Genomic DNA, 111,918 nt, shown 5'->3' with positions numbered 1-111,918 from the left:
ATAGTAGGACCTTTTTCGGGCTTCTGAGGTATCAACACTAATTAGTAACACATTCTTCATTTTCATCATGACAGTCTGTCTAAATGATTGCCCTGATAATAATGTATTTAGGTACAATAGCTCACTTTACTCCTCAACAGTTTATTTTTGGGGGATAATTTGAGTACTTGTCTCTCATTCAGCCTAGGACTTGTTGTGCTTTCCTTCGTTAAATCGTGTTGGCGCCCCTAGGCATATAAGGACACACTTCCTCATATGGTCGAGTTTCAGTCCGAACATTTATTTAATATGTTGTTTTATTGTTGTTCTTCTAGTCTTTTCGTGCATGTCAGTGATGAGTGAAAAGCTTTGGCTCTATCCATAAGCTCAGAAACCTTCCGAGTAATTTTCTAAATTATACATATCGCACCTTTTCAACAAAGGGATAGTAACCAAAATCTTCTTATTTTTCTTTCAAATGCAATGGTGATTTTCCCATTTATTTCTCAGTAGAGACAAAAAACTGTTAATACATTACTAGTAACTCTGAAGACATGAAGTCTGACATAAGGGTATTTTTATCGAAAGAGTAGACAAATTAATGGGAGATTTTTACAGTAGGTGGAGTTGAGCATAATGTATCGTCTATTAATAATAAGTGAAAATTTAAAAAAATTGAGTAACTACCCTATTGTTGAACATGTGCGATATGTTTCCAAATTAAATTTCTCTCTTCAGACTTAAAAATTGCAGATAAATCTATTAAATCTGCCATATAAGGGCAAAACAGCAGTTCTCCGGACAGAGTCACTCTATAAAAAAGTAATAAGCGTTTAGTTCGGCTGGGCTGAACTTTTTATACCCTTCACCATGAAATATTTTGTGCTATGGAATAAATAGTTTTCTTTCTGCTACGAAAGTATCAAAGAGAAACATTTTAGGTGGAGATGTTTTTTAATCACTAGGAATACCAAATACCTAATATTATCTAATTCGCTTAGTTAAAAACTAAAAATATCTTAAATTGGGTGTCACCGTTACATAGGGGCTATACCATAACGAGCGCCGAAAATTTTTAATGGAGAAGTTTTTAAGCACTGAGAACCATAAATGCCAAGTGATATCCAATCTTGCTCCAAAATGTATATAAAAACTAAAAAACTGATGACTGACCAATTTCCGCAATTTTTGGTGGAAAAGTTGTTAACCACTTTGAACCATTAATGCCAAACGACATCCGCACCCAGCAAATATTAGGATCCGTTAGTAATTATGTAATCCGCACAAGGATAGAAGGAAGGCCTGCTAGAGGTAGAAAGGAGACAACATGGATCGATAACATCACAGAATGGACTGGCATCCGAGACATTACAACCCTATTGTTTAAGGCTAGAGATAGAGAGGCGTTTGCAGATATACTAAGCAATCTATAAACAAAAATATTACAAATATTGTATCCATATGTATATGTATTTATAAAAAAATATTTGTAACATTCGGAAAACGAATTAGCAAATAAATAAGAAGAAGAGTAATTATGTAACCCATTACGAAGTAATATAAGAAGGTAAAACTACTTACTTTACTACTTAATTAGTAATAAGTACGGTGGCACAGAGCGTGTGTGTCCGACTACAAATCCTAGGGTTGTGTGTTCATCGCTCACCATTGGCACGCGATTTTTTTTAACAATATAAATAAGAAATAACTAAAAAAATTAACTTACAGTGTCTTATTTATAAACTAGAAAATAATTTTTCGCTTAGCCTAAATAAGTATGTTCTTCTTCATGATAGAATCTCTCAAATAAAACACTTACCGTTCAATTTTGTCACCATTTTTAATTTAAATGAATATACTTATATAAAACAAAACAAAATACTTAAATAAAATAAACCCACTGGGTTTCAAATGTCGATTCCTTTGATTATATTTCAAATAAATCCTCATAAAGAAGGTTAACCCTGCAAAAGGCTATAATATAAACATGGCCTAACTAAATTTTTTAATTATTTTTAGCCTTTTTTTAACACATTTATTTGACTACTGAGAACCACATATCCAAATTACCAATTTAGGCCAAAAATGCAGATAAAAGCTTTAAAATACCTGCAATCGGGTTGTACCGTTATATGGGGGCTATACCAAAACCTGGACCCATGTCCACAATTTTTGGTGGGGAAGTCTCTGCACAATTGGAACTCCAAATGCCAAGTTACAGCCAATTCGGGTTAAACATGAAGAGAAAATCCCCAAAATACCTGAAATCTGGTGGTTCCGCTATATGGGGCTATACCATAGGCTGGACCTATGTCCAAAATTTTCGGTGTAGAAGTTTCTGTATCATTGGGAACTCCAAATGCCAAGTAACAGCCTATTTGGGCTAAAAATAAAGACAAAATCTTCAAAATACCTGAAATCGGTACCGCTATACAAGGGCTATAGGAAAAAATGGACCCATATTGGTTATGATTTCGTATGCATGTATTGTCATCCGGATCTGAAAAGCGTGCAAAGTTTTAGTTCGGTTGGTCAACTGCAACTGTGTTCAAAATTAGTTACTAAATTTGAACACGGTGCTCTTGAAACAATTTTAAATGGAAGGTGCTTACACCTCGGAAGTTTTTGCGGATTCTGAAACTACAATGTTTATAGATGAGAAAGATCAAAAAACAAAAAAAAAATCGCCGGAGCGCTTTTTAAATAAATCGCGATTAAAATTGACATTTTTAGGGGTTGTTTAGATTTTCACGATTTGGCTTAGAAACCGCAAGTCCCATCAAAATGGCACTAAAGAAAATTTTGTAGCTATGAAAATTCTCTACAAGATTGACCTTTATGGTATTCTCGTCGGTTTTACTGTTTTTGAGATATAGAAGTTCAAATTGGGACAATGCACTGACTGTATCGCCCCCTTATAAAACAATATCATGAAGGGTGCGCCTTAACTAACTTTTGATGAAAACCGATTACCGCTTAACAAAACCCAATTGTTGGAATCACAATACTACATTTGGAATTTAACAATATTTTTACAATACATATTTTGCTCTTCAAATATTGTTGGATCAATCATATTTTTTCTCTGTGTTACAGTTATACAACATAAATTTAGATACAAATTTACTAGGCAACAAGGCCACTTGAGTGCGTTATTTTGTTCTGCAATTGACTTATTTTTCAAAGATTTTATTTTCATCTGAAAAACAAACTTTTCGAATTTCCTCTTGGAAAATATTTACTTTTGGTACCACATTTGTACACATGCCGTTTCTCTCATATATTATCCAAGTTAAAAAGATTTTCACCGTTATCTTACCGTTTTCCAATAACTCTGTTGACTTATCTATTTCATTGTCTTTCATAGGAATATTTTTTCTTTTTTTAATAAAGATACATATTCAATGCTTTGAAATATTACGAATTTTAATGTAAATTGTTTTGTTGTGAAAATAGGTTGATATTTTGGTATGAAACAAAAATTCGCGCGAATTTTCCCTATGCTTTTAGTTATATATATTCCTTCTTCATTCTAATGATTAAGCTCCATATTTTTTTTTTTTTTTTTTTTTGTTAAACAAACTTTCCACATCTTCCGCATTCACTCTTGATTTGCAACCTTTTATGCTGCAAATGCAGTTGTTGTGTGTAAATCATTTTTGGAATATAAAATACCTTCGAACTTTTTTCTCAGCGGCAATAATTTCGACTTCCATACTGATCAGTAGACGCTCTTTAAAAAACTACTTGATAAGCAATAACTACATGACAGAGCACAACGACTGCGTGGTAAGTCCAGGGGGATATAATTTGCAATTTTAGAAAAATGAAATAAGTCCCCAAATTAATTTTTGGGGATTTATTTTATTTCTAAATTTGGGGAGTTATTTCATAATGAAATAAGTCCCCAAATTTTTGTATGAAACAAATCCCCAGAAAAGTGAAATAAATCCCAAAAAATTTAAATTATAGTTGTTGTTGTTTTGTGTATAAAATTTTGGGGACTTATTTCATTTTCAGTTTGGGGAGTTATTTCATTGGGGACTTACTTCGTAACGCCGAGAACGGCTACAATGGAGGAGTGGTACATTCCCCACGCCTTTCTTTTAAACGTTACATGTATGTTTATGTCAAACTTATGATTACACTATGCAGCACTGAAAATGCAAACAACTTCTAGTATGCATTTTTTGAAAGTACATATTGAGACTACAAAAACCCTAGTAGGGTTTTGTCCTGTCAGATCCAGTAAGGATTTTAATAGCCTCATCTAAACTACAGTTTTTTGCATTTATCGAGTCTTTATCTCAGAAACGAATAGGAAGAAATGCCTTGGTAATTATATTAAGAACCCCGAAGGACAGATCCGCCGTGAGTCGAACTTCCGCGTTATGAAATTTTTGCAAGAGACCCTGTAAGCCGTCAGGAATTAGCGTTATATCTTTGTTCACTGTTGCTTTAGCTTATTTTTGAGATGACATGTCTTTAGTCGAATCGAATGAGGATTATTTTTCTAGAGCACTTCGACCTTGTTACTCGCTTCCTTCAATGTCCTTTTGTCTTTTATTTTAAGAGCCGCTATAAAAGTACCACAAAATGATGTTTTCAGCTTCGAAATGTTCTGCAAAAATGTCGCTCAGAAAATTTTAGTTACGGCTCTCATTGACAACTAATCGATTTTGTCTACAGTTTAGTGTGCAAAAAAACTGCATAATGCCTATAATTTGCGAAAGTACATACACGTTTTATGCGCACCCGATTTGCACTACCAACCGTGAAAAAATATATCGATCTAAACCTATTTCAAAAAAAATCCATTAAGAACCATGGATGTACTTTCACAATCAATTTTTGGGATAAATCGGATACAGCTTCCATACCGCTAAACTTTTTAAACCTATGTTTCAGCAAAAACTCGGGTGGTGTGTTCTTAACTGAAAAAGATCTAGAGAAAACGCGAATTAAACCTAGATATTTTCAAAAACATTTTCCGCAAATGTTTATATTCTTGCAGTAGCCGTTTCCACCGTTCTAGTGGATGTATTTCCTCGATCTGTGATTTATATGATCCGAACCATCGAAAAACTAAAATATCGCGGGGTACCAGCGCATTCAAGACGATATTCTACACAAAAATTTTTTTTAGGAAAAAATATTGCACTCAATTTTGTTCTTTGGCAGTAGATTACTGAGATGCTGTGTGGGCTACATAGTCAATATAATAATAATTGTTCCACAAACATCCCAGGCGGGACAAGGGAGACTTCTCTCATATCAATGAGTGTACCCCGATTCATATTAGCTCAATGATGTGGGACCTACTGTTTATTGCCGATACCGAACAGCGTGTCTTAAGACACCACTTGTACAGCACTTTTACATGGCTGAAATACTCAGGAAATGTCGCCTACATTATTGAGGGGTATTTTGCCACCGTTGAAAATTTTGATGTTGCCTGGCCTGGGAATTGATCCCATGACCTTCTGCGAGGATTTCATGTCGGTGGGGACCATCTGACCAACATTTTGAAAGTTCATGTTAGCGAAAATGTAAAACTTATTTTATAGTTATATTACTGATGAAATAATTTTCATTACTATTTTTTTTTTTAATTAAAATGACGTAAGACTTCTTGGACAATTTCCCATTGTTTTCAGAACTTTTTTGACAATATATCAGATTTAATATATGTTCAAAACTATGGATATATTAATAATCACATATACTTTTGGGTGTATCATTTATGAAATAACTCTCAACTACAGTGAATGTTATATAACTCAGTGATATCACTTCGGTAAGACCAAAAGAAAGAGTACACAATCGGAAAATCTTAGAAATACATTAACATTCAATTTTGTTGTTTACATTGAATGTTGAGGACCTTTCTTTTGCTTACTACTTCGCAAAAGTTCCAAATCACGACTTCAATTTTCCACTCCAATTTTATTGAGTAATTTATGGAAGGAAAATGGGATTAGTAGAGACATGATTTATGCAGATTTATGTCGCCCAATCGTGCATCTGTCAATATAATATTTTGACGTCCAATCTTCGGACTTCTCTTATAGAAATTCTGGATTCCTATCGTGGATTTTCTCATAAATTTGTCTTGTCAGTCTTGAATACTTTTAAAATGAAATTCTGGCGCCCAAAATTTTAGCAAAAATCCATAAACACAATTTTTCCCAATCTACATTTCTATACCCTCCACCATAGGATGGGGGTATATTAAGTTTGTCACTACGTTTGTAACTACTCGAAATAATCATTGTAGACCCAACAAGGTATATATATTCTTGATCAGCGTGCAATTCTACATTGATATAGCCATGTCCGTCCGTCTGTGGAAATCACTCTAGCGTCCGAACGGATTGACGTAGGTTGATGAAATTTTGGGAAAATGTGTTATATTTACGTAGGACTTTTGGTATTGAAAGCGGTCTATGTAGGTCCCCGCTTTCGTATAGCCCCCATACAAAATGACGCGTGACGCGTCGTCGTTTTAAGGAATTTTTAAGATATTTGGCCCATTTTACCACCGAATTGGTTGTAATTTGGTACTTTGTGTCTCCAGAGGCCAGAAAACATTCCTACCAAAGTTGGGTTATATAGGTCCACGTTTTGGTATAGCCCCAAATAAGGCCCCTTATAAAGTACGCGTCATTTTAATATATTTTGAATGTATTAGACCCATTTGACCAAAGAATCGGTTGTAACTTTGTATTTTGTGTTTCCAGAGGCTAAGAAACATTTCTACCATAAAATATTTATATAGGTCCACGTGTTGATACAGCCCCCATAATACAATATCTCCCGATTTTCGATATTTTGAACGTTTTAGCCTCATTATCACACCGATATGGCTGAAATTTGGTATTTAGTCTTCTTTAGGCGTATTAAACTTTCCACCAGAAATTTGTAGGTATAGGTCCACGCCATCATATATCCCCCATAGAACGGTACCTTCCGAATTTCGGTATTTTGAAGGTAATGGCCACATTAATCCACCGAAATGGCTCAAATTTGTGGTGGAGGGTATAAAAAGTTCGGCCCGACCGAACTTAACGCTTTTCTTACTGGTTTATACTCTCATCGAAATAATGGTTTTAGTGACAAAGCGTGTTTGGGAGAAATCTGTTTCAAAAAATTGGGAGTCGACTTAGCTATGTTCGTCCGCCTGTATAGATGCCTGGAGAACACGATAATTCTCGAAAAGATCAACCGATTCGGTCCAAAATTTGGCCTCCGTGATATTTTGTCCAAATATCGATCCACTCTTTCAATAACCTTCCACAGAGTATTTCAAAAAATTTCAGAGAAGTGCAGTGTATAATTAGCAAATATACCTGTGGAAGCTTTAGACCTCAGTAGTCATGGCTTCACTTCCTTTATGCTAATAATTTAGTTATAAGTAAAAATATGAAATAAATTAATAAATAAAAAGACCTCCCTGGAAACGCTTTGCTTTTTTGCAATAATTGTTTTTGGGGTCCCTATTAATACAATACAAGTTTTTGTCAGGAACAAGTCCTTACTTCCAGAGAAAATGGCCCGAAAGCTGTAAGGAACAACTACGGTCATTATGTGTAGTATTTGGTGCGCGCGACCACTTTCGAACGGGATATGGCTTTGGTCCAAACATTGTTTATAGCAATATTTCTGCGAGCCTTATATAAAGTTCGTATATGGTGATTTTCGGTATACTCGTTCTGGCACCACGGTGGCACCCACATTGTCAATATACATATAAAATTATGCGTAATCGCGAGTACTTTAATCATATTATTGGCTTTTTGAAATACCCGAATGCGCGTCGCAATTAAATCAAAAATAAAAAAACAATAGTCTTTATGCGAAAGGGAATTAAAAATATCAATTTTTAAAGATATAGATAGATGTCAATGAATGAATAAAAGGCAGCCTAATTTTAATGTGAGTAGGCTGTTCTTTACTCTTTTATCAGCAATGACTTACATAAGCAAGAAAGCCATGTACATTTATGTATGGAGGCCTAAAATGTTCTTAATGTTCGTACCTTATTAGTAATTTGCAATTATGTTTCTCTCATAATTTTTTTAATTACACTAATAAGCATTTATTAACAAAAAATGTATATATTTTAATATATTAACAGATTATATAATTACAGTCACTAAGTATTTAACATGTTAACACGAATATAACAATATTAAAAAATATTAAAAATTATTACAACGCATTGTCATTGTCACTTTAAAATAATTCTTTCTTTTTCTCGAACATACTTTCCCACTGCTTAATTTTCTCCATTTCTGGTAAATCAATTACCTTCAATTCATCACCAATATTCAAACATTTATAGACTTCATCAGATTTTTTCAAGGGGTCCAAAGTAAGATTTTCCATACCAGGAATTTCATTGCTATATGGTTTACCATTCGTGGCGAATTCAGTCCATATGCCAACCATACGTTCGATTGTTTTGTATTCGCGGCTGTCTTTGGGCATACGTTTGGCCAAGATATTCCAGAAAAGATAGGTCAATTCATCGGCATGGCTGACACCCTTGACACCACGTCCGAAACGCATAATACGATAGGGGTTAATCAAATCTTCAGAATCAAAATCGAAACGATACATATAGATGGGAGAACCAGTGGTGTGATTGAAACGCAATTGCAGGAAACGGTGCATGGGGAAGAGGAAATAAACAAAAGAACAAAGCTGCAAGAAAACACATAATTATTTTTCGTTCCAATATGTACTAGATGAAGATAACTTCATACCTCCATAAAATTGTCCAAAGTGGGTGTTTCGCCATTCACATGAGTCTTTTTCAGTATGGCAGCCTTTTCCAGGGTCTCCGGGGCACAACGTTCACTATCAGCCAATTCACAAGGTACATAATTTGCACATGATTCCAATTCTTTTACCTGTTCGGGATATTGTTTGCCCGCTAGAATGTGCAAAAGAAAATCAAAATCAATATTTCCTTTAATATATTACTTTTTTCACTTACTTGACCTGAAGAGTAAACCCTCATAAGAAGTGTTGCCAATCATTGTTGGTATGGAATTTCCCCAAGCTGTCTTAACCATTTCTCTGGGTGGTTTGGGTACAACACAATCAGCCGTTTTATATGGCTCCACCGTGGGTCCAAAAGCAAACATTACCTTATTTTTCAATTCCTCGGGGTTCAAGACATGGTGTTCTTCTCTAGCCAAATCATAGGGATCGGCGGCCATAAGGAAGTCCAAAATGTCCTTTTCATTGTCTTCTCCTTTATAGCCGATACGTTTGGCAATGGTTAAAGCACGACTTTGACATTCAGTTGTGGCCCAGGGACACATTGCGTTACCGGACATCATAATACCGCGATGGAATAAACCACGGGTCTGTTCAGTTATCATCATGTAATGGGTGGAGGCACCACCTGCACTCTCGCCAAAGACCGTTATATTATCGGGATCGCCACCAAAATTGGAAATGTTACTTTTAACCCATCTCAAACCCATCACTTGATCCTTGAGGCCGGCATTGCCGGGAACATTGAGATTTTCCGATTTCAAACTGAGGAAACCTGTAATGAAATGTTTGTATTTAAGACATTTTTTTAAAATAATTTAATAACAATCTATGTTCATAATTATATTTAAAAATATATATATTTAATGCCTTTGTACATATTATATATCGACTCCTCAAAATAATAGTATGCTAAGTCGACTTAGCATGTTTTCAAGTTCTTTACATTTTTATATTTAACGTCATTTTACTTAAATTCTGTCAAATTTTGGTAATGATCGGACAATCCGAACAGAAGTTATAAACAAATATTGACTTAGCATAGTACTGAAGGTCAAAAAAATTTCCAAACTTTTAGAGCTTGCCCTGCAAAACTCGCTTTTCAGAATTAGCAAACTATTATTTGGAGGTGTCGAACGTCCTTTAACTTAAATTCTGTCTAATTTTGGTAATGATCGGTCAATCCGAACAGAAGTTATAAACAAATATTGACTTAGCATAGTACTGAAGTTCAAAAAAATTTCCAAACTTTGAGAGCTTCTCCTGCAAAACTCACTTTTTAGACTTAGCATACTATTATTTGGAGGTGTCGATATGAAACGTATACATTCGCATTAAACATATATTTGTAAATATCTCAAATATAAATAATTAGGTTATTATACAAAATAAAAAATGCGTTAAGATACCATCTTTTCCAGATCACACTCACCCAAAACTCCTAAACGATATTGCAACGTCACAAGGACAACCGGTTTCTTCATGAAATAATCTGGACCATACCAATTACGATTAGCTTCACCAATAATAAAACCACCGCCATGGATGAACACCATAACAGGATGCTTCTTTTCAGGTCTTAACTAAATAAAACAAGAAATCATTACCCCATAATACATTTCGAAAACCAACGTTTTTAAGAACACTCACGCTATTGGAAAAAACATTTAAATATAAACAATCCTCCGAACCGGTTGATTTTCCACTAATAAAATCAGTTTGCACAGATCTATTGGGAGCACCACAGCAATCACGAACACCTTGCCACGGTACAGGCCGTTGGGGTGCTTTAAATCTCAACTCACCGATTGGTGGTTTGGCATATGGAATACTCTCAAAACTGTAGTACGAGTCATCGTAGACAGTCATACGTTTAACACCCTTAATTTTACCATATTCAGTATCGACAATTTGAGTTTCATTTGTGGCCAAACGAAAATTTGTATACTTGTTGACAATGCATCTGAAAAATAGAAAAGCAAATAATTTTAAATGTGATATACAAAGTTCTTATTATGAAGTATACTTTTAGGCACATTTGAAATAAAAACATTGGTCTGTTCCTTTACTTTTAAAAATGGTAACAGTGGCAGAAAATGGTAATAGTGGTAAACTGCTATCATATAAATTGTATGCTATTAAAAGTAAGGGGACACTTTACAGGTTAAAAATAGTAAGAAATGGTAATCTCAGGCACGTAAAGGAACAGAGCAATATCTTGTACAGTGTTACAAAAGAGTGAGTAATCTTAAAAACATGTTTATAGAAATAATTCTGAAAAAGATATATGAAGTGAATTTATATAAATATAACGAGAAAAAAGGTGTTAAGTTCGGCCGGATCAAACTTTTAATACCCTTGATTTTATAAGGAATAATTAATTTTTCTTTTTGTAACGGAAGTACCAATGCCCACACTTTTAGGTGGAGAAGTCTTGTTGACCGATGGGAACACAAAATATCTAATTTTACAGGCTCAATTGAGAGCAATCCTAAGGCTGCCTTAAAAGTAATCCTGAATATCCAATTTCCAACATCCTAATCCAGTTTCAGTACGCAATTTAGGCTCCGAGAGTCAGGGTCGTGGCGATCTTTACACTTTGGAAATGGGAAAGTCTTAAAATTAATTGATAATCAATCTTACTGGACGGGTGACTAGATATGTGATACCCAAGCAGCCTCTCAAGTCCCGGACCATAAATTTTCGCGCTGTCGTTGACATAATATCCTTAAACTTTGTAGGGTTCTGGATTATAGCAATACGTGGTGAACTAGAAAAGTTTCTGGCTTAACAATGAAAACGCGAATATTTACCATCAATAATATTTTTTTTGTTTATTTAAGTAGTCTCCAGCATGATTTATAAATTTTGTCATGCGATCAAACCAATTGTTGAAGAACTATTTCCACTCGCAATGAGACAAAAACAAAACAAAAAACATGGTTTTGAACGCTTCAACAGATCGTTGTCGACGCCTTGTTTTCTTGATGTTCGGGAATCAAGTCAGTGGCTGTACGCGGATGACCAATCAACTTCACGTTTTTCCGGTCAAAAAGGCGCTGCTTTGATGTTTGAGAGTTCGCATTGTCATAGTGCACAATGATTCGTCTAATCATGTTCGTTTTTCGAATTTCACAGGAGACTTCAGGCAACTAAATTGTAGTGTACCATTCAGAATTAACCGTCCTACGTTCCCTAAGCCGTTTATTAGCCACATGGTCAGTTAAGCCAAAGAAACGGACGACCATTTGCTTCGATATGCTTCTGCCATGAACAATTTCGTTGAATACGGCTCGCCTTCGAAGACCCACACGGTCGATTGCTGTTTTGTTTTTCGGGCTCATACGCATAGATCCAAGATTCGCCGTGTGTGACGATCATATAAACGTTGCACAGTGTGTCCAAAATGGGGTTTTTGTGTCAAAAATCTATATTTTCTAAACGGATAAAGATAGAGCTATGAAATTTGGAGGAGATGTTTATCAGACAGAGATCTTTTATTCCATGTTGCTACAAGCTATTCGGTCAACGTCTTCTATAGAATTTTATTGAATAAAAAAACGTTTTTCGAAATTTTAATGTTTGTGTAATATAGATACATTTAAATAAGAATTGATAATTTCTTAGAGTTATTTGGAGATATAGATGCTTCTATTATAGCTTTTCCATGAAATAACAACTTATGAACAGTGGCGGGCATATTATACCAACTATAGTTGTCTAAATAAATCTTAGACGTTTTATGTGCGTATTTATCAAATTTGTCTGAATGTATTAATTTACCAGACAGCAGACATCCCAAAATAACTCGAAATCTCGTTGTTTTGACCGCTAGGAACCCTAAATGCAAAATTGTAGCAACTTCGTTCCGAAAATGTATTTAAAAACTCTAAAATACCTGAGATCGGCAGTACCGTTATATGGGGGCTACATCAAAACGTGGACCTATATATACACCATTTTTGTAAGGAGATAGTTTACTCGTAGAAAACGTTATATTTCAATTTTTAGCTAGATCGGTTGATTATTGTGGGTAAAATCCTAAAAATGCATAATATCGGGTGGTACCGTTATAGGGGGCCTATTTCCCGGCGTCGCACTTGGTCGCAATTAATCTATTGAGAAATTTATAGTTCGAGAGCTCCTCTATATTTGAGTACCATTACAACAGTGGAACCCCACGAAACTTTTTAGTTATATTCTATTAAAAAAAACTAATTAAAAATATACACTTAAAAAATTTTCAACACAAAACAGGGTATTCTACAGAACAGGAACGCAAATACATTTACTTCTAAGAACTGTTTAATACGTCAGGTTTCGTATCATCGGGTAGCAAAAAGAACCATTAAAAAATTCCAATAACTAGTGATAATATGGTCCACACAAAATCAACGAATTTCCTTGCGATTTTTAGTATTTGTTTTAACGAAAATAAGGTCATGTTATAGGTACCGTTACTTCAATTATAACGGTACAACCAACTATATTTTTGTTTTTCTCTCTTAGCTAGCACCTTCATGTAAATTTTTTGGGAATTTTCGACAATTTGTTTTTTGCATTTTTGGAACAAAATATTGAATTTGGACACACTGTGCGTCGTTTAAAGCACCGCGATCGTATTTATTAGCAATTTCTTTGTATCATTCGACAAGAGCCTTTATTGAGCGATTGCCAAATTGTTCTGAATCTCATTTTGTGCGACCAGGTGTTCATGCAATATTAAATGTCAGTTGGTGGAATGTCCAAGAATGCTTCTATCTCACGGTATATAACATGGTAATCTTGTATTATCCGTTCACGCACGGCTTAATTTTTTTCTGGCACAAGGCAGTTTTTGGCGACCATCACGACCTTCGTTTTGGGATTGTCGGCGACGATTGAATTCATTAAACCAGTTTTACACAATGCCAAATGATGGTCCTTTATCAAAGTAAAAGATTTAATTTGATCGATGCACTCTTACCGTGATTATCCACGTCGAAATTTTTAAAAGCAAATTGGCCTATGGTCTATCTTCCTAGAACGACCTCTCTTCTATCACTCGACAAGTTAGTGATGAAAATCACTGTGGGATTTATAACGGGTCACTTCAAGAATACACCGAATACTAGATAGTTACTCTCACCTTCCTATATAACACAGATCCCATTATGCTTTTTTAACTTTAACAACCACTTATCATGGCTTGGCAAAGGTACATAACTATTAAGTTCGACTTTTATCTATTTCCAGCAAAACAATCGATGAACAATACGGCAATACTATGGACATCTCTAATTCTTCATATTTATCCTATCTCATCTCCTCACTATCTCATCTCCTTTTTATACCCTCAGCCTTTAGGCTAACAGGGTATATAAACTTTGAGACTACCAAAATGTGACTCACCGAAATAATGGTATGTTTAAACGAAATTCGTTTCAAAAAATTTGGAGTCCATTTAGCCATGTCCGTCCGTCTGTCTGTCGGTATGTCCGTTTGTCTGTCTGGCTGGCTGATCCAAATTTTGCACTTCGTATTATTTTGCCCAAACTTAGTTTAAGTTCGAAGACGGGCCATATCGGTCCACTCCTTCCGGTTCCTCCCCTACAAAAGTTCAAAATTTGTTTGTAAAATGGTGTAACGATAACTCTCGATAGGAGCAATCGATTTGGACCAAGCTTTGCGCATCGTATTATCCCTTTCACATATAAATCGGGTTCGAATATGGGCTACGTCGGTCCACTACTTCGGGTACCTCCCACACAAAGTTCGGAATAAATTAAGTTTAGGAGCTCCTATCGGATCCTTTTAAATTTTTTTTCAGGATGTTGTCCCCTTTACGAGGGTAAAATTTTTTTTCGAGGACAAGTTCCTGAGATAATGGCCTAAAAGCTCCAAGAGACCCTGACGACTCCAACTAAAAAAATAAATCCGCAAGATAATACTCGCAGGGAGTTTCTGATTGGTCCATGCTTTGCACATCGTAATAGTTCATCCAAGCATGTATCAGGTTTTAGTATGGACTGTATCGGTCCCGTCCTTGGAGCACCTCCCACACAAAATTTGGGAAAAAATGCAGTTTGAGGTCTCGTCTTGGATCTATTTGAATTGTTTGCAGTAGATTGTTTTCACAGTCCCCATTTCAAGGGTATAATTTTATCCCGGAGTAAGCTTATACTTCCTGAGGAAATGGCCCACAGTCTCCAAAAAACCCTGCCGACGCGTGCTAAAGTGGCTACAGTGCAAACTTTTTCAAAAATTTCTTTCAAAACTTTGTTTAAAATAATTTAATATTTCTCTATGAATAAGATTACACTGTGTGTAATTTTTTGAGTCATGTTTTATTAACCATATTCTGTTTCCACAGTGTGATAGAACACCAAAAATGAGAAGACACGTGTCTCGCCATTTTTCCCTATCTCATCAACTTTCGCGGTTATAGGCCTCCAAAGGTTTGAGGCTTTGATGTAAAAAGAGTCATTTAGTCAGGAATATATCTTCCAAACCGTTAGGAAATTTGAATTCATCTCAGAGGCAAAGTTTTAGCTCTTGTCTTTAAGAACAAAAATTGTGAACACATATAATCCATTAAACTTCATCTGCAAGGTCAAAATCGCCATGGTCAAATTTCTTTTAAAATGTTTCTCAAGTTTTTTTATACAGCTATCAAACCGATCAAATTTGAAGCAAACAACCAGCTACAAAAATGTACCTCAGATCTCAATTAACATCTTTCCAGAATATACGAACTCTGTATAGACGGTTCTTATAGTTCAAAATAGCAAAGCAAATGTGATTTGTATCCTGTTTTCTCTGGTTCTGGTCCACAGATACTAAACCGTTCAATATTCAAGATAACAACCAACTACAATATTATAGCAATGGCATCAATAAGCAACTTTCTGAAACATCCGAAACACCTAAAAACTCTCGTAGCCGCATATGTAAACCAAATTAACTACTCCCACTGTAAGTAAGCGTAATTTGTATACGTTTTTTATTAGTGCTACAATAAAGATATTTCTAAAAATAAATCATCCTCTCTGATAGCACGTAAAAGTTTAAAATTAATATATAATATTATCTTCTATCTTCCTAAATTGCACAAAAAATCATAATTGTGGTTCAGTGACATCGTTACGATGACGAGATTGTCAATTTATTAATTAATTATTATTACACATAAATAAATAAAATGCTTTATGGTATAAGCAAAATAATCCTCTGGCTTTTTGGGTTATTGTTTTGCTATTCAACACCTGACGGTATTTAAAAATTTCAATATCTTCAAATGGAAGCTGTTCTGGCCAGTTTTGAAATACATAAATGTATGTTCTTCTCAATCTTGTCTACTGGCAATTGCAGGTGGAATTTTAAAAATCAAATCACATACTCGTACCTGTTTCTAATTTATATTCAATTGAAATTTCTCTTTACCTAATTAACACATTCCATATATTGGATATCAATTAGGTTTAGAGGTAACGTTTTGTATTTAATTTTATTATTTTTATACGTTACAATGCTATGTTGCGCATAGAATTAAAAACAAAATTAGATAGGATAATAAGAAAATATTTTTAATTGTAGCAATTTATAAGAACAGAAAATAAGCTTTGCTCATAATTTTAGAGAAGTTTATTGGGATGAAATATTCAGGAAATGCAGTAACATTACAGTGAGGGGCTTATCCGCATTTTAAAACGAATTTTCTTATCTTTGCTTTTATACATGTTTTTTTTTTTAATTAAAACGATGTTTATATACATTAAAAAACAAATGGTTACTGTTGTTTTATCAAAAATCTCGAAGAAGAAACAATAATGTTATTAATAAAATTATAATTTCATAGTAAGTAGCGTTATGTAGCACTTGTTGCATGCATTGTTTAATTCACATTTTAAATATACAAAAATAATAACAAAACAAATCATATCTGTATATTTATTAATTTATCAAATGGGTGTGGTTCAGTTTGCTAAGTGAATTCTCTCTATAAAATTGACACAGCACAGAATGGGGGTGATGTGTACCACCACCCTCCCGAGATAGAGAGCGACGATGATGATGCAGCAATATCTGTCCGCACGCCACTTATATTTGAAATAAGCAATGCCAACGATAATGACAATAATAATAAAAATCTTTGTATTTGCCAGTAACCAAATGCGTTCGTCAGTAACTGCAGTAAAGTGCATTATAAATAAAATTGTTTAAAAAGAGAGATATACTAGTCACATTGTTTGAAATGCATGAACGATTTTTGTTCAGATTCAGTAATGAACCAAAATTATTTCAACAATATTCTTATTGTTGTTTGACATACATATGTTCATACATATGTATATTTCCCCTTTGCATATTTTTACTTAATAAAAAAATACTAAATATGTCACGGTTATGCATTTTTTTGTTCTAACCAAAAAAGCTCATCAATAAAATACTTTGTGTCTATTAGTACCCTAATTAATGGAAGGGATCGGAAGGGATCTTTTTATGCAGAATTACCTGTAAAATGTATTTTAGGTTTTTAGTGCGGGAAAAACATTTACATTTTGGCGTGGTCCAACACTAAAGTGTCCCAAAAAAAAAAAAAAAAAAAAAAAACAAAATTATTTATTAAAGTTAATACCCTCAAAACTTTTGCCATCACGAGTTTTCGGTGCGGTTCCATGTTACCATGATAAAAAATCGCTAATAGGATTTATAGTATAATTATAATCGCAGAGCACATGTTATTGATAATCCGGACACTGGTTTATCCGGACAACGCGGTAATCCGGACCGAACACCGAACAATTTTTCCCTCGATAATCCGGACACTCATATATTTTTCCCCTTAAAATTTCGACTTTGCTCAATTTGACCATTCTAATTACGAATTCCGCGCGACAAGGTCATAGACAAACCCCTTTTTTGGAAAAGAACAGTTAAAAAATTGTATTTAAATATGAGGAAAATTGTATTGAAATATGAGTGATATGACAATAATCTTCACCCTACATAGTCTCTGCCACAGACGAAACGATGTTGTTGTAAGAGAGCAACTAGTAAGCAGCAAAGCAAGGAAAATATTAAATTGAGCTATTAGTGATCGAAAACTCCAAGATATCTTAAAATGTGATTTTTTCAATTGAAATGCTTTATGAAATGCTTGACAAAGTCCTTATATACTATTTAAAGAAGACAAACATTTCATACCAGAAAATACCTATTCTAAAAATCTAAAAATCATCACTTTAAATTACAAGTCCTTAGAGGAATATATGTACATACTCAAAAAGTTGCATAATTCAAAAATGCGTTTTGGAATTAGGAATTTCTATTTTCTAGAAATTATTACCATGTTGATATCTCTCGTAACCAACACATTAGGTATTGATTTAAAGCTCAGATGGTATAATTTCACTATCAGATTCTCCCCTTCAATCCACCATGGACAGAAAATGCCACAAATTGGAAATTGGGATACCTTAGCGTCTTTTCCTATACCGTTAATATTTTACCACTTTTCGTAACGCAAGTGGGAACAATTTAAAGCTCAGAATGTATTTTTATATTGGTTGAAATGCACTCAACCAAAACTGTGATATTCGTCATTACAATTAATATATAGAAAATTGAAAATTGGGATGGATTAGCGACTATTGCGATATCTCCGTTGTTTGACCACCTACGCCAACCTACTTTGCATCGTTGTAAAGGTGAGATTTTCTACTTTCATGATCAGGCTCTGTTTTTGGAAGACCCTCAACAAGAGCTGTGATATACGTCATTAGAATTCAAATCCCGACTTTTGTTGAAATGCACTCAACCAAAACTGTGATATTCGTTATTACAATTAATATCCAGAAAATTCAAAATTGGGTTAAATTAGCGACTATTGCGATGTCTCCGTTGTTTGACTACCTACGCCAAACTACTTTGCATCATTGTAAAGCTGATCATCTTCCATTGAGAGGGTCTGTTTTTTGGAATACCCCTACTAGAAGCGGAGATATCTGCATAAAATAAAATCTTGACTTTTTCTCCAAATAAGTTTTTTACCCATTACGACCGTCGAGACATTCATTTTGGCATATATATGTATGTGTCTACGACTATTATTTCGAACAAACATTTTGGCCAAAACCAAGTTATAATACCCTCCCCATATAGTGGAGTAGGGTTTTAAAATTGCAAAAAATGCAAAATGTTGCATGTCGTAAATTTTCTTCCCAGAGTACTTTAGTTCCATGAAGGACTACACGCAGAGAAAAAAATATGATTGATCCAACAATATTCGAAGAGCAAAATATGTATTGTAAAGATATTGTTAAATTCCAAATGTAGTATAGTGATTCCAACAATTGGGTTTTGTTAAATCCAAAAATTGTTTTTGTCAACTGGACAATAGTTCTCTCTTTTCTTCGGCAATTTTTTCTCTTCTCTCGCTATTCGATGCCGTGTTGAAAAAAAACAATTATGGTGAGTTTTGTTTGTATGACATGATGCCTTTATCTTTGTTTTTGTGTGTATGTATACCAACAAGGAGACTCTTGTTTTTGTTTCTGTTTTGTTTCATTCTTCTATCTTCATTGTGCTTTGAGGTTTGGTGTTATACCGGAGTTTGTTATGGTGTTTAATTATTCCTTATGTTGTGGTGGGTGCTTGTGGCTTTTTGTTTGTCTTTGTTGTCAGCCAATGCAGCAAACCATGTATTGTGTTCATCAATGATTGCAATATTATACGCGACATTTATATCCAAGTTATGCGAAAAGTGTATATGAGAAGTATATACACTCAAGTCAAAAATTTCTGGGCTGGTTTTCTGGGTTTACAATACTTTTTGTAAACAAAATTAGATTATGATAGTTCCTACAATCGGTATTGTTAACGATTTTTACAATATTGCGGAAATTCGAAAGTTGTTTTTGTTTTCTATGTTTGGAACAAAAGATGGTATTTTTCGATTTGGATTACAATGTTTGAACAAAACAAATACATTTTTGGAACCAAAACAGATATTTTTGTTCCAACAAAAGCGAAAAATATTTTTTCTCTGCGTGTATAACGGACAAGTATTTGCGCTACCTCCCTCACAAAAGTTTAAAATTTTCGCTTAAACACAGCTAGATGACTGCTTGAGCATCATTTTACCGAATGTACTTCTCGCGGTTCTGTTTAAATCAGTATAATGATGTACAATAGTTAAAGAGAACTCAACGGTGACCAGCTAAAATGGCTGATGGGCACGATAACTATCGAAATAAGTGACTTGACATTGATCCAATCGTATTATGTATCTCAAATTTAGATGCATTACAAAGATGGACTGTGTATATAGGACAATAACTTCCTGTAGTGCGATACTCTGACTCATTTTTTGAGTTACCGACAAAAATCGGTAAAATTAAAATGTTTATAAATTCGGTAAATAACGATATTTTTCAGACAGTTAGCGACGAACAAAAAGTTGTCGTAAAGTTCTACCGATAGTAACAGTGTTGTCAACTTTTAATAACCTTGTCATTCATAATTTAGCGTTTTAATGTTATCGATTTTTGTCGGCAACTCAAAAAATTAAATAGAGAATCGGACTACTTGTTTCGAAATTTGTTCCTTTTGAAAAGTTCATCGAAGGAATTATGATTTTTGTTCAGACTGTGTTGATTGGGTCTGTCAGTGGAAAAATTGGTCCCACAGTTTAAGACACCTACCCAAGTAGGCCTATTCTGTAACTTTTTAACAATTCGACAATCGACAACTTGTCGACATTAAAAATTGTTTGCAGTAACAATTGTGCTATTCTGTAAAAATGTAGACAAATTGTCGATAAACTTTCAAAAGCTTTCAATTTTGAATGAGTTCCTAGAGATGGGAAATGGCTAAATACCCAAATGGTAAATACCCGGATATTTACCCAAATTGTGGGTATAAACTACAGAAACTAAAATCATGAAATTAGATGCGAAAACGCAGTGTTTTACCAAATTGTAAATGACTATGAATAAAATTACCGTTTTTGGAAACGGGGCAATTTAAAATATGATCAATTTTGGTCCATATTTTGGTAAATCACTCATATATTGTGACATCATATTTTCGGTATTTGACAACTTTTAGAGCAGTTTGTTGTATATCTTCTTGCAGAAAATCATAAATGCTGGATCGAAATCCAAACTTTTTGATATATCAGATGGATTAACCCACGATTTCAGCGGATAATCTTGAGATTTGCGTCCTCCTCGAAAAAGCTATAATTTTTGCATTCTTCGATAACTGTTTCGCACAAGCAACTCCAACGACCGATTTGACGTATAAAAAGTTTATTCCGCGTGGTTTTACCGCTTTTCTGGTATTTTGATTTTCTGTCTGACAGAAAAAACAAAATTTTGATTTCAAAATAAAATTTTATTTACCCAAATAAACACCCAAAAAAGATATTTATTTGGCATTTACCTATATTTACCCAAGTTTTGGGTAAATACCGGGTAGAATCCCATCTATATGAATTCCTAAACAAAACATACACACAAACCAAAAGCAAATCCAATATTGACCATTTTTGTCGATTTTAACAAAAGTTGTTAAAATTTGTTTACAGAATACCCGTGGTAGAACAATATAATGTAACAGCCATGGCACAATTACCCAGGTAGTGGCATCGTAAAATTTTGAATATGTTATATCAAAATTTTCGTTATGTTGTTGGGGAAATTACAACAACAATAATTTGTTATAAAGGGATTTGACTTTTCATATTCGAACAGCTGGCGTGATACCACTACCTCGGTAATTTTACCATGGTAACAGCAATACCCAGCTGACTGAACTGGGCTGTAATGTTAGTGTCAAATTCCATACGACATTTAATATTTATATTTATTTCTATTTTCGATGTACATTAGGAATATATATTTTTTGAGGAAAAATATATCATAAAAATATATCATTACGAAAAAAACTATTTCCCATAAAGACCTCTTCATATCAATGACACGTGAACTCCTCCAAGTCCGAACGACGTGAAACACTAAAACACCTCTTTTAGAGGCGGTGAAACATTTGTGTGTGATATTTTGTTCAATTTTAAAAAATAAAGCCCTAATAAACGTGTGCTTGTTTGACTTCAAAAACAAAATATTGAAACAGCTTCTCATTTTTCAATGAATTTCCAGCGATCCCAAAGATTTCTTGAAGAATTCTACTACCTGTGAGAAATTGTGCATTTAGTAGAATGATATGGAAACATTCAAATTGAAAATGTAACGAATTTTCATTCATGTTTTCCGACATATTCAGTCAGATGTGAAAAATTATTAGTTTTTTTTTTAAATTCCAATAATTTATAGACATATTATTGTTTTGCTTACAAATGCCGGTGACACTAACGTTACAAACAAAAACAAAATTCAATGTTCTTGTTGTTGAGTTGTATTTGTTGTAGTATTTACTTTGCCTTATTTGTTTTACCATGCAGAATACCAGGGTTCTTAATTATGTTGTTAAAATGAGTTTCTCCAAAAAATTACAGTATCGACTGTCATTAAAAAGTTACAGAATAGGTCCGCAGACCTAAAAAATTACGCTGCAAACTTCCACAGCTTTTATTACAAACTAAAATATTGAAATTATTAATCTTTTCATACAATATTTAGTTCCATCACTCCTGTACAGTCGCTTGTTGAGAGGATTTAGCTGCCGACAAAGCCATGATACTATTTTAATTGTTTTTTGATTCATATATTTATTGTAATTTAAAAAAACCCTGGTAATAATAACTACCAAATTTTAGTTAAAAGTGGGCATTCATAAATTTGTTCCTATCATTTTTGATAATAATATTTTTTCGCAGTACAACTTTGAAATTTTGCAAATTATATTTCTAGATTTATACGCTGAACAGTTCAATATATATGCATTTTGAGTGCAAAGTTCTAAAAATAGTTTTAATACATCTTTTGTTAAAATTTAATGGATTTTTAATTCGATCCATACAGTGATTTCATGGTGCTAAATTAAGCAAGACTTTTTGGCATTTTCATGCTTTTTGTTTTGTATTTTTGGTGCTGATTGCGTTTTTTTTTGCATTTACTTTATTGATATACTTATGTACGAATATGTCAACTATTTGAAACAAATAACATAATAAAAAATTTTAATTTAAAAGATGATATAAAGATTATCAGGATGACCTCAGATTGCGTAATTGACTATGTGAATTATTCTTGTACGTTTTTTGTATGTACGTATTAATATACATACATGAGTATAATAAAAACATCTGTGAAATTTAAGAAATAATTTAATGAAGAAATGGTGCAAATGTAAATATATGTACAAATGTATATTCTCCTTAATTGGTTTGAAAATATATTGAGTTCGCAATAATATTTGCACCGAAACGGTTTGACCCGTATTATATTATCTGCGTGTAGATAGTAAAGTTTCGGAACTTATTTGGTAGTCACGCCCATGTCTCATTAAAGCAAAGGGCCTGTTTTTGGTGAAGATAAGAAAACGAGGTAATTGTTAGTTTTGCTGTGTTATTTCATTTCTCTTTCAAAAGAAACAACCAAATCAGAAACCAAGAACGTTTAGTTCTCATTATCGATTCGACATAAAAAATGATTAATATTCATATTACTCCAAAGGCCATGAAGACCCAGATATTTTTAATTGGCGAAAGAATTTAATTCCGTAAATTACATTAATTTTTTACATACATTTTAATGAAACATGTTTACACATGCTATTCTTTCGTGTAATAGTGTATCTCGAGGCATTGAATAGTTTTAGTATTTAGATGGTAGGTAGCGAAAGATTACTCTAAAATTTTGGTGCAGTTTGCACAAACTGAAATGTTGTAAACATATGTAGACATTCTGAGAATAATTAAACATAAACAAATGCAATTTTTGAAAAATAACAACATTAAAGGCGGTGAAAATGTTACAGAACTAATAGGTATTTTCTATTAAAAGTTTTTATTTTTCTAAAATTAATTCGAAAGATATACATTAGATCGACCCAAAAAAAAAACAAATTTTTTTGTGATTGCACCTCCTTCTACCCTATAATTTTTTTTTCCATTTGACCCAAAAACCTTATATATGAAATTTTATGACGTTCGGTTACGATTAACCGTGATATCCGGACCATCTTTGTTTTCTAAGTAGTTTGTATGGGGCCAAAGGTGAATTTTCAGGAAACATTTATAAACAAAATTTATAAAAATAAAAAACGAATTCTACAAAAAATTGTAAAAATGTCGAATTCTGTTAAACTATTGCTCCGTTCCAGAACCTGCAAGAAGCTACTAACGATAACAGTTTTTCCTTTATGTTATCGGAAAAAATAGTAAAAATTAGTAGATTCTTGCAGTACTGGAACAGACGATATGAGTAAAGAAATATTCATAATTTCTTTAATATTGGTACATATGAAAAAAAAAACTTTTTTTTTATTTTTTTTTGTTGTTTTATCAGCTATATAATAAAGATACCAAAAAAATTGCACAGTGGTCTTGGATGCAGTTTTCACGATATAAAAGTTAAAATAATTTTTCCCAAAGATTTTATTCTTAGATTTTCTTGATATTTGTATACCCTCCACAATAGTATGGAGGGTATATTAAGATTGTTTTTCCTTTTGTAACGCATTGAAATAATCATCCGACCCTATGAAGTATGTATTCTTGATCAGGGTGAAATTCTGAGTCGATCTATGCATGTCCCTCCATAAAAATGGAGAAGGACGCTGAAATTTTGGGGAAGATGCGTCTTTTGTTCGCAGGCAGGTCAAGTTCGATGATGGGCTATATCGGCCCGATTTCATGTATTTTGACGTTTTTAGTCACATTTTCAAACCGAATTAACTATAATGAGCAAAAAACTTATATTCCAAAAATTATGGGCATAGGTCCATGTTCTGATATAGTCCCTATATAACGGTACCTCCCGATTTTAGGTATTTTGAGGATTTTAGCTACAATTTTTAACCGAACTAGCTGTAATGTGACACTTAAGGTCCTCAGTTGTCCCGAAACTTCTCCACAAAAAATCTACAATGATGATTTTTAGCTAAAAATTTTAACCGAACTAGCTGTAATTTGACATATGAGGTTCCCAGCGGTCACCAAACTTCTCCACCAAAAATCGTCAACATAGGTCCATGTTTTGGTATAGGCCCCATATAACGGTACCTGCCGATTTTAGGTATTTTGAAGATTTTAGCTAGAATTTTTCACCGAATTAGCTGTAATTAGACACTTGAGGTTCTCAGTGGTCAAAAAACTTCTCCACCAGAAATCGACAACATGGGTTCATGTTTTGGTATAGCCCTCGATTGGCTATATCGGACCACGTTTTGGTATAGCTCCCATATAAAAGTACGCCCAATTTCATGTATTTTGACGTTTTTAGTCACATTTTCAAACCGAATTAACTATAATGAGCAAAAAACTTATATTCCAAAAAGTATGGGCATAGGTGTATGTTCTGATATAGTCCCTCCCGATTTTCGGTATTTTGAGGATTTTAGCTACAATTTTTCACCGAACTAGCTGTAATCTGACATTTGAGGGTCTCAGCGGTCACGAAAGTTCTCCATCAAAAGTCGTCAACATAGGTCCACGTTTTGATATAGGCCCCATATAACGGTACATCGCGATTTTCGGTATTTCGAGGATTTCAACTAAAGTTTTTACCGCACTAGCTGTAATTTGACATTTGACGTTCTCAGTTGTCACAAAACTAAAAATCGCCGAAAAAGGTCCATGTTCTCCTCCTCCCGATTTTTGGTATTTTGAGATTTTTTGCTGCATTCTGTAACGAAACTACCCGTAATTTGACATTTGAGGTTTCCTGAAGTTACACAACTTGTCCACCAAAATTTTTTAGTATAGGTCCACGCTTTGATATAGACCCCATATTAAGGTACCAGGTGAATACATTTTATAGATTAGATTAGATAATTTAGGCATTTGGGATATTCGCACCTAAAATTGTGGACAGAAAAGGAAACTCATTTTTCCATTTTAGTCAGGAATATTTTATGGTGGGGGGTATGAAAAGTTTAGCCCGGCCGAACTTAACGACTTTTACTTGTTTTATTTTAAACTACGATTAATTACAAAAATTGTAAGTCATATTTGGTGGTGGGATTCGAATAATATTTTTTTTTAATTTTTCTTTTAAATATGTCAAGAAATTTATTCCCATAAACCTCAAAATGTGCAAAATGTGCTATCTTACCAAAAAATAAAAAAAAAATTTTTATCGGCATTTGTTTTAGGAATTTATCTTAAACATCTTAAAAACTTCTCCATTTTGCAATTTTAAGAATGGTTTAGCGTCTAGTGTACCAGCATTAGTGAGTATTACTGAATAATTTTTTCATTAGATAGCTGATGAAACAACAACAAGTAAAAAAGTGTCAGTCGGCTTTGCCTCAGCCAATGTGAAGCGAAACGTTCACCTCCTGACAGATCGAATGTATTTAAGGTCTCTTCAGAATGTTGTGGCTCTGTTTGGACATTTGAACTTGCCGACAAAAATGTGGATTAGGAATTAACTGCACTAAGACACAAATGTTGAACTTTTGTAGGGCAGGTACCCTTAGTGAGGACCGATATGGGCCATTTAAGAAGTTAAACTAAATTTTAATAAAATATAAGGAGATCCAAAGTTTGGACCAAATTGGTTGTCCCATTCAAGTGATATCGTACTAGCATTTTAGTGAAATTTTTTAAATATTAAGATGTACCGAAAGTTGTGGACCGGTATTGCCCAAGTTTGGATATAATATGACGAAGACCAAATGTTGGACCAAATCGGTTGAACAGTTCGAGAGTTATCGTGCTCTCCGACCGCATATGGTGACATAGGGGTTTTGTACACCTTTGGGGCTGTTTTCCAAAGAAATATGGACTTGCCCCTGAAAAAAATTTTACCGTCGTCATGGAGGTAGCGAATGCAAATCGCTTCAAAAAAAATCAAAGTGATTCGAGAGCAGGCCTTAAAGTGAACTTATCCGAAATTTTGTGTGGGAGGTACCCGAAGGAGTGGACCGATTGAGTCCATATTGGAACCTCATCTAAGTCTGGTAGAAATTTCACGATGTGCAAAGTATGGACCAAATCGGTTACTCCCTTCAAGAGTTATCATGCCCACAAAATTTCCGAACATTTTGGCACATTTGTGGGGGAGGTACCGGAAGGAGTGGACCGATATAGCCCATCTTCGAACTTAAATTAAGTTTGAACAAAATATTACGAAAGCCAAAATTTGAACCGAATCGCTTCATCCGTTCGAGAGTTATCGTGCGCACCAGCCAGCCAGACAGACGGACGGACATTGCTCAGTCGACTCCAAATTGTCTGAAACACATTTCGTCCAAACATACTTCGATGAACCATTATTTCGATGAGGTACATTTTGCCCGTATGAAAGTGTATATACCCTTTCTAGCCTAAAGGCTGATGGTATAAAAACTGATATTTTTCTACTTGGACACATATTAAAGAAGTTGTGAGTATTTCTTCGGCCGATATATACTGAAATATTTTGCTGATGAGCAGTATCAGCACACCAAAAAAATAATGGAAGTCACAAACCACCTTTTGAAAAAGTGTCCGATTTCACTCGGAAATCCCCATATATTTCTATGATTACGTATTTTAAGCAGCATTTACATCACCTTTTTTATACGCGTCATGTAAGTTGTCAATTCCATTGAATATCTGTCAAGTTGGTATAAATTTTACGTTTTTATTTGGTTCTAGATCATTTGGATAAAACAAATAATTATTTTTGTTTTATATCAATATTTATTTACCGATATTTCGATCGACTCCGACGATGATCATCAGGGATTTATAGGTCTTTAAGTAAAACAAACAAATAATGTATTTACCCAAAATGCCCAGTGTAAATTAGTTTTTAGGTTATCACAAGGTCGGATTAACGAAAATTCGCATTTTCTTTTTTCGTTTGATATATTACTAAATTGCGTTTCTGTTATTTATTTTGTTTTTGCATTTCTCGTTTGCGTTTGTTTCCAAAAACAAACACTCAATGAAACTCAATTGTAAAGTAGTTGCATCCAGCTGTCTGTTGCATGACTCACATTCCACAATCAACTGCTGGATCATGTCATTGCAGCACTTTGAAGTCTTGAGACAAATTAGATGTCCGTTTTGTTAACTTGAGGACCATTCAAACATAGCAGGAATCTACTTACTTGATTCTCCAACTGAGTCTTTCCAATTGACTAACTTTGAAATTCATTTTGAATGCCTTAAGATTTTTTCCAAGTCGCAGGCACCAAAGACTAGCAATTTATGGGGGGAACAACGACTTTGACGATAAGAGTTGTTCCTCTTAAGAATAAATCGATTGAATAGAGGAGAACTTCCGGAGCAAATGATTATGAGGATACTATTTTTACTGTTGTCGTTTTTATCACAGATCACCAGGAATGCCTTGGCTTCGCGAGAATCGCTTTAGGAAGCCACAGAAGTAACAACTGCAACGCACGAATTGAAGATCGAAACTGAAAATATAAATTTCGAATAGTAACAAAGCAACGTCAGTCTGATTTTTTTTGCATGTTTTCAATGAAAAGAGGACCCACAGAAAAACAACAACGGAAAGCAGCAGAGGTAGAACGCAGACGCAGCGTCTACGACGCTCAAAACATCAACAAAACTATTTCCAAACATCCACTGGAGCCACCGGCCGGCTGGTGGTGGTCGTTCATTTAGTACGAGCGTACGAGCTATTACGGCTTCTTGTCGTGGTGCTTGTATTGTGCCTCTATGTGGGCTCATGAATCGTTGTGTACAACAACGACGACGATCAGCAGCACACAGCAACAAAAAACAATAGAAGAGTGACAGAACCACATCAAAACAAAGATGAAAACAATTAATCCGCATCCATACGATACAATGTACCCTACCCAAGCGCCATTATCAACCGAGTTTTGAGTTCAAGAATGTTGCACTAGTTAGAAGTGTGAAGTAATGTGTGTTTGTGGAGTGAAATGGGGGAGAGGGGAAACTACGCATTTGGTTTATTCATTTCAAAATACTACAACTCAATTATGAAAGTCAAGTGGAAGTCGGAATTGTACTTGCAGTTGTACGCATGACGTAGTGCATCTTAGAAATAGGGTTATAAAATAAGACCTTTTAAAGTGAATAACACCTAAAAAGTCATTACGAGGCCTCGGATTTTATACGCAAGACAGTTCAATTGTTTTTTATTATGTTTTATTTGAAGTTTGATTTATGTTCCAAAACAAATATAACACCAATATTACCTTCTGTTTGATCGTAATATTTCAATTAAATTAACGTAAAAAGTAGCGCCCATCAAATACTTGAAGGCCCAGACCATATTTCCTACCATTTTGCCAATTAATAAGGGAATTTCGATTTCAAATTTCATTTATTGACTTTTTGAAATGGCATTTGTGGAATTGTTTTGGCACAAAACGTAAACAACATTTGTAGCGTTTTTTGCATATCATTATAGTGTTTATATTTTTTCGTTTTTGTTTTGCTTTGTTTAGCGGTTAATTTATTGTTTTCTTGCTTTCGTCTGTAGTTCAATATCAAGTGCCGGTTTTCTTATTTTGTTTTTATTTGGCATGAATGAATGAGGCGGGGAGTGAATAAACCTCAAGATTGTGGATTTGTCTGAGAGAATTATCATCTGTGTGGTTTTGTTTACACTAGCCGACGATAATCTATTATTGTGCGTATTTTTCACTTTGAAAATAATATTGAATAAATAAGCGAAATTTCTCATTCCGTTTTTATACCTTTCAAAATAGTATGGAAGTTGTATTAAGTTAGCTTTTCCGTTTGTAATGCATTGAAAAAAGTAGTTTTCGATTTCTTTGTTTTTTGCTGTGTTGATGCTGCTTCTCTTACAGCATATTTTCAGAATTTTTTCACTAACGGTTGCAGAGATATCGCTCGTTGAAAAAGTCGAATTCTGCGAATTTAAATACGAAGGAGGATTTGAATTTGAGATATTAAATTGGCACAAAAAATGCTGGTACAATAATTGCTAAACCATTTTCAAAATCGAAAAATGAAAAAGTTTTTCAGATGTTTAATACGAATTGCTAAATAAAACAACGAAACAAATGTAAATAAATAATACAACGTATTATTTTTTTTTTTTGGTAATATAAAATATTTTGCATAGTGGTGTATGGGAAAACATTTCCTGACAAATTTTAGAAAAATTTAGAAAAAATAGTTATTATTTATTTAATCGTAGTAGAATACAAAAAAGAATTCAAGAAAATCTGAGAGTACAATCATTGATAAAAATTGATTTTAAATTTTAAATTGTGAAAATTGCATCCAAGATCGCTGTGCAATTTGTTTTCTATTTTGTATTTTTTATAAGATAGCTGATAAAACAACAACAAAAAACATTTTTTTCTTTTTCCCAGCTAAAATCCTCATTACAAACCTCCTTTCCCACCCATTATATTAACAAGGGCATGTCGCGCGAAATATCTGGTTATTTTGTAACCACTGAAATAAGTAGTCAGAATCTACTCAGTATCTACTTATTTTAGTGGTTACCATCTACCTATTTCAGTGGTTACAAAATAACCAGATAATTCGCGAGACATGCCCTTGTTAAAATAATGGGTGGCAAAGGAGGTTTGTAATGAGGATTTTTGCTGGGTTGGACCAATATTAAAACAAGTGTTGAGTATTTCTTTGTATATAGTTTTTACAAAATTTAACTTTTTACTTTTAAAAAAAGCGGCATTTCTGGAAGCATTAGTAAAAACAAGTAAAAAAGCGTTAAGTTCGGCCGGGCCGAACTTTTCATACCCTCCACCATAAAATATTCTGAACTAAAATGGAATAATTCGTTTTCATTCCTGTCCCCAACTTTAAGTGGGTACGTTAAAATGTCAGATAATGTACATAAAATGTTTCATTCGGTAGGCCCTTTTTTATGGTGCCTATATCTAACTATGTATGTTGACAATTTTTGGTGGGCTAGAAATTGGGAGGTACCGTTATATAGGGGTTATAATAAAACATGGACCTATATTGATAGTTTTTGATGGGAACCTTTAATGTCAAATAACTCCTAATTCGGTTAAAAATTGTAGCTAAAATCCTCAAAATACCGAAAATCGGCACATAACGGGGGAACATCAAATGTCATTAACAGCTAGTTCGGAGGTATGTGGGCTATACGAAAATATGAACTTAAATGAACAATTTTTGTTGGCTTTTAAATTTCAAATTACAGAAAGTTCGTCCAAAAAATAAAGCTAAGGTACGGAAAATCGGGAGGTTTGTTTTGGGGCTATACCAAAACATGGACCTACGTTCGGTTAAACATTTTAAGTAAAATCCTCAATGTACCGAAAATCGGGAAGTATCGTTACATTGGGGCTATGTTGAAACCTTCAAATGTAAACTTACAGTTAGTTCGGTTTAAAATTTTAGCTAAAATTGCCAATTACTGAAAATTGGGAGGCACCTTTATATGGGAGCTATATCCGAACATGGACCTATGTTGACAATTTTTTATGGAGAGGTGTTGTGACCACTAAGAACTTCAAATGTCAAATTACTGCTAGTTCGGTTTAATATTGTAGTTAAAATCATCAAATTACTGAAAATCGGGAGGTACATTTATATGGGAGCTTTATCAATACATTGACCTTTCTTGACAATTTTTGGTGGAGAGGTGTGGTGTCCACTAAGAATTTCAAATGTCAAATGTTCAAATTACAGATAATTCGGTTAAAACTTGTAGGTAAAATTCTCAAAATACCGAAAATCCGTTATATGGGGATACCGAAATCCGTTATACCGAGGTACCGTTATATGGGGCTATACCAAAACATGGACCTACGTTCATAATTATTTCGAATATAAGTTTTTTGGTCACTAAGAACCCTAAATATCAAATTATAGCTAATTCGGTCTAGAAATGTGAATTTAAACGTCAAAATACCTGAAATCGGGCGGTAACGTTATATGGGGCCTATTCCAAAACATGGACTTATGTCCACTAGTTATATAAATTTATTGACATTTAAGAACCCTAAATGTCAATTTATAGCTAAATCGTTCTGTAACTAAATGTAACTAAAACATCAAAATGCCATAAATCGGGGGTACCGTTATATGAGGGCTATACCAAACCGTGGACCTATGTCCACACCTTTTGTAATATAAGTTTATTTATACTTAAGAACCCTAAATGTCAAATTATAGCTTAATCGACCTGGAAATGTACCTAAAAACGTCAAAATACCGTAAATCGGGGGGGTACCGTTATATGGGGGCTATACCAAAACGTGGACCTATGTCCACAACAATTGTTATATAAGTTTATTGACACTTAAGAACCCTAACTGTCAAATTATAGCTAAATCGGTCTGAAAATGTAGCTAAAAACGGCAAAATACCGTAAATCGGGGGGTACCGTTATATGGGGGCTATACCAAAACGTGGACCCATGTCCTTAAGTTTTGTTATATAAGTTAAGTGACACTTAAGAACCCTAAATGTCAAATTATAGTTCCATCGGTTTGAAAATGTAGCTAAAAACGCCAAAATACCGTAAATCGGGGGGTACCGTTATATGGGGGCTATACCAGTTAGTTTGGCTAGGTCGAGGAATTTATCTACCAAAAATTGTGGATATAGGTTCATGTTTTGGAATAGTCCCGATATGAGACTCCACCTGATTTTAGATATTTTGACGTATATGTATTTAAATGTAAATGTATTTTTAGATACATTTTCAGACCGAATTAGCTGTAATGTGGCACAGAGGGTCCCAGTGGTCAAAACCAGACTTGCCAAAAATTGTAGACTCAACTCTAACTCATTTTTTGAGTTACCGACAAAAATCGGTATCTTTAAAATGCAAAATTATGAATGAAACGTTCAAATAAAAGCTGACAACACTGTTGCTACCGGTAGAACTTTACGACTACTTTTTATTGGTCGTTAACTTACCGAATAATATCGTTAATTACCGAAATTAAAAGCATTTTAATTTTAACGATTTTTGTCGGTTAACTTTAAAAATGTGTTAGAGAATCGCACTACTGATTCGCCGTAAAGACCCACTAAACCTTACAGAATAAAAAGAGAAATCTCCCTTTCCTTGGGGTTAAAGATATTTACTGGTGTAAAATTACTTTATAATCTACTTATGTTTAAATGCGAAATGATGAGTTTTTACCTAAGATTAGACAAAATCTTAATTATAAGATTATTCGATAAAAGAAAAGCTCACCCACAAAGTCATTTCAAAACTGTCCATACGAGATTTTGAAGTCACTTTAGGCAGATATATAACTGATCATAAGCTTTGAAGCAACACGATATAAGCCGTAGCCTTTTGTTTCCCACTAATTTTATCTTCAATGTTTAAATGGAATAAAAGTTATTTTAGTCAATGATTTGAGAAAATTGTTTTTCATTTCCTAGTATTTTTTCAATTTTTTCAAAGTGGTTTGTGCGTTATTTTAATCATGAGCAGGCAAAAGTTCATTCATTCCCGCTACAGAAAATCATACTTTGATGAAAAAAAGGTCAAAAGGTAATAACACTAGTGTGGATGCTTTCGCTGTTCAGTAATAGAAAATTTGAAGATGATCGGGAATTCGATGATTCGTTATTCGAGTGAATGGAAACTCTACCTTCAGACAAAACTTGAAAAAATCGGAGAGTTTTCGTTTGGGTCGTTCCCGTTGGGCTTTCGATTATACATGTGGGTTAAATGGGATATTTTTGCATAAAATGACTCTAACATTGAATAACTCTACTAAACACGCTGCGATTTTGTTGGAATTTTTTTAAAAGATAGGTATAATTTCGCTCTTCAAGAAAATATATATCTTTGGGGGGACAGACCCGTTTACTTCGCTTATTTTAGCCGGTTCGTCTGAATATGTTCATATTTCCCTTATAAGTGCATAAAAATCATGTGTTTTTTAGAAAAGCTATATCTCAAGAATGGTTACTTCTAGGAAAAAAATTATAAAGACCAAACTTGTAGATTATTTTTCTGTCTACAATATTTACTTTAGTCACTATTTGATTAGATCAACCGTGTTCAAAAAATAAATCCGAAAACCTAAAAACCCTTAAAATTTGACCTTTGACCCCGAATAACTGTTTTTGCACACATGGGATCGATGGGGACTTTTAGGACATTGCTGCTAATGGCAAACCTTAGCTCTCCACCAAAATTCAGCTCTGTGGGAATTTTTGCAAACATAAATACATGTATGTACATATTTTTTTTTTAAGAACGCATGCGCACTAATTTAGCTTTTGTCTTGTAATTTGAATTATTCCACATGAAATTCGAAACAAAAAAACACAATTTTTTATATTTTGTTTTTCGAATTACAATTAAAATGTTTCGAATTAAAATTCCAAAATTCGAATTACAAATGGAAAAAATCGAATTACAAATGAATTAATACAATTTACAAATGCTAAAACTCATATTATAAATAAAATAATTCAAATTTCAATTGGAATTCTCAAATTAGAAATTAAATAATTCGAAATCTCAAATTACAAATGAAATTTTTTAAATTTTAAAGGAAATTCTTTCAATTACATGTTAAAATGGTGTAGTTGAAAAGTACACGAAGGTGCAGTGGAACAACACCCGAAGGTGTAGTGGAAAAACACCCGAAGGTGGAGTATAAATTTATTAGTGTGAGTTTCTCGAAAAAATAACATTAACGGCGGTCGTTAAAAAGTTACAGCATAGGCCCACAGGTATTTTTAAGTTGTTAGCCACATTTTCGTTAAGGGTTCAAAATGACCGATTACAGGTGTTTTCAAGGTTTTAGCTACATTTTCGGGCAAGATTGGATGTCATTTGCCATTTATGGTTACCAGTTGTTTAAAACTTCTCCACCTAAAATTATTGGCATTCGTACTTTCGTTAAAGACAGAAAACTATACCATATAAGTTAAAAATATTTAATGGTAGTGGTTATACATTTTTCGGCCCGGACAAACATAACGCTTTTTTAGTTGTTTCTTATTTTGTTTTTTTTTTTATTCAATTTTTATTTTACAGCGATTCCGAGCCATACAAACTATTCCATACATCCAATTTATGTTGAAACTCTTTAGGCATTTCTTCAAATCGAATATCATTCGAAATTTTCAGCCACTGATTGGTATTACTTTGAGAAATAGTTTGCCATTCCGAATCCTTGGTATGCTGGCAATTAGGATTAGAAGATTTAGCAAAATTCACCCATAATTCAATCATGCGACGTATTGTTAAATATTCTTTTGAATCTTTTTCCAATTTCCAAGAATAAAATGAGTTGAAGAGATAGGCCAAGTCGTCGGCATGAGCAACACCCTCTTGAATATCTGAACCACAAAACATTTTGCGATGATGATTAAATGTGGGAGAATCAAAATCGAAGAGATATTGATAGGTGGGAGCTGTGGCAAGTTCTTTTCTAGATTTAACCACGCGGTGCAAGTCATGCCAAAAGGAATAGAAAGAGGCATGCTGTAAAAATAACAAAATTAATCATTTGAATGTAATGTTTAAACAGGTAATGCATGCCACTTACTTCCAAATAGTGCATTAGAAATTGTTGCTGATTATCCTCCAGACCTTTAAAGTAAAGGTCATATAAAACTTTTCCCAACAATTTGGTTTCTTCATTACTTTTGCTCACTAATAATTCCGGTGGAAGCAACAGCTCTGGCCTTGTTTTACACAATTCCAAAAGTTCTGGTTTATGTTTTACTGCGGGATATCTAACCAATCCCTCAAATGAGTTGCCACCAATTATCAAAGGTATAGAATTTGACCATGAGGTTTTCATAGATTCCAACAAAGGTTTCCGAATAACAGCCTCCGAATTATCATAAGGTTCAATTGAGGGTACAAAGGCAAAATAGCTTCCTTTTAATATAGCTTCTTGATTTAACTTATCCATTTGAAACAATTCGTTTGCTGGACACTTTTGTAAAAATTCCAAAACCTCAGCATCATTGTTTTCTCCTTGATAACCCATTTCGCAAGCCAGTCGATAGGCTAGATCTGTTGTATCTTTTGTAAGTGCCCAGTTATTTAAAATACAACCTGACTGGCAAATGGCTTTGTGGAACAGTCCCTTGGTCTGTTCTGTGCACATCATGAAGTGTACAGCAGCAGCTCCAGCACTCTCTCCAAATAGAGTTATATTTTCATTATCACCACCAAATTGGTCAATGTTTTGTTGCACCCACTTAAGGGCTAACACTTGATCTTTTAGACCCGCATTACCGGGAACATTGAGAGATGGATCCGTTAAGCTGAGGAAGCCAAATACCGAAAGACGATAATTAAAGGTGACCAATATAACGTCCTCTTGCATAAAATAGTCAGGTCCATATTTTGATTTAATACAGCTACCCGTGTTAAAGGCACCACCATAAATCCAAACTAATACAGGAAGCTTTTTCTCGGCATTGAGCTGCAATTGGTAAATGTTTTAGTCATTACCTGATTTTCTTTAACAACGTTTTACTTTGTCACTCACCGTTTTTGCGTAAACATTCAAATACAAGCAATCCTCTGACCCTTCAATTTCACCTTGGTAATTCTTCTGCAGAGGTTTGCCACTAAATTCGAGGCAGTCTTTGACGCCATCCCATGGCTGGACTGGTAATGGTGCTTTAAATCGCAAATCTCCCAAGGGTGGTTGGCCATATGGAATTCCCTCAAAGCTGTAGTAGTCATCATCGTATATTGTCGTACTCTTAGTGCCCCGCACTAAACCTTGTGTAATTTTTACAATTGGATTTTGTTCTCTGTCCGTAAATTAGGGGTTAATTTGATTTAATTTCAGCAAAGAAAATACAATACACAACAACTTACCCGCTGTCCATTGTAGCTAGTCCTGATCGAATTGCACCACAAAACCTTACTGAATATTGTTCGGCCAGTGAAATGTTAAAATATCTTTTCAATGGAATTTCTCTTATTTTAAGAGAACTCAACACATAATTTTTTAAAACATTCGGGAGAGACATTTACATTTGACAATTTCCAATTATAGGGTTTCGTATATTTTTATTAACTTAACCGGAAAGTATTAAATATGTATATTCAGGTATCACACTTCAACGCAATCTGTACCTTCAATCTTATAAAATTTCTAAAGTTTTGTGCTGTTGTTGTATAAGTTATTGACTTGTTTATAGTATGTCTGCGAAAGTATATATTTTAATTAATGCATTGCTGCGGTTAACACACGAACTTTTGCTATGAGAAAATATATAGGCGAGTTATAATATAAAGAGGTTACATTGTGTTCGTTGTGTGGAGGGGTTTTAGTTGTGCTTAGGAGAACAATAGTTACGTGTCAGCTAGAGCTGGCAAAATATCGATAGCACTATCGATACTATCGATATTTTATTTTTGGGCTAATATCGATTGTTATTTTTTCTATCGATATTATCGACAGAATTCCGTCATTCGTAATATTGAAAGAATAAGCATAATAATAACGCCAAAGTCAACACAAATGAAAATTGTTTGGATCAATTAGAACTGAAAAGTCTTTTTTAATTTTTATATTTTTCTTGCCACACAATGACACTACGAAGCATTTTTTCTTTTGTAAAATAATGATGCGTTTATGATCTCGAGGAACAAATTTGAACCCTTTTCACTTTAATGCTGGCTTTACATTTACGAAATCCACTCTATTTCAACTGTCAATTCATTTGCTTAAACGTCAAGTGAAATCGAATGGATTTCACATGAGTTTTCATTTGACATATACCCAAAGAATTGACAGTTGAAATCCGCTCGATTTCGTAAAATCAAACGAACTATAAATTTGAAAAGTTTTAAATGTTTTTGTTTATTGGAACATAAAGGGGAAGGGAAAGCTTATACAAGTTGGCGCAAAAGTAATCCCCCTATCAGAAAATGCTATAATTTTTGCGATTGTTCTGTTTTGACATTTGTGAAGTAAACACATGCGAAATACACGTTGATAAACAACGTTACGCTACACTGCTCCAGAACGCGGAATATTGGTGACTATTTATTTGACCAATAATCGGTCGGTGACTTTGGCACAACGTGAATTTCGTTGTAGACGTTTAGCCGCTCGCTTCGAAAAGACTGGCACAACACGAGATGCTGCCAGGCATTCTGCAGAGAATATTGCTGCTGTAGCCGAGGATGTCACGGAAGCGCCTTCGACATAGACCAGACGACGTGCCACGCAAATGGGTATCAGTTGACGGTCTTTACAGCGAATTTTGGTACGATATTTGAAGATGTTTCCGTACAAAGTCCAGACGGTGCATCAGCTGTTAAACGCTGACCGCCAATCGCGTCTAACATACGATCAATCCATCCTTAATCACCACCAAGAGCAAGATGATTTTTCATCAAAAACAATCATGAGTGATGAGGCGCTCCAGACTTGTTATTGTGGGGCTTTTTGAAGTCGCGGGTTTATGTCAACAAGCATCAGACTCTTTCAGCTCTTAAAGACAATATCCGCCAAGAATGTTAGGACCTATCTCCGGAAGTTTTGGCCAAAGTGATGTAAAATGCCATAAAAAGGGCTCAAATTACAATAAACTGTGGCGGCGGCCATTTATCTGATATCATATTCTCGACTTGATGTAAAAAAAATTAAAAGACCAAATAAAAATAATCCACAAGAAAAATCAAAGTTTTTCATTTTTTTTTAAATTACAGCCAAAAAACTTCGGAAGATTACTTTTGCTCCACCTTGTATATAAACAGGCTGTAATTTTCATAAAGAAAACTAACCCGACAAAAAGGTCTAATGTGTATGGCGTTTTAAATGTAGGAAATCCACTGGATTTCAGTTCTCACCTTGCATTTTCGTCAAATAAATCTTTGCAAATAAATCCAGTGGATTTTATTTGACTTATACTCTATGTAGTTGAAATTTAAAATCCACCGTTTTGATTTAAAATACAGGCGATGAAAAACTAACGATAGTATCGAGACTATCGATATTTTATAAGAAGTATCGAAACTATCGAATGGTGCGACTATCGATAGTTTGCCAGCTCTAGTGTCAGCCCATACTTATTTGCTGTTGAGTTGGGATTTGGCGAACTGTTTGCAGGTACCCAGCAAAAGTTTGGGAGCTACATGAATCGATAAATCCAATACAACATTATGTAAATAAGCTAATACCCCGTTTATATATAACCGGATTTAACAAAATAAATGTCAATTCCATTGCTTATATTTCAAACAAATCCTCATAAAGAAGGTTAACCCCGCAAAAAGCTCTAATATAAACGGCATATAACTTCGGTATTACCAGTAAGCTAAAAATATTGGATTATTTCTTTAAAATACTGCAAGGCAAACTATTTATTTTAATAAGTAATGAGTAGACATCGGATTTTTGCATATTTTTGAAATTTCATCTAATTGTAACTACACTATTATGTATATCGAATTATATCGTTCCAGTGATAGAAATTCGATATTATATTGCATATAATCAATAATATGTATAAAGCATTATAATTTTTAAACATATGCAAAAATCCGATGTCTAGTAATGAGTATTGTGGCGCAGACCGTGTGTGTCCGACTACTAGACCGAGAATTGTGTGTTTAAAGCAGGGTTTCGGAGTCGAGGTATTTTTGGCTCGACTCCGACTCCGACTCCAGACGAATTTTTTTCACGACTCCGGCTCCGACTCCGACTCCGGGTCGACTCCGCGAATGAATTCCTATACCACTAAAAATGAATAAAATGTGCAAATTTTTTTAACTTTTTCCTATATTTTGGCCTATACAGGCTAATGTGTTAGGTTTTCCTTACATATTCATTAGAAAGGACATTCGATCGAATACATTCGATCATATCAATATCGTTTCGGCCGAATCTTACGAAAGTTTCTGTCGGTTTTCCTTTTTTTGGACGAGTATATTCTGGACGGAATTCTTCCGCGTGAGAAAATCTTAAAGCTTTCAAAATATGTGAAAATGAAGGGGCAATACAAATCATAAGGACTGTCTGTGTAAATGCAACAAAAATTATAAGCAATTCATGACCAAGTTACAAACTGGATGTAAACCTACATTTTAGTGTGCTTAGTCTTAAAAGGAGAACCCCAGTTGTAAAGCTCAATAAAAGCAATTTTTTATGATTTTTTTCCGAGAACACTACGTAACTTTTTGTCAGATTTTTTTCTCCATCTGAAAGAGGAAAATATTACGAAGTTTTGAGGCAGTCAACGAAACCCAGCTTTTATTAAAGCATTTTGCGGGCCAACTCTAGCTCGAAAACTAATAAACCAATTGTCATATATTTTTGTGGCCGATTTCGAGAAAAAACACAGTTTATATGCTGCATACAAAATTAAATAAATTGTTCCCATCCAACGCTCATACTAAGGCAATGTTGTTCCAATCCGCTTAAAAATTTGACCACATATTCTATGCTACTTATACTTTCTACTTTTTTCTGAAATTTATAAGTAGGGATCACCCCTTAGACTAAAGTACAGCGCTCACATTGTGAAGTTTGGTGTGGAGTGGATAATTTTATTGAAATATTTGAGATATATTGTGGACACCACCCAGCACGTAGGCAAATATATGTCTTCTGGAACTGAAAAATTAGCACACTGAGATTTCGTGCATAAGAATATTCTACAAAAATGTTGCTAGGAAAATTTAAGGTATGGTCGGTCCACTAGGACAAGTAATCGATATTGTCATATTTTCATTGTCCTTTATCACTTTTACCCGATCCTTTTTTTCATGAAAAACTATATGATTATGTATTTTATTGAATTTCGTATAAGCTATTGATTGTGTAGAAAACTCGAATACACATGAACTATATCTGTTCCTGCCGGACGGATCCGGTTATTTTAATGTCTACATCTAAAGCCCTCATTGATTACACTACAATATAATGAATCCTAGAAGAAAGATTCGCCGTTTGTCAGACATCTGAAACATACGATACGATTTTTTGAGAAAGTAATGGGTAAAACTGATAAAGGACAATGAAAACGTGACAATATGGATTCCTTGGATATGGGAAACCTACATATAATTTTCGATGGAACATTTTTGTCAAAAATTTCATTTTGTTTTACTTTTTGAGTTCAAGAACAAAAAGGACATCGAAGGAACTGAGGTAGAAGGACAGCATATTCGACAGAAAGGTTCCTCATTCTATTTAACTGAAAACATGACATCTAACAATGGTGAAACAATATCTCGAAACAGAGATAAAAAGCTATTTTCTCAATGATTGATTGGGGTCAATCACAAAAATTCATTATGTCATAACTCAGAAATTTCAACTATGGGATCCTTTTTGGTTTTCATCCCGAAAAGGAATTTTTCCACTCCCAGATCTTGACTTCCATTTTGTGTAACAGGGTATTCAGTAAGATTTACCATAGAGACCACAATGTCTTTAATAGAAGACAAGGATAACTTCTCATAAAAACAAGATGAGAATACCAATAGAACTTTGTGAGAATACCAGTAAGACTTCTGACGAAAGAAGTTAAAGGTCCAATCTTAATTCGATTGTCATAGAACTTTACTTTTGTTTGCAAAAATGTAAAAAATCAATTGGACCAACAAAATAGGGATGAATAGAGTACACTTCAGAGGATAGTAAATATCCTGTGAATTTTCCTTTAAATTAGTGTAATATATCGTTTGCATATATGTTTTCTTATAACTTCCTTTTAAAAAATAATAATTTAAAAAAAAATTCTTGTTCCAAATTTAATGCTATATTTCTATTAAGTTGGAAAAATTTTGCCCGGAGTCGGAGTCGAGTTATTTTTTTCGACTCAGACTCCGACTCCGACTCCAGCAAAATTGCTCGACTCCGACTCGTAGACTCCGACTCCGACTCCGAAACCCTGGTTTAAAGCTCACCGTCGGCAAAAATACGAAGTGCAGTTGATGTAAATTCTTGCGTTTAAACAACCCTTAATGTTCGTGTGCGTGGCACTGTGTGCAGTGTGTTTAGCTACAAACCAGAAGTTCGCAAGTTCAATTCCGACAGGGAGCTAACTAAAAATGTGGAGTTTTGTAGAACGGAACATAAATGCATATCAACACTTCTTAAACAAGTAAGCAACGGCTATAGTCGGGAGGGGACCAACTATTTGATACCCTATACAACTACCACTTTGCATAAGCATTTTATTCTTTTAGGGAGTTATTAAAGTTATTCGGTTTATAAAACTGTATGACTAAAGGCCAAGTTAATCAAAATAATTGCAGTCTCATTATTGCAATCATGTGTTTTTTTTTTACTTTAAAGCAGAGATGGCCAGCAACAACAAATTTCCTATGACCGCGGGCATAGGCAAAGCAATCGTACTCACACGTATAGAGCAAACATCTTCGTGTGGCTTCGTTACGTTGACGAAACTCTTCTATAGAAAACTCGTAGAACTTATGTACTAACTTAAGGATGAATGACTAAATGTATATTCGACAGTCGTCAACCTTCTTGGAACTGATTTAAAGTCCACCTGGTCTTTTTGATTAGCAGATAACACATCTTTAATATAGCATAGATAGAAGCAGAAATATTTGGGTCAAGGGTGGTGATGTAAAAATGATGTCTTGTTGGTGTCCATGGAAAACTAAAATACCTTTGGTTTCTTTGGGTCATTTCGTTTTTTATAAGGGTAAATGTAGAGAAAATAAGAGTTTCTTGGACTTTCATTGCATAACCGCCTTGCACTCAGAGGTCTGCGGGTCGATTCTTAGGCAAAATTTCAGCGGAGCAAAATACACCTCATTAATGTTGGCGACATTTCCTGAGAATCTTACTTACTTACTTAGCTGGCCCATTACAGAACATTTGTTCTATAGGCCGAACTAAGAAGAGATCTCCATTCCTCTCTATTTGTTGCTTTGCACTCTGGAATACCGCGCCTTTTCATCTCATCATCCACTTGTTTGCGCCATCTATTCCTTGGCCTGCCAATTCTGCGTGCACCGCCATGTGGCATGTATTCATACACCTTTTTAGCGGGTTCATCATCGCTCATTCTTATGATATGGCCTAGCCAACGCAATCGCTGCATCTCGATACGTTTAACAATATTGATGTCGTTGTATAGCAGATACAGCTCGTGGTTCATGCGACGTCGATATTCACCGTAAACGCAGATTGGTCCGTAGATCTTTCGAAGAATTTTTCTCTCAAACACAACAAGCGCTGCCATGTCTGCTTGCGCAAGTACCCAGGCTTCGGAGCCATACATCAGCACGGGTAGTATCAGTGTTTTGTAGAGCGTTATTTTTGTTTGACGAGATGTGGCTTTGTTTTTAAACTGCTTACTTAAACCAAAGTAGCATCTGTTGGCCAATACAATTCTTCTTTTTATTTCACAACTGATGTCGTTTGTTGTGTTTACGGAGGTGCCGAGGTAGACGAAGTCTTTAACTAACTCAATATTATAGGAACCAACTTCTACAGTCGGTCCGAGCACAATGGACGCATTGCGCGTCGACACCATCAACTTGGTCTTCTCACCATTTACCGCCAGACCCACTTTAGCAGATTCTCCTTCGACCTTTATAAAGGTATCAGTTACTTCTTTTACTGATCGGCCCATGATGTCTATATCATCAGCATAAGCAAGTAACATGTGACTATTGGTGTAGACTGTGCCACTTCTTTTGACGTTTGCCTCTCGTATAACCTTTTCTAGCAGGATGTTGAAGAGGTCACACGAAAGGCTGTCTCCTTGTCTGAAACCTCTTTTGGTACCAAACTCTTCGGAGAGGTTCTTTCCTATTTTAACTGAGGACCTCGTGTCAGTTAAAGTCATTTTACAAAGCCGGATGAGCTTTGCAGGAATACCAAATTCAGACATGGCTTGCTGTCTTTGTCAGCCGATTTATTGCTGTCTTTACCTCATCTTGGCTGGGCTGTATACATTCAATACCATCTTTTGGGATTGGGACTGTGGTATCTTCGTCGTCTTCGCTGCTATTGGATACCAACAGATTTGAAAAATGTTCTTTCCATATCCTGAGTACACTATCTGTATCAGTTAACAAATTACCTTGCTGGTCTCTACAGGAGGATGTGCCTGTACCAAAGCCATCAGTTTGATGCTTGACTCTTTGGTAGAATTTTCGGACTTCATTCTGGCTCCTGTACATCTCGATTGTTTCACACTCCCGCTTTTCCATCTCTCTCTTTTTCCTGCGGAAAAGACGTTTCTCCTCTCTCCTTTTCTCCCTGTATCTCTCTCGTGCGCTACGCGTTGCTACGGATTGTAAAGTAGCCTTATATGCCGCATTTTTCTCTTCGGTGGCAGCACGACACTCCTCATCATACCATGGATTCCTTGGTGGAGGTCTTTGGTATCCAAGTATGGATTTTGCGGCTGTTTGCATGGAGTGGGCAATGCTTTGCCATTGCGTTGATATGTTATCGGGATGAGGAGTGCTTTGATTAAGCAATTGGGCTAGTTGAGTGGAATATGCTGTGGCTATCTGTTGTGATTGCAGCTTACCGATGTCTAACTTCCGTGTTGTGTCTGTTCGTACTTTGTTTGCTACGTTTAAGCGGGTGCGTACCTTTGCTGCAACAAGGTAGTGGTCCGAATCAATGTTTGCGCCTCGGAACGATCGTACATTCAACACGCTCGATGAATGTCTTCCATCTATCACAACATGATCAATTTGGTTTCTTGTTTTCTGATCTGGAGACAGCCAGGTGCCCTTATGAATATCGAGATGATTAAATCTGGTACTGCTAACTACCATGTTTTTTGCAGCTGCAAAGTCTATCAGCCTCATACCATTGTCAGATGTTTCACTGTGGAGACTGAATTTCCCGACTGTTGGGCCAAAGATATTCTCCTTTCCAATTTTGGCATTAAAATCGCCTAGAATGATTTTAATGTCATGGGCAGGGCAACGGTCATATGTTTCTTCTAAGCGCTCGTAAAATATATCTTTGGTCTGTTCGTCCTTTTCTTCAGTGGGAGCATGAGCGCAAATAAAGCTGATGTTGAAGAATTTAGCTTTTATTCGAATTACAGCAAGTCTTTCATTCACTGGGGTGAAGCTGGATACCAGATGTTTTAGTCTCCGACTAACTACGAATCCACAACCAAACTCATGCTTTACGTCATGGCAGCTATAATACAGTGCGTCACCTTTAGGTGTTGTTGTGACGTCTTTCCCAATCCATCGTATTTCCTGTATGGCAGTAATATCGGTCTTGTACTTTTCAAGTACGTCTGCCAATGCGAAGACTGCACCTTCTCTATAAAGAGTGCGAACATTCCAGGTGCAGATTCGCAGATCATGGTCCTTAAAACGTTTGCGGGGTTCGTCAACTTTAGAGGGGTTTGTTTTTCTTTTCTTTCGTTTTTTCATAGTAGGCTGTTTTTTCTAGGGGAGGGTTACTAACCCGACGCCCAAACCCAAGTTTTTAACGTTCTTATGGGTGAACGCGCGGCACATGTTAGCTCACTACCTTTAACGGGTGTTAAAGGCAGTTCCCCAGGTGACACCACGGGGAGGTCAGTGTCCACTTGAGATGAAAGAGGGACCAAGATAAATCCTGGGCTTTGCCATGTTAAAACCGGTCAGGACCGTTGCTTGGTATCTTCCATCCCCTACGTCACCCATCAGCCATGTAAAATTTCTCTACATTATCTATTATTCTATTTTTATACCCTCAGCATTTATGCTATCGAGGATATTCACACTTTCATACGGGCAAAATGTGCCTTATCGACATAATGATTTTAGACCCCAAGTATGTTTGGACGAAATGTGTTTCAGACAATTTGGAGTCGATAGAGCAATGTCCGTCCGTCTGTCTATCTGTCTGGCTGGCTGGAGCGCACGATAACTCTCGAACGGATGAACCGATTCGGTTCAAATTTTGGCTTTCATAATATTTTGTCCAAACTTAGTTTGAGTTCGAAGATGGGCTATATCGGTCCACTCCTTCCGGTACCTCCCACACAAAAGTTCGAAAACGTTCGGAAAATTTGTGCGCACGATAACTCTTGAAGGGAGCAACCGATTTGGTCCATACTTTGCACATCCTGAAATGTGTACCAAACTTAGATAAGGTTTCAATATGAACTCAATCGGTCCACTCCTTCAGGTACCTCCCACACAAAATTTCGGAAAAGTTCAGTTTAGGGCCATCTGTCGAATCGCTTTGATTTTTGTTTTAGCAACTTGTATTTACTGCCCCCCATACGAGAAAATAACATGAAAGTTCCTGAGAAAATAGCATGAAAGTTGCAAAAAAACCCCTATGACACCGCGTGAGGTGGTTGGAGCGCAAGATAACTCTAGAACGGATCTGCCGATTCGGTCCAACATTTGGCCTTCGTAATATTTTGTCCAAACATAGTTTAAGTTGGAAGATAAGCCATATGGGTCCACTCCTTCAGGTACATCCCCCACAAAGGTTCAAAAATGTTAGGAAAATTTGTTCGCACGGTAACTATTGAAGGAGTGGCCGAATTGGTCCATACTATACACATCCTAATATATCTACCAGATATGAACTATACTTGTCCTCTCCATCCGGTACCTCCCACACAAAATTTCGGATAAGTTCACTTTAAGGCCTGATATCACATCACTTTAATTTTTGTTGAAGCAACTTGTATTCGCAGCCTCAGTTACGATGGTAAAAGATTTTTTCAGGGGCAAGTCCATACTTCTTGAACAAACAGCCCGAAGGGTGTAAAAACCCCATAGGCACCATATGTAGTGGCTGGAGATCCACTTCCATAATGGTCAATGTCGATCCATTCCTTTTAGTATCTCCTCCGGAAAACTTTTGATCTTTAATCATAATCAACATTTGTGTCGGTTCAAACGCCCACAATTTTTAAAACCCCCTAAATACATTTTTTTGGGAAAAAATTGTTTCTAAAGGCTGAGGGTATATCTCTGTCGGCAAAGCCGACTGATACTTTTTTACTTGTTCTTTTAAAGGAGCAATTAATATCTTTGGAAAAAGCCATTGAAGTGTTAAAAAACACATTAAGAGAACAGGAAAATGCTCTAGGCTGCTTACGAGATACCAAACTGTATTATTATTTTTTTATCAAAAAGAAAATTAAGCTAACTTTCGAAAATGGAAAAACCAACAAAATCCGTTGAAAAATAGGGGAGTTATAATTTTTTGTGTTTTAACTTTTTGGTTATTTATTTTGGAAAAATGAATTATATCGTTCCACGTTTTGTTCTAGCTTCCATAAACGTGGACATATGTCCATATTTTTTGATGGAGATGTTTTTGAATACTAGAAACCCTGAGTGCCAAATTATACGTCAAAATACATAATTTGTTATTTAGGGTACCTAGTGGCCACATTGTGGGCATGGGTCTATAATTGTGGACTTAGGTCTATACCGGCAGATTTCAGGTATTATAACATTTTAGCTACCTTTTCAGACCGAATTACCTATCATTTTACATTAAGGGTTCCTAGTGTTCAAAAACTTACCTATAGTTTTAGTTACATTTTCATACCGAATTAGCTATAATTTTTTATCTGGAGTACCTAGAGTTCAAAACGCTTATCTACCAAAAATTATGGACATAGGTCTATCTCTTGGTATAGTTTCCATAAAATGGTACCGTCCGATTTAAAGTATTTAGATGCAATTTGGCATTTAGAGTTCAAAATTGCTGACATAGATCCACGTTTTTCGCATAGCCCAATATTACTTCCGAATTCAAGTTTTTAAGTTTGGATCCCAGTGGTTAAAAACTTTCCGAACAACATATTTTGGTATAGCCCCATATAACAGTACCGCCCGCTTACATGTATATTTTCTACCTGAAATTGTGTCATTGGTACATTCGTAACGGTAGGACACCAGTTGATAGGTTCCTCTTGGGATTATGTGACGTATGTGTATATCATGTATAATGTGATTTATGTGTAATAAAAAAACACTTAAAAAAATATTTAAATTTGAACATTGACCACAGTAACTTTTTTGCTTAGGATCGATGAGGTTTTTTGTATATTAGTTGTAAAGTCAAAATTCAGCTTTGGGTTAATTTATACCAACACATTGTTATGTGAAGGGAAATGTGTATTGAAACATCTTTCCAGTATAAGTCTCCTCGATAGAGAAGGAGAATGCGTTATTCAAAACAAAACGAAAAACATATGTTTTCCAAATAAGAGAATATGCTACGAATTCTTTTGTAAGAGTGCGTGTTTCTCTTAAACACAACATTTCTAATCTTTAACAAATAAATCTATTTGTGTTTTAGTACAATGACAATTAACTTTTGTTATCGCAAATATAAATAATTTTCAAATAACTCTTGCCTGCATTTTTTAAAGATAACAATAATTTGAATATTATTTGAAATTAAGTGATTCTTCACACCTATGGTGTCAATAGCTTAGAGTAGTAAGGTTATATTTTAACATAATGAATGAAATAATATATTCGTAACATTTGACTAAATTTATCCAAATACTTAACCAATAATTATGTATTTTTATATATGTAATTTTTCTAACCAATTTGAATTATCTACCACAATTTGAAATCTTTTTTTTTTTTTTTTTGGTATTTTGTTTTAACTCAGAAAACATTTTTACTCAATTCAATACAATTTATCTCTAATATGGGAATACATTGAATCCCATACTTGAAGATCTTTATTTTCTGGTATTTCAATAATATCTAACTTTTTCCCAATATTTAAAGCCAGATATGGATCAATGCTTTTGAAAGGCCACCAAATAAAAGGAAACAAATCGTCTTCGAAAACTAACTGATAATTATAATCACGACTAGCTGCAAAATTTGTAAATATATCCACCATCCTTTTAATTGTCTGGTATTCTGGGGAACACCGATCCAATTGCCATGAATGGTCACCATACCATAAATAAGATAAATCATCGGAATGTGCGACTCCAGTTAATATTTCTCCATTGGTTTGTTTTCGTCGATAATGATTGAATGTCGGAGAATCGAAAGCAAATCGATAGAGATAGGTTTGGGCCTCGGCATAGGCAAGGCGTGATAGTAGTGAACGGTGCAGACCATGCCAGAAATCCCGCATGGTATAATACTGAAAAAAAAAAAATAAAAAATAATAATGAAATTTATAAATTTTGCACTGCATCATCATAGTTTGGCTGTCTGAGTTGCACTTACCTGAATGACATTGCTGAGGCTAACATTTTGATCCGCAAAGTAATAATTAAAAAGCTTTTCCGCTAATACCAAACTGGTGTTTTCATCACTGTATTGTTTGACCAAGTAAGGCAATATTGTTGGTGGATCTTCGCGGAAAGATTCAACAATTTCCGTAAAGTTCTTCAGCTGAGAATACAAAAGCAGTCCCTCATCCACAACACCGCTGAACAGTATTGGGATATTATTGCCCCAAGCTGATTTCAATTGTAGGCTCTGTTCCATTGGTACCACTGTATCCTCACCCACATATGGCTCCACAACAGGTGCAAATGTTAATCTTATACCATTTCGCTGATCTTCTGGAGTTAGCAAATTGTGTTCTACCAATTTTTCGACATCTAAAGATTGTAAATATTTTACAACTTCTGCATCATTATCATCTCCCGTATAACCATGTTGTTGGGCCAAACGTAAGGCATAATCTTGGGGTGGCGTACTGGCGCGGGAGTTCAACATTGTACCGGACATACAAATGGCTTTATGAAATAAACCTCGTGTTTGATTTGTAGCCGTAAGATAGTGTACTGAAGCTCCACCAGCACTATTGCCGAACAGGGTAATATTTTCGGGATCTCCATTGAAGTAGCGTATGTATTTCTTGATCCATTTCAGTGCTAATATTTGATCCTTGAGTCCAGCATTACCAGGAACTTTTACATTCGGATCTTTAACGCTAAGGAAGCCTAAACAAAGAGGAAACATTTATGGCCGATTTCACTAAGACGATTCGTTCGAACTACTACCAAATGTCTGTTCCAGAGCCTGCAGCTACTCATTTTTATCACTATAACAATTTGAACTTTGTGATATCTAAAACGGAATATAGTAAAAATTTGTCGATTCTTGCAGTTCTGAAACAGACCACAAAATTCTGTTTTTGGAAAAATATTTGATTCGTTTTGCCTGGAAGTGGATTGCTATTCGTACAATTGTTTAATTCAAATTGCAGAGGGTAGACGCATTTTAAATATTCCATAAAAAACTCACCACGATTCAAACAAACTGAAATACAAATTTTATAATTTACCCAAAGAGTCAAGACGATAGTTAAGTGTGACAACAACAACATCTTTTCTCATAAAATAATCCGGACTATACAGGGATCTGGTAGCTGCACCACTGTTAAATCCGCCACCGAATATGTAAATCATTACAGGTAGGAGGATCAACGAATATAGCTGAAATAACCGTTTTGGAAATAATATAAATAATGATAACATAAATAATAATGAACGAGAAGTCTTCTTATATTTCTATCTTTTTGAAGATTATATCATTATCTATCGGATATTACAAAGCCGACTACACCAAATATTGTTTTTGTCATTACTCACCTTCTTTGTGTAGACATTCAGGTAAAGACAATCCTCGGAACCTTCAACATTACCGGTTTGTTTATTCTTTTGTATTGGTTTAATATTAAAATCTGTACAATCTCTGACACCTGTCCATGGCTGTGCGGGTAGAGGGGCTCTAAAACGCAAATTTCCCAAGGGTGGTTGCCCATATGGTATGCCCTCGAAACTGTAATAAGTATCATTGTAAATTGATGTCCTGGCGACTCCACGTATACGTCCAACAGGCAATGTAAGCTCATGATATAGTTGACTTCCAATCATATTATTAGCCAAGATTTTAAGCGACTTATTTTATTAAGAGACTCACAAGTCTGTCATTTGTTTTGGCAACTTCTTAACACTCTGAAAATCTTTGTTTGAATACGACGAAATTTATATAAAAAAAAACAACAGATAATATTTTGTTGACATGCACGTTGTTTTTTACTTTAAGGGGTCTCAATTTATTTTGGACAATTAAAAGCTCAATTGTACTGTGTTTGCGACGTTATTAAATGTGTTTAGCAAAGGTAATTCATAGACATCACCAGTACTTTTCGTAAAGAAAAGTGTCAATAACACCTGTTGAAGGTATTAAGCTAACATGTGCAGATCGTTCACCCAAAATACCGATAAAAACTTGGGGCATCTGGTGAGTAATCATTCATATAAAATCATACTATAAAAAAAGAAGAAAAACACACCCTCCCTGATCACTACCTTATTGCAGCAAAAGTAGATTTCCGAATAAAAGTTGAAAAAAGTATGAAAAGGCAAAACATCAGAAATTCAAAATCACAAGTGATAGCCACAACATCCTCCACTCAACTTGCCCTAGTTCCGATAATTCGGTGCAAAAAACGCCAAATCCATATATGGATATCAAAGGCCTCCACCAAGAAACCCATAACCATGAGTATCGTGCTGCTACAGAAGAGAAAAATACGGCTAATGAGGCTAACTACTGTCAAAGAGGGATGAAAAACACAGGAAAAAGAACGAAATCGAAAAGCGGAAGTGTGAAAAAATTGAGATGTACAGCAGCCAGAGTGAAATCCGAACACTCTACCAAAGTGTGAAACATCAAAATGATGGTTTTGGTACATCCTCCTACAAAGACCAACAAATCAACGGGTACAGGTACCGCTAGAGCGCCCAGGTTATAAAAAAATATTTGTTTTCCAAACTGATGGTAACCGCGTTATTGGATATATGTATTGCCGATGAAAATACCATAGATCCACTCCCTGAAGATGGTTTTAAGTGTATACCGCCCAGCCAAGATGAAATAAGCACAGCAATAAATCGGATGACAAATAATAAGGCCGCAGGAGCCGATGGCTTACCAGATGACGTCAACAGAAACAAGTCTCTCTTTCATCAACCCTCGTGATTTCATATGTAGTTTCACGTTTCGGTATAGCCGCCATTTAACGATACCCCCCGATTTTCGGTATTTTAAGGATTTTAGCTACATTTTTTCTACCGAACTACCTGTAATTTGACGTTTGAAGCTCCCAGAGATCACAAAATAACTCCACAAAAATTGTCAACATGTCTCGTTAATGTCCACTCCCTGTAGCCTTCATTTAACGGCACCTCTCGATTTTCGGTATTTTGAGGGGTTTAGCAACATTTTTTGACCGAACTACCTGCAATTTGACGCTTGACGTTTCCAAAGGTCACAAAATGTTTCCACCAAAAATTGTCAACATAGATCCATGTTTCAGTAAAGACCCCATGTAACGGTACCTCCCTACTTTCGGTGTGTTGAGGGTTTTATCAAAATTGTTTGTTTGAGGTGCCCAGAAGTAACAAAACATCTTCACTAAAAATGTTCAACATGGGTCCATGTTTTGGTATAGCCCCCATATAATTGTACCTCCCGATTTTCGGTATTTGAGGGTCTTAGCAACATTTTTGACCGAATTACCTTTATTTTGACGTTTAAGGTTCACAAAATATCACAACCAAAAATGGTTAACATAGGTCCACGTTTCGGTAAAGCGTGTTTTTGCGACGTTTTTTTTTTAACCGAACAGCCTGTAGTTTGACAATTGAGTTTTCCACAGTTTACAAAATATCTTTACGGATTAATTAAATGTTTGGTTCCGTTACAAATTTTTACAAGTATTTTTTTGTGTCCAGTTGTTTTTCGACAAGTTGTTGATAGTTGGATGGGATGGTTGGAGCATGGGGGTGAAAACAAAAGCAACAAATGAATATTATTAACAATTGTAGTCTTATCGGTTTTAATTAGCTGCACTTTTGACTTAAATTTGTTGTTTTGGGACATGTTAGGGTCAATTTGGGAATAAATTGAATTCGTTATCCTAATAGAGTTGCCATCTCCTACCAATTTTCCAGGGTCTGGGGGAAATATTGTAGTATCCTCATATCAAATATTTACCCTTATATGCAAAATTTAAATTGTTAAATATTCATTCGGAAAGTGGTTTAGTATCAACAGTTCTTATGTTTAATTGTTCCACAAACATCCCAGGCGGGACAAGGGTGACTCCTCTCATATCAATGAGTGCACCCCGTTTCATATTAGCTTAATGATATATGGACCAAGGCGGATTTGCATACCATTGCACCACGGTGGCGCCGTTCTTATGTTTGCCGAATAATAAAAAAGTTAAATAACCGAATATTGGTAAACACAATACATACTTGTTTAAAACCTTGAGGACATCGGCACATTGTGGCTAAAAACGTTGGCGAAACTTTAAAAATAATGCGAATAGGAACTTCCAAGGGCTAGTTGGGGCTCTTATTTCCAATATATGCTCTAGATTCGTTCGCAGAAAATGTTATACACTGGCCAAGAAACCATTGTCATACCCAAAGGAAAACAATTAATGAAACACTGACAGATAATTTAATGTTTAATACGGTTTAAACGACCCAATATGCATTTTTTGTTTTATTCTTAGTAATTTATATTACAAATAAGATTTGATAACAATAAAAAAAACCTGAATTATTTAGCTTTATGACTTCATTTTACCCACTGTTGGTTGAAACAATGGCTACTTGACCGGTGTTTTGTTTTTAAATTATTTTCAAAACTTCTTCCGCAAACTAATCTAGGGCGAACTAATCAAGGGTTTACACCGGGATGTGTTGTGTTTACCAATATTCGGTTGTTTAACTATTTTATTATTCCGCAAACAATTTTCCGAATGAATATTTTACAATTTAAGATTTTATATAGAGGAAAATTTTTGATTTGAGGGTATTATATTTTCCCCAGACCATGGCAAAAGTGGTAGGAGATGGCAAGCCTCTTAGGATAACAAATGCAAATTTGTGCAAAAATGACACTAACGTGCCCCAAAACAACTAATTTAAGTCAAAAGTACAGCTAATTAAAACCGATAAGACTACAATTGTTAATAATATTCCGTTGTTGCTTTTATTTTGCACTCCCCATTCTCAAGGAACAGTCAATACTGTTGTTGTTATCCCATCCAACTACAAAGTACAGAAACAACTTGTCGAAAGCTCTCTGTACATAACAAAGAACAACAGGACACAAAATATTACATTTTAAAAAATTGTAATGGATTCAAAACCTGAATTAATGCGTAATGGTCGATTTGTTTCTTTTGATATGCGCAACACTGATATTTTCACATTTTACGTTCAAAGTCGATATAGCCCCCATATAAAGGTGGCCCCTATTGCAGAAAATTTTTGATACGTTTTCTGACCTTATATAAGCATGTGGGTTTTGGTGGTCACAAAATATCTCGATTTAAAGTTGTGGACAGGAGGAAAATTAAATTATATGTGTTTCATGGTGGAGGGTGTAGAAAGTTCGGACCGGAAAAACATAACGCTTTTATACTTGTTTAATTTCAAAATTATTTCTTGTCTAATATATGACATTATGGCGTATCAGTTCGGAGAAGTTTTACCATACTTTGGTATTCGACGAAGACATTTCGTATACATATTATTATTTTTTTATACCTCAGCATTAATGCTAACGAGGGTATATACACTTCCATCCGGACAAAATGGCTTTAGACCCCAATTATGTTTTGACGTAATCCATTTCAGACAATTTGGAGTCGATTTAGCAATGTCCGTCCGTCTGTCTGGCTGGAGCGCACGATAACTCTCGAACTGATCAACCGATTCGTAATATTTGGTCCAAACTTTGTGTATGTTTGAAGATGGTTTATATCGGTCCTCTCCTTCCGGTACCTCCCCAACAAAAGTATGAAAATCTTCGGAAAATTTGTGCGCACGATAACTATTGAAGGGAGTAACCGATTTGTTCCATAATTTGCACATTGTGAAATTTCTACTAGACTTAGATGAGGTTCCAATATGCACTCAAGCGGTCAACTCTTCGGGTACCTCCCACACAATATTTTGGAAAAGTTCACTTTAGGTCCTGCTCTCGAATCGCGTCGTTTTTTGTTGTAGCAACTTGTATTCACTGCCCCCCATATGACGATACAAGTTTCATCAGGGGAAAGTCCATACTTCCTGAGAAAATAGCCTGAAAGTTACAAAAAACCCTTATGACACCGTGTGTAGTGGTTGGAACGCAAGATAACTCTCGAACGGATCTGCCGATTCGGTTCAAAATTTGGCCTTCGTAATATTGTGTCCAAATTTATTTTAAGTTCGAAGATAAGCCATATCGTTCCACTCCTTCAGGTACCTCTCCCACAAAAGTTTAAAAACGTTCGGAAAAATTGTACGCACGATAACTCTTGAAGGGAGTGGCCGATTTGGTCCATACTTTACATATCCTCATATATCTACCAAACATAGATCAAGTTCGAATATGGACTTTATTTGTCCACACCATCCGGTACCTCCCACACAAAATTTCGGATAAATTCACTTAAAGATCTACTATCGAATCGCTTTGATTTTTTTGAGGCAACTTACATTTGCTGCCTCAAATATGATGGTAAAAGTTTTTTTCAGGGACAAGTCTATACTTCTTGAGAAAACAGCCCAAAGGGGGTAAAACCCCCTATAGCAAACCCATGGTCTGTGTCGGTCGATTCATTTAAGTATCTCCTTCGCAAAACTTTTGAACTTTAACCCCAATCAAAAATTTTGTGGGTTTATACGCCCAAAATTTTGAAACACCATAAATACATAAGTTTTTTGGGAAAAAGGTGTTTCAATTTACACAGGTTGAGCGTATATCGCTGTCGGCAAAGCCAACAGATTCTTTTTTACTTGTTTGTTTTTCAGAAAGTATTTGCATATTTTTACAAAAACTTTTTATTTTCTTAAATAATGAAAATATTTTTGAAAAAATTGCGCGTTTTTTTTTCAAAAATATTTTCGCATGCGGCTTTTTTCTTCTATAGGGATGGCATTTAAATACAATTTTTTTTACATTTTCCTAAGAATTGCGGTGCCAACGCTTGCTCAAAAACGAATAGGACGATCTTCATATATATTTGTGCGCGTTTTAAAAACCTAATCTTGTCTTTGAGCGAGACAGAATTTTCAAAAATATATTTTAACAAAAATAGGACCTATAAAAGTCAAAATTTCGATTTTAACGAAAATATGGACCAATTTTTGCCCAAAAATTCTGCAAAAAAAAAGAATTAAAAAAATCTGTCTCGCTTAAAGACATAATATTTAATAAGCTCACCAAAATATACGAAGATCTATCCGTTTGCGAGCTATCGTTGACACCGGCTTCATAAACGGCATTTCGAGAAAAACGCGTTTTACTTTTTTTCGGTTTACATGAATAAAAATCGTATTCTTGGTAAAATTCCCGGTCCATATAGGACATCTTTCGCCGACGATGCAGCTTGTAAAATGGAAATTTGGTGTTGACTTCGCAACATTCTTCCGCAGGTCTCGCTGCCAGTGCAATTCGTGCTTGGTAAATTTTTAACCATATTCGTGTGCGTTTTGTCCACAGCTCACTCCGATCGAGCACAAATAAAATAACAATGATTTTGTACTTTCGTTAAAAAGACCAATCGTAATGTAAGCTGCTAAATTTACAACGAGTGCTCCACTTGAAATGGTTTTGGGCAAAGTTTCCAAATAAGTTGATTGAAGCTTTCGTTGCTATTTTGATTGAAGTCGCCGACGCCTCTTTCGAGTAAAGACTCTTTACGTAGATCGTTCTATGTAGGTCTAATAGCATCCAAAACGTTTGATGGAAGTGGTCTGTAATCGTGTATGAATGCCTCTTTTCTTGCCCGAGCCCGTTGATATTAACACCACGAGTCTTCACCGGTTGGAGATCTCTCGTGACGTGGATTTGTATCGCTTGAACTGTAATGATCAAATGTCGCCCATATTGCCTTATGTATATCATCAATTGAATTCGAATGACGTCGAATTGCAAGTCCATAGTAGACAGTGAGCTTGTCAATCAATTTTCCTACCAACATTTCTTTGCCTCCAAGCTTTTTGTTACTTTTTACTAATCTTCGAAGGCGGGACCCAATACGCTTTCAGACGTGTCCGATACATTCCTTCTTTATGACTTCTACCTCACCATATGGATTAGAATTTAATAGAATTCATTTCAGGGAATTCCCAACAGGTAGCCACGTGTGGTACATTAAAATTATGCAAAGATCGACTTGACACTCTATACTACCAGTACTTCAAAATAAGCCAATACAATTATTTCGAATTTTTGAAATTGACAAGTAGGGATAACCCCTTAAGACATGCCGTTCGTACTCTGTGCGGGGTGCACATTAATATGAGAGAAGTCTCCCTTGTCCTTTCCGGAATGTTTTTTAGAACAATTATATTATAAATTCTTCAGGGAATTTTTTTCTCAGTGAGGCGTTTTCCTAAGAAAAATATGAGCAGTTGCATTTTCCCGAAAGAAAGAAAGAAAGAAAGTATTAAATTTTAGTATACAATTAAGCATTAGCATTTTCGGGTACAATCGTACTTTATTTACACAGAATGGTTTATTTACAAAAAGGAATCATCACATTCTAAATCTTCAACATAATTGATCTGGTTGATAAATTGTATCCCAAACCATTAGATCTTTCTTTTCTGGTATAAGTTTAAATTCAACAATATCGTCTATATTCAATGCTTCATACGGATCGGTAGCTTGGACTGGTTTCCATTTTATTAATACATTTTCAGTAGGCAAACCATGCAATTCAAATTCATCCAGTTTGTTTGATTTTGCAAAGTCTACAAAAATCTTTACCAATTTTTGGATGGTTTGATATTCTTTGGTATCCCTTTCCAGTTTCCAGGAATAAAATGCGTGCCAAAGATAGGAAATATCATCTGCATGGGCAACACCAGTTTTAATGTCATCACCGCAGAATCTCTTACGATGATGGTTAAAAGTGGGTGAATCAAATCCAAAGCGATATAAATAGGTTGGGCCAGTGGAGTGTTTTAGACGCGATAATATGGAGCGATGAATGCCATGCCAGAACATTTTAATGCCAGAATACTAAACGACAAAAACAGAAAAATTCAATAATTTATAAAAAAAGTTTTTTTAATAAAGTTTTAGCAATGAATTCCAAATTAAAAACAAGTAGAATTAGTGATTTTTTTCAAAAGATATTCCACTCCAATACTCACATATATAATTGTCTTTAAATCACATTCATCTGGCCGCTTATCACCAAAATGATTTTCGGCCAACTTTTTGACTAATTGTAAATTCTTCTCTCTATCATTATTCGCCCTTACATCATAGGGCAACAATCTCTCGGGATCGAGTGTGTAAGCCTTTAACATTTGAGGAAACATTTTCAGCTTCGGATACATAAGTAAACCTTCATCAGATGTACCACCAAACATTACGGGTATTCCGTTGCTCCAAGCTGTTGCCATCATTTTACGAGGATGCTCTGGTACTACACAGGACTCTGAGACATATGGTTCAATACATGGTCCAAAAGCAAAAGAAACACCATTTCTTTTATCCTCATCATTGAGTAAATCATGGCAAACCAATTTTGCAGGATCAAGTGAACGCAAAAACTCTATAACCTTGCTGTCATTATTTTCTCCCTGGTATCCGTGAGTCTTGGCCAAGCGATAAGCATAATCCTTGGGTGGAGTTATGGCCCAATTGTTGAACATTGTGCCCGACATACAAATGGCTTTACTGAATAATCCTTTCGTTTGTTCGGTGGCTGTTAGAAAATGTGTCGATGCTCCACCGGCACTGTCGCCAAATACAGTTATGTTCTCAGGGTCTCCATTAAAATGCTGAATGTATTGTTTGACCCATTTTAATGCCAAAACCTGATCTTTTATACCAGCATTGCCGGGCACTTGGACTGAGGAATCTTCAACACTAAGAAAACCTGAAGTACACACAATTACTCGCAAAAATTCTTGATAACTGTAGATAGCACGACTCGCTTACCTAGTGAGCACAGCCGATAATTTAATGTCACCACCACAACGTCTTGACTCATAAAATAATCAGGGCTATACATGTGACGCGTTGCTTCTCCAAACAGAAAACTGCCGCCATATATCCAAACTAATACCGGCAAAGGTTTGGGGGAGTCCAACTACAATACAATAATTTATTTAATTTATTGCATATGTACTTAAATCCGACCTCTGCAATTTCCTTTGATTATTATACTTACTCGTTTGCTATACACATTCAAATACAAACAATCTTCAGAGCCCTCAACAACACCGGTCATAGGATTTTTCTGTATGGGTTTCACATTAAAATCTGTACAATCTTTAACTCCAGTCCATGGTTCAGCGGCCAGTGGTGCCTTGAATCTTAACTCTCCCACCGGAGGCTTACCATACGGAATACCCTCAAAACTGTAATAGTTGTCATCGTAAATGGTCGTTCTGGCAGTGCCTTTTAATTGACCCACAGGTAACTTTATAATATAGCTTAATAAAGTAATTGTTATTGTTGTTGTTGCAGCAATGACTTTTCCACAATAAACTTACGATTCATTCATGGCGATGTGAACACTACAACGTTTGACACCGGACTGAGATTAACAAACAAAAAGTCGCTTCTTTCCCATACCCACGGAAAGGTTTTGTAAAAAATTTAGTTTGTTATCTTTTGAAAAAAAAAGAATTAAATCTACTTCTCACTTGACGTTATCGCCGCTGAGAGAGCGTTTTATTAGTTTTAAACAATGATGTGCAAGAAAGTATATGTCAAGTACGAAGTGACAGAGAATACATGTAATTTGTTGGTACGAAAAAGAAAGTTGATAAGCATTACTCTCTTAAATATCGATTGATAATACGGAAAAGTGTTTTTGGTTACTCGGAGAGTTTTATTCGTAAAGCAGTGGTGAGCGAAATCGCGAGAGAGGGAAATCTAAAATTGCATTTTTCTTGATGTTTCTTTACTTATTTCAACATATTTTAAACATAAATGCACTCTAAACTCATTTATAATCTCAATTAATACATTTTATTAATAAAAAAATTGCATAAACGTTGATTTGTTGACGGTTCAAAAAAGAAAGAGAAATTGACACCAACTTTAAAGTCGCCTTATGCTCATGACTGAAGTAAAGTGAGTGATAAGACTTCTTAACTATCTTTCCATTTGTTTGTTCTCAGTTAAATAGTTATTAATCATGTAAATTGTATTGAGAAAATGTGAATTTACTGCAGGTGTATATTGCGATAAAATGATAAAGCAATTAAATAATTACCGACAATATAAATTACATCCATAGGGACTAATAAAAGGCATTGAAGCATGTTATTTTCTATCAATTTAGTGAAATTTGGAAGGAATTCTTAAAATTTGAATATTAGTTTGGCAATCCATTTACGCCGTCCACAGTAGTTAAAAACAGAAAACAAACTTAATATAACCTCCAAATATTAAATATGTTTTCTGTTTTAACTCAATCATTTGCAACCGCATAAAGTATATATGAGGATTTCTGAGTGAAATCGGACACTTTTTAAAAAGTGATTTTTGATTTCCTTATATTTTGTGCTGTGTTGATGCTGTTCATCAGCAAAACATTTCAGTATATCTTGTGATTGAGCAGCGTTTCCAGAGATATCGCTCCTTGAAAAAGCATAATTCTGTAAAAACTATATGAAAAGAAATAACTATAACTTCTTTAATAGAAAAATCTTTTTTGTACTTTTTGTTTTTTATTAGCTATCTAGTAAAAAATATAAAAATAAAAAATAATTAAAAAAAATTAAGTTTCAGTGTTTTATTTATAAATGCACTTAAAACTAGAAAATAATTTGTCGTTTCATGATGGAATCTCTCCGTTTAATTTTGCCACCATTTTTTATTTAAATGCAAGTGTTTTATATAAGATATTCCATCATAAGGAAGAATATACTTATTGAGGCTAAGCGACAAATTATTTTCTAGTTTTAACCAGGGTTTCGCAGAGCTTGCATATAAATCCTGAACTTACTTAGATGGCTTTTGTATTAAACAGAACGTCTTGTTCCATAAGCCGAACTAAGAATAGATTTCCAAACGCACCAATCTTTTACTTTACTTCTCCAATTTTGGATGCCATGTTCTGCGATATCTTCTTCAAATTGGTCTTTCCATCGGAGTTTTGGCCTTCCCTTGGGGCGTATACCGTCGAGTGGCTCGTATTCAAATGCCTTTATGGCGGGGGCATCTGTATCCATCCTGCTGACATGGCCAAGCCAACGCAATCGTTGTCGTTTGATACGTTTTACTATATCGATGTCGGTCGGCTGGTATAACTCGTGGTTCATACGACGTCGGTATTCACCGTCAACGCATATTGGTCCATAAATCTTTCGAAGAATTTTTCTCTCAAACACACCAAGTTCTGCCTCATCTGCTTTCGCAAGTACCCATGCTTCAGATCCATACATAAGTACGGGTAGTATCAGTGTCTGGTAGAGCGTAAGTTTTGTTTGACTAGAGGTGGTTTTACTTTTAAACTGTTTACTTAGACCAATGTAGCATCAGTTGGCCAATATTATTCTTCTTTTGATTTCAAAACTGATGTTGTTCGTTTTATTTATGGCGGTGCCGAGGTAAATAAAGTCATTTACTACCTCAAAATTGTAGTTCTGAACATCAAGAGTTGGTCCGAGTCGGATGTTACATCATGAAGGCTGAAATTTCCGATCGTGGGACCAAAGATATTTTCTCTCCCAATTTTAGCATTAAAATCTCCTAGAACAATCTTAATGTCATGGCCAGGGCAGCGGTCATATGCTCTTTCTAGGCGCTCGTAGAATATATCCTTGGTCTGTTCATTTTTCTCTTCGGTCGGGGCATGGGCGCAGATGAGACTGATGTTAAAAAACTTTGCTTTTATTCGGATTGTGGCAATTCTTTCATCAACAAGAGTGAAGCTGGAGACGAGATTTTTAAGCCTCCTTTTTACCATAAATCCAACACCTATGTAGCTCATGTTTCGTTTCATGGAAGCTATAATATAGTGCGTAATCGTTTGTTATTTTTACGTCTGTCCGGTTCCATCGCACTTCCTGTAAGGCGATAATATCAGCATTGTACTTGTCAAGTAAATCCGCCAGTGCGCAAATTGCACCTGCTCTGTAGAGAGTCCTGACATTCCAGGTGCAGATTCGCAGATCATGGTCCTTAAAACGTTTGCGGGGTTCGTCAACTTTAGAGGGGTTTGTTTTTCTTCTTTTTCTTTGTTTTTCATAGTAGGCGGTGTTTTGACGGGGTGAGTTACTAGCCCAACGCCCAACCCAAGTTTTTAACGTTCTTATGGGTGAACGCGCGGCACATGTTAGCTCACTACCTTCAACGGATGTTAAAGGCTGCTCCCCAGGTGACACCACGGGGAGGTCAGTGTCCACTTGAGATGAAAGAGGGACCAAGATAAATCCTGGGATTTGCCATGTTAATGCCGGTCAAGACCGTTGCTTGGTATCATTCATCCCCTACGTCACCCAATCTTGAAATTATACCATTAAAATTAACACTCAATAAAACCGAAGTTATATTCCACTGACACCCTTCCCCGTGAGAAAATCTTTAAGCTTTTAATATTGTCAACATGAAGGGGCTATAAAAACTTTGACCTATATAAGGAACAATATGAAAAATTAAAACATTTCGGTTCGATAAGAATTCTGTGGCGAATTTAAAATATATAACTTAAAACTCCGTACCGAATTCAACAGACATGCTGAAATTGCAAAATAAACTTTGATTATGGTGGAGCTCAAATGATAGTAAACATCATCTGCCTCATTCTCTAATTGAGTATAATATAGTTTTTGCCTACATGTTTTCACAGTTTCTTAAAATATGAATAAAGGGGCAAAAAACAATTATTGTTCGCATATTTTTCATACATATAAGAATAAAATAAACCGAGTATGTGGAAAACATATTGTCGAGTTATTTTTTTCGACTCAGACTCCGACTCCAGCAAAATTGCTCGACTCCGACTCGTAGACTCCGACTCTGAAACCCTGGCTTTAAGTGCATTTATAAATAAAACACTAAAACTTACTTTTTTACTTTTTTTATTTTTAACTTTTTACTAAATACATTTTTTGACCACTGAGAAGTCCATAACCAAATTACAGTCAATTTAGGCCCAAAATGTAGATAAAAACTTTAAATTGCCCGAGTGGTACCGTTATATGTGGCTACACCAAAATCTGACCCGTGTCCACAATTTTTGGTGGGGGAGTTTCTGTGCAATTGGGAAATTCAAATGCCAAATTACAGTCAATTCGAAAAAAATGAAGACAAAATCCTCAAAACACCTGAAATCAGGTGATACCGCTATATGGGGGCTATAGGAAAAAATGGACCCATATTGGTTTTGGTCTCATATTCATGTATTGTCATCCAAATCTGAAAAATGTGCAAAGTTTTAGTTCGATTGGTCAACTGCAACTGTGTTAAAAATGAGTTACCAGATTTGAACTAAACGGACACCAAAGCAAGTTAAATAAAACACTGTAAAAATTGTTTGTAACGCATCGAAATAATGGTCGTAGACCCATACTTGTATATGAGGGAAAGTCAAAAAAATTTAACATTGATGAAGCCAAGGTGTGCACGATTATATTACGCGAACTATTCAAGTCTACCACAAAATATGGCCATAGATAGACCAAATTAGGTGTTTTTAATCGAAGCTCAAAAATGTGGCTAAAAAAGTTAATTTATGTAAAGCCTATGACCGCGTAAATGAATAAAAATAGGTAAAAACGCGTTGAAGCTAACGATTTTTTTACGGTGTTATTCGGTTGCCGGTCAAACCGTATAAAGTACGGATATCTGCCGAAAATAAAAGTAGAAGAATACAAAACGAAGATTACACTTCTAATGTACCACTTTTGAAAATTTCCACTGCATCCACCTTTTATGTATGCTGACATTTTGAAGCCAGATTTTAGGTGTTTTTTGTATTTTTATTTAACCGCGACGCGCGTTCAGCTTTTTCTAACAACCATAAATAGGATTAAAGTACTCGCAATTACGCATAATTTGATATGTATATTGACTATGTAGCCCACACAGCATTACATTAATCCACTGCCAAAGGCCAAAATTTAGTGCTATAGTTTTTCAAAAAAAAACCCTATTTTTTGGGTACAGTATTTACAATATCCTTTTGATTGTGCTGGGACCCCAAGATAGTTTAGTTTTTTGACGATCCGGATCATATAAATCGTAGATCGTGAAAATCCATCCACTAGAACGGCGAAAACAGCAACTGTAAAAACCGAAAAATGTTTTTGAAAATATCGCGGATTTAATAGCGACACATCACTCGCATTTTTGCGAAAACAGCGGTTTAAAAAATTTAGTGGCATGGGATATATCCCAAAAATAGTGTGTGATGCTACATCCACGGTTCTTGATGGATTTTATCGAAATAGGTTTAGATCGATGTATTTTTTCATGGATGATAGTGAAATCGGATGCACATAAAAAGTGTATGAACTTTGTGCAAATTATAAGCGTTATACCGTTTTTTGCACACTACGCTGCAGGCTATCCTACATCTCAGCCGCCAAAGTAAAGCCTGGCAAATGTGTACAAATTAAAAGAGAAGAATTCGCCGTATTGACAAACCGCATGCGCATTAAGTGATTTTGAGGATTTCGCGATTCATACGCATTTCAAAATGAACATTACCCGATACAGTTTTATTCGAAGATTATACCCCATTCAAAGGAACCCAAAATTTATTTGAACGTTACCAATATCTTCCGCTATATGTTAGCGTGTACTCGAGAAGTGATCAGAATAAAAAATGTGTTTTTTGCGTGAAATTTAACTGAAATAGAAGAATAACTCCGACCTAATTTTTCTACATTTTCTTCAACTAACTCACAACATAAATCTGAAAAAATATGTTCTCTTTCAAAAAAATAAATTCTCTCAATATATATTTTTTGTTTTTGCTATAATATACAAACCGCTAAACAGATTTGGTTACATCTGAATGTTCAAGATGTTTAGATTACGTACATATTTTATAATATTTTTCCGAGGCATAATCAGCTTAAATTGTATTAAAACAAGTTGGAAGCCAGCAATTTTTTTTAAATCTTTCTTAATTTCCGCGAAAATTTACAACTTTTTCACTGACGTTGTGGGACCTCAGTAAATATGTAGTATGTAGGAAGCCATAAATTAACACTGTTTCTCAATATAATGAATGTAAGATTTTTTCTATAATCAGAATTGAAACCGCCATAACTTTTGCGCGCAATAACCAAAATTAACATCTCGACAAGATTTGAGATTGGGAATTTTTTCCCAATCCATGTACCAAAAATCTTTCATGTAGATTCAAAAACAAAAAAATATTTTTTTTTTTAAATGGAATATTAAAAAATTTTGACTTTTCCTCATATACTAAAATGAGTATCTCGACGAGCTGAGTCGATCTGGCTATGTGCGTCCGTCCCTCTGTCCGTCCGAAAAAAAAGTTCAAAAATGTTCGGAAAAATTGTGCGCACTACAACTCTTGATGGCAGTGAACGATTTGGTCCATACTTTACCAGATATAGATCAGGTTCGAATATGGTCTATAGTTGTTCAGTCCGTCGGGTACCTCCCACACTAAATTTTGGATAAATTCACTTTAAGACCTGGGGCTGGATTCTTGTTCTATGAAAATTTGAAATGAAAAATATTTTTTTCTTTATACAATTTTTCATTTGTAATTTAGTTCCTTTATAAAACTTTTCATTTCAAATTTTCATAGAACAAGAATTGAGTCCCTGCTCTCGAATCAGTTTGGTTTTTGTTGAAGCAACTTGCATTCGCTGCCTCAATTACGGCAGTAAAAGTTTTTTTCAGAGGCAAGTGCATACTTCTTGAGAAAACAGCCCGAAAGTTGTAAAAAACCACTATGGCACCATATGTAGTGGCTGCAGGGCTCGACCCGAATACTGCGTTCGTCCACACTTTGGATATTGTAATATTTCTTCAAATATTTGATGAAATTCGAAGGTGGTGCTGGTGGTCCGGTACTTCCACCATAAAATATTCGCGTTTATCTAATAGACGTAGCAACTGATTTGGTCGAAACTTTGGATCTCTAAATATTGTCGAAACTTAGTTTATGTTCAAATTTTAGCCATATCTGTCCAATCATTGTGGTATCACCCACACAAATGTTCAACATTTTTGTGTGGTTCGAGGATCCTTTGCGCATTTTTACCGAAGGTTTTCTTAGTGGCCCTGTTTACAGCGATATTATGTATTTCGCAGGCTAGTGTGATAAAGAAGCCCTATCTATCGATATCCCTGAAATTTTTTGAGCTTTACATGCATACATAAGTTTTTTTTTGGAAAAAAATGTATTTCAATCCACGCAGGCTGAGGGTATATCTCTATCGGCTGAGGGTATATCTCTATAAAGCCGACTGATACTTTTTTACTTGTTTATTTTAATTATAGTGACTAATATTACAGCTTTGTGTGGGGACTTTCCAAAAGCAAATCCTGGCTATGAAGGTAGAATGTCCCATTTTTACAATGATGCAAAGTAGGTTGGCGTGGTGGCTATATATCGGAGATATCGCAAAAGTCGGTAATGCATCCCATTTTTCGTGTTTTTAAATCACGCTACAGGTGGCAATTTTGGTCGGATCGTCACGAAGGTTAATGGGGGTCTCGGAGAAGGCTACTGATTTTGGTGATAGCCGGATTATATTTAGAGGTCAGAATAGGCAAAAAACCTACATACTTGGAGAAAAAGTCAACGTTTTATTACAAAGTAAATGTTTCAGCCTCTATAAGGGGTGTACCAAAAACATAACCTTATAATGAAAGTAGAAAATATCACCTTTCTAACGATGTAAAGTAGTTGGTCAATGGTAATGCCTCCGTTTTTCCATTTTTTGTGTAATCACACAACAGGTCGGGATTTTGATCAGATCGTAACGACATATTGGTGTTAGTGGGCGTCTCACAAAGAAATAAGCCTATTGATGTGGGTGATGTTCGGATAATATTCAGGGCAAAAAAACTTATGTGGAGAGCACTTAATGTTTTATTCATATGTAAAGATCTCCGCTTCTAGTAGGCGTATACCAAAAGGAAAGCCCGTCAATGGAAGAAGACAAGATTTCCTTTACATTGTTGCAAGTAGGTTGGAGTAGGTGGTCAAACAACGGCGATATCGCAAAAGTAGGTTATGCATCCCATTTTTTGTAGTCATGCTACGGTCGCAATTTTGGTAACGCAATTACATATTTGGACATATTCCAAGGAGAGAGCTGGATAATGAATCTAAATCATCTGAGCTTTAAACTAATACTTAATGTGGCATTTATGGTAAAATACACTGTGCAACATTTTTAAGGTGATCTTGTGCAAACAATTCGAACTTAGGATTTTTTGAAAGTACAGACCCAAGCGACATAAAACCCTATTTGGGTTTTGTTTTGTCAGATCCAGCTCGGATTTTATGGCCCCATCTAAACATGGTTAATATTGAGTTTTTAAAGAAATTCGGGGCTATATCTCAGAAATCAATGCGAATATTCTTCTGACCTCTGAAGCAAATTTGTAGGTAAGGACAAGAATAAAATATTTGGAGAAATAATGAGCTCGAAAAAATACATTTACTGCCTCAAATTTCAAAATACATATATGCAAAAATGAGACAATTTTTATACATTTCGCACCGTATCTCCAAAACCGTTATTTTTTCTGAATATTTTCTTTTGGAAAAATATTAATATTTATATATTTAAATTTATATTTAAGGGCTGTTCGAGGATTATTTTGACATGTTCATCGAAGGCAGTCCATGTGGTTCTGATTACAGCGATATATATTCTTTTCATGGGCAACTCCAGTACTGTTTTACTTGTTTGATGGAGGAAGTAATCCAAAAAAACCTTAACCATAAAAATTAAATTTGAATTCTATTTAGCTTTTAGTTGTATTTAAATAAATAAATGGACTTTTTAATACAAAATATGAATCTCACATTCAAAACTAATACAATACAATATCTGTTAAATTATTGTAAATTTCATCGCGTGCACAACATTTCTCATATTCCGGCTTTGGAATAAACTCTGTCCGCTCATAGCCAATATTCAAACAATAGGGAACAGAATTGCGTTGTAACGGTTCCCAGTGAGCCGGTTGCAGAAGATGATTATTGGGATCTGAATTTTTAGCAAATGCATATAAAGTCTCGATCATCTGTACAATACACTTATATTCTGGTGTATTGGTGTCCAATTTGTATGCATCGGGTAAGAGGAAAATATAACCCAACTCATCGACATGTCCCACACCTCTAACATTGGGCCCACAAAATCTCTGGCGATAGAAATTGAAAAAGGGTGAATCAAAATCAAAGCGATACAAATAAGTGGGAGCAGTAGCATATTTCAAACGTGATTGGACCAGGCGATGTTCATCGTGGTATATCATATTGTATGATTCATTCTACAAGGAAAATATATATATATATATATATATATATATATATATATATATATATATATATATATATATATATATATCGATTAGTTGTTTTAACGAGAACAATAAAAAGATCACTATAAATACCATTATAGCTAAGTCAAAATTTTCTATTGACATATTTTTGTCTCCAAAATGAAGTTCTTTAATTTTGCTTGCCAATTCTCGTATCAACTTGTCATCCTTCAACGTTTTCAGATTATCGGGCAACATAAGTCTTGGATTTCTTTTAATCATTTCATATGTTTTGGGATCATCGTGGAATTTTTTATACTGAGCCAGAGCTTCTGTAGAATTTGAGCCCATCATTATGGGGATGTTGTTACTCCATGCTGATCTCTGTGCTATTGCCGGATTTTCGCTTATAATTGTATCATCCATGGTTGGCCAACATGGATAAAAGCTAATTATTTCAAACAACTGTTTCTCTTCCTCCGTGAAGACGTCAAAATTTAAAAGTTTCGAGGCATCCACATTGGTAAGAAACTGACACAATGCCTTTTCATCTTCCTCCCTGCCCTCATAACCCAATTTCTTGGCCAAACGATATTGCCATTTGGGATGAGGAAATGGATCCATATGAAATCCAGCCAATAAGATGGCCTTATGGAAAAGTCCCTTTGCAATGGGTGCTCGCATAAGCATGTGAACCATATGACTCCCAGAGCTGTGGCCAAATAGGGTGATGTTTTCAGGATCCCCACTAAAATAATGACAATTATCAGATATCCATTGTAGGGCCAAGACTGCATCAAGTAGGCCGCAGTTGCCGGGCACTCCCAAGGATTTGTCAGAAAATTTTGTAAAACCTGAAAATATCAGTAAATTCAAATATATCCTTAAATTAAAATAATATTCAAATTATAGACATACCCATTGCACCCATACGATAGCCCACAGTGATTAGAACAACATCCTTCATCATAAAATAATCCGGTGCCCAAGCACGGCGAGTAGAATCACCCGCATTAAACCCACCACCATGAAGATATACCATAACTGGAAGTTTAGGACGAGCATCTAGTTTTGTAACGTTGACATTAAGAAATAGACAATCCTCCGATCCTTCTACTTGTTTTGTGCGTCGATTCCATTGAAAACATTTATTAGGCGGTTTTGTGCAATCTTTAATACCTGGCCATTTTAAAACTGGTCGCGGAGGTTTAAATCGGTATTCGCCTACAGGTGGTTGTCCATATGGAATTCCATCGAAATAATAGTATTTCTGACCATAGAGGGCTTCGGTTAACTGTCCCTTTACTTTACCGGTATTTGTTTGAATAATGGGATTATCTGGAGTGCTGTAATGTAGAGAAGAAATGAATTGGTCAGTCAGTACTTTTGAGTACTAAAATGGGCACTGAAGTTATCTTATGCTTTATGTACTCATCCCTTATTCGGATATAAGTGATCGTACAATTCATTTTGTCCGTCCGTCTGTCTGTCTGTCTGGCTGGTGCGCACGATAACTCTAGAACGGATCTGCCTATTCGGTCCAAAATTTGGCCTTAGTAATATTTTGTCCAAACTTAGTTTAAGTTTGAAGATAAGCCAAATCGGTCCACTCCTTCAGGTACCTCCCACACAACAGTTCAAAAATTCATACGATAACTCTTAAAGGGAGTGGCGGAATTGGTCCATACTTTACACATCCTAATATATCTACCAGATATAGATCAGGTTCAAATATGGACTATATTTGTCCAATCCATCCGGTACCTCCCACACAAAATTTCGGATAAGTTCACTGCTATCGAATCACTTTGATTTTTGTTGAAGCAACTTGCATTCGCTGCCTCAATTACGATTGTAATCGTTTTTTCAGGGGCACGTCATTACTTCTTGAGCAAACATCCCGAAGGGTGTAAAAACCACCTATGGCATCATATGTAGTAGCTGAAGATCCACTTCCATAATGGTCAATGTAGATCCATTCCTTTAAGTATCTCCTCCGCAAAACTTTTGATCTCTAATCCTAATGAATATTTTTGTCGCTTCAAATTCCCAAAATTTTTAAAAACCCCTACATACATACATACCTTTTTTTGGGAAACAATTGTTTCAATATATACAGGCTGAGGGTATATCACTGTCGGCAAAGCCGACTGATACTTTTTTACTTGTTTATTTTTTATTAATTACATACACTCATCCTTCTCAGTACTTCGTCATTTGAAATTTTCGCAGTCCATGGTATTTTCAATATTTTGAAGGTTTCCAATTTTTTTTATTTGAGCGTCCAAATTTCTGTTCTGAATTTATAAATAGTACAAAATAGCTTTTTAACAAAGGTACTGAAGCCAACAAATTTGAAATTTGACACGGTGCACAGATGATTTTTTTATAACCTCGTATCGTATCTCTACATAAAAATCTTATAAGGTAATTCAATAAAAAATCTTCCCCGCAATATTTATCACCTCTGTCCCATTTGTTGTTTACATTTCGCTTGGCATTTGTAGAACCAATTGAGGATGCTAGAACAGTATAAGTACGAAAGAGTAGCAGGTGAGTTACTGAGTTCAATTTCATACCGCGAACTAAAACCGTCAGCTACGTAGAGAGAACCCAAAGTAAAGTAAAGTAAACTAAAGTCTAGTGTGAATAATTGAAGTAAAAGCATTCTAGAATCGTAAACTGAACGACCCCTCATTTAATTGGTACGAATTGTATCGGGAATTAAAATAAGTTAAGTTAAACCTATTTACGTGACAATATCTTCGAATTTCAGTTAAGTTTGATGTGCAATGTAATGAAGCCATTACTTTGTCAATTTTACATTTATTGCTCTGTTCCAGAACCTGCAAGAAGCTACTATTTTTTGCAACGATAACATTTTTTCCTTTATGTTATCGGAAAAAACAGTAAACGTAGATTCTTGCAGTTCTGGAATAGACTATAGTACTGTTCCAGTAATGCAAGAATCTACTAATTGTTACTATTTTTTTCGATAACATAAAGGAAAATACGTTATCCTAGTAAAAAATAGTAGCGTCTTGCAGGTTCTGGAACAGAGCATATACACTCCACGTCAGTAGAATAGAACACCTAATTTTTTGGTAATGTTAGATTATTTGTCCCAAAACGAATAAATCCGCGTTTTTAATCTTCTAGGTATTTAAAGTCTATGATATTCCGTACCAAACACAGAAAAAATTATGTTTCTAATTCAATGAAAAATAGGCATTTATTTTTGGTCATCAGGATAGAACAGTCATTTTATTTTCCCGAATTTTTAAGATATTAACGCCGAGTTTCCCTTCAGTCGATAAAGCAAGGCTTTCTAATCATTTTTCATCAAAGAAAACCTACAAATAATTCCGCGAACACCGAAATAACAGCGTTAAGGGGTTTAAATTGACAGATATTTGAAACATGTCATAATATCAATAGGAGTTGCGCAGTTATGTTGTATTTCTTTACAATAAGATAGAATATGACACAGACAACCTCGACGGATACAATCGAGTGCTTCGGATGCTGATAAGATGGAACATTTTCAAAATAATTATGAAAAACGTCAAAATTTCTTATAAAACCCATGATGATTTGTTCAATAAAATGGTTTTCCGTGAACAAGTCTGCCGTTTAAAGGTTTGGAAATATACTCCACATTTAGAGGAAAATAATCTTATATCAAAACAACCGCTATTTTAATACACTGAGGGAAATTGTATCACATTTTCAAATTGAACACACTCCTTATACATTGAATTGTATATGTGTTTTTATTTCGGTGGCCGCGACTGTTCTCAACAGTGTTATGATCCAATATAAATGGACCAGATTATGCTCTCCATACCGGATTTTACGATTTGGTAGTTTTTTTAACTGAACTCGCAAATGTAAAAGCCCCATTTTCGCGGAAAAAAACAGTCATGGAAATTGAGGTTTTAGGTTTCGTATGTTGTTTTAAAAAGTACTAAAATTTCTCTCAGTGTATTAAAAAACGGTTGTTTTCGTATCAGATTATCTTCCTCCAAATCTGGAGCATATTTCCAAACCGTTGAACGGCAGACTTGTTCACGGAAAAATCATTTTATTGAACAAAACATCAAGGTTTTTATAAGAAACTGGCGGACCCGGCGAACTTCGTCTCGCTATTAAGGAATAAAATTTCATACAAAAACTCAATTTTCGATTTTTCCAATTTTCCGACTTTTCCAGAGAGATTTTCCAAAATTTTCTTCCGTAAAGACCTTCTCCTCGAAAATACGAATAACTGACAAAAAATTTTACAGAAATCGGCCTAGCCATTCTCATTTTATGAATTACTATACATTTTTTACACCATTTTTATATATATAGATTTTGACGTTTTTCATAATTATTTTAAAAATGTTCCATCTTATCAGCATCCGAAGCGCTCGATTGTATCCGTCGAGGTTGTCTGTGTCATATTCTATCTTATTGTGAAGAAATATGACATAACTGCCCGACTCCTATTGATATTCCGAGATGTTTCAAAGATCTGTCAATTTAAGCCCCTTAACTCTGTTATTTCGGTGTTCGCGGAATTATTTATAGGTTTTCTTTGATGAAAAATGATTAGAAAGCCTTGCTTTATCGACTGAAAGAAAGTTCGGCGTTAAAATCTCAAAAATTCGCGAAAATAAAATGACTGTTCTATCCTGATGACCAAAAATAAATGTCTATTTTTCATAGTACTATCGGAAAATGGATCAGGAAATCATTTCGCGAAGAACTAGAAACTTATTTTTTTCTGTGTTTGATACGGAACATCATAGACTTTAAATCCCCACAAGATTAAAAACGTAGATTCATTATCTTCGGGATAAATAAGCTAACATTAACAGAAATTTAAGTGTTCTATTCTACTGACGTGGAGTGTATGTATGTTTAAATTTTTTTTCTCTTTTTTGCGAAATTTATAAATACGATATGCTTCGCACTGTGGGTCAAAATATAGACACAGTTTTTTATATTCTAATCTACAACGACTTTATATTTATTATCAGACTATATAAAATCCTTAACTTGTATTTTTTGTAGGCGATAAGAAGCACTTTACAAATGTTTTAGTCCACATAATTTATCTATTTGCTTAAGGCGAAAACTAAAATGAATAAGGAATTAAATATTGTTTAAAAAATATTATTTAAAAGTGTGGTTTACGACAAATGAAATCTTTATAATTCACAAAATTTTGGGTTCAGTTTCTTTTTATAAAAATACATTTTATGACAACCTGGCGCTTGTTCTATGAAAATATGTAATGAAAAATGCTTTCTTTATATTTTTCTCCATTTATTATTTAATTCGTTCACAAAATTTAATTTAACAAAAATTGAATCCTTGGAGTTTTGAATTTAGTCACTGTTTATGTTAAATGCAATAATATTCAATATGTTTAATCTTTTGTATTTAAGATGTACCAAAAAACACGTACCCCGTTGCCATCGATAATAATTCTAATCCTAATCGGTCCAAATATACTTCAATACTAACTTCTATTTTCTTTTTGTGTTGTGATAAACCGGTTCGTATACAAAAAAATACACCGTGTTGATAAATATTATCAGCAGCAAAATTTGGAAATAAGATAAGAACAGTGTAGTGACATTGACCTTATTTGTTGGAAATAGAAACATTTGAATGACCTATAATAGTTTTCTTAAAACTGGTTTTCGAATCAATTATCGTAGTAAAGAGCAATGTTTCATTTAAGTGAAGTAAATATTCAGAATCAGGAGTTTCCCCCATTGGCTTAACTTCATCACTTTCCTCTTTGCAGAGAAAAATGTTTACAAAACGCACTGACAGCTTGCAAAATTTACTGATCGCTACCAATATCATGATTTCATCCCGGCGAAGGGAATTATCAATTGGCTTTTCAGTTTTTGAAATGATGATTTTTTAGTGAAAACCTGAACTCTTTAAGCATCGAGTATTCTCATGTTAATGAGAATGAAGCTCACTTTTCGGCTTTCCCAAAAAACACCAGAACAAAATATTTGCAAGCTGACAGCACGATTCAACTAAGAATTCATCGATTTCTGTTAAGTTGAAAGAACATCAACACAGTAACTGTGAGTATGTCGTTGGAATTTTATTTACAAAATTCCATTCTGCGCGAGCCTTCGCTGTTTTTTGTTTGTTTTGTTTTAGTTGAAGATTCAATCATATGGAATTTTGTAAATAAAATTCCAACGACATACTCACAGGTAACTGTGCGAATATCAAAAGCAAAACCTGATAATGACAGTAGAAAATATCATCTTTAAAACGCTGTATAGTAGGTTTTCGTAGGTGGTCAAACAACGAAGATATCGCAAAAGTCGCTAATACAACCCAACTTTTCATTTTAGCGATTTTAATTATAATGACGAATATCACAGATTTGGATGGGGACTTTCCAAAAGCAAAGCCTGGGTATGAAAGTAGAAAATCCCATCTTTACAATGATTCAAATCGGGTTGGCGTAGGTGGCCAAATAACGGATATAGCAATAGTCGGTAATACATCCCGTTTTTCATTTTTTTTAATCGCAATTTCGATCGGATCGTCACGAAATTTTGGGAGTTAATTGGGGTCCCACAGAGGAAGAAGCCTATTGATTTTGATGATGGTCGGATAATATTCAGGGGTCGAAATGGGCAAAAACTTATTTGAAGAAAAGGTCAACGTTTTATTTCAAAGCCAATTGCTCTGTTTCTTTAAGAGGTATACCAAAAGCAAGTAGAAAATATCACCTTTACAACGATGTCCAGTATGCTGTCGTAGGTTGTCAAACAACAGAGATATCGCAATAGTCGGTAATGCATCCCATTTTCCATTTTTTTTTTTTTGTAATCACGCTGCAGGTCGGATTTTTAATCGGATCGTCACGAATTTTTTGGGAGTTGATGCGAGTCCCACAGAGGAAGAAGCCTATTAAGTTTGGTGATGGTCGGATAATATTCAGGAGTCGGAATAAGCCAAAGCTTATGTGGAGAAAAGTCAACGTTTTTTCTTATGCGAACATCTCCGCTTCTGGTAGGAGTATCCCCCAAAAAAAAACGAAAGGTTGAAGAAAGTATCTCCTTTATATTGATGCAAAGTATGTTGGCGTAAGTGGGTAAACAACCGAGATATCACAAAAGTCAGTAATATATCCATTTTTTTTTTAATTTTTTGTAATCACGCTACCGGTTGGAACTTTGATCGGATAGTCACGAGATTTTGGGGGAAGCCTATTGAGGAAGAAGCCTATTGAGTGTGGATAATATTTAGGTGTCGGAATGGGGAAAAACTCATGTGGAGACAAATTCAAAGTTTTATTCTTTGTGAATATATCGGCTTCTAGTAGGGGTATTCCAACGGCAAAGCCTGTCAATAGAAGAAGAAAATATTACCTTTAAATTGGTGTAAAGTGGATTGGCGAAGGTGGCCAAACAAGGGAGATACCGCAATGCATCCAATTCCTTCATTTTTTGCAATCACTCTACTGGTCGCAATTTTGATCGAATGGTCAAGAAATTTTGGTTGCTTATGTGGGTCCCGAGAGAAAGAGGCATATTATATTTGATGGTATTCGTATTATATTCCCTAAAATAAATGTTTACCAGTGAAAAGCTTATGCACAGGGGTAGTGGTGTAGGGTAACACATGGTCGGCCCCGTCCCGACTATAGCCTTTGCTCACTTGTTTCATTTGACATTTATTTCCTTAAAAAACTTTCATTTAAAAATGTCATAGAATTCAATTAGTGTTCTATGACATTTTTAAATGTAGCAAAGTCCAAAGACATAAGTATAACAAGAATGGCTTTTGTTGGAGCAAAAGTTATATTTTATGTTACACTGTGCAAAAAAATTAATTTTTTTCCAAAATGATGGGAAAACCCGAGTAGATTATGAAAGTAGAGCTAAAAATATGAGGCACGTGTATCGGAGTTTTTAAAGTTTACATCGGAAAATAACCAAAGTAGGCCGGCAAGTTTCGTCCATTACTCGAATTATTCGAGTTAAGATATCTTGGAATCCTTGCATTTTAGGTACACAGTGTCTCTGGCAACTTTACGGAGGAGGATTTGGGGAATATTTTTGTAAAAAATGTTAACCCTCATGCGGTTCACTAAAGGGGTCTTTTTGGTTCTTTTTTTCGAAAATCTTTCAAAAACTCCTATAAAATGTGATCATATCAAATCCAAATATTCTACAAAATTTTTCGTCATAAAATTTTACTATAGGTCTCTGAATATAGCAAATCTGTAAATCATATCTAATCGCCAGGAATCTCTAAAAATGAAAAAAACACGATTTAGGGTTAAAGTCGGACTTCATTTGAGTTTCTTCAACATTTTCCCTCAAAACATAATTTTAGAGAGATGACGTTAAAGGCAAAAATATTCTTCGTCAAATTTTACTATGGGTCACAAAAGAAATGAAATGTCTATTTGCATTCCATATCATGGAATGTTCAGTATAAATTATGCTGAAAAACATGAAAATATTTCCCAATTTTTTGATAAAATTTTTTTCATTCTTTTTTCGAGTTTATATATTTATATGTAATATAAAACTTGGTTTTTGGTGAAAAGTGTCAAAATTAGAAAAATTCTACACAAAATTTCAGTATTATAGTACGTTTATATATAACCGGATTTAACAAACCCACTGGGTTTTAAATGTCAATTCCATTACATATACGTCAAACAAATCCTCATAAAGAAAGTTAACCCTGCAAAAGGCTATAATATAAACATGGCCTTAGTTTCAAAATAAACCATATATCTAGGTATACTGTTTTCTTAAGAAAATTAGATGACAAATTTATACACTTTATGATGAAATCATTTGTTTTAATTTTGGACAGTTAATTTTACATAATTCCATAGTGGATCAAAATCTAACAAAATCCTCCACTTATTTAATTTAATTATCATAATAATTAATTTAATTTCAATTATTATTTATTCATTATTTCACTATTTTTACCAAAATATTGTATTTGCCCTATTCTTTCTAAATGTTCCCTCATTTAATTTAAATTGCCCCAACTGGCATCCCTAATTGCATTCTAATGCTTAATTTTTATACCCTCCACCATAGTATGGAGGGTATATTGAGTTTGTTTTTCCGTTTGTAACGCATTGAAATACTCATTTGCGACCCTATAAAGTATATATATTCTTGATCAGGGTAAAATTCTAAGTCGATCTGAGCACGTCCGTCCGTCCGTCCGTCCGTCCGTCTGTGGTAATCACTCTAGCATCCACAAAAATGGAGATAGGACGCTGAAATTTCGGGAAAATGCGTCTTTTGTTTGCAGGCAGGTCAAGTTCGATGATGGGCTATATCGGTCCACGTTTTGGTATAGCCCCCATATAACGGTACCCCCCGATTTGCGGTATTTTGACGTTTTTAGCTACATTTTCAGACCGATTTGGCTATAATTTGACATTTAGGGTTCTTAAGTATAAATAAACATATATAACAAAACTTGTGGACATAGGTCCACGTTTTGGTATAGCCCCCATATAACGGTACCCCCCGATTTGCGGTATTTTGACGTTTTTAGCTACATTTTCAGACCGATGTAGCTATAATTTGACATTTAGGGTTTTTAAGTGTCAATAAACTTATATAATAAAAGTTGTGGACATAGGTCCACGTTTTGGTATAACCCCCATATAACGGTACCCACCGATTTACGGTATTTTGACGGTTTTAGCTACATTTTCAGACCGATTTGGCTATAATTTGACATTTAGGGTTCTTAGGTGTTAATAAACTTATATAGCAAAAGTTGTAGACATAGGTCCACGTTTTGGTATAGCCCCCATATAACGGTACCCCCCGATTTGCGGTATTTTGACGTTTTTAGCTACATTTTCAGACCGATGTAGCTATAATTTGACATTTAGGGTTCTTAAATGTCAATAAACTTATATAACAAAAGTTGTTGACATAGGTCCACGTTTTGGTATAGCCCCCATATAACGGTACCCCCGATTGACGGTATTTTGACGGTTTTAGCTACATTTTCAGACCGATTTAACTATAATTTGACATTTAGGGTTCTTAGGTATCAATAAACTTATATAACAAAAGTTGGGGACATAGGTCCACGTTTTGGTATAGCCCCCATATAACGGTACCCCCCGATTTGCGGTATTTTGACGTTTGTAGCTACATTTTCAGACCGATATAGCTATAATTTGACATTTAGGGTTCTTAAGTGTCAATAAACCTATATAACAAAATTTGTGAACATAGGTCCACGTTTTGGTATAGCCCCCATATAACGGTAGCCCCCGATTTACGGTATTTTGACGTTTTTAGCTACATTTTCGGACCGATGTAGCTATAATTTGACATTTGGGGTTCTTAAATGTCAATAAAGTTATATAACAAAAGGTGTGGACATAGGTCCACGTTTTGGTATAGCCCCCATATAACGGTACCCCCCTATTTACGGCATTTTGACGGTTTTAGCTACATTTTCAGACCGATTTAGCTATAATTTGACATTTAGGGTTCTTAAGTATCAATAAACTTATATAACAAAAGTTGTGAACATAGGTCCACGTTTTGGTATAGCCCCCATATAACGGTACCCCCCGATTTACGGTATTTTGACGTTTTTAGCTACATTTTCAGACCGATGAAGCTATAATTTGACATTTGAAGTTCTTAAGTGTACCTAAACTTATGTAACAAAAGTTGTGGACCTAGGTCCACGTGTTGGTATAGTCCCCATATAACGGTACCCCCGATTTACGACATTTTGACTTTATTATCTACATTTTCAGACCGATATAGCTATAATTTGACATTTAGGGTTCTTAAATGTCAATAAACTTATATAACTAGTGGACATAGGTCCATGTTTTGGAATAGCCCCCATACAACGTTACCGCCCGATTTCAGGTATTTTGAGAATTTTACCAACAAGTTTTTACCGAAATATCTGTAATTTGAACATTTGACATTTGAAATTCTTAGTGGTCACCACACCTCTCCACCAAAAATTGTCAAGAAAGCCCCCATATAACGGTACCTCCCGATTTTCAGTAATTTGATGATTTTAGCTACAATATTAAACCGAACTAGCAGTAATTTGACATTTGAAGTTCTTAGTGTTCACAACACCTCTCCATCAGAAATTGTCAACATAGGTTCATGTTCGGATATAGCTCCCATGTAACGGTTCCTCCCAATTTTCAGTAATTTGGCCATTTTAGCTACAATTTTTAACAGAACTAACTGTAATTTGACATTTGAAGGTTGTAGTGGTCACCATGCATCTGCATCAACAATTTTCAACATAGCCCCAATATAACGATACTTCCTGATTTTCGGTACTTTGAGGATTTTACTTAAAATGTTTGACCGAACGTAGGTCCATGTTTTTGTATAGCCCCAAAACAAACCTCCCGATTTTCCGTACCTTAGCTTTATTTTTGGACGAACTTTCTGTAATTTGAAATTTAAAAGTCAACAAAAATTCTGCAAAAAAAAAATTGTTCATTTTAGCTCATATTTTCGTATAGCCCACATACCTCCGAACTAGCTGTTAATGACATTTGAAGTTTCCACGTTATGTACCGATTTTCGATATTTTGAGGACTCTAGCTAAATTGTTTAACCGAATTAGGAGTTATTTGACATTATAGGCTCCCATCAAAAACTCTCAACATAGACCCATGTTTTATTATAATCCCTATATAACAGTACCTCCCAATTTCTAGCCCACCAAAAATTGTCAACAGTTAGATATAGGCACCATAAAAAAGGGCCTACCGAATGAAGCATTTTATGTACATTATCTGACATTTTAACGTACTCACTTAAAGTTGGGGACAGGAATGAATATTTTATGGTGGAGGGTATGAAAAGTTCGGCCCGGCCGAACTTAATGCTTTTTTACTTGTTTTCCTTTTGTCTTCCCAAAGTCGAAAAAGTAATAGGAAAATTACTAGAAATATTATGCATCCATTGAAAGTATTTATTTATTCCATAGCGTCCTATTTTACCCAAAATACAATTATTTTGGTTTTCTATGCTAGATGCAGTCGGTTTAAATCAACTCTTCTGCCTTTATTAAAAAAAAAATATAATCAGCAGAAAATTCCTTTTTCGTTCAATAGACATTTTAGAAGAGTGCAAAATAGGGCTTATTTCCTAACGTACTCTGTATCTCTGAAATTTATTCGCAGTAAAACACAGAGACCAGTTTAACATAATCTTAACGGACATCACTGCGGTGGAACATAAATTGTATCATAAAAAATGGTATATGGTAACATGGGGCGCCTTCGCCACGTTTTTGTTCAAACTGTTCTCATATCGACACCGTTAAAGATTTTTCAAATATTATTTCTGGTAAAAATATAAGCATATCTTGACTATAAGTTTTGATATATAAATGGTTACAATTTTGTTTTTCAAATATTATTTTTGAGAATTTGCAAAGTGTCTAAAAAGTGGCGAAGCCTCCCCACCCATGGGGCAGCTCCGCCATCGATATGGAACATTCTCCTACGGACTCTAAAACTGTAATTTACGATACTTCACGCTTTAATATCAACATTATGCGAAAAAGGAACATGTTTTCTATTGAATAATCAAAAAAAAAAAAATCTAATATTCACAAAAACAACCAGATTCTAGTACTAAATTGAAATAGGTACCTTGAATTTAGGTACAAAAATTATAATATTACTAAAACAAGATACGTTTAGGATAATATTTGATTTCAACTTCACATTATAGTGTGCTATATCTATGGCATAAAGAATTTAAGTTAAACATGTAAAATTTCTAACATTAACCCACCACACCCCTATCATGGCGTAGGCGCCCCACCCCTTACATATTTCATAATATTAACATATTGACATTTGTAATTGCTTTTTTCATGCAAATTATTGGGATTTATATTCTTCAGTAGTTGTCTTCTAACGGTACAAAATATGTTTTTGATATCACAAAAGGTAAAGAAGATATCGCAAAACATACCTACCATAATTATTTTTTCTAATACCCTGAAAACACAAAACAGCGTGCGTCCGCTATCATACCTATGACTCAACTGTCAACTTTTGGGAAATGATAGATCTTCATTAAACTCACAATTTTCCCTTTAACGGATTTTTTCTAGCTCTTGTAGTTTGCGAGAAAATCGGCACTGGCGTAGCCGCCCCAGTGGCGAAGGCGCCCCATGTTACCCTATATATTTTTTTTGCAAATTTTAAGCACAATAAGGAGTTTGTAATTTTTATAATAATCAGAATAGCTCATTACAAAAACGAGTTCATTTATTGCTGAATTAATGTTATCAAAAATTTGAAAATCAAAAAATCACAATAAATGTTTTTTTTAGATGTTGTTCATAAGCTGAAGTATTGGACGTTTTGCGCCAGAAACGTTCAATTAATATTACATTGTTCTGAAGTCAGTAACACTATAGTCGGTCCAAATTAAGATTAGACCCTTCAAAACGACTTTAAACTTGACATCAACTGTGCAGAAAATTAATCGTTGTTAAATTATACTCTGTAATACTTCCTCTAATACTTTTCATATTTCTCGACAAATTTAAAACAGTATACAATTTTAGGAAGAAATGAAAAAAGTGTGTTGCATAAGCTAATATCATATGCAAACCCCCGCCCCCCCCCCCCCCCTGACTACGTCGGTGCATGGGGGCTATACCATAACGAGCGCCGACAATTTTTAATGGAGAAGTTTTTAACCACTGAGAACCATAAATGCCAAGTGATATCCAATCTTGTCCCAAAATGTATATAAAAACTAAAAAAAACTCATAACCTGATGACTGACCTATATCCGCAATTTTTGGTGGAAAAGTTGTTAACCACTTTGAACCATTAATGCCAAACGACATCCGCACCAGCAAAAATTAGGATCCGTTAGTCATTATGTAACCCATTACGAAGTAATGTACGGTTGCACAGAGCGTGTGTGGTGTGTTCATCGCTCACAATCGGCACGCGATCAAATCCAGCAGAGAGCAATCTTTATAAATAAAAATCAAATGTCGTTCGTTGGTAATTGCAACACTTGAGAACGACTGGAATGGAGGTGGGGTACATTCCCTACGCCTTTCTTTTAAATGTTATATGTCTATGCCAAACTTAAATTTTGGCAGACAATGGGGTTGTGTCTCCGACCCTAGGTACATATTTTGAGTCAAAATACCGGATCACGCCCACTTTTTTAGATATGTTATATCTTGAAAACTGATGACCACGACCACTCTTTTCAATACATTATATTTACAAACTACTGAACCTTATTTCATAAAATTTTTAGAAAATTTTCAGGTTTGTCCCATGGTCCTTTTGTTTTATAACAGCTATATTTGCTAAACTTATGCATCGAGTTGCAAATTAAGTTTGGAGACAACGGTGGTTGCGCCCCCGATCAAATTTTCTTTCTTCGTGCCTGAAGTCCCGACCACGGCCATTTTGTAAGTATGATATATCTCGAAAACTTACAAACCGATTTTCATGAAATTTTGTGGAATGTCGTGGTACATGTAGGCATGAATTTAGGAGGTGGCACGGTATCTCTCCTTTTAAGAAAAACTATATATTTTCAAAATGACTTTAAATGGCGAGTTTCAACGTTACATCACCCATGAAAAACTAAAAAGGTATAAGCCTAAATAAGCGGAAGAATTCGACTTCACCTGGTATCGTTAGAGGATGGGAAATGTATGGGAAATGTTGCGAATCCTTTCATATTCCATTTTCAAAAAATTTAATTTTTTCTTTTCGCGTTACATCAACGTTAAGAAAAAATTCCCCGGTACAAATTCGCTCGGTTATCGCGGTTTTACTTCTGCTTTTAAGAATAGGTTATTATAAAAACGCTAATTATTTTAATGACCACAATTGTCACTAAAACTTTATCACGAAGCGACGTTAGTTAGAAGTTGAATTATATTTGTAAAATGTTATTCAGTGTTTGCGTTATATACAAACAGTTGACAACATTTTTAATGTAATCCGACTTTTTTCAAAATAAAGGTCCATTTTCGCGTCCAAAATTACAAACAAATAATTTTAAATAAAAACTTCACGGGGAATCAAATAAGACCAAGTAGTTTGGATGTTATAGCCAAAATAAACACATATTTGGGTAACAACAAATAAATTTTGGTTTGAAAAAATAGTTTTTACATGCATTCTAGAGTTGAAAGTATGGGAAACAAATCTAAAGGAGTACTTCTTTTATTTTTCTTGAAACTCCCAGGAAAAACGGGCGGATTTTGCTTTATCTGCATTTACATAGAAGGTTTCACATTAGGCTTCTTAGAAGAAAAAAAAAGTTCAAATAAACCATTTTAATTTAAATGCATTTTTAAAATATGTGTAAATTGCGTAGTTATCAAAACCATTTTGTCCGCATGTGATTTCCATGTACAGCAAGACCATATCTTTTAATTTGTATATATTTTTGGAAATTTAATTTGGACGCTATAAAACATCGTTAATTTGCGCAAAGTGCATACAATTTTGTTCCGCATCCGGTTTCAGTGTCACCATGATATCTACTTCGATATATATCTATTTCAAGGCGATCAATCAAGAACAGTGGATGTAGCATCACGCACTATTTTTGGGATAAACCCTTATCAGTGAAGTTTTTATACCCTCAGCCTTTAGGCTAGAAAGGGTATATACACTTTCATACGGGCAAAATGTGCCTCATTGAAATAATGGTTTTAGACCCCAAGTATGTTTGGACGAAATGTGTTTCAGACAATTAGCGATTCAGACAGTTAGCAATGTCCGTCCGTCTGTCTGTCTGGCTGGCTGGTACGCACGATAACTCTCGAACGGATGAACCGATTCGGTTCAAATTTTGGTTTTCGTAATATCCAAGCTTAGTTTAAGTTCGAAGAAGAGCTATATCTGTCCACTACTTCCGGTACGTCCCCCACAAAAGTTCCAAAATGTTCGGAAAATTTGTGGGCACGATAACTCTTGAAGAGAGTAATTGATTTGGTCCACACTTTGCACGTCGTGAAATTTCTAGCAGACCTAGATAAGGTTTCAGTATGGACTCAATCGGTCCACTCCTTCGCGTACCTCCCACATAAAATTTCGGATAAGTTCAGTTTTTGATTTTTGTTGCAGCAACTTGTATTCACTTTTCCCCATACGACGGTACAAGTTTCATCAGGGGCAAGTCCATACTTCCTGGGAAAATGGCCGGAAAGGTGCAAAAAGCCCCTATGACACCTTGTGTTGTGGTTGGAGCGCAAGATAACTCTCGAACGGATCTGTCGATTCGGTCCAAAATTTGGCCTTCGTAATATGACACCTTGTGTAGTGGTTGGAGGGCAGGATAACTCTCGAACGGATCTGTCGATTCGGTCCAAAATTTGGCCTTCGTAATATTTTATCAAAACATAGTTTAATTTCGAAGATGGGCTATATGGGTCTACTCCTTCTGGTACCTCCCCCATAAAATTTCAAAAATGTTCGGAAAAATTGTGCGCACGATAACTCTTGAAGGGAATGACAGATGTAATCCATACTTTGCACATCCTAATATATCTACCAGATATATATAAGGTTCGAATATGGATTATATTTGTCTACTCCTTCTGGTACCTCTCACACATAATTTCGGATATGTTCACTTTAAGACCTGCTCCTGAATCACTTTGATTTTTGTTGAAGCGATTTGCATTCGCTACCTCCATTACGACGGTAAAAGTTTTTTCAGAGGCAGGTCCATATTTCTTGTGAAAACAGCCCGAAAGGTGTAAAAAACCCCTGTGTCACCATATATGGCGGTCGGAGAACACGATAACTCTCGATTTGTTCAACCTATTTGGTCCAACATTTGGTCTTCGTCATGGTATATCCAAACATAGTTTCATGGGCAATACCGGTCCACAACTTTCGGTACTTCTCCCCAATATTTAAAAAATGTCACTAAAATGCTAGGACGATATCACTTGAATGGGGCAAACAATTTGGTCCAAACTTTGGATCTCCTAATATTAGATCAAAATTTAGTTTTACTTCTAAAATGGCCCATACCGGTCCTCCCTAAGGGTACCTGCCCCACAAAAGTTCAACATTTGTGTCTTAGTGCAGTTAATTCCTAATCCACATTTTTGTCGGCCAGTTCAATGGTCCAAAAAGGGCCACAAAATTATGAAGAGACCTTAAATACATTCGATCTGTCCGGAGGTAAAATTTTCGCTTCACATTGGCTGATACCCTCTTTCGGCAAAGCCGACTGATCCTTTTTTACTTGTTCAATCTCTATTTCCGTGAAAAACGAAGATGCTGTATTAGTTCGGCCCGCAGAATACGCGATATTTTCAAAAACAATTGTAGATGATTTTCCTGCCTTGGAATTTCTCGTATCTGGCGTTTTAGTAGATGGATTTTCAAGAGTAATGATTTATTAACTTAGAATTGCGAGTTCTACAATCCTCGATATAATTTTTTTTGAAAATCCTGTTTGCGGAACGATATTAGAAGAAAATTAAAAAAAAACACCTAAAATTTGGCTTCAAAATGTTAACATAATTTATGCCCGTAATTTCTAGCCCTAGGTAACCGGGTAGGTAGCTGCCTATTAGTTATCTTTACCTAAGCGTTTGGGAATTTCTACGTGCCATTAACCGAGGCGTATAAATTTTGAAAACATGTGGTAACATTGGCGATTTTCATTCATGATTTTTTAAAAAACATTGCCACATACAATTTTTAACACATTGGCAACGATCAACCAGGCAAAATCCTTGGTGTAAGTAACACGGCCGTTTTCGACCCAGTAACTTTACCTATGAATTGAAATTATGAAATTTTGCTTACACGGGGGATATCTATGAACTCATAGATAACTACGCGTAGAAATTACGGGCATTAGTGGTATACGCAAATTTTAAAAAGTTATACATTGGTAATATGATCCTTATTTGGTTGATTTCTACATTTACTTTGACAGGAATATCGTGAATAGTGTGGTTTAATCACAAATCGAGAGAAAACAAAAAAAGACACGTTGGTTTCAACACATTTTTTAACATAAATATAGCCACAGCTTCCACGCAAATTAACTTTTAAGGCCAATATTTTTTCCCAAGCCTAAAAACATTTAATTTTGTCCAAAAGCATTTAATTTGTATAATATTCAACTACAATTCGCGAGTTATAAAAGGGTAAACCTTAGAAACACAAACATAATATATACGCCGAGAAAAAATATGATTGATCCAACAATATTCGAAGATCAAAATATGTATGGTAAAGATATTGTTGGATTCCGCATGCAGTATTGTGAGTCCAACAATACGATAGTTTTTGTTAATTACAACAATTGTTTTTGTCATATCTAACAATAGTTTTTGTCTGCTGGACAATATTATCCTCTTTTCTTCGACATTTTTATTCTCTTTTCTCGAATGCCGCGATGAAATCACAATTTTGGTGAGTTTTGTTTGTATGAGTTCCTCTTTTCTTGTTGTTTTTTATCTATGTTCTTTTTTTTGTGTATGTACACCATGAGATTCTTGTCTTTATTTGTTTGTAGTTTCTCATTCTTCTTTGTCTTTTGATAGTTAAGTTACACCACAATCTGAGAAGTGTTTTTAGTCGTAATTTGTGTTTTATTTTCATATTTGTTGTGGTTTTATGGTATTCCTTATGTTGGGGTAGGTGCTTGGAGGATGGGCTCAATGGCGCAGATATGTGACATTTATACCAAGATTATGTGGAAAGTGTATATGAGAATTACATACGATCAAATCAAAAAGTTCAGTAACAGGTTTTCAGGGCTGACAAAATCATGTAAAATTATGATATGATGTAAAAATTATAGGTATTGTCTCTTTACAATATTTAGGAATTTTGCAAGTTGTTTTTGTTTTGTATGTTTGGATCAAACGATGGTATTTTTGAATTGCTGGAACAAAAATAGATATTGCTGTTCCAACAAAAGCGAAAAATATTTCTTCTATGCGTGTGGGCACCGCTTTCAAAAATTTTATTTCGAGAAAACCGCGTTTAAAACTTCTATGTTACATACAAAATACAGTACATTTTTGCTTTCCAAAGCTCATATCTCAACCAATATTTGTCAAATCGACTCGAAATTCTATTCTATATGTACTTTAAAACTAGCCAATAAACATAAGTATACTTTTTTTAAATTTACGGGTGGCATTTCTAATAAAATAATAAAAGGCAAAGGCAACTTAATTTGAATTTGACTAGGCTATTCTTTTTTTTAATTACACTAAATACTTTATTAACAAAAGATGTATATATTTTAGTATATTAACAGATTATATAATTACAGTCACTAAGTATTTAACATGTTAACACGAATATAACAATATATAAAAATATTAAAAATTATTACAGCGCATCGTCATTGTCACTTTAAAACAATTCTTTCTTTTTCTCGAACATACTTTCCCACTGCTTAATTTTCTCCATTTCTGGTAAATCAATTACCTTCAATTCATCACCAATATTCAAACATTTATAGACTTCATCAGATTTTTTCAAGGGGTCCAATGTAAGATTTTCCATACCGGGAATTTCATTGCTATATGGTTTACCGTTCGTGGCGAATTCAGTCCATATGCCAACCATGCGTTCGATTGTTTTGTATTCGCGGCTGTCTTTGGGCATACGTTTGGCCAAGATATTCCAGAAGAGATAGGTCAATTCATCGGCATGGCTGACACCCTTGACACCTCGTCCGAAACGCATAATACGATAGGGGTTAATCAAATCTTCAGAATCAAAATCGAAACGATACATATAGATGGGAGAACCAGTGGTGTGATTGAAACGCAATTGCAAGAAGCGGTGCATGGGGAAGAGGAAATAAACAAAAGAACAAAGCTGCAGGAAAACACATAATTATTTTTCGTTTCAAGATGTTCTAGATGAAGATAACTTCATACCTCCATAAAATTGTCCAAAGTGGGTGTTTCGCCATTCACATGAGTCTTTTTCAGTATGGCAGCCTTTTCCAGGGTCTCCGGGGCACAACGTTCACTATCAGCCAATTCACAAGGTACATAATTTACACATGATTCCAATTCTTTTACCTGTTCGGGATATTGCTTGCCCGCTAGAATGGCAAAAGAAAATCAAAATCAATATTTAATTTAATATATTGTTTTTTCACTTACTTGACCTGAAGAGTAAACCCTCATAAGAAGTGTTGCCAATCATTGTTGGTATGGAATTTCCCCAAGCTGTCTTAACCATTTCTCTGGGTGGTTTGGGTACAACACAATCGGCCGTTTTATATGGCTCCACGGTGGGTCCAAAAGCAAACATTACCTTATTTTTCAATTCCTCGGGGTTCAAGACATGGTGTTCTTCTCTAGCCAAATCATAGGGATCGGCGGCCATAAGGAAGTCCAAAATGTCCTTTTCATTGTCTTCTCCTTTATAGCCGATACGTTTGGCAATGGTTAAAGCACGACTTTGACATTCAGTTGTGGCCCAGGGACACATTGCGTTACCGGACATCATAATACCGCGATGGAATAAACCACGGGTCTGTTCAGTTATCATCATGTAATGGGTGGAGGCACCACCTGCACTCTCGCCAAAGACCGTTATATTATCGGGATCGCCACCAAAATTGGAAATGTTACTTTTAACCCATCTCAAGCCCATCACTTGATCCTTAAGACCAGCATTGCCGGGAACATTGAGATTTTCCGATTTCAAACTAAGGAAACCTGTAATGAAATTTTTGTTGTTAAGACATTTTTTTAATAATTTCATAACAATCAATGTTCATAAGCCCAGCAAAATGTTCGATGCCAAAGATGCCATTCAATTATGGGTGCAAGTTATTTGACATGTCATCTTTTTGGCATCTTCATCGATGAATTTTATTTGAGCGTGGACCACAAAAGATACTATTCATTTTTGGATCCAAAGCATGTCATTTACACCAATGCTTTGAAATGTCATTTCCACCAATGCGTTGGCATGTCATTTTCATCTTTATTGGATCGATGGAATGGGTTCAAATGCTGATGAAAAGATCGGATCTTTCAGGACTTCCTTTGCTTTGGTTCAAATGCTAATGAAAAGATCGGATGATTCACGACTTTGTTTGAACCAATGTCATGAAATCACGTCATTGCATGGAACCCCTTCCTTCAAATTTTGCTGGGAAGTATATGTAAAAATATATATATTTAATGCATATTATATATGAAACGTATACAACCGCATTAAACATATATTTGTAAATATGTCTAAAATAAATAATTATTTTATTATACAAAATAAAAAATGTGTTAAGATACCATCTTTCCCAGATCACACTCACCCAAAACTCCTAAACGATATTGCAACGTCACAAGGACAACCGGTTTCTTCATGAAATAATCTGGACCATACCAATTACGATTAGCTTCACCAATAATAAAACCACCACCATGGATGAACACCATAACAGGATGCTTCTTTTCAGGTCTTAACTAAATAAGACAAGAAATCATTACTCCATAATACATTTCGAAAAACAACGTTTTTAAGAACACTCACGCTATTGGAAAAAACATTTAAATATAAACAATCCTCCGAACCGGTTGATTTGCCGCTGATGAAATCGGTTTGTACAGATCTATTGGGAGCACCACAGCAATCACGAACACCTTGCCACGGCACAGGCCGTTGGGGTGCTTTAAATCTCAACTCACCGATTGGTGGTTTGGCATATGGAATACTCTCAAAACTGTAGTACGAGTCATCGTAGACAGTCATACGCTTAACACCCTTAATTTTACCATATTCAGTATCGACAATTTGAGTTTCATTCGTGGCCAAACGAAAATTTGTATACTTGTTGACAATGCATCTGAAAATGAGAAAAGCAAATAATTTTAAATGTGATATACAAAGTTCTTATTATGAAGTATACTTTTAGGCACATTTAAAATAAAGACATATCTTGTACAGTGTTACAAAACACTGAGTAATCTTAAAAACATGTTTATGGAAATAATTCTGAAAAAGATCTGTGACGTGAATTTATATAAATATAACGAGAAAAAAGTGTTAAGTTCTGCCGGGTTGAACTTTTAAAACCCTTGATTTTATAAGGAATAACTAAATTAATTTTTCTTTTTGTAACGGAAGTACCAATGCCCGCACTTTTAGGTGGAGAAGTCTTGTTGACCACTCGGAACACAAAATATCTAATTTTACCGGCTCAATTGAGAGCAATCCTAAGGCTGCCTTAAAAGTAATCCTGAGTATCCAATTTCTGGACATTCTAATCCAGTTTCAGTACGCAATTTAGGCTCCGAGAGTCAGGGTCGTGGCGATCTTTACACTTTGGAAATGGGAAAGTCTTAAAATTAATTGATAATCAGCTTGAATTAAGAGACAGGTGTTACGTAAGCGATTATATGCCTACCTCCTTCAAGTTTTGATTTGCAGGCAATCTTACTAGATGTGTGATACCCAAGCAGCCCTCAAGGCTCTCAAGTCCCGGACCATAAATTTTCGCGCTGTGCTTGATTGTAGGAAAGCTCTGTACAATATACATAATATCCTTAAACTTTGTAGGGTTCGGGGTTATGGAAATACGTAGTGAATTAGAAAAGTTTCTGGCCTAGCAATGAAAACGCGAATATTTACCATAAATACAAATTTTTTTTGTTTTCTTAAGTAGTCTTCAGCATGATTTAAAACTTTTTCATGCGATCAAACCAACTGATGAAGAACTATTTCCACTCCCAATGAGATACCTTCAAAACATGGTTTTTGAACGCTTCAACAGATCGTTGTCGACGCCTTGTTTTCTTGATGTTCGGGAATCAAGTCAGTGGCTGTACGTGGATGACCAATCAACTTCACGTTTTTTTTTCGATCAAAAAGGCGCTGCTTTGATGTTTGAGAGTTCGCATTGTCATAGTGCACAATGATTCGTCTAATCATGTTCGTTTTTCGAATTTCACAGGAGACTTCAGGCAACTAAATTGTAGTGTACCATTCAGAATTAACCGTCCTAAGTTCCGCAAGCCGTTTATTAGCCACATGGTCAGTTAAGCCAAAGAAACGGACGACCATTTGCTTCGAAGTGCTTCTTCCATGAACAACTTTCGTTGAATATGACTCGCCTTCGAAGACCCACACGGTCGATTGCTGTTTTGTTTCGGGCTCATACGCATAGATCCAAGATTCGTCGTCTGTGACTTTCATATAAACGTTGTTTAAAGAGAAAATCTCATTTTTGCGATCAGGTATTCATGCAATATCAAATGTTAGTTGGTGGAAGAAATGTCCAAGAATGCTTCTATCTCACGGTATATAACATGACATTCTTGCATTATCCGTTCACGCTCGGCTTAATTTTTTTCTGGCACAAGGGCAGTTTTTGTGCGACCCTCACGACCTTCGCTTTTTAGGGATTGTTGCCCCCAAGATTGAATTCATTGAACCAGTTTTTCACATTGCTATAGGATGGTCCTTTATCAAAATACTAGCAAATGCCCGCTACTTCGTATGCGGAAAGGGAATAAAATATATATGAACAATATTTAATATGGAAGAGGTGAACACTGGCGATTCTGTTGAACTAAAACCTATTTTTAATACCAACATTTAATTGATTTAATTCCTTTTAATACTGTATTTCGAATTTCCCAAAAAAAAAAATATCTGCCGTATTGCACCCCTACTATATTTTTTATTTCGAATTACCAATACTACGACCTCATATCACAGACATACACCAACAGCTACTCATATTGCTAATTTCAGACTTGACTTTTGGTTTTACCCCTTCACTAACACAGCATTCCCTTCCAGTACGAGTTTCCAAACACTAAACTTTATCTCACCCCTTCACAACAATTCAAGGTTTTAGCTTCAGCGGTTTCGCCAAGAACCCGAAAATTCTACGAATGCCGAAAATTCTACGAACCTAATTTTCGGAATTCAAAATGACCACAAAAATTTGTATATCACCATATAACAGTACCCCTCGACTTAGTGTATTTTAAAAATAGAACAAATCTATATTGCCAAATTTTCTTTAAATTTGGACCTTGTATACTCAGAGGATACAAAAGTTTCATTTAAAAAAATGTCTACTTTAATCCACTTTTATTAGAAGAGATATTTTGAAGACTTAGAGTAATTTGAAGATTTTATGCACATTTTCCGACCGAAATTCGGAATTTATGGTTAGAAAAAAAAACTTTTTTACAAAAAATTTTAGTTAATGTGCACGGGTATGTTAACCGTATATAACGGTACATTTTTTGATGCATTTCAATTTAAGCCTTTTTATTATCAGGGGATAATAACCTTCTAGTTAACAAAATTGTCGCATTGAACCACGTTTTCAAATTAACATAAAAAAACAAACAAAAAATTGAAAAGATACTTCACGTTTAACTACATACTTCCAGTACATTATTTTTTATTATTTAGAAACACCTTCGCGTTAGCATAAAATCAATAGAACAATATTCAGTACAATTTTTAAACTCCGAACTTTATCTAAATTTCAGAATGATCTTCTTAACAAATATTTTTCCATTTCGTAGTTTTTTGTCCAAATTATATAATCCAAGCTTTGTTCCTACACCGAGCCCAAATTTAGTACCATTTAGTACTTTTCGTTCCCCTATAGTATGCAGTTCTCACTTTAACCGTTTACACAATACCAACATGGTTTTGGTACCAACATGTTACCAAACTTTTCGTACACATATGTAGGTAGGTTTCAAAAATTACTTCTAATATTCAACATAAATACCAACCGCAATTCACTTTTCCAGTTTTATCTGTTCCTCTGAAACCAATTATAATACTATTTAGTACTTTTTGTATAAATAAGCATTTTCAAAACCTCCTTTAAACCACCTCTCTAAACACCAATTTCTAATCTAAAACCGAATTTCAAAATTCCAGTTCTACCCCTTTACAAAATCACAAATTGAACAAAATTCTGTACCATATAGCAAATACCAAAATGTACCAAATTTTGTACCATTTAGCAGTTTTCGTACACGACTTTCCAATAACTACTTTCATATATCTGCAATGTAGTTCAATTTGGCACTTTTCCATAAGTACGCATTTCCAAAACTACCTCAATCCTACACTCCTGTATCGAATTTAGTACCATTTAGCACTGCTTCGTCCACATTAGAACGATTTTCCAAAGCTACCTCCATATCTCAATTCTAGATTCCAACAGTAATCTTAATTCCAAATTTCAGGATTCCAGCTCTATCCGTTCACCCAAATCCAAAGTGTACTAAATTCAGTACGTTTCGTGTACTTATAGTTAGTCCCAATTTACATTGGGCGAGTTTACTTGCGGCAATTTTCATTTTGTAGGAGAGAGAGGTGAGGCATATGGTAACCCTTTGCCTCTCAGCACCCTCTCTCACATACAAACTGACAATTGCCGCAAGTAAACTCGCCTAATGTAAATTGGGACTTAGAATTTCCAAAAACTTTTCTTTGTTACTTTCCATTTGTGACCCTCATTCCAAATTTCAGGATTCCAACTCAATCCGTTCACCTAATTTCAAACTGTACTAAATTTAGTACCATTTCGTACTTTTCGTACCCTTTAGTTCGAATTTCCAAAAACCTTTCATTGTTACTTTTCATCAGTAATCCTCATTCCAAATTTAGGGATTCCAGCTCTATCTGTTCACCCAAATCCAAATTGTACTAAATTTAGTATCATTTATTATTTTTCGTGCACATATAGTTCGAATTTCCAAGAACTTTTCCTTGTTACTTTCCATTAGTGACCTTCTTTCCAAATTTCAGGATTCCAACCCAATCCGTTCACCCAAATTAAAATTGTGCTAAATTTAGTACCATTTCGTACTTTTCGTACCCTTATAGTTCGAATTTCCAAAAACCTTTCATTGTTACTTTTCATCAGTGGCCCTCATTAAAAATTTCAGGATTCCAGCTCTATCCGTTCACCCAAATCCAAATTGTACTAAAATTAGTACCATTTAGTACTTTTCGTGCACTTATAGTTCGAATTTCCAAAAACCTTTCATTGTTACTTTTCATCAGTAACCCTCATTCCAAAATTCGGGATTCCAGCTCTATCTGTTCACCCAAATCCAAATTGTACTAAATTTAGTACCATTTATTATTTTTCGTGCACATGTAGTTCGAATTGCCAAAAACTTTTCCTTGTTACTTTCCATTAGTGACCCTCTTTCCAAATTTCAGGATTCCAACCCAATCCGTTCACCCAAATTCAAATTGTACTAAATTTAGTACCATTTCGTACTTTTCGTACCCTTATAGTTCGAATTTCCAAAAACGTTTCTTTGTTACTTTCCATTTGTGACCCTCATTCCAAATTTCAGGATTCCAACTCAATCCGTTCACCTAATTTCAAACTGTACTAAATTTGGTACCATTTAGTACTTTTCGTGCACTTATAGTTCGAATTTCCAAAAACCTTTCATAGTTACTCTTCATCAGTGACCCTCATTCCAAATTTCGGGATTCCAGCTCTATCTGTTCACCCAAATCCAATTTGTACTAAATTTAGTACCATTTCGTACTTTTCGTACCCTAATAGTTCGAATTTCCAAAAACCTTTCATTGTTACTCTTCATCAGTGGCCCTCATTCCAAATTTCAGGATTCCAGCTCTATCCGTTCACCCAAATCCAAGTTGTACTTAATTTAGTACCATTTAGTACTTTTCGTACGATTTTCCAAAACCATTTAATTACATCAACACCACTTCCCAACCTTGATTTCCATACCAAATTCCATGGTTCTAGCTATATCCGTTCAAAATATACAATTGGTACTAAATTTTGTAAATTTTAGTACTTTTCGTACACTTATAGTTCGAATTTCCAATAACCATTTGGTACATCTTTCTAACTCTCCATCAGTGACCCTCATTCCAAATTTCAATATTCTAGCTCTTACCGTTTGCCTAATACAAAGGGTACCATATTTAGTACCTTTTAGTACTTTTCGTACACTTCTAGGTCGAATTTCCAAAAACCCATCCTTATCTCACCCCTACACACCAACAGCAACCTACACCCAAAATTTCAACTTTCTAGCTTCAGCGGTTTCGTCTGGGCGCTGATGAATCAGTCAGTGAATACCTCACCTCACCGCTCTTTTATATATATAGATAAAGATTTAATTTGATCGATGCACTCTTACCGTGATTATCCACGTCGAAATTGTTAAAAAACGATCGGACGAAAATGTTCACATTTAAATTCCTATTTTGCAAAGTGACTTTTTTAAGTCACTCTAAACAACACAACGTGTACGTAAGGACGTTTAGTCTAACGTGGTCAAACTTTCCAAAAAATGTCAAATAGCGTCTGGCAACACTGCGTCTTGCCTAGGCCAGCAACTTTCCTAGTTCCATATGTATAATGGGAAACTAATTAGCATATGAACTAACTCGAGGTGACTCTATGTGTAACCACATCGTCAAACTGCGTGAGACCTACATCGAGAGAACACATCAAAGATCAGTATTGGGACTTGAAGGCAGGTTATCCAAAGCAATCTGGCCTCTGGCTCTCTTCCTAGAACGCCCTCTTTTCTATCACTCGATAATTTAGTGATGAAAATCACTGTGGGACTTATAACGGGTCAATTCAAGAAGACACCGAATACTAGATAGATACTCTCACCTTCTTATCTAATACAGATCCCATTATACTTTTTATACCCTCGCATTTATGCTATGCCCTCATACACTTTCATACGGGCCTCATCGAAATAATGGTTTTAGACCCCAAGCATGTTTGGACGAAATGTGTTTCAGATAATTTGGATGGCTGGAGCGCACCATAACTCTCGAAAGGATCAACCAATTCGGTCCAAAATTTGGCTTTCGCAATACTTTGTACAAACTTAGTTTAAGTTCGAAGAATATTCGGTAATGGTACGCGCGATATCGCATAGACGTAGCAACCTATTTGGTCCAAACTTTGGATCTCTAAATATTGTCGAATCTTTGTTTATGTTCAAGTTTGGGCCCTATCTGTCCAATCCTTGTGGTAACACCCACACAAATGTTCAAAATTTCTGTGTGGTTAAGGATCTATTCGAGGATTTTTTGGACATTTTTACCAAAGGTTTTCCTAGTGGCCCTGTGATAAGAAAACCCTATCTATCGATATTCCCGCAAATTTTTGCGCTTTAGTCCTATCCATTCTTTTGTCGGTTCATACGCCCAAAATTTTGAAAACTCCCCTAAATACATACGTCTTTTTTGGGAAAAAAAGTATTTCAATCCACACAGGCCGAGGGTATACCTCTGTCGGCAAAGCCGACTGAAACTTTTTACTTGTTAACTTTAACAACCACTTATCATGGCTTGGCAAAGGTACATAACCACTAAGTTTGACTTCTATTTCCAGCAAAACAATCGATGAACAATACGGCAATACTCTGGACACCTCTACTTCTTCATCTTTATCCCAACGATCAATATCCACATCACTATCTCATTTCCTTTTTTACCTTCAATTCATGAAAAAATAACTCTTAAAAGTGCTTATCGCTGTTTTTTAAAGTTTACATTGGGAAATAACCTACGTAGGTGGGGCAAGTTCCGCCCATTTCTAGTTTTTTTTTTCGAAATATTCGATTTAAGTTATCTGAATCCTTGCATTTTAGGTATATAGGGTCTTTGACAACTTTACTGAGAAGAATGTGGGAAACTTTATCTTGCGAAAAAGGTATCTGTCTACAAAACTTCTCGTCATAAAACTTTACTTTAGGACTTAGAACTAGAGGTGGACGATTGTCGTGTTCGTGGCACTAGAAAACAACCAACAACAAATACGCACATAATAGTACGGTTACACTTGAGTTTTTTGCCGGGTTAACCGACTTCAATTGACATTTGAAATCCAAACCCACTGGGTTAATCCGGTTAAGTGTAACCGGGGTATAAAAAACAATACTTTAGAACACACCAAATCTGTCAAGAGGTAAGCTAAAACAAGCTAAACAATTTGAATTGTATACAATAAAGATATTTCTAAAAATAAATGATCCTATCTGATAGCACGTAAAAGTTTAAAATTAATATATAATACTATCTTCCCAAATTGCACAAAAATTCATAAATATTGTTCAGTGACATCGTTACGATGACGAGATTGTCAATTTATTAATTAATTATTATTACACATAAATGAATAAAATGCTTTATGGTATAAACAAAATAATCATCTGGTTCTTTGGGTTATTGTTTTGCTATTCAACACCTGACGTTATTTAAAAATTTCAATATCTACAAAAAGAAGCTGTTCTGGCCAGTTTTGAAATACATAAATGTATGTTCCTCTCAATCTTGTCTATTGGCAATTGCAGGTGGAATTTTAAAAATCAAATCACATACTCGTAATGGTTTCTAATTTATATTCAACTGAAATTTCTCTTTACCTAATTAACACATTCCATATATTGGATATCAATTAGGTTGAGTGGTAACGTTTTGTATTTAATTTTATTATTTTTAGACGTTACAATGCTATGTCGCGCATAGAATTAAAAACAAATTTAGATAGGATAATATAGAAAATATATTTAATTGTAGCAATTTATAAGAACAGAAAATAAGCTTTGCGCCTAATTTTAGAGAAGTTTATTGGGCTGAAATATTCAGGAAATGCAGTAACATTACACTGAGGGGCTTATCCGCATTTTAAAATGAATTTTCTTATCTTTGCTTTTATACATGTTTTTTAATTAAAACAACGTTTATACAAATTTAAAACTAATGGTTACTGTTTGTTTTTATCAAAAATCCCAAAGAAGAAACAATAATATTCTTAATAAATTTATAATTTCATAGTAAGTAGCATTATGAAGCACTTGTTCCATGCATGGTTTAATTCACATTTTTAATATACAAAAATAATAACAAAACAAATCATATCTGTATATTTATTAATTTATCAAATGGGTGTGGTTCAGTTTGCTAAGTGAATTCTCTCTATAAAATTGACACACCACAGAATGGGGGTGATGTGTACCACCACCCTCCCGAGATAGAGAGCGACGATGATGATGCAGCAATATCTGTCCACACACCACTTATATTTGAAATAAGCAATGCCAACGATAATGACAATAATAATAAAAAATCTTTGTATTCGCTAGTAATCAAATGCGTTCGTCAGTAACTGCAGTAAAGTGCATTATAAATAAAATTGTTTAAAAAGAGAGATATACTAGTCACATTGTTTGAAATGCATGAATGATTTTTGTTCAGATTCAGTAATGAACCAAAATTATTTCAACAATATTCTTATTGTTGTTTGACATACATATGTTCATACATATGTATATTTCCCCTTTGCATATTTTTACTTAATAAAAAAATACTAAATATGTCACGGTTATGCATTTTTTATTCTAGCCAAAAAAGCTCATCAATAAAATACTTTGTGTCTATTAGTACGCTAATTAATGGAAGGGATCGTTTGATAAATCTTGAGAATTTAAACAACTTTTTATGCAGAATTACCTGTAAAATGTATTTTTGGTTTTATGTGCGGGAAAAACATTTACGTTTTGGCGTGGTCCAACATTAAAGTGTCCCAAAAAACAAAATTATTAATTAAAGTTAATACACTAAAAACTTTTCCCATCACGAGTTTTCAGTGCGGTTCCATGTTACCATCATAAAAAATCGTTAATCGGGTTCATAATATAATTATTACAATATATAATCGCAGAGCACATGTTATTGATAATCCGGACACTGGTTTATCCGGACAACGCAATAATCCGGACACTAAAATTATTTACACTATAGACTCTATAATCCGGACACCGAACAATTTTTCCCTCAATAATCCGGTCACTCATATATTTTTCCCTTAAAATTTCGACTTTGCTCAATTTTACCATTCTAATTAAGAATTCCGTGCAACAACGTCATATACAAACCCCTTTTTTGGAAAAACAAATTAAAAAATTTGTATTGAAATATGAGGGATATGACAATAATCTTCACCCTACATAGTATCTACCACAGACGAAACGATGTTGTTGTAAGAGAGCAACTAGTAAGCAGCAAAGCAAGGAAAATATTAACTTGAGCTATTAGTGATCGGAAACTCCAATATATCTTTAAATGTGATTTTTTCAATTGAAATGCTTTATGAAATGCTTGACAAAGTCTTTATACACTATTCTAAAAATCTAAAAATCATCACTTAAAATTAGAAGTTCTCAAAAAGTTGTATAATTCAAAAATGCGTTTTGGAGTTAGCAATTTCTATTTTCTAGAAATTATTACCATGTTGATATCTCTCGTAACCAACACATTAGGTATTGATTTAAAGCTCAGATGGTATAATTTCACTATCAGATTCTCCCCTTGAATCCACCATGGAAAGAAAATTCCACAAATTGGAAATTGGGATACCTTAGCGTCTTTTCCTATACCGCTAATAATTTACCACTTGGGAACAATTTAAAGCTCAGAATGTTTTCTTTTATATTGGTTGAATGAAATGCACTCAACCAAAACTGTGATATTCGTCATTACAATTAATATATAGAAAATTGAAAATTGGGATGGATTAGCGACTATTGCGATATCTCCGTTGTTTGACCACCTACGCCAACCTACTTTGCATCGTTGTAAAGGTGAGATTTTCTACTTTCATGATCAGGCTCTGCTTTTGGAAGACCCTCAACAAGAGCTGTGATATACGTCATTAGAATTCAAATCCCGACTTTTGTTGAAATGCACTCAACCAAAACTGTGATATTCGTTATTACAATTAATATCCAGAAAATTCAAAATTGGGTTAAATTAGCGACTATTGCGATGTCTCCGTTGTTTGACTACCTACGCCAAACTACTTTGCATCATTGTAAAGCTGATCATCTTCCATTGAGAGGGTCTGTTTTTGGAATACCCCTACTAGAAGCGGAGATATCTGCATAAAATAAAACCTTGACTTCTTCTCCAAACAAGTTTTTTGCCCATTACGACCGTCGAGACATTCATTTTGGTATATATATGTATGGGTCTACGACTATAATTTCGAAAAAACTTTTGGGTCAAAACCAAGTTATAATACTCTCCCCATATAGTGGAGTAGGGTTTTAAAATTGCAAAAAATGAAAATGTTGCATGTCGTAAATTTTCTTCCCAGAGTACTTTAGTTCCATGAAGGACTATACCGGACAAGTGTTTGCGCTACCCCCCTCACGAAAGTTTAAAATTTTCGCTTAAGCACAGTTATATGACTGTTTGAGCATCATTTTAGCGAATGTACTTCTCGCGGTGCTGTTTAAATCAATATAATGGTGTACAATAGTTAAAAAGAACTCTACGGTGACCAGCTAAAATGGCTGATGGACACGATAACTATAGAAATAAGTTACTTGACATTATCCAATCGTATTATGTATCTCAAATTTAGATGCATTACAAAGATGGACTGTGTATATAGGACAATAACTTCCTGTAGTGCGATTCTCTAACTCATTTTTTGAGTTACCGAAAAAAATTCGGTAAAATTAAAATGTTTATAAATTTGGTAAATAACGATATTTTTCAGAAAGTTAGCGACGAATAAAAAGTTGTCGTAAAGTTCTACCGATAGTAACAGTGTTGTCAACTTTTAATAAACTTGTCATTCATAATTTAGCGTTTTAATGTTATCGATTTTTGTCGGCAACTCAAAAAATTAATTAGAGAATCGGACTACTTGTTTTGAAATTTGTTTCTTTTGAAATGTTCATCGAAGGAATTATGATTTTTTGTTTAGACTGTGTTGATTGGGTCTGTCAGTGGAATAATTGGTCCCACAGTTTAAGACACCTACCTACACGCAGAGAAAAAAATATGTTTGATCCAACAATATTCCAAGAGCAAAATATGTATTGTTAACATATTGTTGGATTCCTTATGTAGTATTGTGAATCCAACAATCGTTTTTGTTAAATCCAAAAATAGTTTGTGTCAACTGAACAATATTTCTCTCTTTTCTTCGAAAATTTGTTTCTCTTCTCTCGCTATTCGATGCCGTGTTGAAAAAACAGTTTTGGTGAGTTGTGGTGTTTGTATGACATGCTGCCTTTATCTTTGTTTTTGTGTGTATGTATACCAACAATGAGACTCTTGTTTTTATTTGTTTCTGTTTTGTTTCATTCTTCTTCTTTTTTTCATTCTTCTTTCCTTTTCATGTTTGTTATGGTGTTTAATTATTCCTTATGTTGTGGTGGCTGCTTGTGGCTTTTTGTTTGTCTTTGTTGTCAGCTAAAGTAGCAAACCATGTATTGCTTTCATCAATGCTCGTAATATTATACTCGATATTTACATCAAAGTTGTGTGAAAAGTGTATATGAGAAGTATATACACTCAAATTAAAAAATTTAGTATCTGGTTTTCAGGGCTGACAATATGTTTTGTAAAAAATTTAGATTATGATTGTTCCTACAATCGGTATTGTTAACGATTTTTACAATATTGCGGAAATTTGAAAGTTGTTTTTGTTTTCTATGTTCGGAACAAAAGATGGTATTTTTGGATTTGGATTACAATGTTTGTACAAAACAAACACATTTTTGGAACCAAAATAGATATTTTTGTTCCAACAAAACCGAAAAATATTTTTTCTCTGCGTGTAGGCCTATTTCAATTTTGAATGAATTCCTAGAGATTGGAAACGGGTAAATACCTAAATGGTAAATACCCATTAAAATGGGTAAATTGGGTAGAAATGGGTACATACCCGGGTGTTTACCCAAATTGTGGGTATAAACTACAGAAACTAAAATCATGAAATTAGATGCGAAAACGCAGTGTTTTACCAAATTTTAAATGACTATGAATAAAATTACCGTTTTTGGAAACGGGGCAATTTAAATATGATCAATTTTAGAGCAGTTTGTTGTATATTTTCTTGCAGAAAATCATAAATGCTGGTTCCAAATCCAAACTTTTTGATATATCAGATGGATTAACCCAATTTCAGCGGATAATCTTGAGATTTGCGTCCTCCTCGAAAAAGTTTCGCACAAGCAACTCCAACGACCGATTTGACGTATAAAAAGTTTAGTCCGCGTGGTTTTACCGCTTTCTGGTATTCTTTTTGATTTTCTGTCTGACAGAAAAAACAAAATTTTGATTTCAAAATAAAATTTTATTTACCCAAATAAACACCCAAAAAAAATATTTATTTGGTATTTACCTGGTATTTACCCAAGTTTTGGGTAAATACCGAGTAGAATCCCATCTACATATATGAATTCCTAAACAAAACATACACACAAACCAAAAGCAAATCCAATATTAAACATTTTTGTCTATTTTTAAACTACGACAATTTTTGTGTCGTTTTTATAACTACCTTTTTAACAAAAGTTGTTAAAATTTGTTTACAGAATACCCATGGTAGAACAATATATGTAACAGCCATGACACAATTACCAAGGTAGTGGCATCGTAAAATTTTGAGTATGTTATATCAAAATTTTCTTTATGTTGTTGGGGAAATTACAACAAAAATAATTTTTTATAAAGGGATTTGGCTTTTCATATTCGAATAGCTGGTGTGATACCACTACCTTGGTAATTGTGCCATGGTACTAGCAATACCCAGCTGACTGAACTGGGCTGTAATGTTAGTGTCAAATTCCATACGACATTTAATATTTATATTTATTTCTATTTTCGATGTACATTAGGAATATATATTTTTTGAGGAAAAATATATCATTACGAAAAAAAAACTATTTCCCATAAAGACCTCTTCATATCAATGACACGTTACCTCCTCCAAGCCCGACCGACGTGCCACACTAAAACACCTCTTTTAGAGGCGGTAAAACATTTGTTAATATGTGTGATATTTTGTTCAATTTTAAAAAATTAAGCCCTAATAAACATGTGCTTGTTTAATTTCAAAAACAAAATATTGAAACAGTTTCTCCTTTTTCAATGAATTTCCAGCGATCCCAAAGATTTCTGGAAGAATTCTACTACCTGTGAGAAATTATGCATTTAGTAGAATGATATGGAGACATTCAAATTGAAAATGTAACGAATTTTCATTCATGTTTTCCGACATATTCAGTCAGAAAAAAAATTACGCCGCAAACTTCCACAGCTTTTATCACAAACTAAATATTGAAATTATTAATCTTTTCATACAATATTTAGTTCCATCACTCCTGTACAGTCGCTGGTTGAGAGGATTTAGCTGCCGACATGGCTATTTTAATTGTTTTTTGATTCATATATTTATTGTAATTTAAAAAAAACCCTGGTAATAATAACTACCAAATTTTAGTTAAAAGTGGGCATTCATAAATTTGTTCCTATCATTTTTGATAATAATATTTTTTCGCAGTACAACTTTTAAATTTTGCAAATTATATTTCTAGATTTATACGCATGAACAGTTCAATACATGTGCATTTTGAGTGCAAAGTTCTAAAAATAGTTTTAATACATCTTTTGTTAAAATTTAGTGGATCGAATTAAAAATACAGTGATTTCTGGTGCTAAATTAAGCAAGACTTTTTGGCATTTTCATGCTTTTTGTTTTGTATTTTTGGTGCTGATTGCGTTTTTTTTTTTGCATTTACTTTATTGATATACTTATGTACGAATATGTCAACTATTTGAAACAAATAACATAATAAAAAATTTTAATTTAAAAGATGATATAAAGATTATCAGGATGACCTCAGATTGCGTAATTGACTATGTGAATTATTCTTGTACGTTTTTTGTATGTACGTATTAATATACATACATGAGTATAATAAAAACATCTGTGAAATTTAAGAAATAATTTAATGAAGAAATGGTGCAAATGTAAATATATGTACAAATGTATATTCTCCTTAATTGGTTTGAAAATATATTGAGTTCGCAATAATATTTGCATCGAAACGGTTTGACCCGTATTATATTATCAGCGTGTATATAATAAAGTTTCGGAACTTATTTTGGTAGGCACGCCCATGTCTCTTTAAAGCATGGGGCCGTTTTTGGTGAAGATAAGAAAACGAAGTCATTTTTAGTTTTGCTGTGTTATTTCATTTCTCTTTCAAAAGAAACAACCAATTCAGAAACACAAGAACGTTTAGTTCTCATTATCGACTCGACATGAAAATTGATAAATATCCATATTACTCCAAATGCCATGAAGATCCAGATATTTGTAATTGGCCCAAGAATTTAATGCCGTAAATTACATTAATTTTTTACATACATTTTAATGAAACATTTTTACACACGCTATTCTTTCGTGTAATAGTGTATCTCGAGGCATTGAATATTTTTAGTATTTAGGTGGTAGGTTGCGAAAGATTACTCTTAAATGTTGGTGCAGTTTGCACAAACTGAAATGCTGTAAACTATCTGTAGACATTCTGAAAATATTTAAAAATAAACAACAAACGTTTTTATTTTTCTAAAATTAATTCGACAGATATACATACAGTTAGGCAAGAAATGTATTGCAAAAACCAAAATTGTAGAAAATTTCATATTAATTGTTCGTTTATGGCAACAAATTATGTAAAAACTATACGGCTTTTTGTGCAAATCTCTTGATATAGGTCCTTACAACAGTATTCCGTCAAAATATGCAAAGGTTATTTGCGATTTATAACAAATACGGTCAAAAATAATAATTAACTACTATTTGGGGGTGACAATAAAAGTATTGCAAAAATTACCAAATCGAAGCTTTTTGCGAGAATTACCAAAGGTGTGTTCCTTAATGAGTTGTCTATCCACTTTGGACATTCATTGGAGCATTAATGAGCTTAGTTAAACCAAAAATTAAGGCTCGGTATGTTCCACTCTAAGGATACTGGTTCCCCAATTTTTAGTAAATCTTGATCCTTCGTTGAAGGATGTTTTTGGAGTTTTTTGTTAAATTGGACCCAAACATTTTATGAGGGTTGATATCAGGATGTTGGCCCGATGTATTTAAGAGTTTTGTGTTGTTATAATACATCGGCAATTTACACAAATAAGATTAACATGTCATTATCTCGTCCTTGGAATGGTGGTAGTTGACTTTGTTTGAGCTTTCGGGATCGAATTTTCTGACTTTCAGACTAATGACTGTTAAATATTTTTTAACGATGTCAGTGGGGATGTCTTCCCAATCATTATTATATCCGTGAACCCAATTTCGCATACTATTTTCCATGGTAAAGAATATAGTACCCAAATATTCGGTATTCCAGCTTCTCCAGTAGCGGTTTAATTTCCACATTTTATCGGTTTTATTGGAATTGGCGCAATTTTTTGGATTTATTATGATAGCAGAGGATAATATCTATCCACTTAGTAAAAATTAAATCATATCAATACCATTTAGAGACGAAATAGTGCTCTGTCGTAGGTCGTTTCAAAATACTACACTGGTGTCAATTTTTTCAATATACTTTCCAAAGGAATTTCGATGTTCTCAAAGCCAAAATCGGACGGTTTTGCATTGTTCCATTATCCTACAATACATATTGAGTCAAATATTCATTCTTGGCATACTTGCCTGTGGCCGATTCGTCATTGTTTATTGTTAATATGGTCCCATGCGTTTTTTACCTGTCTGAAGACCCTCCATGACCGCATTATTTATCACTGAACTTTATTACATTATTACAGTATTACTGTTAGTCTATTATTAGCCACAAAAGTCATAAAAATGCATAATAAATAAAATTGTATAGTTTTATAGTACTGATTTTCCCTTTGCAATACTTTTATTGTCACCCCCAAGTAGTAGTTAATTCTTATTTTTGACCATATTTGTTATAAATCGCAAATAACCTTTGGATATTTTGATGGAATATTGTTGTAAGGACCTATAGCAAGAGATTTGCACAAAAAACCATATAGTTTTTACATAATTTGTTGCTATAAACGAACAATTAATATGAAATTTTCTACAATTTTGGTTTTTGCAATACATTTCTTGCCTAACTGTACATTAGATCGACCCCCTTAAAAAAAAAAAAAAACAATTTTTGTGATTGCATATCTTCCCACCCTATAATTTTTTTCCGTTTGACCCAAAAACCTTATATATGAAATTTTATGACGTTCGGTTACGGTTAACCCCTGATATCCGGACCATCTTTGTTTTCTAAGTGCTTTGTATGTGGCCAAAGGTGAATTTTCAGGAAAAATTTATATGTGTAAAGAAATATACATAATTTATTTAATATTGGTACAAACAGATTTTTTTTTTATTTTTTGTTGTTTTATCAGCTATATAATAAAAAATACAAAAAAAAAATGCACAGTGGTCTTGGATGCAGTTTTCGCGATTAAAAAGTTAAAATCAATTTTTCCAAAGATTTTATTATTAGATTTTCTTGATATTTTTATACCCTCCACAATAGTATGGAGCAGCTATGTGTAGCGGTCCAATTTTTGATATAGGCCCCATATAACGGTACATCGCGATTTTCGGTATTTTGAGGATTTTAGCTACAAATTTTAACCGAACTAGCTGTAATTTGACATTTGAGGTTCTCTGCGGTCACGAAACTTCTCCACCAAAAATCGTCAGCATAGGTCCATGTTCTGATATAGCCCCCATATAACACTGTGCAAAATTTTTAAGGTTATCTTGTGCAAACAATTCGAACTGAGGATTTTTTGAAAGTACAGACCCAAACGACAAGAAACACTAGTTGGGTTTTGTTGTGTCAGATCCAGCTCGAATTTTATGGCCCCATCTAAACATGGTTAAATATTGAGTTTTTAAAGAACTTCGGGGCTATATCTCTGAAACCAATGCGAATCGTCTTCTGACCGCTGAAGCAAATTTGTAGATAAGGACTAAAATAAAATATTTGGAGAAATAATGAACTCGAAAAACTACATTTATTGCTTCAAATTACAAAATATATACAAAAATGCCACAATTTTTATACATTTCGCACCGTATCTCCAAAACCGTTAATTTTTTCTGAATATTTTCTTTTGGAAAAATATTCCCTGGAATGTACTACACAACTCTTCAGAACATGTCATTGTTGTAAAATGCCTCTATGCCGTTGTTTTAGTGCATTTTTTAACGACGATTTAATAAAAATATCAATGATGTAGTGAAATCCGAAATGCGGGAATAAACTGTTGTGAACTGTGTTTGAAATACGTGTTGAAAAAGATATGATACAAAATACCTGTGAAACAACATGAAGTAAGCATTTTAGAGATTCAGAATGTTCTAAAGAATTGTTGAGAACTTTATTTGGAAGATTTTTGCAAAAGGTTACTTGGTTCAACTCCCAACAGTTTAGCCGATACTGATCAGAATTTCAGCAATTATGTAAAATTTTCTATATTTTATAGATTTTGATGCCCTAGATGGAGTTTTTCTTATGTGGTTTTTTCAAAGATACGTTCTACTAGTTTAGGGCTACAATATTGATAAATACAGCACGGCCAAATTCCTATTCGTTTCTGAGATAAAAGCCTGATAAATGAAAAAAGTGTAGATTTAGCCCGGTTTAGATGAGGCCATAAAATCTGAACTGGATCTGACAGGACAAAACCCTACAAGGGTTTTTGTAGTCTAAATATGTACTTTCAAAAAATGCATACTAGAAGTTGTTTGCATTTTCAGTGTTGCATAGTGTAACGGTACCTCCCAATTTTCGGTATTTCGATGTTTTTAGCTAAAGTTTTGAGGTTCTCTATTGTCACATAACTAAAAATCGTCCAAATAGGTCCATGTTTTGGTATAGTTCCCATATAACGATACCTCCCGATTTTCGGTATTTTGAGGTTCTTTTCTGCATTCTTTAACGGAACTACTTTCAATTTGACATTTGAGGTTCCCTTCAGTTACACAACTTTTCCACCAGAAATGTTAAGTATAGGTCCACACTTTGATATATATACCCCACTTGATTGAATACATTTTTAAGATTAGGCATTTGGGATATTCATGGTCAAAAAATTTTGCATCTAAAATTGTGGAATGAAAAGGAAACTCATTTTTCCATTTTCGTCAGGAATATTTTATGGTGAGGGTATAAAAAGTTCAGCCCGGCCGAACTTAACGACTTTTTACTTGTTTTATATTAAACTTTATTTTTTCTAATTTTTTAAAATTTGTCAAGAAATTTATTCCCATATACCACAGTGCAAAATGTGTTATTTTACCAAAAAAAAAAAAAAATAATAATAAATAAAAAATGTTATTTGCCGCCATTTGTTTTGCTATTTTATTTAGGAATTTATTTTAAACATCTTAAAAACTTCTTCATTTTACGATTTTAGAATGGTTTAGCGTCTAGTGTACCAGCATTAGTGAGTATTACTGAATGATTTTTTATTAGATAGCTGATAAAACAACAAAAACTGATTTTTTTCTACTTGGACAAATTATAAAGAAGTTGTGAGTATTTCTTTGCACATAGTTTTTATAGAATTTGGATTTTTCAGGGTGCGATATTTCTGGAACCCTTAGTCAAAAAGAATCTCAAAATATACTGAAATGTTTTCCTGATGAACACAGGAAACACACCAAAAAAAATAATGGAAATCAAAAACCACCTTTTGGAAATGTGTCCGATTTCACTCAATAATCCCCATATATTTCTATGATTAAGTATTTTAAGCAGCATTTACATCACACTTTGTTTAATACGCGTCATCTAAGTCGTCAATTCCATTGAATAGCTGTCAAGTTGTTATAAATTTTTGGTTGACCTTTGGTCTTTACGTTTTTATTTGGTTCTAAATCATTTGGTTAAAACAAATAATTATTTTTGTTTTATATCAATATTTATTTACCGATATTTCGATCGACTCCGACGATGATCATCAGGGATTTATAGGTCTTTAAGTAAAACAAACAAATAATGTATTTACCCAAAATACCCAGTGTAAATTAGTTTTAGGTTATCGTTTGATATATTATTAAATTGCGTTTTTGTTATTTATTTTGTCTTTGCATTTCTCGTTTGCGTTTGTTTCCAAAAACAAACACTCACTGAAACTCAATTGTTAAGTAGTTGCATCCAGCTGTCTGTTGCATGACTCACATTCCACAATCAACTGCTGGATCATGTCATTGCAGCACTTTGAAGTCTTGAGACAAATTAGATGTCCGTTTTGTTAACTTGAGGACCATTCAAACATAGCAGAAATCTACTTACTTGATTCTCCAACTGAGTCTTTCCAATTGACTAACTTTGAAATTCATTTTGAATGCCTTAAGAATTTTTCCAAGTCGCAGGCACCAAAGACTAGCAATTCATGGGGGAACAACGACTGGGACGATAAGAGTTGTTCCTCTTAAGAATAAATCGATTGAATAGAGGAGAACTTCCGGAGCAAATGATTATGAGGATACTATTGTTTACTCTTGTCGTTTTTATCACAGATCACCAGGAATGCCTTGGCTTCGCGAGAATCGCTTTAGGAAGCCACAGAAGTAACAACTGCAACGCACGAATTGAAGATCGAAACTGAAAATATAAATTTCGAATAGTAACAAAGCAACGTCTGTCTGATTTTTTTTGCATGTTTTCAATGAAAAGAGGACCCATATAAAAGCAACAACGGCAAGCAGCAGAGGTTGAACGCAGACGCAGCGTCTACGACGCTTAAAACATCAACAAAACTATTTCCAAACATCCACTGGAGCCACCGGCCGGCTGGTGATGGTCGTTTATTTAGTACGAGCGTACGAGCTATTACGGCTTCTTGTCGTGGTGCTTGTGTTGTGCCTCTATGTGGGCTCATGAATCTTTGTGTACAACAACGACGACGATCAGCAGCAGACAGCAAGAAAAAACAATAGAAGAGTGACAGAACCACATCAAAACAAAGATGAAAACAATTAATCCGCATCCATACGATACAATGTACCCTACCCAAGCGCCATTATCAACCGAGTTTTGAGTTCAAGAATGTTGCACTAGTTAGAAGTGTGAAGTAATGTGTGTTTGTGGAGTGAAATGGGGGAGAGGGGAAACTACGCATTTGGTTTATTCATTTCAAAATACTACAACTCAATTATGAAAGTCAAGTGGAAGTCGGAATTGTACTTGCAGTTGTACGCATGACGTAGTGCATCTTAGAAATAGGGTTATAAAATAAGACCTTTTAAAGTCAACAACACCTAAAAAGTCATTACGAGGCCATGGATTTTATACGCTTGACGGTTCAATTGTTTGTTTATTATGTTTTATTTGAAGTTTTATTTATGTTCCAAAACCAATATAACACCAATATTACCTTCTGTTTCATCGTAATATTTCAATTAAATTAACGTAAAAAGTAGCGCCCATCAAATACTTGAAGGCCCAGACCATATACATACATTTGTCTAAATATTTCCTATCATTTTGCCAATTAATAAGGAAATTTCGATTTCAAATTTCATTTATTGACTTTTTGTAATGGCATTTCTGGAATTGTTTTGGCACAAAACGTAAACAAAATTTGTAGCGTTTTTTGCATATCATTATAGTGTTTATATTTTTTCGTTTTTGTTTTGCTTTGTTTAGCGGTTAATTTATTGTTTTCTTGCTTTCGTCTGTAGTTCAATACAAGTGCCGGTTTTCTTATTTTGTTTTTATTTGGCATGAATGAATGAGGCGGGGAGTGAATAAACCTCAAGATTGTGGCTTTGTCTGAGAGAATTATCATCTGTGTGGTTTTGTTTACACTAGTCGACGGTAATCTATTAATAAACAAAACAAAATAGACATTGAAATAGCAAAAATTCCCACAAAGCTGAATTTTGGTGGAGAGCTAGGGTTTGCCATCAGAAGCAACGTCCTAAAAGTCCCCATCTATCCCATGTGTGCAAAAAAAAAAATATTCGGGGTCAAAGGTCAAAATTTAAGAGTTTTTAGGTTTTCGGATTTATTTTTTGAAAACGGTTGATCTAATCAAAATGTGACTAAAGTAAATATTGTAGACAGAAAAATTATCTACAAGTTTGACCCTTATAATTTTTTTTCTTAGAAGGAACCATTCTTGAGATATAGCTGTTCTAAAAAATACATGATTTTTATGCACTTATAAGGGAAATGTGCACATATCCAGACGAACCGGCTAAAATAAGCGAAGTAATCGGGTCTGTCCCCCCAAAAAATATATATTTTCTTGAAGAGCGAAATTATAGCTATCTTCTAAAAAAAAATTCCAACAATGTTATAGTAATTTTTGCAAAAATAGCCCATTTAACCCACATGCATAATCGAAAGCCCACCGGGAACGACCCCAACGAAAACTCTCCGATTTTTTTCAAGTTTTGTCCGATGGTAGAGTTTGTTGCGCTAATTACGGAAATGTATAATTTTCAACGGTTGCGGATCCGGTTCGCCGGTTATTAGACCCGAAAGGCCAAATTTAAAAACCGGGTTAGACCAGGTTTTACTGAACCGATTACTGCAAAGTGGATATCGTTTGAAAGCTTACGGAAGTATCAACACATAGTGCCGTTACTTTAACCGGTTCGCCTCATAATGTACTTACGCGGCTAATTTTTTATTTGACCTTTAGATCGAGATATCTCGAAAATGGTAAGTCTTTTTTAAGAATCATAAAGACCAATCTTGCAGACAATTATTGAATCTACAACTTTTACTTTAGCGGGCTTTTGCTAAGTATTACCGTTTTTGAGAAAAA

General features: G+C 34.6%; 5 protein-coding genes across 5 annotated transcripts; all 5 read right to left on the bottom strand.

The window, feature by feature from the left end:
- Window positions 1-8,052: 8,052 nt before the first annotated feature.
- LOC141391817 (esterase B1-like) lies at window positions 8,053-28,543 on the bottom strand. The gene is made up of 7 exons (XM_073964515.1): window positions 28,369-28,543; window positions 27,976-28,287; window positions 10,417-10,729; window positions 10,199-10,349; window positions 8,981-9,541; window positions 8,748-8,917; window positions 8,053-8,685 (listed from the first exon to the last, which is right to left on the bottom strand). The coding sequence occupies exons 2-7, from the start codon at window positions 28,020-28,022 to the stop codon at window positions 8,215-8,217; spliced, it is 1,713 nt and encodes a 570-aa protein (XP_073820616.1). The 5' UTR covers window positions 28,023-28,287; window positions 28,369-28,543; the 3' UTR covers window positions 8,053-8,214.
- A 1,936-nt stretch (window positions 28,544-30,479) lies between these two features.
- LOC141391900 (esterase B1-like) lies at window positions 30,480-37,066 on the bottom strand. The gene is made up of 4 exons (XM_073964610.1): window positions 36,660-37,066; window positions 36,322-36,592; window positions 35,365-36,255; window positions 30,480-35,300 (listed from the first exon to the last, which is right to left on the bottom strand). Exons 1-4 carry the CDS (start codon window positions 36,812-36,814, stop codon window positions 34,845-34,847), a joined length of 1,773 nt encoding a protein of 590 aa, XP_073820711.1. The 5' UTR covers window positions 36,815-37,066; the 3' UTR covers window positions 30,480-34,844.
- Window positions 37,067-48,405: 11,339 nt separating this feature from the next.
- Window positions 48,406-59,442, bottom strand: LOC141391384 (uncharacterized). Its single transcript, XM_073964287.1, has 10 exons — window positions 59,294-59,442; window positions 58,969-59,233; window positions 58,737-58,887; window positions 57,941-58,674; window positions 57,338-57,806; window positions 53,033-53,067; window positions 50,354-50,662; window positions 50,047-50,197; window positions 48,978-49,702; window positions 48,406-48,891 (listed from the first exon to the last, which is right to left on the bottom strand). The coding sequence occupies exons 1-10, from the start codon at window positions 59,302-59,304 to the stop codon at window positions 48,418-48,420; spliced, it is 3,324 nt and encodes a 1,107-aa protein (XP_073820388.1). The 5' UTR covers window positions 59,305-59,442; the 3' UTR covers window positions 48,406-48,417.
- An 8,345-nt stretch (window positions 59,443-67,787) lies between these two features.
- On the bottom strand, window positions 67,788-69,412 carry LOC141391803 (esterase B1-like). Its single transcript, XM_073964499.1, has 3 exons — window positions 69,159-69,412; window positions 68,373-69,094; window positions 67,788-68,249 (listed from the first exon to the last, which is right to left on the bottom strand). Exons 1-3 carry the CDS (start codon window positions 69,280-69,282, stop codon window positions 67,788-67,790), a joined length of 1,308 nt encoding a protein of 435 aa, XP_073820600.1. The 5' UTR covers window positions 69,283-69,412.
- Window positions 69,413-87,486: 18,074 nt separating this feature from the next.
- Window positions 87,487-109,914, bottom strand: alpha-Est7 (alpha-Esterase-7). The gene is made up of 6 exons (XM_073964490.1): window positions 109,434-109,914; window positions 89,815-90,127; window positions 89,597-89,747; window positions 88,434-88,994; window positions 88,203-88,372; window positions 87,487-88,140 (listed from the first exon to the last, which is right to left on the bottom strand). The coding sequence occupies exons 1-6, from the start codon at window positions 109,478-109,480 to the stop codon at window positions 87,670-87,672; spliced, it is 1,713 nt and encodes a 570-aa protein (XP_073820591.1). The 5' UTR covers window positions 109,481-109,914; the 3' UTR covers window positions 87,487-87,669.
- Window positions 109,915-111,918: the final 2,004 nt, after the last annotated feature.

Source organism: Musca autumnalis, unplaced genomic scaffold (assembly GCF_047663935.1).
Source record: "Musca autumnalis isolate F117 unplaced genomic scaffold, ASM4766393v1 scaffold_1, whole genome shotgun sequence".
NCBI classification, from domain to species: Eukaryota; Metazoa; Arthropoda; class Insecta; order Diptera; family Muscidae; genus Musca; species Musca autumnalis.
Note: the sequence above shows the minus strand (reverse complement) of the source record. Positions and strands in the feature narration are given on the sequence as shown.

Coding starts and splice junctions, on each gene's coding strand:
- LOC141391817 (XM_073964515.1), bottom strand. CDS start 28,022: ATGAATTTCAAAGTTAGTCAATTGGAAAGACTCAGTTGGAGAATCAA. Junction 10,350..10,416: donor TAAATGTTTTTTCCAATAGC/GTGAGTGTTCTT, acceptor TGTTTTATTTAG/TTAAGACCTGAAAAGAAGCA. Junction 9,542..10,198: donor ATATCGTTTAGGAGTTTTGG/GTGAGTGTGATC, acceptor ATTTCATTACAG/GTTTCCTCAGTTTGAAATCG.
- LOC141391803 (XM_073964499.1), bottom strand. CDS start 69,282: ATGGTATATCTTCATGGTGGTGGGTTTAATGCGGGTGATTCTACTCGC. Junction 69,095..69,158: donor CTATCGTATGGGTGCAATGG/GTATGTCTATAA, acceptor TGATATTTTCAG/GTTTTACAAAATTTTCTGAC. Junction 68,250..68,372: donor ATTTTGACTTAGCTATAATG/GTATTTATAGTG, acceptor TTTTCCTTGTAG/AATGAATCATACAATATGAT.
- LOC141391900 (XM_073964610.1), bottom strand. CDS start 36,814: ATGTCTCTCCCGAATGTTTTAAAAAATTATGTGTTGAGTTCTCTTAAA. Junction 36,256..36,321: donor TGAATGTTTACGCAAAAACG/GTGAGTGACAAA, acceptor TACCAATTGCAG/CTCAATGCCGAGAAAAAGCT. Junction 35,301..35,364: donor TTCTAATGCACTATTTGGAA/GTAAGTGGCATG, acceptor TTATTTTTACAG/CATGCCTCTTTCTATTCCTT.
- alpha-Est7 (XM_073964490.1), bottom strand. CDS start 109,480: ATGAATTTCAAAGTTAGTCAATTGGAAAGACTCAGTTGGAGAATCAA. Junction 90,128..109,433: donor AGACTCAGTTGGAGAATCAA/GTAAGTAGATTT, acceptor TCTCATTTTCAG/ATGCATTGTCAACAAGTATA. Junction 89,748..89,814: donor TAAATGTTTTTTCCAATAGC/GTGAGTGTTCTT, acceptor TGTCTTATTTAG/TTAAGACCTGAAAAGAAGCA.
- LOC141391384 (XM_073964287.1), bottom strand. Junction 58,888..58,968: donor TGAATGTGTATAGCAAACGA/GTAAGTATAATA, acceptor ATTGTATTGTAG/TTGGACTCCCCCAAACCTTT. Junction 53,068..57,337: donor TTATCAACCAGATCAATTAT/GTTGAAGATTTA, acceptor CAACGTTTTTAG/CCACAATGTGCCGATGTCCT.